General features: G+C 39.9%; 1 protein-coding gene across 2 annotated transcripts; it reads right to left on the bottom strand.

Moving 5' to 3' along the window:
* Positions 1 to 75,626: 75,626 nt before the first annotated feature.
* Positions 75,627 to 143,195, bottom strand: SOCS5 (suppressor of cytokine signaling 5). Of its 2 annotated transcripts, none has more exons than XM_063078871.1 (2): positions 143,039 to 143,195; positions 75,627 to 77,742 (listed from the first exon to the last, which is right to left on the bottom strand). In XM_063078871.1, the coding sequence occupies exon 2, from the start codon at positions 77,728 to 77,730 to the stop codon at positions 76,123 to 76,125; it is 1,608 nt and encodes a 535-aa protein (XP_062934941.1). In that variant the 5' UTR covers positions 77,731 to 77,742; positions 143,039 to 143,195; the 3' UTR covers positions 75,627 to 76,122. The 2 variants fall into 2 exon arrangements, with proteins under 2 accessions (XP_062934941.1, XP_062934940.1); XM_063078870.1 differs by lacking the exon at positions 143,039 to 143,195 and adding an exon at positions 142,706 to 142,873.
* Positions 143,196 to 143,723: the final 528 nt, after the last annotated feature.

The raw sequence follows: 143,723 nt of genomic DNA, 5'->3' as shown, positions 1-143,723 counted from the left end.
CTACAGTTGAACCTGCAGGAGAATGGAAGGCCCTAGATAGGAGGCAAGAGGAAGACAGTAAATGTCTTCCTTTACTTGTATGACAGGAATCCTGTGCCTCTTCCAGCAGGGCCTGGGCTCTTTCTCTGAGGACAGCCACAGTGTCCCCAGAGGAATCCTTGCCCAGAGCAGGCCAGGGCAGGCGAAGGCAGGCGGGTGGGTTGCAGTGAACGCTCCTGTCCCTCTCATGATGGGCTGAGCTATAGCCCCACACTTCCCACACTTTTAGACACAATGCCCCCCAGCCAGGCCCAGGTTCTAGAACCTGCCAGATGCCTTTGCTCGCTGTAGGCTGTGTGGGAGTGGGGTCTTGGGGTTACCAAAACAGCCCACTGGTGCTGGAGTTGGGGGAGTGGGGCTGGACGGTGGCAAGAGAGAAGCCACCTGGCTTAGCCAGACCCGATTCATGTTTCTCTTGGCTGGAGCTGGGATTCCTCTCAAGGTTTCAGCCCTGAGATAGCAGCGCAGCTGAGCTGGGTGGCGGCCGGATGCTGTATTTCACTCTGTTGGTCCGTACTGAGAGGGGAACAGGAGAACAGCCAAGGAATGTGTGAGGTATGAAGGTCTCCCGCAAAGCATGAGAGCCAAGTGCAAGCTGTTTGATTGTCTTTGGAGGTGGGAGTTCAAGGGGGTAGGGATTGGATGGAGGCTGACCCAGGACCTCCAAACAGCCCCCACTTTTCAGCAGGCCCTGGGATGCAGGGAAGCAGGCCAAGCCGATCTGGTTATTCTCTAGGGATCCCAGGAGCTCAGAAGTGGCCTTGAGACTACTCTCTGGAACCCCTGTTAGGAGGGCGCCTCCTCTCTGCATAATGGTAGCAGCTATTATTTTTATTGTTGCTGTTGTTGTTTTTATCATTGGATGCCTTCTCTAATAACACCCCAGACAGGTTTAAGAGCTCTGCTCATCCAAATTCCCTCACGCCAGCCATCTGCACCTAACCAAGCCCCTCTGTGTTTACTTCGAGGGACACCTGGTTATCCTTTCTGCCTCTGGAATTCTATCCCTGGGTAATTGGTCCCAGCTAAAATACCAGCTCACTCCAGGAGGGGTAATACAGCAAGTTGTTCTTCCCAGACATATTTATCAAGGGCCACAAAGCCACATGCCAGACCTCATCTCAGTTCTGGGCGCAGCCACGAACAGTGCTTTGTTAAACCCAGTGACTGTGTTAGTGCTCCTCTTCTCCCTTTCTGGGCAGGCGTGCAAGAGTTCTCAGGGGCAGAGGGGTCATCCTGCACTGGGGCTGCTCAGGGGAGCATATGTTCCCACCAGTGAACAACTGGCTGGGCCAAGGGGTCAGGCTCTGGCCGCTGTGTTGGACCCTGGCTCAGTGCAATGTCAAAGCCAGGGTGAAAGATCTCCGAATGTGTGTCCAAGCTCCAGCAGGGTCTGGGTGCCTCTGCCTGCTCTCAGCAGGGAGCCCATCTTCCTCCCTGGGCCCAACTCCCATTCCCAGGCCTTCTCCCTCCCCATCTGCTTCTTATTTCTGTCTCCAGTGTTTAGAAAATGTCATCCTGAGCAACCAGGGCTGTGAGCAGCCATGAGAGTAGAGAGAGGTTTGCAGCAGGGGAGCAAGGGTCCCACAGGGCCTGGATTCCCAGCTCAAAGCTGGGCAGAGCTGAAGAGACCCTCGGAGACCAACTTTTCCTGCCAGACAACTGCCTGTTCCCGGGCCCCCCAGCCCACCTCTACCTCACCTTGGGGAACTCGAGATTTGTAGTTTTGATAGGTGGGGGAAAGAATGAGACACCTTCTCTGTCCCCAAACTGCCCCCCTCCAGCACTTATTCTAAACAGGAAATCAAGGGACACCTACTCTGTTTTACTTAATTGGAGCAAGAAGCCTGACTGTATCTGCTGAGGAAGACGAGCCTCCCAGGGCCATGTTGTTCAATCAGCATTCCTGCCAGGGCAGAAGCACATGGAGACCTGTGTGTGGGGCCACCCTGCCTCTGGGACTCGTCCTGTCATAGGACAGCGCAGGTTAAGGACAGGGTGCCCTGGGGTGAGAGAGAGAGACCCTTGACCTGCTTTCCCTAAGACTCCAGAAGGACCCAGATCATTGGCTCTTCTAGTCTCGTGGCCACTTTCTAGTCCTCACGAGGATGAAATGGACTTTAACCCCAACAGTGGGGTTGTGGATAGAGGGGGTGGGGGGTGCTTGAGATCAGCCTGGATTCCCCATGGAGTCCCCCAGCACGTTATTCATGGCCCAACACCTCCCATGGGCTTAGCTGTGTACCTACTGGAGGCAGAGCCCAGACACAGTGTTTTCTTCCTATCTTTCCAGCCTTATGGCTTTTATAATTAGATCTGGAAAAACATCTTTTCCTTTCTTCATTTCTTTGAGAAAGCAAGATCGGTTTAAACACAAAGTGATCATGTGAGCCTTCTGAAAGCAGAAAAAAGAGAGATGACCTTTTGAGAATAATGCCTCATTTCCATGTTCTGCTCTCCCCCCATGACCCCCCCACCCCGCCCAACCCACCCCGCCCAACTGGTTAGGAAAATGCCCTGCTGTGGCTTTGACTCTAGAGGAGATGGAAGATAAAACCCCTGTGTTTCAAAGGCATTTTCCCCAAGGGCCCAACTGCTTGCAAAGCCTCTGAGAAAACCTTGGCCAACCTCCTGGCCCCCTGCAGCTGGCCTCAAAACTGAGGCTGCTTAGCCTGTTCAGGAAGCCTGTAAATTCCCAAGTCGGCAAGAGGCTGCGCTCTGCAGCTCACCCTGTTGCTCAGATGCCTGGCTGCAGGCCCTGGGCTGTTCTCAGCCAGTCTACAAGCTGGTGTAAATAGGCTCATTTATCTCAGACAGACCTCATTTTCTGAGGAATTGTATCCCCTCAGGAGCAGCATCAATCAACAGATCCATTGTTCCCTGTGGGGGCCACAGCTCTTCCCCACCTGACAGTTGATATTTAATTGATGGCTGCTGTCCTCCGTAGGGTTTTTGAGCACATCACATGGTGATAGTAGAGTTCCAGCAAAATGTTAATTAACTCCTTTGCCCCAAGACAGAGAGCAGTGGCTCTCCTAATATCTATATAACTTGTTACAAGCCCCCCAAAGGCAGGTGCACATATAGCATTGGTCAAAAGTTCAAATATCCTGCCCCCCCCACCCCCACCCCCAGGCTTGAACCAAGCACAGCTTGCAGATGGGAGTTCCTGGGAGTTGAGCAAGCAGGTGGGAGAGGTTTATTACTCAGGAATGTTTCCAGTCTGGGAGAAAAGAAGCAACCTTAGTCTCAGGGGAGGAAGGCCTGATGAGGATGTCAAATTTGAGGGGCACAAGTCGGCAGCCAGAGTGGAATGTGTGGAACCCCACCAGGGCCGAGCAGCAAGGTATGGGGCAGATTAGCCAGACTGGCGCCCAGAGGCCTGTGTTCCAGCCCATCTCTGCTCCTCAGTGGCTGCCTGGCCTCAGCTTGGTCCCTGGATCTCTGCACCTCAGTTTCCTTATCTGTGGCAGGGGATGGTGATGCTGAAGTAAAGGATAGACATGCAAAGGTTGTGAAAAATCGCACAGGGAAGGAACCAACTGAGGAGGGTGACTGTTACTGGGGTCACCTGCCAAGTCTCGTCAGCCAAGTTTCAGCTTGGGCCGGGAGGCGGCGGGGTTTACAACCACAAAACAGCCTATTCTCTCCTGGCCCTGGGCACTCTGCCTCCTGGGGGTAGTCGGGGGAGCTCTTGGTGGACTGATGTTGCCCCAGAGATCCTGGCTGGCCCTCTCTCCCCTCCCCTCTTCTTCCTGCTCGTGTGTTTGCGATTAACATGTATCCCGTGAATCTATTCATTTTTCTACTGAGATGGAAACTTGGCCAGTGACCAGGCCTGATGTGCTCGCGGTGAGGCTGGGCTCAGGCCAGGCCCGCAGTAATTGGAGTCACATGTGAGGTGCTGGCTGGCTGGGCGCTGGGCCAGGCGTCGGGGCTCTGGGCAGTGTGCAGACAGGGCAGCCTCAGGCTCCTGCCCTCACCTCTCTGACCTTGGTTTCCTTGTTAATCAAATGATTGGCTGATAGGATCTCTGAGGACCCTGCCCGTGTTCCGAGAATCCAGGCTATCATGTGCCACCTTTGGTCCTCCCAACACTGGCCTGGCCTTACATGTATGCAGAGAGGGGCCATGACCACGGTGCGGTAGCCCCTGCTCTCCTCAGAGGACACACAGCAAGGAGGGGTACCCTGAGCCCCTGTGGGCTGTGACCGTCACTGTCCCAGGAAGCAAGCCCAGGGGTAGTGGAGGGGACAGGATGACAGGGTGGGATGTGGGTGCTTAGAGAAGAGTCTGGGAGGGAGAGGCAGAAGAATATCCGAGACGACCTTCCCCGCTGCCCTGTGGTGCAGGGGCTCACCTGGTCACCATCCCCGTCAGCTGGGACTGGGGCGGCCCCTCCGCGTGTGTCTCCGCGCTCTCCAGGCGCCCTGCTGGGGCAGCCCAGAGAGTCTTCATGGGCCGGTTGCTGCTGCGTCTTCCGTTCACACCGGAGTCTCAGCCTGAGAGTACGGAGCAGGTGAAGAGCTGTGAACAGTGGCTACCTGGCTAGTGGCTGTCACCAAGTGCAGGTAATGTTCTAAAGCACAGTCTGGGTAGATGTAGGAGGGGAAGAGTTTCTGCAACTTCGCAGAGCCCTTGGGGTGTCTCCCTCTCTCCTCTCCCCTCTCCACACGTGTCTCTGCTCGTGTCCTCTTGTGTCGCTCTCTCACGTCCTCCCTGCTGCCTGTCTCTCCCCTCCTGCGCTTCCTTCCTCCTTTCTGTTCAGAGCAGCAGGGTGATCTGGGAGGGGAGAACGGCTTGGGAGACAGGCAGCCTTAACCTCTCTGAGCCTCAGGTTTCTGATCTGTGAAACCGGGCTGGTGACGGCCTAACCTCAGCATCGCTGGGAAGACTGAATAGGATTCTCCCCCCATCATTTTGCAAAGCTTCTTGATCTGTGCAGTGTCAGCCGGGTGTGGTCAGAATACCGGAGGCCACTCTTGATATTCCACATCGGCAGGGTTTTAACACAGGGCATTTACAGGCTTACATAATGAATGGAAGGGCTGAATGAGGGAAAGTTGGGGATGCCATCAGACCCCACACAATCAGGAGGTGCCCGGACGGCAGGGGAGACGTGGAGACCGTCTCAGGTTTGCAGGAGCTCACCTGGAAGCCATGCCTAGCCGCGCTTCTGCCCAGGCCAACTCAGAGCAGGCCTTCTTGTCTTTGGCCTTTCAAATCCTGTGCAAGGGCCTCTTACTGCCAGAATCTAACTTAGAACCATGCTGGAAAGGGATGCTGGGAGATGAAGATCCCAGGATTCGCCCCCGAAGCAGAGGAACACGCAGAGGTGAAGTGGGGCTGGGGCCGGGCCGGCCAGCCTGTGGCTCCAGAGTCCCCTTCAGGCATCACTTCTTGGTCTGCTCAAGCCGGAGGCCTTTCCCACTTCTCGGCTGCATTTGGCAGGAATGAGGGGTTCGTAAGCCATTGTGTCCAGGGAAAGGCAGAGGAAAAGAGCAGAGGAGGCATTTTACAATTTGTTGAGACATGAATACTCATAAAGGCGGTTTAAAAAAAAAATAGTTGTCTTTACAGAGGCACTCTGTGAAGTCCTGAACACACAGAGAAGAGGACAGAGTGGATGTCGGGAGCAAACAGCTTCAGGGGCCCTGGGCACATCCCTTCCCCTCTGCCCTCTGTCTCTTCAGTGTAAAGGGAAGGGACTAAACTCTAAGGCTCCTTTCTCTCCTAACCTCCCATGACTCTGATCTGTGAGAACAGAAAGATGAGCTTGGTATCAAGGATGTGATCTTTCAGGTCCTATCTGTCTCCCCTGGCTTCTTCTCTCAGCCTGTAAAAATGCTCAGGTCTTTGCATCCTTTAGAGCCAAACCAAACAAAACAGTACTTCCTGTGATCTTACAATTCTCTCTTAAACTATTGCTCCATCTTGCTCCTTCTTTTTATTTCCAAACCTCTTGAAAGAGTCATGTGTGTAAACCCTGAGGAGAAGCAGACGAGGATTTGAGCCCTCTTGGCTTGCAGGTCTCAGGCCTTGGGAGGAAAGAGTTGAAGGTTCACCCACTGGCAGGTGGAGAAAGCCTGTGCTGACGTGGCCTGTGTGGCAGCTCAGTCTTCTCAAGGAAATCGCCTTCTTACTGGATCCCGCCGCCACGAGCATAGGTTTGGAGCAATGTATTCATTTCCTAGGGCTGCTCTAACAAATTATCACAGACTTGGTGGCTTAAAAAACAGAAGTTAACAACAAAACCCCCCCAAACTTCCTAATTCAAAAATGGGCAAAGGATCTGAATAGACATTTCTCCAAAGGAGATACACAAATGGCCAATAAGTACATGAAAAGATGCTCAATATCATTAGTCATCAGAGAAATGAAAATCAAAACCACAACGAGATAGATACCACTTCATACCTCCTAGGATGGCTATAAAAACAAAAAGAAAGGAAAACCAAAAACTGGAAGATGATAAATGTTGGCCAGAATGTGCAGAAATCAGATCCCTTGTGCATTGCTGGTGGGAATGTAAAATGGTGCAGCTGTTGCAGAAAACAGCTTGGCGGCTTCTCAAAACGTCAAATATACAATTAGCACATGATCCAGCCACTCCACTCCTAGGTGTATATCCAAAAGAATTGAAAGCAGGGATTCAGACAGATACCTGTACACCAATGCTCGTAGCAGCGTATTCACAATAGCCAAAAGGTAGAACAACACGAATGCCCATCACCAGGTAAATGGGTACACAACACTACTGACCCATAAGAAGAATGAAACTTTGATACATGCCACAACACGGAAGGACCTTGAAAATACTGTGCATGGTGAAATAAACCAGACGCAGAAGGACAAATATTGTATGATTCCACTTATACGAGGTAGCTAGAGTCAAATTCATAGAAACAGAAAGGATGGGGAGGAGGGAGGCAAAGAGTGATTGTGTGATGGGTACAGAGTTTATGTTGGAGATGAAAAGGTTTGGGGTGCAGTTAGTGGTGATGGTTACACAGCATGGTGAATGTAATTAATGCCACTGAATGTAATTAATGCCACTGTAAATTTTGTATTTACAAGTAGTTAAAATGATAAATATTATGTATTTTTAGCACAAAAAATATTAAAAGAAAACAAACAGAAATTTATTCTCTCACAGTTCTTGTAGCCAGAAGTCTGAAATCAGGGTGTTGGCTGGGCTGGGTTTCCTCTGAAGGCTCTAGGAAAGACTCCTTCGTCGCCTCTTCTGGTGGCCCCAGGTATTCTTGGGCTTGTGGCTGCTAATTCTCATCTCTGCCTCTATCTTCACACGGCCTTCTGTTCTGTATCTGTCTTCTCCGTGTGTCTGTCATAAGGACACTTGTTATTGGATTGAGAGTATACCCTAATACTCCAGGGTGATCCCATCTCGAGATCCTTAATTATATCTGTGAAGACCCTTTTTCCAAATGAGTGTGGGAAGCAGTTCCACAGAAGGGGGTGGTGGTGGTTACTGTTCCCAGGAGAAGGTGAGTGTTGGGTGGACAAAGAGCAAGTGTCCACCACAAGGAGTTCCCAGCTTTCTCCCAGCTCCTTTCCCCAGCCTCCTAAACACCTTCCCACCAGGAACAGCCTTCCAGCTCCTATATCAGCAACAAAACAGAGTGGGGTGGGGCAAAGGAGGGGGAGTAGAGGAAACGGCACATGCAAAGGTCCAGAGGGGAGAGAGATCATGCTACGTATGTTGCTTTGAAAGCAGCTCAGGATGGGTGGAGTATTCTAAAGTGAGGGCAGGAAGAAGTGAGTCTGGAGACCAAATCCTGAAGGGGGTTTGTCTGTGGCAGTCCCCAGCTGGCTGCAATTTAAATAGATGACCCTTGCCGCCTCCACCTTCAGTGGAGGACTGAAAGGGGACCAGGCTGGAGGCAGGGAGGCCAGTTAGGAGACTTTTGGGGCCGTCCAAGTGACAGGTGATGGTGGCCTGAAGAGGAAGTGGTATGGAGGAACAAGATGAATACATTCAAGAAGCATCTAGGAGGAATGATTGACAGGATTTGCAGAGGAGTTAGCTGTGGGGACACAGGAGAGGGAAGCAGCATGGATGGCTCGTGGGGGTGCTGACGCCGTTCATCCACTAGAACAGGGAACGAGCAGAGAAGAAGGGGTCAGGAAGTTGAGGCTGCTTTCCATCCTGGACAAGCCGGGTTGGAGGTATCAATGGGACATTCCAATTACCTTTGATTTTTGCATAGACCATTCCAGGAGCCTCTTAACTGGTTGCTCTCCATTGTTTTTTTAAATTAAATTAATTTGACCTTCAGGGGCTTCCTACTTTCTATAGAGTGTCATCTAAACCCTTTATCCTGGAGTCCTCTAAGATCTGACTCCCACCTCCTACCCCATAGGCCACAACTCCACTTGCTGGGCTTGTGTCTGGCCACATTGAACCACTGTCTTTTCCCCATTTGTAGTTTGTATGGTTCTCCCCGCCTGGAATGCCCCCCTGTCATGGATACACACGCAAAATTCTATTCCTCTCTGAAAGTCAAGATCATATGCCACCTCCTCTGCGAGGTGGCGCCTGATTATTCCTCATATGAGAAGATAACACCCCACTTTCTGAATTCCCACGGTATTTTATCTGAACCTCTACCATCTCTCTCATGTTCTATCTGCAATATGTATGTAAGGTAAGACAGTGACTGGTGGGATGGTACCAAACAGGGTGGGGACACAGGTTATTTTTGATTGTTCATGTGGCAGCAGTTCTGCCTCTGGTAACAGTACCCCAGTTTTTCTTTGGGGATCTACTGCTTCCCCTGCCCTCTGCCCATGTGCTTTGGACAGGGCTGACCCCTACCCACTCCCTTGGGCATATGCCTCCCACCTGTGGAACAAGCACGTTTCACTCCCTGACTGCAGGCATCCATTCAAGGCAAGCTTGGGACTCATCAATGCAAGAGGAACCCAGGCAGGACTTTGGAGAAAAAGGGGAAGTTAGGACTGGGGAGGAAAAGCTTGCTATCCATGGCATTTTAAATGGGGAGGATGAGATTCAGGTGCTACCAACTGTCATGGTGCCTCTGCTTAGGGAGCACCCACTTGAGAATGGAGCCAAGCAGAGGGAAACTGTGCCAAGAGGGGGCTTCTTATGATGCTGTTTGCATTGCATCAAGCCACCCTTGCACTTTTTTTTTTTTTTTTTTGACATTCCCTCTGGCAGCGTGTGAGGTTCTATATCCTTGATGACACTTGTTATTATCTGTCTTTTTTATTATTATTTGTCCTAGTGGATATGAAGTGGTATCTCATCTGGTTTTATGGTTTTGATTTGCCTCCCCTAATGGTTAATGACACCGAGCATCTTTTCATGTGCTCATAGGCCATTTGCATATCTTCTTTGGAGAAACGTCTGTTTTGATGCTTTGCCCATTTTTATATGGGGTTATTTATCTTTTTATTATTGAGTTGTGAGAGTTCTTTATATATTCTAGGTACAAGTTTTTTTTATCAGATATATGTTTTGCAAATATTTTCTCCCATTTTGTGGGTTGTCTTTTCATTTTCTTGATGTTATCATTTGCAGCACAAAATTTAATTTTAGCATTAAAACCCCTCAGCTCTATTGGGGTATAATTATGAGCCATAAATTTTACCTATTTTAAATGTGCAATTCAATGATTTTTAGGAAATTTACAGAGTTGTCCATCACCATAACCATCATCATAATCCAATTTTAGACAGAACATTTCTGTCACTCCCCAAAAACCCTTTGAGGTCATTTGTAGTCAATCCCTTTTACAATGCCAGCCCCCACCTACCACTGTAGCTTTGTGTTTTAGACATGCCATATAAATGCAATCATACAATAAATTGGCTTCTTTTGCTTAGCATGATGTTTTTGAGGTTTATCGATGTTGGAGCATGTATCAGTAGTTCATTCCTTTTTAATTCCATTGTTTGTCCATTCACTCACTAGTTGATGGACATTTGGGTTATTTCCAGTCTGGAACAATTATGAATAATGCTGCTACGATTCAATGTAATTGTCTTCGTTAGCTTGAGCAGCTATAACAAAATACAGTAGACTGAGTGGCTTAAACAACAGACATTAATTTTTCATGATTCTGGGGGGTGGGAAGTCCAAGATCAAGGTGTTGGAAAACTCAGTACCAGGTAAGGGCTTTCTTCCTTGCTTGCAGAAGGCCACTTTCTTTCTGTGTCCTCAGATGGTAGTGAGAAAGCCCTCTTGTCTCTTTTCCTCTTCTTATAAGGACACCAATCCCATGTTGCAGGCTCCACCCTCATGATCTCATCTAAACCTAATTATTTCCTAAAGACCCCACCACCAGATAGCATCATGTTGGGGGTCAGGGCTTCAGCATATAAATTTGGGGGATACAAACATTCAGTCCATAACAGTAACTATTGATATGATTGGATTCATATCTACCATTTTGCTTTTTGATATGTCTTTTGTCTGTTTTGTTCCTCTGTTGCTCCTTTATTGCTTTCTTTTGTGTTAAACAGATATTCTTTTAGCACACCATTCTAATTTCTGAGTTCATTTTTAAGCCATATTTGTTATTTTCTTAATGGTTGCTCTAGGAGCTACAATATGCATATTCACTTACCATGAGGTAGGAGTATGAACCATGTTGGGGGTGGGACTGCCTTTCTCATGCTTGTATGCATGTATTTTTTCACGGGGCTGCATTCATACTATGAACTCTATATTATGAATATTGCAGTTATTTAAAGTTAACGTTTTGTTACAGATGTTTTTGTTTGCTATGTCTTTGCAAACTTCTTTTTTAAAGGCTGCATTGTATGCCATTGAGTGGATCCGGGAAACTTTAATTAACCATTTCCCTACTTTAGGATATTTGGGTCATTTTCAATTTTCATCTTTTTTTTTTAACACTGCACTGAGGATTTTTGTGCACATAACTTTTTTCATATTTTTGAATCTTTGGCATAAATTTCCAGTGGTAAAATTACCCTATTGAACATAACAAATATTTGTGTAGTTCTCGATATCTATTACCATATCATTTTTCTTGAGAATTGTAACAGTTTACTCAGGTCCTGGCAATGTATGGGGCTGGCTATTTTATCACACTTTTGTGAGCACTGGGTGTCAATTGAAATGCTTTTTTCTATGTAATTTTGCATTTCTTTGGTGATTAGCAAGGTTAGATATTTTTCTATGAATGCATTTACTAGTTACAGTTGATTTTATATAAATTGTTTCATCATGCCCCTTGCCTATTTATATAAAAGGCTTTTTGTCTGTAACCATAGTTCGTATGAACTCTTTAGGTAATATTCCCTCCTCGAAACTTTCTAGGAAGGCGAGAGTATAAATATATAAAAACAGATAAAACCTTTTATCTACCTTAAATGTTGCAAATATTCCCCCCCATCTCCTTTTCAGTCTTTTTTAATTCAGAAAATTTACATTTCTCTGTTGTCAAACCTGCTAATCTTTTCTTTGTGATTCATCACTCATTTCTAAGTTTAATAAAAGACGTGCTCCCTCCAGAGATTTAATGAATGTTCACGTCTCTCATTTAGTTTGTCTTGGTTTTTAAAATTGGATGTGACTCTTTAGTCCATGTAAAATTTCTCTGTAAAAAATGCCTCTGGTTTGAGGAAGGGGTGCTTTCAAAGCATAAATTTCTCAAACTCAGCAGTCTCTCTTCCCCAGTTTTCTTGTCTGGGCTGGAGCCTGCCCACGTCTCATTGGCCATCTGTCTGAAGGGAGGAGATAGCGCAGATCAGGACTTGCCTCTGGACTCTGCAGAGCTAAACCTAAGCAGAGCAGCACAGAGTGCTGGGAAGTGTGTGACCTAGGACTTGCCTTTGAACCCTGGCAGTGTGTGAACTCAGTCTCCAGCTGTCTCTCTGCAAAATGGGGCAAAGGATGATATGAGATGACATACAGAACGTTCTAGAAAGTACCTGGCTCATCGTGGATCTCTCAGGGGTCTGCCTTTGTGTTGGCCTGGCTCCTGGGTCCCACCTCATGACCAAAGGTGTCCCCGAGCCCCTCTCTCCAAGGAGTGTGGGCAAGCCTACCAGAGCAGTGTAAAGCATTTGCTTTTTTAGGTGAGAAATAGGCTCAGAAAAGCTAACTGGCAGAATAGCAGGTATTCTTACGGGCTCTAATAAACTGTCTCCTGCACCTCAGCTCCTCAGCCTCCTCTATGTAAAATGGAGCTAACTGTCCTTTTGGTCTCTACTTCTGATCAAATGAAAGGCTCTAAAAAAGCCACAGAAAAATCCAGAAGCAATGTAGAATCCCCATAGGCTGGTCAGTCCACTCCCCCCTCAGCTTTGGACACAGACACAGCCTCTGTTAGCTTTGAGAGGCTCCCCACCTCCCCACCCCCTGCTCCTCAGGAAAACCACAAGTGAGGTTCTGTGAAGGCCCCTTGTGCCCATAGCTCGCCAGGCAGGAAGCTCAGGTCTTGGCTGAGGCCCCAGGAAGGAGGGTCTGGGAGGTGAGCCACACCTCAGGCCCAGCTGTGTTCAGCTTGGAGCAGCTTCCAAGTCGCAGAGAGCCAGGGTGAGAACCTCAGAGGTCACCCAGGCCTCCCCCATTTCACAGATGTGGAAGTTAAGGCACACAATGGACAGCCAGTTAGTGGCAGTGACAGCACCTGGGCTGGGGGTCCTGGCTTCCAGTCCAGCATGCTTTCCATTTGGCTTATGCTGCTACTGTGTCCTCTTTGGGAAGATCCCCTTTAACCCTTCTGGAAAGTTCTTTGCAATCTGATGACATTTGAGCAAAACTGCATGATGTCGGAGGATCAGAGCACTTTTGAGAAGCAGGACAAAGCACGAAGGACGATATGCCGCTACAGTCAGTAGGGAGTTTCTGAGGAAAAGGATTTTCTAGGGAGGGAAAAGAAGAGTTTTGAGCAGGAACTTGGTGTTTTTGGAGCGGCTGGAAGAATGTGGGAGCTGCCGCTGGAGGCAGGCAAAGGTGGTGCAGAAATGTGACACCACCAGCCCACCCTGGCAATTTGACATTTAAAAATACATTAAACTTGCTTTCTCTTTTAGCACTTTTTTTTTTTTTTTAACAGAAGCCATGCTGTTCCTGCTGAGGTTGGAGAGGCTAGCAGTGATTCTCAACCCAGCTGCACATTAGAATCCACTAGGGTGATTTTCCAAACCCCAAACCAATTACACGGAGTCTCTGGGGCATGACCCGGGCATCAGTGGGTCGCAAAACTCCCCAGGTGATTCTAATGAGCAGCCAGGGCTGAGAGCCACCAGCCCCTGCGTCGTTTCGCCTGCTGATTTGTGAATCTAAATGGAGCAAATGTGCAATTCTGTTCATCGCTCACATTTAGCCAGGTCTTCTTCAGAAGGAGACCCTAGGGAGAGATTTTACCCTTCTCCCCTGTCTCCCCCAATCTAATCTCACTTACTGTCCTCAGGGCCCCACCGAGGCCCACCTTCTCTGAGAAGCCAGTCCGAGCTAGGATTGCTTACTCCAAGACCCCACACTGGTCACATAGTGCCACTGATTTGACTGGGGATTCAGGGCCAGCCGTGACCCTCCCCCGCGGCTGTTAGAGATGTAGGTTGTTTTTCCTGTTTCGGTCATGCACATATTATCTGCCCAACCTGACGGGAGCTCTCTGAGGACAAGACCTCCATCCTTTCCTCCCCTGAAGCCCCGGCTGCCCAGGAGGCTTCAATTAAGACTTGTCTGGGAATTGAATGAATTCACTGCATCCACTCGGGTCACATCCAACACGTTTCATTCTGACAATGGCTCTGGGAAATTGGGACTATGTATATATATATATATACACACACGACTATATATATATACACACACACACACATACATACATATATACATGTGTATATATGTATGTATGTATATATACAGTCCCAATTTCCCAGAACCATTGTATAAATATAAAAATATAAAATAAATAAAAATATAAAAATATAAATAAAAATATATTTTATTTTCTTTTATTTTTAAATCACCATCTTATGATGAGGAGAATAGAGCCCAGCAAAGTAAATGGTTCATATAAGGTCACAGAGCCGGGACATGGCACTACAGTAGATCCACCCAGCTTCCTTCGCTACCACACAGCAGGGGAGTCCCCAGAGCAGGCAGGCCCTGGCTTAGGGCCAAGCCCCGGAGGCCTCTCTCGCCCAGAGAAGGCCTGACTGACCAGATATGGAGCCCGTCTACGAAGGGCTGTTTGTTCTCCAATTCCTCAGGCCTGAGGAGGGGGTGGAACCGGATGTTAAAATGGGCCCATTTTAAGTCAGCTGAGATGTTAAGATGATAGATATCAGCTCCCAGGGTCACTGGAGCAAAATGCAAATTTTATAAGAAAATATTTACAAACTGGTTTTATAGCTCTTACAGCCCTTCTTGTGGCTGAGGGTCAGATTGCTGGAGATGAAGGGGGGAAACGTGGGGAAAGGATTTATTTATTGAATGCCATATTGCTCTTGCAGGGAAGAGGGGTGGAAGGGGCCTGCCTGTCCCATTCATCTGATGTGGGGGGCTTCATCAGAACTCCTGAGAGGGAGCAGTGTGGATCCCTGTACTGTAGGGACCCCTGTGGACTTGTGCTTGACTCCCACCTGAGACGTCTAAGGGGCTAGAGGTGGCATGGCTGGCCAGCTGCTCGGTGGACAAGCTGAAGGAGGGGCAGCTGTGTGGAGATCAGCCTGCTGTTCCTCAGTCTTCTGGGGGAAAGGACGCATGGATGTATCCCACAGAGCAGAGGAGAGCCACCGAGCACAGAGGGTCTGTTGTGGACTGAACTGAGTCCTGGAACAAGATAAATTCAAGTCCTAATACCTGCAAATGGGACCTTATTTGGAAAGAGGGTCTTTGCAGATACAGTCAAGTTTAGACAAAGTCATATTGAATTAGGGTAGGCCCTAAATCCAATGACTGGTATGGAGAGGGAGACTTGAGGACACAGGGACACAGAGATATAGGGGAGAAGGCCCGTGATGATGGAGGCAGAGACTGGAGTGATGTAGTGACAAGCCAAGGAATGGCAGGGACTGCTGGCAACCACCAGACACTAGGAAGAGGCATGGAGAGGATCTTCCCGAGAGACTTCAGAGGGAGCAGGGCCCTGCTGACAGCTTGATTTCAGACATCTAACCTCCAGAACCAACAGAAAATAAGTACATGCTGTTTTAAGCCACCTAGTTTGTGGTAATTGGTTAAGCAGCCCTAGGAAACTAAGGGTCCACGTGGGCCGCTATTATATTCTGTTCCACAGAGCTCCACAGAAAGCTGACAGACCCTCAGCAGCCAGAAACTGTGGTGGACCCCCAGGTGCCCCAGGCGGAAGAAGGAGAAAAGGGACACCGAAGGCTTTACCCAGGTCATGGGAATTGTAGGTAAGAGATTCGCCCATGATGGGACATCTCCAGAGAAACCCACCGAAGTGCCCTCATGAGAAAGTCATTTCAAACTCTCTGCTGGGCCCAGAAAGCATGAAACCAGCTTACGATGGTGCCAGCCAATTAAGAGTGGTCCTACCTCTCTTCCTTGTTTCCTGTCCCCTGTCCCCATCCCCAGCGCACTCAGAAACAATGGCTATGGAGCTGGAGAGGAAGTAGGGAGAGGAAGCCCTTGCCCCTCTTCTCAGGTGGCAGGCAGCAGGCTGGGGGCAGGGACAGGAGCTGGAATTTTGAATAAATTCGAAACTTTGGCAATTTCATGGGACTGGACATTCCACGTACCTAATTAAAACAGTGTTTTTCAAGGCTGCATTATTTAAAAATGAACAGAAAGTCATGAGCCAGAAAAAGAACTTCTCCTATTGAAAAAAGGCGAAAATGGAGTTGTTTGTAATTTCTCCCAGGAGTTGTGTTTGCTCAGAGAAAAATTCCACCCGAGGTGGGAGTGGAGAGGAGGGCCTGGGACTGCAAAGACGTGTGTCCCCAGGGTCATCTGCAGGCCAGTTGTTTCACCTAATCCTCAAAGCAACTAGGACGCAGGTGTGGTATCCCCGTTTTACAGATGAGGGAAGTGAGGTTCAGAAAGATCAAGGGACTTGTCCAGGACCACAAAGTTAGTGGCAAAGGAAAGGTGTGAACCCAGGTTGGTCTGATCCTGCCACTTGGGTCCTGCTACTACTTGTCTCTCTGTAGAAGTTTGGGTTGGTGGAGGCGAGGCTCAGGGGGTCGACTAGGACCCAGAGGTGGCAGCTGGTGGGGCAGGGCCACAAGGAAATGCAGGCGTTAGATGTGCATGGGCGGGACCAAAAAGATTCTGCAGGTTCTCCCTGCTTCTGGCCCTCTGTTCTCTTTCCTTACTGTCTAATTCCACCCAGCATTCAGCGCCCCTGGGAAGACTTTCCTGGTCCGCTCAGGCCGCCTGGTGGCCCTCCCCTGTGTATCACTGGCCCTTTGTTTCCCCAGGGGCGGGATTTCTTGCACTGCATTGCAACTCCTGGTTACCAACCATCTTTCCTGCTGGGGAGCACGCTCGGTGAGAGCCGAGGCTCTTCCCTGCACCCCCAGGTGCTGGGTGGGGACCAGGCACAGGGTGGGCTCTATGTGTGTGCAATGCTACTACACTGTGTGAATCAGATAGAGGCGGCTTGAGGGGGCCCAATACACAGCACCTCCCTCCCCACCAAAGTTCAGAACCGACTGAGAGTCAGACAGATGGAGAGTCAAAAGATGCCTTTGCCACTGCTAAAGGCTGGGTTGGGCTGTTAGCCAAGTTGGCGTCTGTCCTGCACCCCGGAGTTGGGCTTACCCACCTTGACAAGGGCAGCGGTGGACAAGGCCTTCCCTGGGACATGTGTGGCACAGAGAAGCCGGCAGAAGCTGAGCTTGCTGCAGGCAGCCTGGCCACACAGAGAGGAGAGCGAGGGGAGGCCGCACCCTCACATGGTGGGCTCCCAAAGTCACCATTCAGATGGGGTGCTCTTTCTGCCCAGAGCGGGTTGAGCAAGGGGAAGAGAGGCCGTGGTGTTACCCCAGCGGAGCTCCCTCCAAGGAAAAACATGAAGACAGGGCAGGAATGAGATTTCTTTTTACCATATTTATTTGTATATTAGTATTTACATCACATACTCACAGGTACAAACACACAGAAACACACACACTTGAATGTCTTGGGCCACTTTCTGGCTAGATGACCTTGAGCAAGTTCCTTAATTTCTTTAAAGTTGTGTTTTATTATCAGAAAAATGGAGATAAGTGGATAAAAATGTGGCCTTTGGATTCAAAGCCTGGCCCTCCCCTGAGAGTGTGGTCAAGGGCAAAGTTAACTTCCTCGTAACTCAGTTTCCCCCCTGTTAACTCAGAAATGTTCTTAGTGTCTGCAGTCAGTTCTGCTATAATGTGACATATGCATTCCTAACAATGGCCATGCTATGCAAAATTGCACAATAAAACCCACAGGGCTTACAACGTTCAATAAACTAGGAATAGAAGGAAACTACCTCAACATAATAAAGGGTATTTATGAAAAGCCCACAGTTAACATCATACTTGATGGTGAAAGACTGAAAGCATTTCCTCTAAGACCAGGAAAAAGGCAAGGATGCCTACTTTTATTACTTCCATCCAACTCGATGACAAAAAAATCAAATAACCCAATTAAAACATGGGCAAAGGACTTGGACATTTCCCTAAGGATGATATACAGATGGCCAACAAGCACATGAACAGATGCTCAGTGTCACTAATCATCAGAGAAATACAAATCAAAACCACAAAGAGATATCATCTCACACCAATGTTGATGGCTACTACAAAAAACAGGAAATAACAAGCTTTGGCAAGAATGTGGAGAAATTGGAATCCTTGTGCACTAGTGGTGGGACTGTAAAACGGTGCAATCACTGTGGAAAAGTTTGTTGGTTCCTCAAAATGTTCAACATACCATTACCATATTATCCAGCAATTCCATGTTTGGGTATATACCCAAAAGAATTAAAAGCAGGGTCTGGACAAGATATTTACACACCCCTGTTCATAGCAGCATGATTTGCAATAGCCAAGAGGTGGAAACAACCCAAATGTCCATCAACAGATGAATGGCTAAGCAAAATGTGGTGTATACATATCTTAGTCCATTTGTATCATTATGACAAAATATCTGAGACTGGGTATTCATAAAAAAAGAAATTTATTTTCTCCCAGTTCTGGAGTCTGGGAAGTCCAAGATCAAGGCACTGGCAGGTTCAGTGTCTGGTGAGAACTGCTCTCTGCTTCCAAGATGGCATCTTGTTGCTGCATCCTCCTATGGTAGAAGGTGGAAGGATGAATGGTCTCCCTAAAGTCCTTTTGTAAGGGCACTAACCCCGTCCATGAGGGTGGAGCCTCCCCGAAACCCCACATCTTAATACCATCACCTTGGGGTTTAAGTTCCAACACACAAATTTTGGAGGAACACACATTCAAACTATGGCAATGCATAAAGTAGAATATTACTCATCCTTAAAAAGAAAGGAAATCCTGACACAAGGTTCCCGACAGATGAAACTTGAGGACACTAAGCTAAGTGACACTTTTATGAGGTATTTAAAGTAGTCAAATTCATAGCAATAGAAAAATAGAACAGTGATTTTCAGGGCTTGTGGGGAGGGAGAAATGGGGATTTGTTTTTTAATAAGTATAGAGTTTCAGTTTTGCAAGATGAAAAAGTTCTGGAGATTGGTTTCACAACAAGGTGAATATATTTAAAAAGTTCTGGAGATCGGTGTCACAACAAGGTGAATATATTTAACACTATCGAACTGTACATTTAAAAATGGTTCAGGTGATAAATTTTATGATATGTGGTTTTTTGCCACAATAATAATAATTTTTTAAAAATACCACAGGGCAAAATGGGATGGGGGCACAACACTCAAAATTTCATCAGTGACACATTAAAAAAAAAAAATCAGAGGGCCGGCCCCGTGGCTCACTGGGGAGAGTGCAGCGCTGGGAGTGCAGCGGCGCTCCCCCCGCGGGTTCGGATCCTATATAGGAATGGCCGGTGCGCTCACTGGCTGAGTGCGGTGCGGACGACACCAAGCCAAGGGTTGCGATCCCCTTACCGGTCACACACACACAAAAAAAGACAAAAAAAAAAATCAGAACATATTAAATATGGTAGCACAGTGTTACACATGTAAAATGGTTGAGAAATGCATAAATACCACAATAAACATGACACTTTACCTTGAAAGAGCCCTGAAATTTGCTTGCAGGGATGGGAGTGGGGTTGCTTCTCATGAGTCAAGAAATGGTGGAAGGAGGGCTGCCTGCAAACTGATGGAAAGTTAGTGCCAGATGTGGATGGGTGCGGGTGCTAACACTCGAGATGAATGGAAGGAGCTGGAGCTGTCTGGAGTGTGCATGTTCTGTCTATGCCACTCGGTTCAGCGGGGTACAGTTTTCTGGCTTCATACAGTGCAGGGCTCCACAAACTTGTTCTTAAAAAGCCAGATAATAAATATGTCCAGCTTTGCAGAACTGTCAGGTATCTGTTGCAATGACCTAATTCTGATATTGTAGTGTGAAAGCAGCCATAGACCAGATGTAAATGAACGAGTGTTGCTGTGTTACAATAAATCTATATTTACAAAAACAGGCCACCTGCCAGTGGGCTGTGGTTTGCCAGCCCGATAGAGTGTTTGTCATGGAGGAAATCACACATAAACAAATGTGAAGTTTGCATTATGTTTACACTGTTCCCTAATATACCCATCATGTTGGAACAAATTCGAATTTTCAAAACAAGTGTTATGGCAGGACTGATTGCACTTTATTGGTTGTTATGAGAAGTAATCGAACTAGTGCCTGCAAAGTCCTAAGTCACAGACAGATTTGTGGTCAGTAGAAATTGGTGATTATTATTAGCTATGTTATATGGTGGTTGTTATATGGTTGCTGTTGGCATTACATCCGATTATTTATGTAACGTTCTTAGAACAGTGCTGGTAACATAGTAATTTTTTAAGGCTATTTTTTAAAGCAATTTTAAGTGCACAACCAAAATTGAACAGAAAGTACAGAGTTCCCACGTACCCAGTGCCCCCCATCTCTACACCCTCCCCTACCATCAACACCCGCCACCAGAGTCGTACATTTGTTACCGTTGATGAACCTACACTGACACATCATTATTGCCCAAAGTCCACATATTACATTTAGCTGCACTCTTGGTGCTAGACATTCTATTGGTTTGGACAAATGTATAATGACATATATCTACCATTACAGTATGATACAGAATAGTTTAACCTGCCCTAAAAATTCTCTATGCTGTACCTGTTCATCCTTCCCAATCTCCTGGCAATCACTGATCTTTTTACAGAATGCCTTTTCCAGAATGTGGAATCATATTCCGCCTTTTCAGATTGGCTTCTTTCACTTGAAACTTAAATAAAAGCAGCCAACATTTTTAGCAAATCTAAGACTTTTTTTTTAAGTTGTGGTAAAATACATATAACATAAAATTGACCATCTTAACCATTTTAAGGTACACAATTCAGTGGCACTTAGTACCTTCACAGGATTGTGCAACCATCACCACTATCTAGTCCCAGAACATTTTCATCATCCCAAAAGGAAACCCCATACCCATTAAGCAGTCATTCCCCATTCCTCTCTCTCCCAGCCTTGAAGATACATTTTTTTTTTTTATCATGTCTTTACATCCCTGAGATCAAGCTGTGCTTATACTCAAAAGCATCTTATAATCACTGTTTCACAGGTGACCATCCCACATAGTTGTCATTTCCTGCATGAGCATAAACTTGGTCACAGCTCTTCAGAGCTATGCATTCTAAGAACTATGCATTGTACGAATGCATGCTTTTGTGCATTCTTAGGAATTTTATATGTTGAGTTTAACTGCCATCTAAACTGCCTTCAAGAATGCTATGATTCAAAGAGGAATGAAAAGTTGTTAAGTATGAAGAAAGATATAAAACAGAGTGGCAGGGCATAAATTTGATAGTAACGAAGCAAATATTTGTCATCAGAGGAATAACCACAGTCTGTGCTTCTTCCAGAGTAACAACCAAGTGCATTTATGAGTCAGGCAAAGAAGATAAAAATCGATGTAGCTGTGTTATATTTTGTTACTGAGACATGTCTAAAAAGATGGCCTGTCACATATTAAGCAAAGCAACTGAAAGCCAGAGAAATGGTGAAATCCTTTGGAATAGATAATAAAAAATTTCAAAGTAATGGGAGGTTGGTGTGACTGGTTCATGTGTCATATGGGACTATTATAAAGCATTATGACTCAGTTTAATGGCAGTATTATTTTTCTTGATAGTACATAAAACAACAGTGCATCTTATAACTGATGGCATCTTAAAATGATGAGACAGTATTATCATCATCATCACATCGTGCTGTTATTTCCATTTTCTTGTCTGTTTCCTTCACTGGATTGTCAATGTTTTGAAGAAAAGGAGTTTGCCGTATTCTCTGCTATATCTTCAATGCCTTGCCCAGTATCTGGTATGTAGTAGTAACCAGCAAATGACATGAAACAAACAAAACTCATTTGGGAGATAAAGCTCACAAATTAATTAGTATTAACACCTGACTTTAAGGTTGCTATGAAATTAAAAGAAAAACAGCTTTAAAAATGCTGCCTATTACTGTGCTTGGCACAAAGTAGGTGCTCAATACTTGTCTGTTTTGTTTTTAACCAGTTAGGATAGTGTTTGGCTAAAGTGACAAATACCAAAATAACAACAGCTTAAACAAGATAGAAGTTGATGACCCCTCAGATAAATAACATGTGGAGAAATGCCAAGGCATGGTAGGGCAGCTCCACGATCATCAGGGTCTCAAGTTCCTTAGTCTGTTGCTCTATGATCCTCACATATGACATCTACCGTATGGCCCCAAATGGCTGCTGGAGCTCCAGCCATCATATTCACATTCCAGCTGGCAGGAACTGTGACGCTTATGAAGCCCCTTCTGAAGCCATTCACAGAATTTGGAAGGTGCTGTTTTAAAGTCTTCTCGGTTGCATAGCACCTGCAAAGCTTGCACAGAATTGAGATATCTCCTATTAAATTAGACAAAATAATACCTACCTTGCACAATTGTCAGGAAAAGAGATATGGCTTGTGGAGCCAGGGTCTGGCATATTTTAGGTGCTCAAAACAACAACGACAATAACAACAACAACGACAACAACAACAACAAAAACAGTTACTATAATTCCATGCAGAAGCATTTGCACTGTATCCCACTCAGATGGGCACTCTTCCTACAACCACCCCAGGAAGGGCTTTGCTGCCTTAGGACCCTGTTCTCATCCTCCTTTACATCAAATACAGAATTCATGATCACCTTTCCAGGAACGCATCTACCATAGGGCAGTCATTTTTAAAAAATCAGAACACATTGACCCCCAAGACAGAATATGCATAAGCAGGATCGTCCCATGTGGTATATGACCTTAGATGACCACGGAGGACTGGGTCAGGGGACAGGTTCTAAACAGATGGTGAGGGGTTGTGGGAACCCTTTTCCTATCCAATCAAGAAGGGGATAAAACATCAGGTAGGAAAAGAGGGAACTTAGCCTTTACTGACTGTCTTCTCCAAGTGCAGTGTAGTTGTCTAGCACAAAGCATTTGTTACTGGTTGCTGACAAGATAAGCACAGAAATGGAGCTTAAACACAGAAATTTTTATAGGAATCTGACAATGCCGTGGTATCCAAGTGTGTGTTCATTTTTATTGTATTTTTCAAAGGCATTGATCTGTGACCAATTGGATATTTAAAAAATTGTTCCTTCACCACTGAAAGCTTGAGAGGCACCGGTCCAGAGACTGGTATATGATATCTTACTCAGTCCTCACACAGCCCCTGCAGGGTTTTGAATTAGGGGCTCCATTGTCCCCTGCTAGTCCCTCCCAGGGAGCCAGCATTCACCCCAGTGTTTGCCTGCTAAGCTTCAGCAGAGGAGGGAGGGCAGCACTGTTCCTGGGTCTCCCGGCCCACATTAATCATGAGGCAGGGGTCAAGACTCCCCAGGAAGAACCCAGGGAGAGTCTGGGGATCCAGATTTCCCCAGTAGGAATAGACTATGTGGGGACTGGTATGTTGCTGAGGCCTCACAAGAAGGAAATTCCCCAGATAACCTCTGCCCTGCATTTTGTAATCATCTCTCCCCATCGGGGACCTTCTCTCCTGTGTGATCTCAGTCCCTGCTGCTTAGCTGATGTCCTGAGCCTCCAACCAACAGTCAAGCCCCTGCTGTACAATGAGCTGGTGCTAGCTGCTCTAGGGGCACATTGAATGGAGATATTTTTGTTAAGCGCTTACTCCAATTAACTCATTTACTTTTCCCAGGTGCTATTTTTATCTTCACTGCACAGAAGAATCTCAAGAAGGTTAAGAGACTGGCTTAAAATCACACGGCTCAGAAGTGGCAGAACTGGGAGATGGCCTCCAGCCTGTCCTACTCCAGGACCCAAGCTCCAAGCCACTGTTTGACCCTGTGGACCTGCCCTTAAGGGGCTTACAGTCTAGTTGGTCAGTGAGACCCTTAAGAATCCGGCAGAGTCAGGTTGTCCTGACTGTATGGCCCAGGAAGAGGGAGGGATACTTGGGTGGAGGTCTTGGGGACTTCAGGGAGGGGGGGGTGGCCATTCCCAGGCTCTGGCTCTTGGCTCCCCATGCTCCCCCGGGAGCACACTCATATCCTGTATTCCTGCTCCATCCCTCCCCAGACATGACCTCACTCCTCCTCTCCCTGGAGGCCCCAGAGACGTGGCTATTGTTGCCTCCCACACAGACAGCTTAGAGACCCTCTCACCCCATTGAGGCAGCTCAGATTCCCTGCAGTGACAGGGATGGGTGGCCTTCAGTACCCGAGCTCCTCAGCCCCTGACAACACACACTCTCTCCCCTATCTACCCCATAACCACTCAGCCTCCAAACTGCACCTGGAGGAGAGAGCCCTGCTGGAGTCCTTCTTCGTTCCCATTTGCCTCAGTTTCCCCACCCCCACCTCTGGCATTCTCCACTCTGTGGATGGGCAGAATGTGACAGGGCAGCTGGCAGCAGGGGATCCAAGCCAGTATCCTGCTGCCTTCATCTCTCGGTGGCCAGTCACTTAAACCCTCAACCCTCTCACCCTGTAAATGGAGGTGGTCCTGAGAATTAAATGGGAAATGGCCGTGGAAGCTCTTGCCGGCCGTAAGTGGCTCTGCCTGGTTTGGCTTCCCTCCCACCCTAGGCTTCTTCACGTCCTGCTCAGCCTTCAGAGCCTAGCTCAAGTCTATAGCCTCCAGTTTGGTCAGGTCCTCCCTGACTGCATCAGTTTGGACTAAGTGCTCAACCTGGAGGAGTCATTGTCTACACTAGGTGATACGTTCCTCCGTTCCTTCAGCCCTAGAGAGCCAGGAAACGCCAGGCATCCCTGCCATGACCATGTGCTGGAGCCCATCGTGCTGCCCCACAGTGCCCGGCCCTACTCACAACTTCCCTGCTTGACGACTCGGTGGTTTTCCATGTGCTTTGACTGGGATGACCAGATTTGGGGGGTCTCTTTACCACCAGGGAGATGGTTCATGGAGGGATTTCTGTTATTCCCACTGTACTGGTGAGGAAGGTCAAGAGACCTAGCCAAGGAAACAGAACTAGTTCCTTGACTGTGGAGTCAGGGCTCAGTCCAGGGCCTGATGCTCTGGGCACTCTGCAGGCAGCAGCGCTAGCCCAGGACTGGAAGAAGCCGAACAGCGCCCCAGGAGTGTGCGCCCGACTCTGGCCTTTTCCTGGCTTCCCCCAATTCCCTCCTCAGGGCATCCCCGGCCCCTCCCAGATCCCTCCCTCAGCCCCACCAGGGAGCCAGCCCAGAGGCAGGGCGGCTACAATAGAGCCTGCACACTACCTATGCAGCCCGGGGTGCCGCGGGTGGGGCTTTGCTCTTGGCAGGACAAACAGTCCCGGTTCCGAAGGGCCCCAGAGGCCAGGATAGAGTTTTAAATAGCCAGTGACAGGCCAGTTGTGAGGCCCAGTTTAAATTAGTTGTCAGTGCTTGATTGAATCAGGTTTAATTGTTGGTTGGTGCTGAAATGATGAATGAGGTGTGGCTTTAAATAGGAATCGTTTGAGTCTTTCAACCTCGCCCTGGGCAGGAACTGCAAGTGGGATCCAGTCTCCTCCTATTCAAAGGGTTCCCTGCAGGGGTGACGCGAGGGCAGGGTGGACTGGAGGGTGCTGGCCTGAGCTGGCCTGGACTGCTTCACCTATTTCCTGGTGGCCTAGTATTCCAGGACAGAGATCCAAGAAGGGGCCTGATGGGGGCTCAGGGACATGAGGTTTCAATTATTCCATCAATTAATGAATCGATCAACAGATCAATCAGTCATTTCCTTCACTGTCCTTTGGCCAAGTCTGAGTATTGCCATCTGTACCTTTGCAGCTGTCCCTAGACCTGTCTTCCTAGAGTTGACAGAGAAAGAGAAAAGCACCACTGCAGAGCAGAAAAGTCCTCTATGCCTGGGGGTCCTGCATTCGGGCCTCACTTTGCCCCTCGTCAACTGCATGGCTTTGGGAAGTCATCTGAGCTCTCCAAGCTTCAGTTACCTCCCTCCTTCAACAAGTTGTTAAGGGATCAAGAAGGCTAATGACCGGGAAGCAGCTCTGAAAACTGGCACCGTGCTGTTACTGACGGCTGAGCAGTGCTTCCTACGCGAGCCGGAGTGTGTGGCTGGGGTGACTGACAGAGCCCCCGACGTGCCCTCTACAGCTCAAGGGCTCTGCCGACCATGGGTCACCACTTGCTCAGGGGTGCTTTGGTGCCAGCCGGCGGTGCTGGGCATTTCTGGTTCTCTGGGCCAGGGCTGGATTCCCCATCCTCCCCTCTCACTGGGGCTCGCCTGGTGCACTCACCTGGCTTCACCTTCCACCTCCAGCTTCCCCTAAGCTCACCCAGAGCCAGCAGAGCCGTCAGAAGAGAGGGCAAGAGAAGCCCCACAGAGCCAGGGTTCTGACTGCCCATCTCCTTGGGAGTGGAAGGAGGGCTGACGCCTGGGTTTTCCTCCCCAGGCTGGAGAAATGGCAGCCAGGTGACAACCAGGTACAGCCACTGGTGAGGGAAGGCTGGGAGCCTCAGGGAAGGAGCCAGAAGACTCCAACGCTGGGGCTCCCAGGGCTCAGAGCTCTAGTGGCTGCTGTTGGTCACACCCTCCTGAGAGGGTTGGGGAATCCTGAAACACCATGTTCCTTTGTCATGACACTTCTGGACTCAAGCGTTCCAGCAGCTCCCCACTGTCTGTGGGGTGATGTCTCAGCTCCTCAGCCACCCACAAAAGGCCTCAGGGTCAGCCCACCTGATGCCTTCCCCTCTCCCTCTTGTACTTTCAGCGGCAAGGGTGGCCTGGAAAGGACAACAGAATTCAGACGTGGAGTCCAGGCTTGCGTGTCTTGGCTGAGCTCCCTAATGAGCTGTCACTCAGCCCCAGTCTCCTCACCTGCCCCAGAGCAGGGCCACGAGGGGTCATGAGATGCCCATGGAGCACCAGCACAAGATGAAACTGAGGCACTCAGGAGCAGTGCGCTGAATGTCCTGTCCCGCCTTGCAGGCTGGTTGGGATTGTTCAAGGAACGCATTGATACGGGGACAATGTAGTTCTGAAAACTTTTAAGAACTATACAAATTCTGGCCTCATCAGCCCCCTTCTCCTGGGTTTCAAGCAGATGGATCTGTGCACTGTTTGCTAAAGAGGCCCCATGCACACCAACAGGTGCCTCCCAGCTGAGGTGTGGGCCACCTTCCCCTGCACAAACACCCTCCCTCCCCTGCTACTCCCACACATTTTCTCACTCTCCATGTCAGCATCCCTGGATTCCCTATGCACACCAGTGGTCCTTTCTTTTTTTTTTTGGCCGGTAAGGGGATCGTGACCCTTGGCACGGTGTCGTCTGCACCACACTCAGCCAGTGAGTGCACCGGCCATCCCTGTATAGGATCCAAACCCGCGGCCTCGGCGCTACCAGCGCCGCACTCTCCCAAGTGAGCCACGGGGCCGGCCCCACCAGTGGTCCTTTCTGCCCCTGCACACCTTGCCCAGCTGTCCATCATCTCATCTTCCACCTTCAACTGTCTTTTGACTTTTACCACCCCCAGGATGGGGTTTGAATCACTCTTATTATATTGTGAAGGGTGGGAAGACTCCAGCTGACCCCAGGGTACATATAGTGGCAAAAAAGAGACAAGACTTCTTTCTATCTTTAGTGGGTTTTTTTTACTTTACCTTAAAAATGTTTGTGGGAATTGGGCTGCAGGGGAGATGCTTTTGAAGAGAAGAACATAACAACACTGAAAACCCTGGTGAAAAGACGGGGAGATTAGGAGGCAGAATCCCCGGGCAGGGTAACCAGGGTGCCCGAACTCGCGGTAGCTGCCCCTGGCAGTGTACTGAGCCCCCTTCACTTGCAACCTTGCGTGCTCCCCCCAAACATGGGATGTTGGTATTATTGGGATGCCCGCTTTTGTAGATGGGGAAGATGAAGTGGGTATTACAATTCCCACCCTATAGAAGTGGAGTTGAGGCTTGGAGAAGTTACATAGTACCGATGATAAAACAATGACCATAGCTACCATTGACTGAGAGCTGATTATATGTAGGTACTGGGTGAAGGGCTCTTTAGACGTCCTCCTGTGGAATCTCTCAACCACCTGGCAAAGTAAATACAATCGCCCCCATTTGATGGCATATCAGAAATGTGTCCACAGTCCTATGGCTAGGAATTGGCAGAGCTGGGCTCTCAAGAGCACCCACACCCACACCAGTCCCAGGGCAGGAACAGGGATGGCCAAGGGTCATCTGAGACCATCTTCCCATCTCTGAAGAATAGACATGGCCAAGGGCAGAGATCTGGATTTCCTCCTTTGCCTGGAGTCACATTTAGGACTTACAGGACCCATGGGTGAAAGTGACAAGGAGGCAGGTGTTTTGTTCAACCCCACAAAGCATTGATGAGGGTTTCCTTAGAAATAGGGGATACCGGAGGAGCTCAAAATCCAGATGCACCTTCTATTGGAGACTTCTCCTGTGCTTAGGGACAGACAGAGTTTGGTCTCAGAGCTGGAAGATCATATCCCAGCTCTACCATTGACCTACTCGCATCTAGACCTTGAGCCAACTTCTTAATCTCTGTGAGCTGTAGTTTCCACATTGGCAAAAATGGGAAAATAAGGCCTCTCTGAAAAGGATGAGGGGATTCTGAAATATGAAATAGATGCAGAAGCACTCCTGGCTTGGCTCAGGGTTGGCGTGATAAATGCTGGCTGAATCTGAACCTCAGCCAGGTGGGGGCTTGGGCCAGAGGACAGTGACATGGCCTTGCCACTCTGAGTGTCCACAACTTGAATCCCCACACTGTCCATGGGGCCCTGCTTATCGTGGCATTTACCACAGGTAGGCATATGCCTAGGTGAGGATGTGCACCCAGGGCTAAGAGGGGACCTGCTGGGGCCATTCAGTTTAAAGGCAGCACCGTGTCCTCACTTCAAATTCTTTTTGGAAGGACCATGACGAGAGGAGGGGCAGATCTTATGATCTGTCTGGAGTGGAAAGAAAGGTCTTATCTCATTTCCTTCTCGGAGCTGCACAGGATAGACACGAGTGTGCCGTGGACGTGCTGGGGGGAGAAACGGGAACTGCCAGTGGCCTGGGCCGCATTCTCCAGTCCTCTTCCCACACAGGCATCCAGAGGAGGGGAATCGGGCCCTCTGCAGTGCCAAGATAAACTAGCATTGTTCCCAGCTCCGCAAGAGGAGCTTTGGCCAAACCATAAAAGAAAGGAAGGCTGAGGGAGGGGAGGGAACCCGCACTTCCAGAAAACTCCACGTAGGCAAGCCCTGAAGCAAATCCCAAAGGATGCTATGAGAATCTGGGCTTTTAGGGAAAAAAGGATTGGAACTGCCATTTGTTGAGAGTCTAGTCTGTGCTAGGTACTGTGCTTATGCAGAGTTGTGTAAGTGGGCTGGGGGTACACAAAGATCTGGGTTCAAATTCTGACCCTGTCATTTGCTAACTGTGCCTGGGCAAGCAAAGAACCTCTCAGAGCTTCTGTTACCTCTGAGTTAAAGTGGAGCTGCTAACGGTAGTCCTTAGGAGGGTTGTTTTGAAGGTTAAATCAGGTAAAGCAGGTAAAGTGCTTAGCATAGTACATAGCATATAAATGCACTTAATAAATGTTGTTATTACTATTATATAACTGCTAACCAATAATAATATCATTGTAAAGTGTTCATGACACTGCTGAGATGTAGGTATTGTATAAATGCACAGGAATGGAAACTGAGGCTCAAGGAACTTGAGGCACTTTTTCATGTCTGATAGTTCATAAGTGGCAGGCTCAGGATTCGAACTCAGGTCTGCCAGGCTTTAAGGCACCTACTTGTTGCACCTGCATCTGAGATGAGGGCTCAGTTTGGTCTCCTGATACAGATGCCAAGTTGCTCCGAGGCTGGAAAGTAGCAAAAACAGAGACTGCCAGGCGTCATTTTCATGGCCCAACCGCTCCCTAGACTTCAGAGGCTCAGCCGCTATCCAGCTGGCCTGGCTGACCACCAACAAGCCCAGGGTTCCCCTGCCAGGCCCCGGGGCACCTCCGTCTTTGGAGCGTCCATCTGGAGTGAGCATCTGCAGCTTGGGCTCCGCTCTGGGCTTCGTCTGCACAGTTGGCCTCCCATTCCTGCACGGACAGCTTGTTGAAGCTGAGGCAAAGCAGCCTGGGATTTAAATCCTAGCTCTGTCACTCACTAGCTGGGTGACTCTGGGCATGTTACTTGCTCTCTCTGAGCCTCAGTCTTCTCATCAGTGACAGTGGAGCGAGGGTCCCACTGAGAATTCCATGAGGCAACAACAGGATGGTGAATGTTGGCAGAGCACTGTGCTCCTCCCCGCCTTCCTGGCCTCCCGAGACGGGTGCTCGCTGGCTCTCCCCTCACTCCTGACTAGGGGACCATGGAGCCCTGGGCCGGGGCTTATTCTGCACCCTGGTATGTACTCTCTGCCTGTCATCCTTAACGAAAAACGAATAACTTGTGTTCGTTTCATTTCATTTCATGCTGCCCCCACAAAAGTGCGGGCTTGTGCAATTCTCCAAAGACTGTCAACTGGAAGATACCTCAGAATTCCTCGTAAATCAACAGGTTTCCTTGTGCTGCCAAGACAGTCCACTTTCTTTGCCTTGAATAAGGCAGTGGGCGGTCCTGGGCTGGCATGGAGTTGCAGCCTGCCTGTGACTCTGGGCTCTACCGATTTACTCACGCAGGTCGGGAGCAAACTGCTTTGTGTTTTTGAGGCCTCAGTTTCCTCCTTTGAAAAATGGCTGGTGTGTGTGTTGGGTCCCACAAGATGATCTTCCTTCTCCTCCAGTTGTAAAATTCTGGAACTTGATCTTTCCTTCACCTCTGCCTCTCTCTCCCCTCCCAGCCTCCTCCTCCCTCCTCCCACAAGCTCTACCTCTGTTGTCCGTCAGGTCAAATCAGCCCAGGGTGGAGAAAAACTTCTATGCATTCCTGGCAGATGACAATCTTCTAATGCCCCTTATTGCAAAAGCAGCCCTTCTTTGGGGTGAAAAGAGGGGCAGCCAAAATCTGTGTTTCTATTGTGGGGTCCGGAGGGGGTGGCGATTGCTCCTGGAGCTAAGATGGATAAATGTAGAGGTGAAAAGACAGTCCCTTCCCCAGCTGCAGATTTGGAGAGGGCTCCTGGGCCAGCCCAGGGACTTCATGGTCACCTAATGGTTCCAGGCCACTTAGAGGAGTCTGTAGACTGCAGGTGGCAGTGAGGTGGGTAGTGCACAGGGTGAAGGTCCCAGAGGAACTCAGCCTCCTAAAACCACAGCCAGAGCTGGGTGGAAAGAGGAGAAGAGGGGAGCACCGTGAGAATGTTTCAATCTCTTTACCACTGGGCCACGTGACTGAGAGTAGGAGATATTAACAGGGGACGAGGAAGATTGCTGAATGCAGGGGTTGGGAAGGAGAGAGAGTGTGAGGAGAGGGACAGGGACAGAGAGAGACAGAGGGGACAAAGAGAGAAGCAAAAACAGGAAAGAGGAAGAGAGTTAGGAGAGGAGGGCGGAGAAAGGGAGAGAGGGAGAAAAGCAGGCAGGAAGAAAGGAGCAGAGAAGGAAAGAGAGTGAGGAAGGAAAATGTTTCCTGAAATTGTGTCATCTGAGTGCCCGCCCTCCATGATGAGGGGGAGAGGGTGCATCGAGGACCAGCCTGCCCCTCTCAGCCTCCCCGACATCCCCGCTTCCCAGGTCGTTGCTGTGCCTGTTGCTCCATGGTCTCCCCAGCAAAGGAGGGTTCAGAACCCGCTCATTACGTAGTCCCGGGAGCACTAAGTACCTCAAACCCCATGGGACAAGTGTCCTGGAGCTGTGCAAGGAAGTTGCAGGCCCTGTGTGATTGACAGACGAGTCCTAGCAGCAAAGTTAGACAGGGACATAAAGGAATACTTTTATTATTCTTCTTTATATAGCATTGAAGAGGAATAATAAAAGTATTACCGATTGTAACCTAAGAAAAACAAAACAAGATGAGACAAACCGCCTGTGCTGGGTGACCATCGCAGGTGATCTGTAATGTAGGTCCTCTGGCATCTGGCAGGAGGCACCCTGCTCTCTGCCACCCAACTGAACATAGAAGACTTGTTTGGCTAGTGTGTTCTGAGTTCAGAATTAGAATCTACAATGTTCTTATTTTCCCTTTATAAAAAAAATATCATTTTTAAATGCATAAAACAATTCATAGTTTAAGGAACTATAAATCAAATATTTTTGTAAGCACCCATGAGGTCAAGAAATAGACTGGAACATCTCTAGTACCTGTGAAGCCCACCTGCCCATGTATTCTTCCTCAATCAAATCTCCCTCCCTCCTCCGCGGAGGTAACACTACCCTAACTTTTCTGTTAATCATTACCTTGCTTTCCCTTATGGTTGCACCCTAAACAGTATTAGGTTGAACTATAAGAAATCTCCATTTGTATGACAAAAATAGTTGAATATCAGCAATTTCACACAGTTTCATATAGTTTAATCTAGTAGTACATTTTTAAACTTGGAAATAAGTATCATACTGTATGCATTCTTTTGTGATTTGCTTTATTTGCTCAACATAATGTTTGTGAGATTCATCCTGTATATAGCTACAGTTTCATTGTATAAATTTTCATTGCTAAGATTTCATGTGTTATGTAAATGCATCGTTTATGCATTTTGCTGTTAATGGACATTTGAGTTGTTTGGACCAGAGTTTGGTCCTTACTGACAATGTTCCTATAAGGTTTCTTGTCTCCTGGTGCACACATGCAAGTGTTTCTCCAGGGTATTTATCTATGAATGAAATTGCTGGGTGATATAATCAGTCTTCAACATTTGTCTTAGTTCATTTTCTGTTGCTATGATATAATGCCACAGACTGGGTAATTTATAAAGAAAAGAATTTATTTCTTACAGTTCTGGAGGCTGGGAAGTCCAAGAGCATGGTGCCAGCATCTGGTGAGGGCCTTCTTGCTGTGTCAGCACAGGTTAGAGGGCATCACATGGTGAGAGGAGAAGAGCATGCATGTATGTCCGCTCAGGTCTCTCTTCCCCTTCTTATAAAGCCAGCAGTCCCATCATGGGGGCCCCACCCTAATAATGTTATCTAATCCTAATTACCTCCCAAAGGCCCCACATTCAAATACCATCAACACATGAATTTGGAATTAAGTTTCCAACACATGAAATTTGGGGGACACATTCAAACCACAGCAATGTTGAGGGGTTAGAAATCTTGATTCTCATTTGATTTTAGAATAGGGTTTTTAGGTTAATGCATGTATGGGGCAAAAGCCCTCAGGGTAGGGGGCCACAGCCCACAGATAGCATATCTAATCAATTCTAAATAAAATAATGTTGATTCTAATTTGATTTTAGAAGAGGGTTTTCAGGTAAATGCATGCATAGGGCAAAAGCCCTCAGGTAGGGGACCACAGCCCAAAGATAGATGGCAAAAGCCCATCTAATCAACTCTAATCACCGCTTAGGTATGGGATTGTATACTTTAATGTTTTTAGAGATAACAGGTGGTTGTCATACCGATCCTCTTAAGAGATTTTAAGAATTGCTGAAAGGGAAAGTTGTGGAAAAAAATGTTTGTTAGGGGCAAGCTGTCTGTTGGGTGAAACTTTAGAGATAATTATATTTAGATTTTTTCATAAGAATGTAACTTTTGCTTAAGGAGAGGTTATACTTTAGATAATGAGCCAGTTTGACCAACTTAGCTTTTCACTAATTGTACTTTGGAATGTCACTTTGTTTATTTTACTGATGTTACTAGTTTCTATTGTTAAGCTATACTTAGCCATAGACAACTTTTGTAACTCTGCCCATGTCCTTGTGTCCTTTTGTAATGATTGAATCAACTGAATTTTCTTGTGAAACTTCCTTGTCTTTACAATAAAAGATAGAAGCTAACTTTGAATGGGGGCTGTAACCCAGTTTTTCTCTGGGATACAGACCCTTCCGGCTTCTCAATGCATTCATGGCGCTTTGAGTAATCCTTTTTTTGTCTCTGTTACACAGTGAGAAGTGTAACACAGCAACATTACTAGACCGGCCCAAACTGTTTTCCAAATGGGTTGTACCAGTTTACACTCCCACCAGCAGTAAAGTTAAGAGGTTTTATTTGCTCCACATTCCTGTCATCTCTTGGTATTACAGACTTAATTTTTCCAGTCTGGTGAGTACATAATGGTGTCTTACTGTGGTTTACATTTTTATTACCCTGATTATTAATGACGTTGAGCATTTTTTGTTTGTTTGTTTATTAGCCACTTGGATTTCTTCTTTTCAGATTTGTCCATTCCAATCTCTTGCCTATTAAAAAAAATTTTTTTCCCTTGATTTTTAGTTCTTTTTACGTTCTGGATATTAGTCCTTTACTGGTTATATGTGTTGTTCTAGTTTGTGGTTTGTTTTAATCTCTTTATGGTCCCTTCTCAACCTCTCTGTGTCTCTCAAAAATAATTTATGATGATGGGCTGAGCCTGTGGCGCACTCGGTAGCGTGCTGCGCTAGCAGCGCGGCGACGCTCCCGCCGCGGGTTCAGATCCTATATAAGAATGACCGGTGCACTCCCTGGCTGAGCGCCGGTCACGAAAAAAAAAAAATAAATAAAAATAAAAAAAATAATTTATGATGACAATTCCAATTATATACAAAAGTAGAGAGAATAATATTATAAATCTCCTTGTACCCAGCACTCAGATTCAACAATTATCATTTCACGGCCAATCTTGTTTCATCTCCATCCTCCAACTTCTCCTCCTCCAGTATTATTTTGAAGCAAACCTCAAACACTATTATTTCATCATAAAATTTTGAGCATTTACTCTAAAAGATAACCTCTTTCTCTTTCTCTGTAACATAACCACAATACCAGTATGACACCTAAAAACATTAAAAGTCATTTAGTTACTTTTATAGTAACTTTTGATGAGCAGAAGATCTCAATTTTAATGTCAGTCTACTTCATGAATCTATTCCTTTATTTTTATATCTCATTTAAGAACTCTTTCCTGCCCTGAGGCCATGAAAGTATTTGCCTCTTTCCTTTTTTAAAGGTTTGTAGCTTTACTTTCCACATTTAGATAATTATTCCAAATTAAAGTAATTTTTGTATATGGTGTGAAGTAGAGAGTCAATTCTTTTTTTCTCTTATAGCCCCTTTTTTTCCAGCATCATTTTTTTTTTAATGAAAAGTCTGTTTTTTCCCCCTGCTCTATAATCCTACCTCTTACATATATCAAGTGTCCATATGTGTGGGTCTGTTTATGGGCTCTCTCCTCTGTTTGTTTGATCTATTTCTCTATGCCTGTGCCAATGCTGTACTATCTTAATTACTATGGCTTTATAACAAGTCATGATACCTGGTAGGACAATTCCTTCTCCGTGTTGTTCTTATTATTATTGCAGTTTCATATGAATTTTACAGTAAGCTTACCAAATTCTACATGCAAAAATGTATTGGAATTTTGATTGAGATGCAGTGAATCTATATATAAATCTGGAATAACTGACATCTTTACAATTCCAACATATTCATCCATGAATATAGTATATCTCTGCATTTATTAGACCATCCTTTAATGTCTCCCAATAAAATTTAATAATTTTTCTAGAAGTTTAGCATAAATTTTGTTAGAGTTATTCATGAATACTTCATTTTTGTTGTAAATGTCAATAATCACCTTTTAAAATTTCATTTTCTCAATGCTTATTGTTCATATATTAAAATAAACTCATTTTTTGCATCTCAATTTTATACCCAGCAATCTTGCTAAACTCTTTTACTTGGTCTAATTAAATACCTCTAGACTCTTGGATTTTCCATTCACACAAAAATATTATCTGCACTATTTAAAGTTTTGCTTCTTTTTTCTCAACCTTAACCCTTAAATTTTTTTTCTTTGTTTACTGAAACAGGTAGGACCTCCACTCCAATGTTGATAGAAGTGTGACAGTGGCCATTCTTGTATTGTTCTCTATCTCAGAGGCAGTAGTTGGACAAGATAATCTCTTGAGTTCCTTCCCAATGCAAAGATCTTGATTTTCCTCATGATTATCTTCTTTCTGGTTAAGGCAGCTATACACAGCCTTCTAGAATCTTTCTCATGGTCCAGGAAAAGAATCATAATGTGTGTCCAGACCTTTGATAGTTGCATATCTCTAGCTTGAATGTAAAAAAATCCTGTGGTCTGACCTCTTATTCTCCAGAATTTCTTGTTGAGTCATTTCTTTCCAAATCAGTTCCTAGGGGCCAGCCTGTGGCTCACTTGGGAGAGTGTGGTGCTGATAACACCAAGGCCACAGGTTTGGATCCCTATATAGGGATGACTGATTAGCTCACTTGGGAGAGCATGGTGCTGACAACACCAAGTCAAAGATTAAGATCCCCTTACTGGTCATCTTTAAAAAAAAAAAAAAAAGACCCCCCCCCCCACCGCCAAAAACAAAATTCAATTTCTCCTCAAGCTCCCAAACCATTTCTAGTTTACATTTTGAATCATGACTAATCTTCAAAAAAACTGTAATCGCTGAGAGGGTGGCTGTGCCCATATCCTATTTTTTGAAACTCTCCCTGACCTCCTGCAGGGTGGGAGGGATGGACAGTGCCATTGCTCTGACATCCACATCCTGCTGAAGGAAGCGATGCCTGCCACACTGTGCTGTTTTCCCTGGGGTGTCTAAGCTGCATCCAGGTGTAAGAACATCAGATATAGCACAACTGGACTCACCAGAATAAGCTCCCCTTTTATCAGAGAAATGCCTACTTTTAAGGGTTGATATCACAAACAGCTATCAGAAGAAGGTTTGCAAAATGAGTATCGAAGATAGAGTTCACCATGTTGTTCAATGTTCTCTGTGCAAGGACCCACAGAGTATATTTCTTTTGGAATTTAAATATCAGCATAGTTGTCTCTCCTATTGAACTAACATTCTCCTGCCATGGGGTTAACACTTTTTGGAATTACTTTATACAAATTTTTATATCCTGTAATTTTTCTTGTTCCGAGGTTTCTCATCCATTGAGGAGACGTTTGAATCTTGAAGGAAAGCTAGTCATTGTTAAGAGAGAGAAGGATTTCCAAATTCCTTTGACTTTCATTAACATATCAAGAGCTAGGCCTGGACTAGATCTTAGAAGATGGTGAGGAGAAAGCCTGTCCCTTCTACCCTGATAGACTGTGGAAGGAGAAGGGGGACAGAAAGAACGAGTAGATCAGGCACCAGTGTCACTACATTTATCACCGCCACCACCTTCCCCCCCAGTGACTCAGGCACATCCTGGCAAGCTGGGAGTTTCTGAAGCACACAGAATTATGAGGGTGATGGGGAGTGTCTGGGCTAGAGGCACCCTTAGTGAGGCATTCTGGCTCCAGGAGATGTACCCACACAATGGCATGGTGGTGTGGCAGGGAGTGTTAGGTAGGGGAGCTCGAGATAGCAGCTGCACAGGTGCTGAGAGCCAGCAGAATGGTAGAAGCTGTGACAGGATCAAGTGGCCACCAGGGCAGCTGGCAGGGACCATGGGCTCCAGCAATGGGTCCTGTCTCAGCGCCTCAGAAAGCAAGATGGGGCTGTCCCACCGCAGCGGTCATGAGTGCAGGGAGCAGGCTAGTCCAGCCCCTGGCAGTAGAGAGCTGTGAGGACCCAGGGTAATGAGAGGACCCCAAAGGTGAGGATCTGGTCAGAATCATCTGCTGTGTTGGGGTTAAAGAGGCAGAGAAACCAGCCATCTCCAGAAGGTTGAGATTTACTTGAGTCATCCAAGTTACCTATGAAAGACAGCTTTAATTACTAAACCAGACTGGAAGTTTACCAAAATGGACAAAATTTAGTTTTCTTCACCCCGCTACCCAGTGGAACGGATATGAAAGAATAGATTAGTTATAAAGACAATTTTTAAAATGACATTTTCCCCACGGTCACATTGTAGAGTGGGTAAACGTGCTCCATGACACATCCTTTCAAGGAACCGAGAATTCTTTCTTTCTTCATGGTTTCTTTGTAGCTGCAGAGTTGACTTGCACGTTACACTCAATGACACCAAACATTCCCACGTAGGTGTGGAAAGGGCTCGTGCTTTGGAGCTGGGCAGACCTGAGTTTGTAGCCCAGGCTGCATTTGGGGACCTGAGGCACTTTTACATTTGTGGACCCCTTTCTCCATAAAAAATATTAAATATATTTGACTCTTGTGTTGGTATAAAGAAAATCTATTAATATTATATATTAAAACATTTTCTTCAACCTAAATGATTTTTCCTTCTTCAGATTTTAGAAGAAATTTTAAAACATTGCCATGAGCCCCTAAAGGTACCACAGGCCCTAGGCCCTGTGCCTGCCGTGCCTGATGGAGTCGTCGGCCCTGCACGTGCCTTTGCTCGGCCTGGGCTCGCCTTTCTCACCTGTAAAACCGGGCTGTTGAATGAAATGACAGATTGCTCTCAAGAACTGGGCACATGGGATAACAAATATTGGTTTCCTTTCCTCATGTCCACGGGTTTGATTTTCTATTTCTATTTTAGTGATTTTGCTGCATGTGTGGCATCCATTGTGAGTCACCTTCAAAATTCTCTTTGGAAGTAGGTGGGGAATAAATTATAAATAAACATTCCTTTTTACTTCCTCAGCGCTTAGCACAATGCCTTGCTTTATATCCTCAGTGCCTGCTTGTTGACTGTGCGGGTAAGCCGCTCCCTCCCGGCCCCACCTCCGCCCACCGCCCTGTCCCACTGGCCTGAGCACGCAGCCTTCCTTTCTTTCTTTTTCCCTCTTCTCTCTCCCTCTTAGTTCTTTCCTTAGTGGCCTGTGCTCTACTGGCTGTCAGAGTGAGAAGGGCACGCACTAAATGTCAGAGGGTTGAAGCGGGGGCGTCCCCGCAGCCCGTGGGGAACATGGACCCTGCTGCGGCTGAGGGGGCTGTGCTGTTCAGTGGGCAGCGTGTGTGAAGGATCTGCCCGATGCATGGGCGGGACAAGCGCTGGACCCTGGCCGTCCGACCACGACAGGGCATGACCTGTTAAGCCTCTGTGATTTGCAGTTTACAGAGATTTGAGGGGATTTCTTGGCACTGCTCACATTAGATGGAGGAGAACATCTAAGTCCCCCAAGGCACGTGCTCAGCTTGGTCACTGTCACTCAGGCCCAGCCATTCCACTCCCGAGTTGGAAGTTTATGGTGAAACCCTCTTCCTAAATTTAGCGGGGAGAGATGCCAGCAGTAAAGGGGAGTAAGAATGAGCCACAAAGAGCATGTTGGGGGTTTTAAACAGTGTGTCCACGAGGAGGGTGGAAACCGAGTACATTGCCGCATTAGCTGGATATTTGAGCGCTTATGATCTGCCAGGCACCAGGACTTTAAGATGGCACCAGAGCATCTGAGGAGTTAGTGTGTATGTGGCGCTTGCAGCAGTGCCTGGTGTAAGTGTTGGCCAGATGGAACCGAGTTCATTCAGCACACAGTGAGCACCTACTGGGCTGCGTGCTGGGGGGCACACATGAATAAAACATCTTCCCACTTATTCAAGCGAAGACAAAACAAAAATTGCCCCATGATGGGACAGAATCTGCAATTAAAAAAGAGGAGCATGTGCAAGTTTATTTATGTCCTATTACACAAGCTTCTGCCTTCTCCACCCCACCCCCTCAATCTGTCACATTCAGGGATCCGGGCTCTGAGCATTCAAATGAATCAAACAGACTCAAAGGCATGTTAGGGTTGGAAGGAGGAGAAAAGGAGAAGGAGGAAGAATGAGATAGAGGGATAAATTAAAAACAGAGTGGATGTTTGAAGTCAATACACGGATCTCCTGGAGAGGAGATGAGGTCAGACAGAGAGACCCGGAATGTTCCAGTTGGAACAATCGTATTATTAATAGACGTGATAACAGTGCACGTTTATTGAATGCTTCCAGTGCCAGGCACTGTTCAGCACATTTAATCCTCCCAATTACCCGAGGAGGCAGCTTCTATCATAAACTGAGTCTTACTAACGAGAACCCAGAAGCTCAGAGAAGGGCAGTGACTTGACCAAGGGTACTAGCAGCAAGAGGCAGCTCCCACCTGGAGCCTGTACTGGTCCTGTGGTCTCTGCACAGGTGCCTGGGACACTGTGGGACAGATGAGGTCAGGTGGACCGTGCAGTACTACTGTGGCCTGGTTGGGGTCTACTGCAGAAACAGTGGAGTCTCCCTGGCAGGGTTTGAGTCCTGGTTCCCCATTACTAACTCTGTGACCTTGGACAAACTCTTTGCCCTTCCTGTGTCTCAGTTTTCTTTTATATTAAATGAGGATTGAGGATGGTGATGATGACAGCACATCATGGAGTGGCCGTAAGGGGTTCATGTGATTCTGCATACAAGAGTTCACTTAGCACTGACGGATGGCAGACACCGCTGAGGTTACGATTGCCTCTTAGGAGAGCTCCCCGACCATCGTCCAGGCTTTGCGGATGCCGGTGGACTTGGTCCTGACGCAGCATCGGGCTTCTAGCCTTCAGCACTCACAAATGAGGAGGCAGTGAGAACCAGAGAGGTGAGAGGCTAATGAGAAGTGACCCCACCCATGGAGCCTGTTCCCAAACTGATGAGCATGTTGGGAAGTGTGGGCCTGACCCACGGAAACACCTCTGACATGGGCGGCCTGTGACTGGCCACGGGGAGGTGAAGGACATTGGCTGGCCTCTGCCTCTACGTGGAGCACGGTCTGTCTGAGACAGAAGATTCTCCTACACGAAACATGGAATGGGCCAGGCAGGATCTTGCCTAGGGCCACCTGAAGTGTGCAGTCCTGGCCATCAGAGAGAAGAGTGATCAATGAGCCGTGGGCCTGGAGCTGGTGTGGGCAGAGCAGATGGAAAGCAGGCCAAGGGACTGTGGGAGGTGGCATGTGTGTGAGGTGCTGTGACTCAGCCACCCCAAGGACTAGCTTCAGGTCTTCCCTCCCCTCCTTCGCTTGGATTTCTATGCTTTTGACTAGGCATGTGTGATGTTCTGTCCTTTTTCTCTTTTTGGTGAGAGGCAATTCTGTGGCCATAGGTAAGGCACGGCCAAGCCTGAGGTCCTCCTTTCCAGAGCTGCTCCGGGCTGGGCTGACTTTGCAGTTTGAACGTGCAAGGCTCATACAGTATTCCAGTAAATGTGCCAAGAAAAAGAAAACCTTTAGAGATGTGTTCACGCAGATGTTTCTATCCCACCTGTCACAGAGGGAGGCATGGCAGCCATCTGCTAGATTCTTTATCCCCACCCCTCCCCTTTCATTTTTAGCCACAGATTCTCACAGTTTGCTTTACTTATTTAAATCTGTTATTTAGAAAGACACGTGTATTGCTAAGTAAGGAAATGGCAGCTTTTGCCCATTGAAGTCTGTTCTTTCCATTACCCATAGCTGTCTGTGGTCCCATGAGAGACGCTCATACACAAGCCTGGGTGTCCAGACACCAGGCTGGATTTAGGACTGGGCCCATCCTGGACTATTGGTGCTACGTACTAGAGTGGGGACGTGAACTGTGAATTTTAATGTGGCTCTTCTTTAAGAGTGACAATGTGACCCAATTTGTTGATCTCTACCCTGCGGATGTCGGTCACTGTTTTACCCCAGAGATTATACTGCCTGTTTAAATGTGATGCTCTTGAAGTCATGCTGCACAGCCAGACCATCGGTTCAGTTATGCGGCACCTGCTATGTGCCACGCATCCTGTGCCAGGCACTGGGGAGACCTCGGGCAAGAGGTGAAGTCCTCACCCTCATGGAACCGACACTTTAGTGGGGAGAGACAGACCAGAAAAAAACAGCAGGGACAAATTGTGTGAACTGTTGAGAAGGAGAAAAGCAGTGACAGAGAATGGAGCAGAGTGACGTGGCCCCACAGGCAATGGGGCCCCTGGGTGGGGGGGGGAGCTGGGACCTGAAGAAGAGACAGAACAACTCCACGCAGAGGGAAATCGTGAGCAGTCGCGAGGCGAGGACAGCTTCACATACTTGGGAAGCAGGAGGGGAATCTGCCCCTGGGCCTCCTGCCGCCCCCTACAGGCCAGACCCCGGCCACCCTGCCCCCAGCCTTCTCTGCCTTTGCAGGGCCAGCTCGTCAAGAGTGGAAGGACCAGGCCCTGTGCTCCTGCCCATCACCAGCAGAGCTCCCTGGAGGGCCCAGCCTGCCCGCTTGCCCAGAAGTTCCAGACGCCGCCGGCGCCTGCCCCTGCCCAGAGTCCCAGAGGAGCTTGGAAGCCTCCTGCGGCCCACACGTGCTCCCGTCCTGGCCCACCCACCCCACTCTGCGGCTGAGCTCACTGCCCGGCTGCTGACACTGCCATCTCTAGGGGCTCTGGTTACCTCGCTGCAGCCTCGTCACCCTGATGGTTTCTGCTGCGGCAACAAGGCACCAGCCACTGCCTGGGCCGTCCCTTCAGCCCTCAGCCGCTGCCAGAAACGCACTGCTCCCCAGGAATGTGCTCCTGCCCACCCCCTCTCCCGGTGACATCTGGTTTCTTCTTCAAGGTCTCTTCAAATGCCACTCTCTTCTGCAGTCCCTTGATCCTGTCGTTAGCTATTCGAGTCTCTCTTCTGGGTTTCCCAGGGCAAGGTGTGAATCACTTTTACATTTGCATTCCCAGGAGCTGATGCAGAGTAGATTACCAATAAAGGTTTGCTGACTGAATCCCTCATAAGCCCCTTAGAATAATAATCTCCTTCATTTATTCAACATTTATTCAAGCTTTCAAAACTCTGTCCCATTTTGTACTTATAGCACTCATAAAAGTAGGTGGTGACCTGCTGCATGGGTAGGGAAATGGAGGAAGGTTACACAAAGATTTACACAACAAATCGGTGGCAGGGCTGAAGCACGGTCCTGACGTCCTTACTCCTAGTCCCGTGCTCACCATCGACCTCAGAACACTCACGCCTGGAGTCGGCGCAAAACCAGATTCCTCAGTAGTAAACCTTAAGTGTGCACACCTGTTTTGACACAAACTTTTAAAAGGTTCATCTTAAGATATGAGGTCATACAGACTTTCAGTCATGTATTCAAGAAGTATTTATCGAGCATCTATTCCATACTAACTTCAGGACTCTGGGAGACCTCAAAGAATTACAAGTCTCTCCTTCATAGCATTCACAGTTATTTAGGAAAAGGACCCAGAGTAACACAAGAAATGGAGAATGGGAGTCAGTACGAGGTAAGCTGCAGTTAGGTGAGTGCAGAGCTCTGGACGGAGCAGGGTTATTCCAGAAAGGCCCTTGGAGAAGGCTCCAGGAAGCCATCCCCCTGGGAGAAGAGGAGTGAGAGCAGAGAGGTGGGGTGGGAATAAGGAGAAGGGTGGGAGGGCACAGGGGACATGGAGAAGGCCCAGAGGCTGGGGAGTGAGATGCTTTCTGGGGACACCTGTGGGAGTGCTGCCACCAAGGACCAGAGGAGAACCTGGAGATGATCTTCCTGGATGTCTCCTCTGCAAGTAAAGCATTCACCTTCCTCAGTTGCCAGAAGCAGTTTTGAGGAAAACAAAATCTCTGCACAGAAAGGATGCCCCATTCCAGGAGATTCTAAGGAAGAAGAATCTGCCTTTCCAACTCGGCTCTGCTCAGCTCAACTCAGCTCAGCCCGGCCCAGCTCAGCTCAGCTCAGCTCAACCCAGTCCAACCCAGCCCAGCTCAGCTCAACCCAGCCCAGCTCAGCCCAGCTGAACCCAGCCCAGCCCTGCCCAGCCCAGCTCAGCTCAGCCCAGACCAGCTCAGCTCAGCCCAGCTCAGCTCAGCTCATCCCAGACCAGCTCAGCCCAGCTCAGCTCAGCCCAGCCCAGTCCAGCTCAGCTCAGCTCAGCTCAGATCAGATCAGGTCAACTCAGCTCAACCCAGCCCAGCTCAGCTCAGCTCAGCTCAACCCAGCTCAGCTCAGCTCAGATCAGTTCAACTCAGCTCAACCCAGCTCAGCTCAGCCCAGCCCAGCTCAGCTCAGCTCAGCCCAGCTCAGCTCAGCTCAGCTCAGCCCAGCTCAGCTCAGCTCAGCTCAGCCCAGCTCAGCTCAGCTTGGATCAGTTCAACTCAGCTCAGCTTAGCTTGGCTCTGCTCAGTTTAACCTCTTCACCTTACGTGCCAGTCATGGATCAGCACTCTCTATCCCCAACTGCCACAAAGCTAGTGAAGTACATAAGGCCCACAAACAGAGATTTCTATCACCTCTCTGCCCCAACCTCAGTCATGAGCCAGTCCCATTTTCCTCCACCTCCCTCCCTCCCAGGTACTCATAAAAAGAACCAAGGACCCAGCTCCTTTAGTGAATATGGAACTTAAGACATGGTTGGCAAAGTCCCCAGCCATGATGGAAAGCCCCCGGAGGACACTCATCTTAGCTAAGAGTGTGACTTCTTCTCCCTTTGCAAACCAAGGCCATGGTGAGATGGGCAGGAGGACAGAAGGGGTCGTTGTAGACCCATGGCCCACCTACCCTGGCCCCACCTGACCTGGCCATGGAGGATGTGCTGGGACCTGGGCAAGGCTCCAGTGTGTTCTTAGGTGCACTTCTAAGGTTGTAAAGAGGTCCCTGAAGGACCCAGTACATGGGGGCCTCATGGGAAAGCAGGTGTAGTGGGGGTCCTTCTCTATTCCCTCTTTCGGAGACATGCATTGGACTGCATTAGGATACCAGGCAGGGCTCTGCTTCTTTTCACTCTGTCCTCAGGCAACACTAATGCATTTCATCAGCTCTTTAACCTCAAAGACCTGTGGGTCAGTGTGAAGCAGATCAAACTCAGAGCATCTCTGGCTGAGCCCATCGGTCTCATCACAATGCTGGTGAGCTGTTCATGGCCTCTAGAGACCATCGAGTGAAAGGTCACGTAGTCTCATGCTCCTCCTCATGAATCAATACAGGAGTTAGTCCACACTGATGAAAACATTTACTGTATTCCAGCAGATTTCCTGGGAAAAGTTCCCCACCTCCTACTACAACACAAACCAATTTTCTTTGGTCCAATTCCCAGAGACAGACCACTGAATGAGAAACTCCAGACTGTGCACCATCATACTGCAAGTGGGAGGGCGGGGAAAAGAAGAGGCAAAAGAAGGGGGAAATTCCTACAGCCACTACAAAACCAACAAGCAGAATTGAGGTAGATGCGATAATCACCATAACAGCTCCCATTTCGTGAGCACCCTCTCTGCACCAGGCACCCCTTACGGACTTTACAAACATTTCATCTATCACACACAGGCATCATCCTCTCTACTCTACAAATGAGGAAAGTGGAGCTCAGAGATGAGGTTACTTGCCTGATGTCACAGTAGCCAAAGGCAAAGATCATATCTAAACGAAGGCTTACAATTTTGACCTTATTCATCTATTCAAAAAACATTGTGGAGTACCTACTACATGCCAGGCACTGTTTTAGGCATTGAGAATGTGCATAAATACGAACACCTGGGCAAATATCTCTGACGCATTTAATCCAGAGCGATTAATAGAATCACCGCTGCAATGGAGACTGAGCAATTATGTGCAGATACGTAAGAGAGGCCCAAAGATGCGAGTGACATGCTGTTGGTCAGTTGGGAAATTGAAAGGCAGAACCACTGTCCTGACTCTTGACCTCTCCTTGCTGTTCCTCCCATCTTTGGCCCTGAACCTTTCCTAAGCAGTCAAAAGAATCTTTTCTTTTCTGGATTCCCTAGCCAGGAAGTCCTTCTCACTGCTTTGCAGGGGTTTTCTCACCAAAGGGGACCCTGACGTGTCAGCCCTTGGTGTGCAGAGTGTTCGCTGCCTGCTGCCTGCCGAAGAGTATGCCTGGTCCTGGAGCTTCATGGCATTCGTTTTGTAATGCACAGTATTTATGAGGGTTTCTCCCCTGGGGCTGCACCATGTTCTGAAATGTGGACATGGCAAGCAGGATGGATACATTTTTAGAGCAGTAAGAACAACCAGATGTGTGGATGGCAAGCTTTTGTGAAGGATGCAGAGCCCAGAGACCCAGCCTGTTTCTCTCTTCTCTGGGGAAATGAGTTTTTGACTGGCAAAAACTCCGTGTCAAGGTGTTCCCTGAATAAGGGTACCAGCTCCATGTACCCCCTGCTAGACTGGGGTCTGGTCCTGCAGCCGTTTACCCAACTCTCAGTGACAGCAGATGGTAGCCAGGCACTTGACACAATTCTCTCTCATCTCCCTCCAACAAGCATGCCCGTGAAACTGACCAGGAAGCTGAGGCTCAGTTTGGCTATGTAGCTCAGAGAGAGCCACAGAGGTAGGCAGCCAGCAGGGTTGAGATGCAGACCAGGATCCAAAGCACACTTTCCTTCAGGCCACCACATTGTCTCTCTAGTCTCTTTCCCCTGGGAGCTCTCTGGCCAAGGGTCAGGAAACTGCAGGGCTCCAGCAACGTTGGAAGGCTCCATTCCAGGCAACAGACAATAAGACACATCTCCTGCTAGTATTGTAGTGGCCAATGGTGAGGTTTCAGAGGAGAAAAAGTGGTACTCATCCTTGAGGGATTCAAAACCAATGGTGAGGCAAGACATAGATGCATCAAAGAAGTTGTGAATACGCATGTCAATAACAACCATGCTTAATTCTGGAGAAATAAGCAGTGGGTGCTTCAAGCGTTCTGGACTATGACCTGGAGTAACTGGAGAAATTTGGGCTGGAGGGATTTAAGCTGCACCTTGAAGGATGGGAAGAATTTGGGGAAAGCAGAGGAGTGTGAGAAGCATACAAGGCTGAAGGTGTGTAAAAGAGCAGCAGCACAGAGGGAAATGAAAGAGGTGGGGTTGGGGAGATGAGAAATAACATCTATGAGGCACCTATTGTGTGCCATGAATGGTGCTGGGGGACTTGCACATATTGTCTGATTTATTTAAATCAACTACATTTAGTTTTAATTTACATATAAGAAAATGCACACATTTAAAGGCTACAGTTCAATGAGTTTTGATAAATGTATACACCCATGTAATCATCACCACAATCAACACAAACATTTCCATCATTCCCAACAGTGCCCTTGTTCTTTGGTGGTCAGTCACCTGCTCCCTCATCCCAGCCAACCAACCACTGATCTACTTCCTTTCACTGTAGATTAGGTTTGCCTTTTCTATAATCCACGTAAATAGAATCATAAAGTAAGTAGTCTTTTACGTCTGGCAACTTCGGCTCAGCTTGTTCTCGAAATTCATTCACTTTGTTGCATTTTTCAGTAGGCGTTTCTTTATATTATTGAACAATATTCCATTGTAAGGCTATAGATCACAATTTATTTATCTTCCCATCTATTGATGAACATTTAGGTTGTTTCCACTTTGGGGTTTTTATAAATAAAGTTTCCATGAACATTTGTGTACAAGTCTTTGTGTGGGCATATGTTTTTATTTCTCCTGGATAAACATGGAATGGAATCGCTGAGTTGTATGGTAAGTATATGTTAAAATTTATACGAAACTGATGAATTGTTTTCCAGAATGGATTTGTCATTTTATATTCCCAACAGCAATGTACCAGAGTTAAAGTTGCCTTACCTAATTGTCAACACTTGGTATTGTCAGTCTTTCTAATTTTAGCAATTCTATTGAGTGTGTAGTACTAGCTCACTGGGTTTTTAATTCACATTTCCTTGATGATTAATGATGTTGGGTATCTTCTCATGTGTTTATTTTCCATTTGCATATCTTTCATGAGGTTTCTGGACTAAAATTAATTTAAAATAATTGGCCCATTTTTTAAATTAGGTATTTGTCTTCTTGTAATTGGCTCGTAAGAGTTCTTTACATATTCTGCATACAAGTCCATTGTAAGGCTTACATATTGCAAATATTTTCTCCAAGTCTGTGGCTTGCTTATTCATTTCCTTAACAGTATTGTCTGAGGAGCAGAAGATTTTTATTTTTATGAAATTTAATTTATCAATTTTTTCTTTTATATTTAGTACATTTTTGGTCCAAAAAATCTTTACCCACTCCAAAGTTGTGAAGATTTTCCCTTATGTTTTCAAGTAGCTGTTTTATAGTTTTAATTTTTGCATTCAGGTCTATAATCCATTTCAAGTTAACTTTTGTATGTGGTGTGAAGTAATGGTCAAAGTTTTTCTTTTTCTATATGGGTATTTACTTGTTTCAGAACCACTTTTGAAAAGACTATCCTTTCCCTATTAAATTGCCTTGGCAACTTTGCTGATAATCAATTGACCAAATAAGTGTATTTGTGGACTTTCTATTCTGATCTATATGTCTGTCATTATGCCAATATCACGCAGTCTTGATTACTACCTATTAAGTAAGTCTTGAAATCAGGTGGCCTAAATTATCTAATTTTATTTTCTTCTTTTTTTCCTAGCTATCCTAGGCCTTTAGTATTTTCTTATAAATTTTAGAATAAGCTTGTCAATTTCTACAAAAAAGACTGCTAGGATTTTGATTAAGATTGCATTGAGTCTATAAATCAATTTGGGAATAATAAACATTTTTAATAATATTAAGTATTAGTATTAGTCAGGGTTCTCCAGGGAAACAAAACCAATAGGATATGTGTGTGAGGCGGGGGGATTGGTGTCTTGGTCCCTTTGGGCTGCTGAAACAAAATACCTTAGACTGGATAATTTATAAACAACAGAAATTTATTGTTCACAGTTCTGGGAGCTGGGAAGTCCAAGACTGAGGTGTCCAAAAATTCAGTGTCTGTGGAGGGCTTTTTCTCTGCTTCAAAGATGGTGACTTCTTGTTCCATCCTCACACCACAGAAGGTGCAAACAGGCTTCTGCCAGTGTTTTTTATAAGGGCACTAATCCCATTCATGAGGGCTCAGCCCTCAAGACCTAATTACCTCCCAAAGCCCACCTCTTAATACTGTCACATTGGGGATTAAGTTCCAACATACAAATTTTGAGGAGACACCAACATTCAGAGAGTAACATATATGTATTTATTTAGGGAGATTTATTTTAAGGAATTGGCTTATGCAAATGGAGCCTAGCAGGTCCAAAATCTGCAGGGTAGACTGGCAGCCTGGAGGTCCTAGAGAAGAGCCAATCCTGCAGTTCAAGTCCAAAGGCCATCTGCTGCCAGAATTCCTTCTTGCTTGGAGGAGATCAATCTTTGTCCTATTAAGGCCTTCAGTTGATTGTTCAGGCACCCCCTGCCCCCATTAGGAAAGTAAGCTGCTTTACTCAAAGTTCACTAATTTCAATGTTAATTGAATCCAAAACACACCTTCATGGAAACATCTAGAATAATGTTTGACCAAATATCTGGACATCATGACCCAGCCAAGTTAACACATAAAATTGGCTATTATGGTATTCCAATCTACAAACATGGTTAAATTTCTTATCTAGATGTTCTTTATTTTTTTCAGCTATTATAGTTTTCAGTATATAGCTCTTACACATATTGTTAAAATTTTTTGTTAGTATTTCATGTTTATTTATGCTATTGTAAATGGTATTATTTTTTAAATTTCATTTTCCAAGTGTAATTTCATTTTCCAAGTGTTTGTTGCTAAGCTATAGAAATACAACTTGTTTTTTAATATCAACCTCATATTTTGTAAGCTTGTTAAATTCAGTTTTTAGTTCTAGTATCCTTTTTTAAAGATGCTTTAGCGTTTCTACATATTTCATCTATGAATAAGGACAGTTTTATTTCTTTTTAAACTTATATGCCATTTATTTCTTTTTCTTGTCTTATTGCACTGACTAGTACATGTAGCACAACATTGAATAGAAATAGTGAGAACTGGTATCCTGCCTTGTTCTTCATCTTGGGGAAAAAGGGTTCAGTCTTCTGCCACTATGCATGATGTTAGCTGTAGCTTTTCCCTATCAGGTTTGAGAAATTCCTTTTTTATTCTCAGTTTTCTGAGAGTTTTACAATGAACGGTTGTAAATTTTGTCAAATGTGTTTTTGCCTCTATTTGAGATAATCGTATGGTTTTTATTTTTTACTTTAAGATGATGAATTACACTGATTTCTAAATGTTAAACCAACTCTGCATTCCTTGGCTAAATCCCCATTTGGTTTTGATTTACTATGCATTTTGCAAAGTGCTGGATTCTCTATGCTAATGTTTTATTGGGACTTTTGTGTGTACGCTTATCAGGGATATTATTTGATAATTATCTTACAATATCTTTTTCTGGCTTTAGTATTAGTAATACTAGACTCATAAAGTGAACCAAAAAGCATTCCTTCCTTCTCTATTTTCTGAAAGAGTTTGTGTAGTATTTGCATTTCTTCCTTAAAATGCTGAATAGAACTCACCAGTGAAACCACCAGGGTCTAAAGTTTTCTATAGTTTTCTTTTTGGGAAGTTTTAAATCACAAACAGAATTTTTAAATAGCTGTAGGGCCACTCAGGTTTTCTATTTCTTCTCAGTTCAGTGTTGCTAATTTCTGTCTTTCAAGAAATTATTCATTTCTTCTACATTGTCAAATTTATTTAAAATTAATAGTATTCCTTTATTATCCTTTTAATTATTTAAATTTCTGTAGGATTTCTGATACTGGTAATCCATGTTTTTTCTCTCTTTTTTGATCAGTCTAGTTAGAAGTTTATTTTATTGATATTTTCAAAGGAACAATTTTTTCATTAATTTTATTCTATTGTTTGTCCATTTCATTGATTTTAATACATTTCTTTGACTTCTGCCTTTAATATTTCTTTCATTCTACTTACTTTAACTTTAATTTACTGTTATTTTTCTATATTCTTAAACTGGCAGTTTAGATCACTGATTTTAAACTATCTTTTCTAATACTCATATAAGCATTTAAAACTATAAATACCCCTCAAGCACTACTTAGCTGCATCTCACAAACTTTTTTCATTTTCATTTGGTTCAAATATGTTTCAATCCCCCTCATAGTTTCTTCTTTGACCCATGGGTTATTAGAAGTGAGTTTTTAAATTTCTAATATTTGCATATTTTCCACATTTTTTTGGTTATTGATTTATAATTTAATTTCAAATTGGTACGGCCATTCATATTAGTATTAATACTCAGAATTATTTTAATTCTTTTAAGTTTTTTGAGACTTGTTCTCCACCCCAGCAAATGGTCTATTTTGATAAAAGTCCCATGTGCACTTGAAAGAGGGTGTATTCTGTTATTGTCAGGGGAAGTGAATTATAAGTGTCATTTATAGTGTTAAGTCCTATATTTACTGATTCTCTGGCTACTTTTCTATTGGTTAGTGAGAGAGGAATTTTGAAATCTTCAACTACCATTGTGGATTTGTCTGTTTTTCCTTTCAGCTCTGTTAGTTTTTGTTTCATGTATTTTTTAAGTTTTCTTATCAGGGACATACACGTTTTGGATTGCCTTGTCTTCTTGATTACTGACCGCTTTATCATTATGAAATGTTTCTCTTTATCCACGGTAATATTCTTTGTTCTAAAGTGTACTTTATCTGATATTAATATAGCTATGCTGGCTTTTTTATGTTTAGTGTTGTGCATGGTATTAGTCATGGTATATCTTTTCCCATCCTTTTCTTTTAAACTAACTGTATCTTTATATTTTAATCATGTTTTTTGATCAAGAGTGTATACTGGGTCTTGCTTTTATATCCAGTCTGACAATCTATCCTTGTGAGTCAGTGTTTAGATAATTTACATTTAATGTAATTATTGATAAAGTCAGGTTTATATCTACCTTTTGCTGCTTGTTTTTTATTTGTCTCATCTGTTCTTTGTTCCCTTTTTATTCTTTTTCTGACTTCTTTTTCATTAATTGTGCATTTTTTAGTATTCTATTTTTTCTCCGCTATTGACTTGTTAACTATATCATCTTGTTTTATTTTTTTAGTAGTTGCTCTAGGGTTTAAAATATGCACAATAGTGTATCACAGTCTGCCTTTAAATAATATTATACTAATTCACATATAATATAAAACCTTCCAAAATTATGCTTTCATTTTCCTCTCCTATACTTTACACTATTGTTGTCATATATTTTACCACTGCATATGTTAACATCCAATGCATTATTTTGCTTTAGATCATTGTTTTTTAAAAGAATTTCAAGTGAGGGTGGAAAAAGGTCTTTTATTTTTACCCACATATTTACCATTTCCTGATCTCTCTAGTTCTTTGTGTTCATCCAAGTTTCCATCTGGCATTATTTTCCTATTGCCTGAGGAACTTTAATATTTTTTAAGCCCAGGCTCACTGGCAACAAATGCTCTCATCTTTTGTCTATCTGAAAAATCCATCATTTCACCTTCATTTTAAAAGTATATCTGCTAGATTTAGAATTCTGGATTGACATTTTTTTCTTTCAATCCTTCAAACTGCATTCCATCATCTTCTGGATTGCATTGTTTCTGATGAGAAGTCTGTAATAAGTTTTATCATTGCTCCTTTGTACAAAATGTGTTTTTTTGTCTCTGCATCCTGTCTTCCTTATGGTAAAGATTACATACATAATCTCATCTAAGCCTCACAGCAACTCCAGCATGTCAGCAGCAAGGGTTATTCAGAGAATCGCTGAAGGGTTAGGGGCTTTCCCTGGGGTGGGGTGGGGTGCGGGCTTTAGAAGGACAATTTTAGCTGGACTTTAGCTTCAAGTATGCCTGGAGGCAGGAGATTAGGTGTGTTGATTCCTTGACACTTCAGTTTTAGTTTTGGAACTAATTAATGTGATTGCTAAAATGTCTACAGTTGCTCTTCGCAGGGTATTTCAGTATAAAGTAGGGCTGTCCAATAGAAATATAATGTGAGCCACATATGTAATTATAAATTTTCAAGCAGCCACATTAAAAATGTAAAAAGAAGGCTGAGCCCGTGGCGCACTCAGGAGAGTGCGGTGCTGGGAGTGAGGCGATGCTCCTGTCACGGGTTCGGATCCTACATAGGGAATGGCCGGTGCACTCACTGGCTGAGTGCCCGTCATGAAAAAGACAAAAAAAAAAAAAAAAAAAATGTAAAAAGAAACAGGTAACATTAATTTAAATAGTAGATTTTTTAAAAAATTTTATTTTGTCGATATACAATGTGGTTGATTATTGTGGCCCATTACTGAAACCTCCCTCCCTCCTCCCTTTCCCCCCTCCCACCCAACAATGTCCTTTCTGTTTGCTTGTCGTATCAACTTCAAGGAATTGTAGTTGTTATGTCTTCTCCCCCCCGCCCCGCCAGGTTTGTGTGTGTGTGTGTGTGTGTGTGTGTGTGTGTATGAATTTATTTATTTATTTTTAGTTCCCACCAGTAAGTGAGAACATGTGGTATTTCTCTTTCTGTGCCTGACTTGTTTCACTTAATATAATTCTCTCAAGGTCCATTCATGTTGTTGCAAATGGCAGTATTTCATTCGTTTTTATAGCTGAGTAGTATTCCATTGTGTAGATATACCACATTTTCCGTATCTACTCATCCGATGATGGACATTTGTAGATTTTATTTAGCCTGATATATCTGAATTTCATCATTTCAACATATAATCAATACACAAAAATTATTAATGAGATATATTACCTTCTTTTTTGTCTTAAGTCTTTAGGATGCAGTGTGTATTTCATATTCACAGCACATCTCAATCCGGACTTGCCACATTTCAAGTGTTTGAGAGCCACATGTGTCTTGTGGCTACTGTATTGGACATGGCAGGTTTCTAGCATTGTTCTTGACTAACCAGTAGACCTGCCCTTGATGAGCAGCTGGAGATCAGAAACAGAGACTCCCTGTTGAGTTGGCTCAGGAAAGGGGGCTTTGTGTAAGGAGCTTTGTGGAAGGGATGGTGACTCTTAGAACAGGAGCCTTGGCCCTGCTGGCTCTCCTGGGAGCTGGGACTGACATGGCAAAGCCATCCCAAGCTGAGGCCACATTCCCATCTTTCCAGGAACCTATGGCCCATTGTCTCTGCTCTGAGTGTCTGCTCCATTCTCTTGTCTCCGCCCCTGTATCCTCCAGCCAGCACATGACCGTCATGTAGATCACCTGCTTCTCCTGCCTTTCTGCACCTCACCCTTCTGCTTTGGCTCCCACTTCAAATGTTAACAGCCTCTTAGTTTCCCAACCTTACGTCCTGAAGGAGAATCTTAGAGGTCCCGATCATCTTTTTCACCAGTCCACAGCTTAGTGGCCTTGGGATAGACTACCCTTAAGTCATAGGCCCACCCTGATCTAGTTGGTTGTGGCCAAGATGGGAGGGGCAGATTCCCACTGGGTGGGCTAAGGGAGGGTGAAACATGATTGGCCTCTTGTCTGACATATTTTTCCTTAATGGGAACAGAGGAGACAAAAGCTACTCTCCTGAGGATTCAAAGATGGCCTTCCCGCAATGCTCTATCCAAAGTGGAAGAGAAATGTTGTCCTCTCTAAAGGCCAGGCGAGTGCAGTGGCAATTGGAATGTTAAGAGAATTCACAGAGAAACAGTTTCCATGTAGCAACAGCTAGGCTCAGACTCGAGGGCTTGAAAAAGAACTAAGAGACATTAACCCCGTGTCATCCTTGCCCTCTTGAAGATCTTGGCGCAACAGCATAACATTTATAATTGACTCTCTTATTAAAGATCTTTCTTTTCGTCTGATTCTGGCAGAAGAGTTTCATGATTTGCTTTGTTGAATCCTTACTTTCCTGGGAGGAAGATGAGAAGGTCAAAGTGAAATGCTAGTCAGAAAGGTCATAATTTGCTGGAGGTATTGGACATGACAAAGAGGCAGGTGTTCCAGTAGAAAGGGCACCGATTCACCTCCCCACCCCTGCAGTCAGGAGACCTCCGGCCACCTCTGGGATTCTGAGTTTTCCTTCCTCGTGAGACCTAAGCAGTGGGTCCAGGTAGGCCCTGAAGGATTTGGAGTCTGCCATGGATGGGGCAGGGTTCCTGCTTCCAGCTCCAGAGTCAGCCTTGCTAGGAAGGCTTGGAGCTGCTCTCTGGCCTGGAACCACTCCTGGGAAGCAACAAGCAAAAGGCTCAGAGCCAGGACATCAGAACTGTGGGAATGGCCAGAGAGTTCTGCCAGAGCCAAACCTGACATGGCAATGGAGCAGCCCAACCCACCCAAGGTCAGGGAATGCAGGAAGCCCAGCCCTATTCAAAGAGCCTCAGAGAGAACATACTTCATTATTATTGCTTTCCCATATTCACACAAGGAGTAGCAAGTGCTTTCAACATCCTGTCTCTCGCTTCTGGAAGCCACAGTAGGCTACAAAAATATAAACCCTACAAAGGTTGGCCATTTGTCCAGGTTTTAAGAGGTTCAGATGGGCTTCAGATCGTCTCATTTGATTCTGAGCTCAACCCTACATCACGAAGTCACCCTGCCTCGCACAAGGCCAGACACCACGGTCATGACTGCTCAGGCACCAGCCAAGTTCCAATGTTCTATCCAAACATTGCCATCTCTAGAATCACTTGAAAGAACTAGGAGTTGGAAATCTCCCTGGTAAAGAGAGTTTTCTGTTAGGAAGACCAGCCAGCTGCAGGGCGCCTCCTCCTTCCTGACCCCCTCCTGAGAGCACAGGTGCAGGTGGAAAAAGATCTGCAACCGGGGGCTGGCTTCCTGCCCCCAAGAGGCCAGCTCAGACCACTCTTGGAATACTGCCGGCATGCTCAGGGTCCTGCCACAGGAGTGAAGTCACACTTACAGGCTCTGTGAGCTGCCCAACCCCATGCTTGTAGGGTGATGCCACTCACAGTTGGGTCACTTTGGGCACATTAGCCAGCATCTCAGAAGAGGGAATGCTAGCCCCTGCCTTGCCTACTGCACAGGGCTGTTTTATCAGTACAAAAGGAAAGAGCTATGTAAATGGCCTGGCACTGAAAAATGTAATGATGGCACTTGTTGAAATATCATTTAAGCTGGAGAACATATTTTATTACACATAAAGTCCAGTCTCCTCTAAGAAGTAAGGACATGGAAATCCTAGGGCAAAAAATGTAAAATAATAAATATTGGGCCAACATCAAGCCAGAAAATGGCATTTCCTATTCCACCTCTTAAAAGCCTGGGCTGAGCTGACAGTGTGAACCTGGCCTCCCTGGCATCCGCTCTGTGGCCTCTTTGTTGAGAGGCAGGACCCCAGCCCTGATTCCTCCTCCACCACCCTGTGGATATCCACTGGCTCCACCCTCCCTCTTCCATGTGAGGCACATGCACCTTGCATGGTAGGCTCGTGCCAGTCCCCCTGCTTGAACACCATCTGCTGACCTCAAAGCCCATCTCATCCCTCCTCAAGACACACCCCTGGGTCTTCTCACTTCTCCAGCACCGAGTCCCTGACTTCCCAAAGGGCTCCATTGGCTCAGACATCTGAACCTTAGGACGGGACTGCTGTCTGCCTCAGGGTGTCCCCAGAGCAGACCCTGAGACAAGGATTTGACTGCGAGTCATTTATTTGGGAGATGATTCCTAGAAGCACAAAGACGGAGTGAAAAAGAGAGTCAGGACAGGGAGGAAAGCCATTAGGGCTACATTACTGAGCTCGGGGCAGTCAGCTGTGGGCAAATGGGAAGGACCCACTGAGAGACAGTGTACAATGCACCTTGAATCACATCACACAGTGCAAAGAGGCTGGAGTGGCAAGGAAGCTGGCGTATTTCCACCCTCATTGCTTAAGGGGTGCCTCTGGAAGGCACTGACTCCCCAAAACTTTGTGTATCCTGCCCATGGACAAATGGGGCCAGAGAAAGCCTTCAGGCAGTCACAGGTGATTGGGGTAGGAAGTCATCTACATGCACAGGAACTGTCCTCTGAGCCTGCAGGTGACCTCCGGTGGGCCAAGGGAATGTGCATGGCCACACTGACCAAGGCCCTCAGAGGAGTGCTGGAGCCGGCAGGCCCTCTCTCTGCAGGCCCTGCCACCACCGTTATCAGTGGTCATGCAGGTGACAGCCAGCCGGATTCGGAGTCAGAAGACCTGAACAGGAATCCTGGCTCTGCTCCCAGAGCAAACCCTCTTTGGTTGAAATGGGGTACTCATACTTCTCTCACAGGAGTGTGTGAACCCTGATGGAGGAAATGGATATAAATACCAGAGAGGACTCTAGAAACGTAAATGATCATTGAGAATAAGCAAGTCCCCAGCACCTGAAATAAACAGCAGGATATGTGCCACCCCTCCGTGCTGTACCCCTCCCCCAGCTCTGAACTCTACGGGCCAAACCAGAAAAACATTGTGAATTACACTCCTGTGTGCTTTTTGAGATAAATGATGTGTCAAAATTTATATTATTTGGTTCATTTACTACATACCACAGTTATTATTATACTCTTGACCAAACGTTATGGAAAATTAGGCCCTTGTGTGTCAGGCTGAGGAATGTGGATTGCGTTTTGTGGCACTGGTAGTCAGAGGAGTAGTGGCCTGAAGAAGTGGTGTTTGGGAGACGTGGTGAGAGGGGCAGGCTGAGCAAAAGGCAGGCCTGAGCAGCCAGGGCAGGGTAAGGAAAGGAGAGGTGGAAGAAAACTGAAGACAGCTTCCACTTGCCTCCCAACCAAGCCCAGGGCCAGCTCTCCACCTGGAGGCATGAAAGGAACTCTTGTTTCCCCTTATGAATTTTAAGAGTGTCACATTTGCTTGTCGTTTTATGTAAAAAATCTTGCCCATTTAATCTACTTCTTAGGACTCAAATTACCTTATGTGCTGGACACAGCACAGAATCTGGGATCTAGGATGTTAGAGGAGGAAGGGATCTTAGGGGTCTTCTAGGCCAACTCCTTATTTGATGGAAGACCTTTCAGAAAAATCTTGGCCCTGCCCAAGTTTCCTGCAAACAGATGCAGTGCAGTCAGACTATGGTCCTCCGCACATGCACATGACGGAGGGCTAAAGGATTCAGCTAAACAGATGGTGTCAAAACTAAGAAAGTTACAACTAAGACACCCAGTACTATTGAGAAAGTGGCCTTTAACCTTTCAGATATTCTATTTTTGAAGTTACAAATGGAGTATTTTCCTTTCTTACTGAGAACTACTCATATTTCTGATTAACATTACTGAGGCCAAGACAACAATGTTGGGAGCAGGGATCTGAAGTTGAGTAGCAGTCCTGGAGGTCACGTTTTAAGTGAGCATTATCCCATTCCTCAGTCAGGTTTTGAGAGCCTGGTACTAACATTCACAGCTGTGTAAGACGTAAGTTGCAGCTGTTCCCCGCAATGATCAGTAAACTAGTTTCATTCTGTTTATGTCTCATTCTACTCTTCTGAACGTATGTAGCTCAAAATGGGCAAAAATTACGTTGACATTCATGGGAAAAATAAATAATTTTGTTATTAAAAAATTTTTTTGGCAAAAAAGATTTTCATGAGAGTAAAACTGCTATATTTAGAATAAATAAGCCAACAGGTTGAAAACACTATTTGTTAATAATTGATGGGCAGTGTAATATTGGAGGAAATTAATTAAGAAATATTATATATATGCATGCATATGTACATATACATAGACATAGACGTTCAGCTCTGGATGAGAGAATGTCATAGGTTGGATTCTTCAGAAGCGGATACTGAGGCAGAATTTGGGGTGCAAGATATTATTAGGGCTCAACACCTGTGAAGGAAAGAGGGAGAAAGCAGAACGGGCCAATTCAGCAGGGAGCTCCAGGGCAAATGCTGTCCTGCAGGGTTGTCTGAAATGGCTGTGTTTTTACACCCCTGCCTCTGTGGCAGGATGCAAGCTGCCCAGGTGCCTTGGGTTGAATGTCCCCCAAAACTTAATATCCATTTTATCTGCTGAGGGTGGGAAATCCTATTATGGTAATTGATAGGTGGGGCCTTGAAGAGGTGATTAGATTGTAGGATCATGCTGTAGTGAATGGATTAATAATGGTGGTCAGGGGCGTGGTTCAGAGGGCTTTAAAAGAAGAGTGAATGAGGAGGTTGCTCTTTCCCTCTCTCTAGTCTGCCATTTTTCTGCCATGTAGGCCCCCTGGGTCACTGTCGCCACCTCCAAGACCCTCACCAGATGTGTTTTGTGGACTTTGTACTTCCCAGCCTCTGAACTGTAAGCAATAAATTTTGTTTTCTTATAAATTACCCAGTTCAATGCATTTTGTTATAAGCAACAGAAATGGACTAATACACCAGGCAAGGGCATGATCTTGAGCAAGGCAGCCCTGAGAAGCTGACAGTTAGAAGCTGATCACTGACCATGCTTCCCACAGATGTGTAGCAAGTCCTTTTTGGGAAGGAGATCTAGGCAGTGCATCTCCACTCCTACAACAGACAATGGTGCCCTAATACTCTTAGTCGTTTTATTTTGATGACCTCTTTTGGACGACTGTAACTCACCCTGGAGTTTCCCTCTCACCTCCCTCTGCTGCTTCCCCCATCTCTTGGTTCACTTTCGATCTTCATTGCTAAACTAAAGGCAATGGGAGGGTAGGAGGGTGAAGAAGAAAAGAACTATCCTAGTCCCTTTCCTTTACCTCTCCAGCTCTGGATGTGGCTGTGCACAAATACTCACAGCCCCAGTGACCTCCAAACCCTCAAGCTTAGCTCTGTCTTCCAGCTTCAGTGCCTGTGTCCAAACCATTAACCTCCTGCAATAGCCTCTTACCCTGCCTCTATCTATTCCTACTCATCCTTCAAGGCCTTTTTAAAGTCTCACCTTCCCTGTGAAAACCTAAAATTCCTTCCTGTACCCTATTCTCATTGCTCATAACCTAAATTCAAGTGTTTGATTACATTTGAGGCAACATTTAACTACACATTTTCTTAAACTCTTTGGTTCATGCAATAAGTCTTGCAAAAATTAATAACTGAAGAATAGGAATATGCACCTTTCATATTCCTTGAAGTACGTGAATAGTATTGGGTGCATGATATGTACTCATGTGCTTTTGCATTGGATCAAAGGAAGTTTCTTTTAGGAGAAATGTTCAAATTGTAGAGTGATTAAGTTCTAACCATACGCAAACACTTCTTGCTGCTGCAGTTTCCTCTTTGAAGGAAAATAAATGACCATGAAGTGATCTGGAAGAGTAACATATGGGAATTTAAATTCATTCATTTACCAAACAGCAAAACAGCTATTTCTAGCTTTTTAATGAAGACTAGATGGGCACTCTGAGTCATACTGCAAAGGTGGAAGGAGTTAATGGATCCAAGTTAGAATTCATGGCTCTTGAACTGTTAACCTTGGGAACCACAAAGTCTCTTACTTCATTCAAAGCATCAGCAACTCCTGAAATCTAATTTTATGTTCTATCAGGTGCATCAAATAAAGAAAATGTAATACTTACCCTTGGCATATTTAAGATAATTTAAACTCATTTAAAACTGATAGCTCCCTAGACCAGTGATTCATCAAGTGTAGCCTAGGGACTCCTGGGGGCGCTAAGATCTCTTCAGGGTGTGTGTGAGGTCAACCTATTTTATAATAATACTAATACATCATTTGCTTTTTTTTACTTCCATTTTCTCCTGCGTATACAGTAGAGTTTTCCAGAGGCTACATGGCATGTGATGACATCATTGCTCTGTCAACTAATGGAATGTGTGCCTTGCATATTCTTGTGTTTTCTAGAATTTCTTAAGGTGGGCAGGCTTAGGGTGTAAATATATACATTTTCAGAGATTAACTCAGTTTTTCTTAATACTTCAACTACACTCTTACTATCTTTATTATACCTGCTACAATTTCTGTAACCTCATAATTGTCCAATGTGTTGTTTTAAAATCCCAAAGCTTCCCTTGTAGCTATTTGGAAACGTAACAGGCAATAAGTATACTTTGTTGTCATTTATTTATTTTTTATTTTTTTGGTGGCTGGCTGCTACAGAGATCCAGAATGTTGTTTATTTTTGCAATGATATTTTAAATTAAGAACTTTAAAAATTTTTAAAAATTCATCTAAAACTGTTATTATTTTAGAATTCAATGTTTTATTTTAAAATAAAAATTGATAGGATTTTTTTTGTATCTTTAAGGATAGATCATTGGCTTAAAAATGAGATAAGAAGACTCACTTTCTCAGTCCACATCTTCAGCATCTGTCTCTAAGATGCTGAAGAAGATAAAACTGAAATGTCAGAGTTCTCTGACTCCTGGGAGGGAGGATCAACTTCCAAGAAAATGGATGAAGAAATGACAATACAATGAAAGCCATCTTCCCCTCACCTTCAAGGATGCTAACAATTCCTCTTACTGGGTCTTATGCAACAAAGCAATTTCAAATTGTCATTTTGAGACTGATCAGAGTTTAAAGAAAAAGGAGTATTTTAAACGTAGACATGATAAACTTTTTAAAAGCTAAAAAATTGCTTCAGGTTTCAAACTAGAAATGAAAAAGATACCAAAGCATCTTACAGAGTGAGTTATCATACTGCATTGGCTGGAGAAGTAAGCACACTAGCTGAAAGAATAATAAAGCTTTGCTTAGCTGACATTGTTGAATGCCTGCCAGATTAAAAGTTAGTGAAAGAAACCAATGCCACTGTCCATGGCATGGACATGGACAACTTGTCCAAACATGGTAACTTGTCAAATTTCAGATTTTATTACAAACATGAAGAGTGTTAATATATGATTTACAGAATTGCACTTGTGCCTTCAAAGTGGACAAATCTATAGATGTGCTTGGATTTGCTATTTTGCTTATATTTGTCCATATCAGTCCCAATTAATCATTGAAAATCTTATTAAATGAATGCTTGGCAACATACACGTGCTAAAGTAGTCAAAGTGTTGAATAACTTTTTCAGATCTCATGGTTTATCCTGACACAACTGGCTTGAAATCTGCATTGACGGTGCAAAAGCAACGGTGAGCAAAAATGATAATTAGCATCAATCAAGGCAGTGTACTAGGAGTTACTATATTGTTTACTGCCACATCCCAACAAAAACAAAAGAAAGCCAGCTTCACTTAAGAATGCCCTTGATATAGGAGTAAAAATTGTTAATTTTATTAAATTTCAAATCGAGTACACATTTTTTAATGTTCTGTGTGACAAAATGAGAAGCACACATAAAACACTCTCTGCATCACAAAGTACAAAGATTGTCTCCAAGAAAAGCACTTGTGTGATTGAGCTGCTAGCTAAACTAGCCACTTTTTAGTGACATACCATTTTTATCTGAAAGAATGATTGAAAAACTACGGTATACTTCAAGGAAAACGACTGACAACATTTGTTGCTAATGATAAAATTGGGAGTTTTCAAGCAAAAATTTGAATAACTGGAAAACTTATCAAGTATTATGAGTTTCCCTATACTTAAGGATGAGATCAGTGGTGTTATTATCAAATGGGATTTTTTTTTTTTTTATATTGTATACTAAAAGAGTAAAAATTTGGAAGAACTGCATAACTCAGTGAACTAATATTTCCCAAATGATCAATGCATGATGGTACAAAATATATTCAGAGTGCAAGATAGACCAGTGAATTTTAAGGTAATATATTTTAAAAGTTCACTGATAGGGTTTCAGATCCTACTTTGCAACCAGCTTTTAAGAAAATACCATTTGTCAAGTTTTGCTCTAGTATCACTGAAGAATATCCACGATTATTTGAAAAGGTTATTAACATACTCCTCTTCTTTTCCAACTACATATCTACATGAAGCCAGATTTTCTTCATATTCTTTAACCAAATCAACATATTGGAACAGATTAAGTGCAGAGGCAGATAAGAATATCCAGCTGTCTTCTATTAAGCCAGATACTAAAGATGTGCAAAGATATTAAAACAATGCTGCTCTTCTCCCTGAGTTTTTTTTCTTTACAAAAGTTATTTTTTGAAAACGTGCTATGTTAATGTATAATAGGTTTATTGCAATTTTAAAAGATTAAGCAAATGTATTTTTAAATTTGTGTTCTAATTTTTAATACAGTAAACATTGGTAGATAAATCCACAAATGTTTTTTGGGGTCATCAATAATTTTATAGAGTGTAATGAGATCTTGAAACCAAAAAGTTTGAGAAGTGCTACCCTAAACTGATGGGAACCTAGGATATGCTACTAGTTAGAGGAGGAAAGTGATTCTACCAAATTCTGGAAAGAAACAAGCAAAAATAGAGCAGGTAAGAGGCCACATAACTGTCATGTCTGAATGTCTCTTTCTTGTCACAACTGATGTGGGCTAGGGAACAGCATTTGTAAGGGATGGGCCTGTCCATTCTTGGACACAGAGATTGCCTGCTATGCATGGAAATATTCTTTTTCCAAGACGTGGTTGGGAGATCCCAGACAGATATATACACATATATATTTTAAACTACTTAGTATATTTAACCACAAAATTCAAATTAAGTATATTTTTGGGCCATTAGATTTTATCCTTTCATTCAACAGCAGAATGAGATAACCATAGGATTAAAAACTGTATAAAGTTTTTAAACCTATAAGAAGTAGAATCACCCAAAGAACAGATCAGTGATAATGGGATTAGGATTAGTTTCTTCTCTCCTCCAAATTTTTCTGGTTGATTTTGTAAATCAACATGATGTTAGCTTTTGTGAAAAGAAAGAAGAATCAAATGATTTAAGGTAGACTTGAGCTTCACCTCTAACGACAGGGCCAGAGTAATGTGGCTGGGAATTCCCTTCATTTACCTTGACCTTCCTTTGCAAGCTGACAGACCAGGGAGAAATATGGCTGTCTGCACAGAACAGCATGCACCCTGTTACACAGCCAGGACCCAAGCACAACACATGCACTAGAAGTCACACAGGATTAAAATCAAAACACCATTTTCTTTTGCTTGGTCCGTATTTGGGTGTTCAAAGACATTCCTTAAAAGTGTAATATAGTTTTCAGAACATTCTGTTAGAACCTTCTCCAGTGTAGATACCAAGGAAAAGACTCTAAACATTTTGCCTTAGAGAATGAAAGCACCACTCTCGTATTCATCTGGTGTAAACAGAAACATTCATGAGTCACAGCTATGTGGCCTTTTACCTATGTACCATTGTCTCTTGTCTCTTTTTGGGAAAAGCTTAATGTTAATAGGTAGAAGGACTTTCCTGATGCATTATAGGTCTTGAGAGCCCTACTTCTCAACAAATGGTAGGCACTTCAACTTCAAAGCAAAACCAACATCTTCTAAACCTCTAGCAGTTCTAGAATCAGATGTGCATATGGTCTCTTTATGGTTTAAAAGGGGTATATAACTCACAAAATGATGTAATAAGGCCTAAAAGAGTTGAGTCTCAATTTCAAAATTGACAAGGTCAGAGACTTTTAACTATAAGGTAGTTAGGTAACTAGGTCATAAAGTTAAAGAAATAAAGCATAATGATTTTTATTAAAGTTTTTGACATAAGAAAAGATAAAACCAGCAGACAATGTTGTCTTGTTCTTTAATTCTTTCAAATGGAAGAGATGTAAGTTTTAGGGTGAAAAACTGTTTTATGCTTTTTAAATATATGCACAGTAGATACTCAAATATTTTACTTTTGAGAATTAATTCATTATTTTGACAAATATTTACTGAGGGCCTACCATAAGCCAAGCACTAGGCTGGGCTCTAGGTATAAAGCAAGAACCAGACAGGTAAGGTCCCTGTCCTCAAAGAGCTCACAGTAACAACTAGCAATGATCCAGTGCATATAATGGGAATGTGACCTACAAATTAAATGAAAAGAAGCACTAGAGAATCTTTCCAGAAACCTGAATCATGAAAGGAACCACACTGGTTTCAAAGTCTCAGGCAGAAGTTGGTGTCAGTGTGGATTTCCCACAGGTGACACTGTTGTGATGATTTGTAGTGGTGGTACAAGATGGCTACAACAGGTCTAATGGCTACTGTAGCTCTGCCCTGTGCTCTGTGTATGTGTGTTTTCTGGTCCTATACTCACAAGCAAGGTTATAAAATAGAATGGTGCACTTGGAGAAAAATAATCTTTTCTTTCTACATGTATTGTTACATTTCTACCAGGACGTAAAAGCATGAGCTAAATTTATAATAACTATTCTTCTATTGATTCCAAAGATAAATTCTTTCAGTTGATGGAAAAACTGAAATATGTCCATCGACAGATGACTGGATAAGAAAAATGTGGTATATATACCCAATGGAGTACTACTCAGCTGTAAAAAGAATGAAATACTGCCATTCGCAGCAACATGGGTGAGCTTGGAGAAAATTATGTTAAGTGAAATAAGTCGGGCACGAGGGAAAAATACCGCATGTCCTCACTCATAAGTGGGAGCTAAGAGAGAAAGAAGGAAGGAAAGAAAGACCACAGTGGTGCACTGGACTTGCAGAGGGAGAGAAGAGACCTGGGGTTACTGATGGGGGTGCGGGGGGGTGGGGAGTTTGGGTGGGGATATGGCGAACAATTGCAATTTGATGGGGTGGGCACGCTGATAGTAATGATCTGATCATCACGCTTCGGGTACAGGTGCTGACAGTCACCTCTATGCCCCATGAATATGTATAATCAACACAACAACAAAAAAAGACAGTACTATCAGTTAAAAACAAAAACAAAGACAATTGCTTATTCACTTTAGAAAAATTATGTATATATGTGTGTGTGTGTATATATATATATACTTATACATACATATAATGTAAATATAAGCAATAATTAATCCCAAATGTGCTGATGTAATTTAAAAAAAACATTTCTCTATGAAATTACGTAGTCTCTGTATCTATTGCCTATCCATTTCTCTCTCTTTCTCACTCTCTCTGTACCCAATCTTCAGTAAAACCTTCCCTAATTTAAAAAGCAAAAAAGAATAAAAGAAAATGCTAATAACCTTAACAACTAAAAATAAAAAATAAATATTTGAATAGAATGATGGTTTGCTTTATACTAACTGCTTCCCAGTAATTTTCTGAGCAAGAACTTTTATAGTTTTTTCCCATGAAAATTTACGGATAACATTTCAACATTTGACTATGTCCTTCAGTAAAACTCCATAACAAATCAACAGTATTATAGTAGAACTACTGGCTGATTTACATTTCAGTCAAGCCTTCAGCAGAAAAAAGCAAGCCTGCAATTTCAATCAGGAGCTCTGGATTCTAGTACTGCCTTTCCACTAACAAAATAATATGCATAGATCGATGTAAGGACAAACAAAACAATAACATTTATTGAGCACTTATTGTGTGCTAGGCAGTGTGCTATGCACTTCTCAATGATTATCCAATTTAATATTTCCACTCCACCATGAGGTAGGGAGCTGAAGAAGCCAAGCCTGAGAAGATTTAAGAAACTTACTGGTTAACAGGTGGCTGAGCTGAGGTGCAACCCAGATAGTCTGACAATAGTCACACAGCCATGAAATAAATCTGAGATCTTCAGAAGAAAGATGTACAAAGAACAGCTCCTTTCTTAGCTTAAAAATTATTTTAAGTAAATCTGCTCTTATATTAACTCATTTACATAAATTACAAAATGTCCATTTTTTTTCCAAATGCCACTGAGTTCTGAAAATTAATGACTGGTGCTTTATCTATCATTTCTTATCAGAGATGATTTCCAAAATATAATTCTGTGAGATAGGCAGGTGTTACTTTCTTCATGACCAGAAGGAACAAAGATCAAGAGAAATTATGATTTGACCAAGACAACTTGAGTGGCAGCCTCCAAACCTCAACCCAAGTCGTCTAACCCTACCACACTCCAGCCCCGCTAAGATCTAAAATCTTATACAATGTTTATTCAAGGGCATTGTTCTTCATTAAAATAAAAAATGTCTTTCAGCATACATGGTTTAGGGCTTGTAATTTCACAGATATAGTTACCTCCAATTACTATTGCCTTAGTGTTTTCCAGCACTTATTTGTTCTGTATGGGCTTTGCCATTCACCACTGGAGGGCCATCATGTTAGCCATCTCCTTGTTTCTTTTCCAAAGCTTTGTGCCCACCATGCTCATATTTTATCCATTCAAACATGAACATATGGGTCCCCTTGAGTCTCCTTACTCATCTAATAAGGATTAAAAAAAGAATTATCTGGCACTTGTCCACTAGAGGTCAAGTTAAATGAATTGAGACTATAATCACAATCCAGTTGAAAACATACCACACTTTGAGTATTTCTCCATTTCCAAAGCAGCATCCTTTTATGATTTTACTGAAATTTTAAAGTTTTAAGGTGTCAGTATAAAAGCAATTACTTTCACTTTTTTATATTCATTACACACACAAATACACATACCCCTTCTTGTGTTGGAACTCACAAGACGTTACCCAAAGAAAATTTGGGGGAAAAAATGCATACTTAAAAAATATCTTAACATATAAAGGAGGAAAATTATTTGGGTACTAAATATGAAAACAGAATTGGGAAAACAAATGAAGGGGGTGAAAAGCAGAGGTGTGTGCATGTGATTTTATCACCCACAGGACCCTGCATTCTGGATATTCAGGTAGAAAACAATCTATATTTTTCTTATTAAATCTTCTCCTAAACAACTTTTTAAAGTTTCAGATACGGCATATTTCCAATTTCCTCATTTTAATGAAAAAAATCTTACTATGCATTCTTTAAAATATCTAGTTGTACTTTCAACATCTACAACTGTACATTTTATCTTAAAGTGCAGGCTCTTTTTAAGAGGAACTATTTTAGAGTTACCTGTTTTTTCTAGATAGCTGTGGCATGTTTAAAGTGGATGAGCCAAATGCATTGATAAAGATATCTGATTTTACTATCAGGAAAGTATTTTTGATTTAAAACACACACACAGAGTTTCAGTTATGTTTGAAATAAGCAGAAAATGAGTAAAGAAATAGCAAATGATATGTTAATAGATGATGGGAAAGCTCAGCTATCCAATTCCTATTATGCTTCCATCTTTTCTGAAAAAGGCAGAACAAATGCTGGTAAGAAGGAATCAGTGGTCCAAATGGGTGAAGAGATTCTAGAAAAAACATGGTTACTATAAATATGTTCAAATATCCTGGCCTGGATTAGGTTTTTTTTCTTCTTCCCCCAAAGAACAAAGAGTCTCCAAAAAAAGTCTCTGAGGGTTGAGTCATCAGCGGTGTTGAGGAAAATGAAGGCACACTGGAAGACCAGAGAAAAGTGATTCCTACCTTTAAATAAGGGGAGTCAGGTAGTCCCACAAACTGCAAACTGAAGAACTTGACATAATCCTGGGCAACTTTCTGGGATGGATTACTAAAGGTAGGATCTGTGAGAATTTGGAAAAGAAAGTGGTAATCTCCAGGAACCAGCATGATTCACCAGGAACAATTCATGTCAGATTAACTTCACCTCTTTTCATCCCGTAAAACTAAATGGAAGATTATGGAAATATGTAGAGCAATCTAGAATTTAGAAGGACATGCAATAAGGTTTTCATAATCCTTTTTTTGTGTGTGTGTGGGTAGAATGAAGTAAATACAAGTAAGTGAATCACTAATTCATTCACTCATTTAACAAATACTAAATAACTACTCTGTTTTAAGCACTATCCTTGGCACTGAGGGTAAAATAACCAAAAAGATAGACATGGTCTTTGTTCTCAGTTTCTCAAGAAGGACAGTCAAAACCCCAAAGCCCAAATAAATAAAATATTTGCAAGTTTTTGTAATAAAGACTATGAAGAAAACAAAGGCAGGTAAGAGCCAGTGAATAATAGGGAGGAAATCTCCTTCAAATGGCATGATCAGGTCTCTCTGAAGAAGTGACATTTAAGCTTAGGTATAAAGAATGAAAATAATCTATCTTGCTGAGGGGAAGAGCGGGAAGATGAAAATTTTTAGGAGGCAGCACTTGGAAAAGCCCTGAGGTGGCACAGATATGGGAGCGTTGGTGCATTTGTAAGGTGGCCAGTGTGAAAGGAGAGCAGTGAGCAAGGGGAGAGTATTAAAGGTGGAGAAATAAATGGGGGCATTGACTAACTAGAGAATATGAATTAAGATTCTAGTGGCCTGTTCTTTCAGGACTTTTATCAGTGTGTTAGGATCTATTTTTATTAGTTAATTAAAATCTATTGTCATCTTGAAATACAATGAAAGAGGACAAACGGTTAGAAGATATATTAATTTAGCTGACAAAATTAGGATCCAAAAAGTAAAGTATAGTGGATAAGAGCTTAGGCTCTGGCCTCAGACCCGCATGAAATCTAGCTCTGACATTTTCTCTCCCTATGACCTTGGACAAGTTACTTAACCCCTCTAAGCCAGGTATCAAACACAAATAGAGGATTAGACACAAGTAGCTCAGGTAAATCTTACGCATTGCATAATAATCCACCTGCTGCATCAGGTTATATATGGTTTGTTTGCTGCGCCAGGAAACTGTACTGGCAGCTTTCTCCCTAGGACTATTTTAGGTATATTGCCCAGCCTCTGACAGAATTATCTGTTTACAGATCAAAAGTAGGCCCTTACATGTCGTTTACATCACCAATAAACTATACTGCCTCTCAGATTATCTAACTCTTTGAAAGACTGAGAAATTTAGCATAGCCAAATTCTAGAAATCAATTTTAGCCTCCTAGTTCTATTATCATTATTAGGAAAGAAATTCCTAAAAGTTAAGAAAATATTTTAAAGATACAATTTACGAACTTATATCATCCAGTGTTGGAACTACCATACCAAAATATTTCTCTATTCCTTTAATGCTATTAAAATTCAATAGTCTCAATTACACCCAAAGGCACCTAAACATATTTACAAAATTAGGTGACAATGCTTTAAAGTATTCTAGTTAGATTTTAAAAAATAATTTAAAGGATTTAAGAAAAATATAATTTTAAAATAATTCATCCTTTCAAAAATAGAAGCAACTAAAAAGTTAGGTAGGATTAAGTGCATAATTGTACGTATTTTAAAACAGATAAGAAAAGATTAAATCATTCAGTGTAATGATAGACTTACATAAAGTAAAAAGAAATACCCTAAAATGTTGAGTTTCTATTTAGAAAGGGATATTCAGTAAATACCTAGAGGAAAAAAGTCAGGCATAATACATTTCTAAATATAATACTGAGTACTAAACATTAAAAATTCAATGCAGTTTTCACACTAAAATTAAGAAATGAGAAAAAGTATATCAATCATAATAGCATTTGGGGGGTTAAATTCCATAACTCCCTCAAATCTTATTTTGCCACCTTTTTCTGAGCATTTTTGTCAAGTAAAAACATTTTTTGAGATTGCTTTAGCTTTGACCTAATTTACCTATTTTCCCAATGTAAGTATGGCTAGGAGTGATGACGTTTTCTTTATTTGATCAAATACTACTTTTTTACATTAGAAATGTACCTTTCAAAAATATATTATCTGTATCTAGTTTTATTCTAAAACAGACAGATACATATTTATATTAAATGGAAGATACAGCTTGGCTTTCTTATGATTTGCTTAAATTTGGAGAAACTATGACATATTTAACTAGCAATCTCCTTGGCAAGCAAACTGCTTGCTTTTCCTTACCCCAAATTGTGCTATTTTTTCTTCTACAATCTGTCTCAGCTGTGCTCCTCAATTTAATTCCATGCTCTCAATCTGATCTATGAAAATTTCTCAGGACTTCCTGACTCCAATCTCTCCAGGTTACAGTTTATCTTATACCTGCTGGCATAATTTCTAATTCTGCCTTGCTCGAGATCCTAATTTCAGACCATTTCAGTCTAGCATATCCAAACGCTACAATCAAGGGATTCTTCCACTTCCATCCTGACCTTCAGTTGCTACTCGCCACTACACTTCTGCACCTGGCCTCTCCACCATCTTCTGCTAAATCAAATTCTTAGACAATCTTGTGATGGAACAAATCTGAGATACCTTCCCAAATCACTCTGATTCCACCTGGGCCACTTTTCTGTTCTTCAGTATCACATATGATGCCAGTTTTTACTTAATAACTTTTTACTTGGTCTATTTCCATATAGTCTCATATAATACATTTATATATTTGCCTGTGTCACCACCAGTTTATAAACTCAATGAATTCATCTACTATAGAATTTTTATTAAAAAAAAAAAAAATCAAGCCCTCAGTAACTGGGCCTTTGCAATCACATTTATTCTAACCACTAAGTGGCCTGTCTCAAAAGACTGAAGTGACCTAAGAAACCTAGGTCCAGGCTGACTCAGGTGAAGAACAGGATTCAAAGTGTGTGACTATAACCTCTCTGAAAGTGACTAAAGGCCTACAGCTCTCTCTCCTCCTCTCTGTATCATCTAACTGTATTTTCTACAATTTGATCTTTGAACTGTTAAAAATGCATGGCAAAATAGTGGATGAGAATACAGAAAGTAGTAGTAACCTCTGGAAGATTAAAATTGGGAGTTGGGACAGGCAGGGCAGGGTTGGCAGTGGTAGAGAACAGTATGAAGTTTTGGGGGTTTTTTGTACTCATTGTTTATAATCTTGTGTGCTTTCTAAATATTCTACAATGAACTTGCATTTCTCCTATGAAAATTTATACTAAAGAAAAATTACACAAGCAGATCTGACATGGAAAGCATGACAACTAAATTTGGCATGGATAAAGTTTTGAAATTCAGTACAAGGTTTATGATTCTAGTATTTTAAAAGTTCTTGACAGGCCAAGTCCTCTATCTACAGTGAGAAGTCTTTTTAGAAAAATCTAATGATAACACTGAATTGACAAACTAAGATAAAGTAGCCATAAAAACTTCCCCCAGGGACATACAGAATCCCACACAAAATCCCTAGTTGTTACCTTCCTGTCTTATGGTTTTAAATACTATCCATATAGTGACTGTCCGTATTTCTCCCCTCAAGTCAACAATCATACATCCAGCTGCCTACTCAATGTCTCCACTGCGAAAATTAATAAGAATCTGAAAACTCAACATATCCAAGACAGGATTTGATTTATACTCTCTAATTTGTTCTTCCAATGGTTTTCTGAAATCTCAGCTAACGGTATCACCATCCTTGCTGTGCCAAAAACTGGTGTTATTTTTGATTTCTCCTTTTTCTTCTTCTTCACATTAAATCCATCACCAAATCCTATCAGCTTCATCATTAAAATACATCCTGAATTTGACTTCTCCTCACAACTACCACCCTAGTCCTGGTTCCTACCATCTCTCACCTGGATGACTGCGATAGTCTCCCTCTTTTTGCTCCACCTCATCTATTCCCTGCCTACCAGAGGAATAAAGTAGGCCACAATACTCCCTTACTTAAAACCCTCAAATATCTTCCCATCACACTAGAATAAAATTGAAATTTCTTTCTATGGGTTTATAGCCTTAAGTGGTCAGGTCCTTGCCAATCTCTAGAACCTCATCACCTACCATTCTCCACCCATTCACTGCACTCATCTTACTGGCATTCTTTCTTTCTCAGCCTACAAACTAGTTCTTGCTTTGGGGACTTTGGTTTTATTTTTCTCTTCATCTAGAATGTTCTATTCTCTGATCTTGGTGTGATTTTCTCCTTGTCATTCAAGGTTTCTATTCTCCAATGATCCTATAAAATTATGCCCCCAATTCCTCAAGCACCATATTCTGCCCCATTTTCTGAAATTACTTTGTTTGCTTTCATTGCTGTCTTATCTACTAGAAGGCAATAGGCTCCAGAAGGCAGTAAATTGTGACTGGCACATGGGTCTTCAATGAATGTTTAATGAATGGTTGAATATTCAATCTAGCCTCCAGGGCATGAGAACAGTAGCTCCACATCCAGGCTGGGCCTTAGCCTGCCCCCATCCACAACCAGGTCCCAGAACATACTTATCACCCATGGGGATCTCTTTGTGGTATGTGACTTATCTGCTCATGCCCTTCACCAAATTTCCACTTAGATTTTTCTAATTCATTTTTAAGAGTTCCTGTCACAATAAGGATGTTAATCTTTAAGTGCTAATAAAAAAAAAAAAAAACCCCAAAACGTAGGGAGTAATGGTTACCAGAGACTTGGAAGGTTGGGGCTGGGAGGGAAGATGAAGGGTGAACTAATGGGGACAAAACTCTGCTATCTACCCTAAGTGAATCATTGTGCAAGATATGCGTGTATTGAAACAACTCACTATACCCCACAAAAATAAATAAAACTGAATTTTAAAAAATGACAACCCCTCCACACACACCCCAAAATAACCAACTACCTCCCACAAATTTGGAAACTTTTCTCATCCTTAAGATAGCCCTTTGTGTGCATTTTTATCTAATTTCACCTAAGTAAATGTGTTGGGTACAGTACAAGTGAGCAAACTGGTATGCTTTGCCTTGTGTTAACATACTTGCAGAGATGAATTTGGCTCTGCACCTTTCTTAGGAAGATCTTAACTCACTCAAAGGTTGTTTGCCGCTACTGAAAAGCAATTTTTGCTATTTGCTATACAAATAAGAGATTGAAGATCAGTCTCAATAAAACTTGCCAAATTAGCATTTAGTGCCAGGGAGCAAAAGAAAGCTTTGTGATGAAAATGAATATCAGATCAAAATATCAAATAAAAATATTCACTGAATTTTGTCAAAAAGCTTAGAATTCAAGTATCAGTTTTTATGGTTCAAGACACTGTAAATCTTACATAAACCTTTCAAAAGACCATAAGAACACAGACTGGTTTGTGGAGAATGGTTATTTGGGCTCAGTTTTTGTCTAATAATTATACATTTAATTATTACTCTTAATAACTATATTTAAACAAGTGTTTCTTCTTCAAAAACTTTTTGCTGTGTTCAGCCAGGAAAAAAAAAAAAAAAACCCTAATGAGTTCTCTTGCTTTGTAAGGTGAATGTATTACAAACAAGACTATAGTAGCAAGGCTAAACTATAGGTGTACATAGTAACATTTTGAATGTACAAGAATACTCCTCAGGTAATACAGTGCCTATAGAATAAGGTCTCTAAATGATTTAAAATCAGATGGCAATATTATTGTCTAAAGGAATATTAATATCATAAATGTATATGTGTATATATGTATATGTATGTATACATATATAAATATACACATTTTATATATATATAGAGAGAGACAGGTGTGTATGTAGGAAAAGGTAGAGAATGAATGAAAGAATGAGAATGGACATGAATCAAAGCAACCTTTCCTTGGATTAACTATTTCACCATAAAGATGTATCCCAACTTCTAAAGAATTTCCTTGTTTGTTTTAAAATGCTCTTCAAAAAGACCATAAACACAAATTTAGTTGACAGGTTACAATGAGATTCAGAAAAGGACACAGTGAATATAGACTTAGGTGCAATTTCATGCTGGTGATTTTTCTTTTTTAAAATGTAAGCCACTAATATTTTAAGAAAAAATTTTAAACCAAAAGTTGCATATTAATATTATACACAAACTGAAACAATAAGTGACTTTAGCACAGTGTATACATGCTCACATAAACTCAAATAGTTACACATTTAAAACAATTTCCATTTAACATATGAAAGTTCTGAAATACATAGAATCATTAATATTTTCTATAAAACTACAGTTAGAACATCAATTTGCTACAAGCATATAAAAACATCAAGTGCTTTCTTGTAGTTTCAAGTTACCTCTCTAAAACATGATCTTGCTTGCATATATAATCCTTCACCAATAATCAGTATGGACTTTTTTTTTTCTCAAGAGGTTTATTTTCCAGGTACATTATAAGCTCCACAGACCCAACAAGTATGCAATATAATTATGTCATAACAACTTAATTACACATAATGCTTTAAAGTAGGTTTGGATGAAGTTCTCAAACACTTTGGTATATGTTCTTCAGGGACTTCTATTAGAAATAACAGAAATTATAAGTCCCTTCAATCCCCACTTTGCTTTAAAATGGACAAGTCTTTGGTTAAAGTTCTACATTTTGGGCATGTATTATCAATTAAAATGGTCCCCAAATAAATAAATGGTGCTGACGTATTATTAGTTCACAAGACTTCATTTAACCTGTTTCTGATGCAGTGGGAGGCTACAGATATTTATTTACTATAATGTCATTAATAGTTTCAATCTTTCACTTACAAGCAGAGAAATCAATAGGTTTATTATTTCTCTGCTAATTTTCTGTTATAACCTAAACTGTACAGTAATTTGTAGTAACTAGATACTGTTCCACAGTATACGTGACAATAATTGGAAGGATGTAGAGCATTGAATTTAGCGTTAGCTTATTATGGTAGTCAATATTAACACTGTACAGTAACTCTGCATTAACTACAGTAGGTTGTCAGGTAATACTTATTTAAAAACCCCAAACCATTCCATTTACAAGAGAAATTGTTGCAAATGTATAAAACAGCAAATATACAAGGAGAACACCAAACATACTTTATTAGCACAAAAAAGCAGCCATAACAAGGCACAGCAAGCAGAAACATACATTAGCAGTCAAAGGGTTAGTGTTGCATACAAATATAGCTTTTCTTTTTGTAGCCTTGGCAATAGCCATAGGGATGTAAAATAACATTCTGTAGCAGCAGGTAAGGAAACTAAGGAGCACTCACCAGAGGTACAGAGCACATTAACAAAAAGACACAAGAATGGATTCGGCTACTTTAGTGCAAAATGTCTAGAACAAAACTAAATTCAGTTCAATACTAAGAAGCGAACACTAGAACTTGGTATTACTTCCAAAAGAGCTCACTCACGTAGTATTACATATTATTCTAAGTAACAAAAAGGTGCTAAGTTATTTACAGATACAATGGTTGTACAGTACCTTTTAAGTCTGCAATTTAGGTTTCAGATTCTCCATTAAGAATTAACTGCAATGAAATTCTATAAATCATACTTAATTCAGCTATGAGAGTTTACAACAAAGAGATAAATACTGCCATCCAAATTACTAATTACAGTTTAACAATAACTCAACATTAGCAACCACTGCAGTTACTTTTATCTGACTTATTTGGACATCTACTCTCATTTTCTTCATGGTTCACAAACCCATCATGGGCACAGGAAAAGATCCAACTTTAATGAAACAACAATTAGACTGCACATGTCAACTTAAAAAAAGTCACAAGACTACACTGCAGCAGCTTTCCCAAATACCTGTTTTAAATCAAAGCACTCATTAAAAAAAATTAATACATAGGGCCTTTAAATAAAATTCTACTACTAACTTTGTAAGTCTGAAATTTTATGAACAACTATTTAGAAAACCTTGTTTACTTAACAGTACCTTTTGTGGAAGAGAAAAGGAGACTGACTATAAACTACATCAACACTTAAGTGAACTGCACTATGCCCCTGTGGCCAGAAAATTGCATTTTGTTTTTAAAAGGAAGGCAATCTTTTATTTTTTTAGACTTCCAAAGCATGATTTATAGTAACTACAAACACCACTATTTTTGGAACATTATATAAAAACTATTAGAAAAAATAACTTCAAACATTAGTCACACTGCTGAAATACTCATCCAATATTAATAATTTGTTCTTCAGTAGGAGATAGAATTCTTCTTCATAGCAAATGCTCTGGAGTTGCCTCGCTCAATTACTGCAGCCATTAAAAACCAAACTATTAACTAAACCGGCAACAGGTTTTTGCAGCCTTACTGAATTTCTGTAGCTCTATCATCCGTTGTTTCAATAGGCACCACGTTTATCTGAGTAAGTAACAGCAAATCGCATCTGACAGATACCAACACTAAGCTTACGTACTATATGAAAAAACCTAGCACTGATACATGTGTTTGCTATAGGTGTACTGTCTGATGCACATGAAAGCAGATCTAGTTAATGCCCTTTGGGGACAGGAGAATTTACTTTGCCTTGACTGGTTCTCGTTCTAACCAGCGAACCCTAACTTTCTGTTTATAATGATACTCTTTTAAAAAATCCTGTAACATCGATGGTAAAGGGAGCCCATCAATTCCATCATACGTAGTGCACTTGCAGATTACTGCACGACATATATATTGCAGGCTAAAAGGAAAAGTCCTATTTAGTGATATAGTAAGCAATGGTTCAAAAAACATGCAAGAACTGGGATCCTTATAATGTTCTAAAAGTCCTGTTACAGTGGAAGAGTGAAATACACACGGGTCGTGGGCATCAAAACTAAAGTTGTGATTCCACTGCTCAATTCGGGCATGCAGGGACCTGTTGTAGCGGCGGAAGCTCACAGAGAAGAGGTAGTCCTCCTGCGCAGAGTCCCTGAGCAAAAACGTGCCTTCAGGTTTCCCTTCGAGAAGGGCTTCTGCTTCATAACGGTCCATCACTCCCCAGTAACAGGGATTCCCTGTAATCTGAAGCAAATCGGGCACGAGGCAGTGTATGTAATCAATCTGCGTATGGACTTTCCAAGCTCCCTGTCTGCTAACATGGGCATGGCTATCTCCAGATACCTGCCGCTGCTTCTGCCTCCGTGACTGCAGACACAGGGTGGTTGTGTCCTCTTCTGAGTCACAATTAGCTTGTGGAATTGCAGAACTGTCCCCACTTATTTCAGTCATTCCAGGAGCTAACTTTGGTCCCAGTTTATATAATGGATTAACCTGTGCAGTAGCTTCAAATGTATGTATTTGTGCATTGGGAGGGGGATCAACCCCTTCTTCAATACTAAGCCGTCTTCTCTCTCTAAGCCTATCTTCTTCATCTTCTGTAGAAACCAAAGACGGATCAAATGTATCAAAAAACGTTGAATGTGGGCTCACGGGAGCTGTATGCTGTTTAATCAAATGCCATTTTTGAGCTAAATCTGAGCCAGCAGGAAAAGGGCATTTTTCGAGCATTAATTCAGAAAGATGTATTTTTCTTTTATTGGAAAAGAGGGGCTTTGACTGCTTGTTATAAGTTCTCATGGGAAAACACAAGCCCACAGTATCCTGCAACCTCTGTCTCAGAGAGCGACTTCCTACAGTTCTGCCGGAAACACTGTCCATATCGTGCACAGAGCTTACACCATAGCGCCGCTCTCTCCTTTGAAGTCCACTTCGAGTTCTACCAAACTTTTTATCAGTATCCAATGAACTTTGGGTCTTTGTCGAACAGGAATGTTTTTTCTTCCCACCCCATGGAGCGTGTCGAGAGTAGGAATCTCTTCGTGCAAGTCTTGTTCCTGGGGTGACACAAGAATCATTATCCTTTTCAATGCTTATTTCAACAATCTGAGGGATTTCAGTGGCACAATTTTGGTTTCTCCTAGAATTCTTTGAAGGGCTTAATCCCAGTTGTAAGGCAAGATTTTCTCTTAAGGGACTGCTTTGTTGCTGAGGAGCTGGGTCTCCTATACTAATGCTTCTCTCTTTGACAGACAAACATCTGTTGGAGTTCATGTCCACATTTTCACTACGGCTTCCTCCCTCATGACTGAAGAGATTCTGACATCTGTATTTGAAGTTATTCCACATTTTCCCCACTTTATCCATTGATTATAAGATCTAAAGACAAGACAGCAAAAGAAGAAAAATAGATTAATCCAAGTGGCATGTGAAGACAGAAAAGGCAAGTACCCACACCCCTTCTGATTGGGAATTTCAACGATACTGGTAAAGAATTTGCCTTACATTGCCCTGCTAAAGTGATGAGGCAAACAGTCTGTTGGGTAATAATAAGGCCACCAGGCCCTCTGGCAACACTGACCATTGTTAAAGCTAATCCTTACTTCCCATTTCCTTTCAGGGAGAATATTCTGAACTCAGGTGAAAGGAAACAAACCCTCTCAAACTGTTTTCTTTTTCCCATGCATCAATCTAATTTCATTATCACACTGATTTCTGTCTCCTTACTTCGAGTATTACAAAGGCAAAAGATGTTCTGTATTGTTGAAACACATCTGTATTCAACTTTCCAAAAGTTATAACCAGGACCACATTTATGTAACACACTAAAATTAGTTCAAAAACCACTTCCCAATTTCATTTATCAACCCCTTCCCTGATATTCTAACTAAAGTTTACAGGTTAATCACTTGTTCAAAGCTACTTCAAAAACTTCATGGAAAGATTCATATTATTTTTTAATTCCATTTTTCCCTGAACATTTTGAAGTACTCTTGTAAAGACCCCATATCTTCCCTTTCCCACCCTATCACATATCACATTTTATCCATTATTTTGAACGCAGTTTGAGTACAAAGGAAAATAGGAAGAAAGAAAGAGAATGTAATATTTAGGAAAGGTGTCTTTAAGTTTCCCAATTCTTAATCTTGGAAGAGTATGGAAATACAGTAAGAGAAGAAAAAAAGCTACGGTAATGTAGTAGTTAACAAAACAAAAACAAAACTCATGCAATTTGACATCTTTGTTCTTGCTCCTTAAAAAAGAAAAACAAAACTCTAAAACTGTTTATGGCACTTCACAAATAAATTCGTTTAAGATTTCACTGACAGGCACACTCTCTCATTCAATAACCTGAAAGTCAACATCAGAAGAAATGGAAAAACCTAAACTTCAAATGGTTTTGTCACATCATGACAGAAAACTTTTCTAAAAAGGTCTCTGTTTCTATTTTGCCATTTAATATGGCACTTTTAACTTTTTTTTCTGAATTTTTGTTCATATTTATCATCTCATTATGTACCATTCTTCACAGTTCAGCATCAGTATTGGAAAACTATTTGGATATTTTCCCTTAGTGAGAGACATTATAGCTGATCTTTCCATAACTTTGACTAATTTTCTTTGTCATAAATATTTGCATTTTCAAGAAGCTAAGAGAACAGAGAATAAACTTTCTTGAATGAATTATATAACTTCCCACTAGTTTCTTACAGAAAGGGCTCTTGGACTAACAGCAACACCAACACAGAGAATTTATGTCCATGATATCATGAAATGTACTTTCAGATAATTTATTCTTTATGAAAAGCATACTGTAGGCGCATAAGAAGTTTGCATGGTAGTTGGTAGTTGTTCTAATAAAATCTATTAGATGGAACTCTTAAATCTCACTAAAGTCTCAGAACATTGTGCCTCTTCCCTCTTGCAAAAATCCTCTTTTGTAAGCCTTTTTTGAGGCTTACACCATTTGAATTTAACATGCTTTGTTATCACTTATTCTTCTTCTGAAATTAAGATTTCAGTTCCTTCCTCATAGTCCTGTTAATATAGCCAATTCTTGATGACTCCATTATCTTTGTATATGTACTCTTCCAATATCCTAGCCCCTTTCTATCCTAGTTTCTTTCTTCTCATTTATTTTTAAAGCTGCTTTTTATTTTAACCTAATTCATATATTTATAGTTTCGAGATCAAATATTACTACAAGGCTTCTAACAAAAAACAGCACCACCCACCACACTTCCCATCCTTGATTCCCTGAGAATGGGAATCAAGGAAATTACCTTAAATGCTTTGAGCTGTTTTTGCTGGCATTTTCTTCATTTCTAGATAACATGTCAATATTGCTGTTTGTTGATTTTCCAGTTTTGGACATTATCTACTGACTTCACACTATGGAAGATGATGGTTTTAGATTTTTTTTTTAACCATAACCTCAATATACATTTCTCTTTATCCCTCTTTCCCAGAACAGTTATAGTATATTTTTTGGTTAAATTAATATTTAGTGTTTTCATTATGACCATATGAATATTGTACATAGTTGAGACATTTTTCCTTCCTTGTACAATCATTTATTTTTCCTAGAACTACATCTTTTTGTTTGCTTGGTTTGCTCTGTAACTATTGCATTTTCTCAAAATCTTTAACAGAATTGTAAAACATCTCTCAATAAAATCAGACATTGCCTACACAGTCCTGTCCAACCTTCCTTTATGATTATTCTAGCCATTCTCTTTACCTCTCTCATGAAAATGTTCTATTTCATCCTGTTTTTTTACTTTTTTTTCAGAATAAAATTCTAGGTTGGAAATAATTTACCCTCAGAATTTTGAGGGCATTACCCTACTGTTTCCTAGTTTCTAGTATGGCTGTTGTGAAGTCCAATACCATACAATTCCCGGTCTCTTGAATGTGACCGGTTTTTATTTTCTGAAAAATTATAGCTTCTCCTGCTTCTCCTTAGTGTGGGCCTTTTTTCATTCATTGTGCCAGGCCTTTTCAATTTGTCCTCTCCACTGCCCCCCACCCTCCCTTTTGAAAGTCCTTTTCATTAGACACTAGACCTCCTAGATTGATATTTTGATTATATTTTCTTTTCTATTTTGCACTTCTTTTCCTTTTCTACTTTCTGGTAGATTTCTTTAGGTTCACTTTCAAACACTTCTAATATTGTTACAATTTATTATCACAATTTTAATTCCAAAACTCTTTTCTTGTTTTCTGTTTTTAATAGCATCCTATTCCAGTTTCTTGGATGTAACATATCATTTCTCTGAGAATACAAACTTTTAAAATATTTTCTTCCTTTTTTTAAAACACTTTAAATATTTAAATCTGTTTCTCCTTGAATCTTTAGGTCTCTGTTTGTCATTTTAGAAGCTTTCGATCATCCCTGGCTGTCAATCAGGACTAAACTGCTGATTAGAAGCTCTGTCTGGGGTTGTTGGATGGAATGTTCTGTAGATATCTGCCAAGTCCAATTGGTCTAGAGTGTCGTTTAGATCTTGTGTTTCTCTGCCGATTCTTTGCCTAGATGATCTGTCCAATATTGATGGTGGGATGTTCAGGTCCCCTGCTATTATGGTATTAGTGTCTATTTCCTTCTTTAGGTCTAATAGAGTTTGCTTTATAAATCTGGCTGCTCCAACATTGGGTGCGTATATATTTATGATTGTTATGACTTCTTCATGAATGAATCCTTTTATCATTATGTAGTGGCCCTCATTATCTCTTTTTATATTTTTTAGTTTAAAGTCTATTTTATCAGGGGCTGGCCCGTGGCTCACTCGGGAGGGTGCGGTGCTGATAAAGTCTATTTTATCAGATATAAGAATAGCTACTCCAGCTCGTTTTTCATTTCTGTTTGCACAGTAAATCTTTTTCCATCCTTTCACTCTTAGTCTATGTGAGTCAACCTCAGAATATTCATTCTTCTCATCAGCACATGGATCATTCTCCAGGATGGATCAAATGTTAGGTCACAGATCAAGTCTTAACAAATTCAAAAAAATTGGAATTATCCCATGAATTTTTTCAGAACACAATAGATTAAAATTAGAAATCAATAACAAATGAAATTCTGGAAACTATACAAACACATGGAAATTAAAACAGCATTCTACTTAATGACATATGGGTCCAAGAAGAAATCAAATAGGAAATCCAAAAATTTATTGAAACTAATGAAAACAACAATGCATCATACCAAAACCTGCGTGATACTGCAAAAGCAGGACTAAGGGGGAAATTTATCAAATTAAATGCTTACTTCAGAAGAATGGAAAGATGGCAAGTGAACAACCTAATACTTCACCTTAAAGAACTAGAAAAACAAGAACAATCCAAACCCAAAGTTAGCAGACAGAAAGAAATCATTAAGATCAGAGCAGAACTTAATGAAATTGAAACCCCCAAAATGATACAAAAGATCAATGAATCAAAAAGTTGGTTTTTTGAAAAGATAAATAAAACTGACAAACCATTAGCATGGCTAACTAAAAAAAGAAGAGAGAAGACCCAAATAACAAAAATTAGAAATGAAAAAGGTGATACTACAACTGATACCTCTGAAATACAAGGAATCATTAGAGACTACTATAAACCATATGCCAACAAATTTGAAAATCTGGAGGAAATGGATAAATTTTTGGACAGACACAAACTATCAAAACCGAGCCAAGATGATGCAGAAAATCTGAACAGACAAATATCAATAAGAGATTGAAGCTGTTATCAGAAGGCTCCCAACAAAGAAAAGCCCAGGACCAGATGGATTCACAGCAGAATTCTACCAAACATTCAAAGAGGAATTGACACCATTTCTCTACAAACTATTCCAAAAGATTGAAACAGAGGCAATTCTCCCAAACTCATTCTATAAAGCAAACATCACCCTGACACCCAAACCAGGTAAAGATACAACAAAAAAAGAAAACTACAGGCCAATATCCTTGATGAATACAGATGCAAAAATCCTCAATAAAATAATAGATAACAGAATACAGCAACACACATGTAAAATTATTCACCATGATCAAGTGGGATTCATCCCAGGGATGCAAGGTTGGTTCAACATATGCAAATCAATAAATGTGATACACCATATCAATAAAATCAAACACAAGGACCATATGATCATCTCTATAGATGCTGAAAAAGCATTTGATAAAATTCAACACTCATTCATGATAAATACTTTCTACAAGTTAGGTACAGATGGAAAGTATCTCAACATAATTAAAGCCATCTATGATAAACCCACTGCCGATATCATCCTGATGAATCCTTAAGAACAGGAACTAGACAAAGATGCCCACTCTCACCACTCCTATTCAACATAGTGTTGGAAGTACTAGCCAGAGCAATCAGAGAAGAGAAGGGAATAAAGGGCATCCAGATTGGAAAAGATGAAGTCAAACTGTCCCTCTTTGCAGATGACATGATCCTATATATAGAACAGCCTAAAGCCTCTACAAAAAAACTCTTGGAGTTGATAAATGATTTCAGCAAAGTTGCAGGATACAAAATCAACACACCATAATCAGTAGCACTCCTATTCTCCAATAGTGAACATGCAGAAAGAGAAATCAAGAAAGCTTGCCCATTTACAATAACCACCCCCAAAATAAAATACTTAGGCATTGAGTTAACCAAGGATGTGAAAAATCTCTATGATGAGAACTACAAACCACCGCTGAGAGAAATGAAAGAGGACACAAGAAGATGGAAAGATATCCCATGCTCTTGGATTGGAAGAACCAACATTGCGAAAATGTCCATACTACCCAAAGTGATCTACAAATTCAATGCAATCCCCATTAAATTCCAATGATATTTTTCTCAGAAGTGGAAAAAACTATCCAGACATGTATATGGAATAACAAAAGACCATGCATAGCCAAAGCAATTCTGAGCAAAAAAAAAAAAATAAAGCTGGAGACATATATCACTACCTGACTTTAAACTATACTACAAAACTGTAATAACCAAAACAGCATGGTAGTGGCATAAAAGCAGACACACTGATCAATAGAATAGAATAGAGTATCCAGAAATCAACCCACACACTTACAGCCATCTGATCATTGACAAAGGCACCAAGCCTATACACTGGGGAAGAGATTGCCTCTTCAGCAAATGGTGCTGGGATAACTGGATATCCATATGCAGGAGAATGAAACTAGACCCATACCTCTCACCATATACTAAAATCAACTCAAAATGGATTAAAGAATTAAATGTATACCTTGAAACAATAAAACTTCTCAAAGAAAACATAGGAGAAACACTTCAGAAAGTAGGACTAGGCACAGACTTCATGAATAAGACCCCAAAAGCACGGGCAACTAAAGGAAAAATAAACAAATGGGATTATATCAAACTAAAAAGCTTCTGCACAGCAAAAGAAACAATTAACAGAGTTAAAAGACAACCAACAGAGGGAGAGAAAATGTTTGCAAAATACACATCTGACAAAGGATTAATATCCAGAATATACAAGGAACTGAAACAACTTTAGAATAAAAAAACAAGAAGATATAACAACCACAATTATTTGAAGTTGATACGACAAGCAAACAGAAAGGACATTGTTGGGGGGGGGAGGGAGAAGGGAGGGAGGTTTTGGTGATGGGGAGCAATAATCAGCTACAATGTATATCGACAAAATAAAATTTTTAAAAAAAAAAAAAAGAAAAGTAGTCAATAAAATAAGTTGGCATATAAAAAAAAAAAACAAAAAAAAAACAAGTAACCTAATTAAGAAATGGGCAAAGGAGCTAAATAGGCATCTCTCAAAGGAAGATATATGAATGGCCAACAGACAGGAAAAAATGCTCAACATCACTCAGCATTCGGGAAATGCAAATCAAAAGCACACTGAAATACCATCTCACCCCAGTTAGGATGGCTAATATCCAAAAGACTGTGAATGATAAGTGCTGGCGAGGTTGTGGAGAAAAAGGAACTCTCATACATTGTTGGTGGGACTGCAAAATGGTGCAGCCTCTATTAAAAATGGTATGGAGGTTCCTCAAACAATTTCAGATAGATCTACCATATGACCCAGCTATCCCACTGATGGGAATATACCCAGAGGAATGGAAATCAAGTCGAAGATATACCCGTTCTCCAATGTTCACTGCAGCACTAATAGCTAAGAGCTGGAACCAGCCCAAATGTCCATCATAAGATGAGTGGATATGGAAAAGTGGTATATCCACACAATGGAATACTACTCTGCTATAAAAAAGAATGAAACACTGCCATTTGCAACAACATGGATGGACCTAGAGAGAATTATATTAAGTGAAACGAGTCAGGCACAGAAAGAGAAATATCACATGTTCTCACTTATTTGTGGGAACTAAAAATAAATAAATAAATACACAAACTCAGGGAGTGGGGGAGGGAAGAAGACACAACAATTACAAATCCTTGAAGTTGATATGACAAGTGAACAGAAAGGATATTGTTGGGAGTGGGGGGAGAGGGAGGAGGGAGGGGTATTTCAGTAATGGGCCACAATAATCAACCACATTGTATATTGACAAAATAAAAATTTTTAAGAAAGTTCCCTTTAATGTAATTATATTTTCTAATAAAAATACTTAGTAGGACAAAAAGAAAAAAAAGAAGCTCTGTTTGCATGGGTGTGACTTGTCAACTGGTTGGATTTACTACAGGGTCATGAGGTAATGAAGGGGATCCCCAAAAGTCAATATCTGTAAGCTTTGTTTCCTGTCTAGTGAATAACCTCAAGGAGAAATGCTCCAATCTCCTGTCTAGGGTATATACACCTGACTGCCCTGTTCCGAGAACAGGGGAAAGGGAATGGTGAGGTTTTAACCTCAATTTCAGACTTTCATTTGTTGTTCAGACTAGTCCTTGTTGTTCAAAAGATGTCCTTATTTTCAACAGATATCCTAACTTCAGCTATGACTGAACCTCACATATTAAATTTCTCCAAGCTCTAAATCTCTAGCTTTATCCAAGGTAAAGGAACAATGGTCTCCTGGCTGCTCAGGGTAAAGGAGGACACATGGGAGTCAGATACATACACATTTCCAACCATTCCTGCCCTTACCTTTTGAAGGAACTGGTTCTTCTAATTTCTGAGCCAGCAGTATAAACTGGTTTGCTTCTTTTTAACATCCTCTGTGCCAGGCATTTAAATTAGCTTTCTCAGTTCTGTTAATTTCTTGCTACTTTCTTCTATCAAAAATTTGTTGACTAACTTGGCCTACTTCTGTCTTCTTTCCTGTTTGCTTTCTACTTGTGAGTGTATGCCTTATTCCCTTATTCCTTTACTTTCATTTTAGTGGGCTTTTGGGAGGGAGTAAAGATAAAATCCAATGTTCAATCTGACATATTTAACTGCAAGGTGCCCTTTTTAATGTTAAAGAGAATGAATGTTACTATACAGAAAGCCCCCCACCGAGACTCGATGATTCTTTCCAAATGGAGAAATAGCAAATCTCCTGTAATGAGGGATCCACACCATAGCCCTGGCTACATCTTACAATCATCTGGAGAGCTTTTTAAAATACATGATGCACAGGCTCCCTCCCAAGAGATTATGATTTAATTGGTCTGCAGTTGGGCCTGGACACTGTTATTTTTTATAAGCTCTCTAGGTGATTCTAGAGTACAGTAAGAGAGGACTACTCTCTTAGTCACAGGCTCCAATGGTAGCTCTGAAAGAGACAAGTAAAAGGACACTGCTCAGTAGTGGTTGGTAAAATGTGCCACAATCTTAACAAATTTCTCTTATTTTTGCCATGTATATAGGGGGCCTACAGAATTTCAGGAGAGACTGTCTAGAGCACTGCCTCTTAAACTATTGGTAATGAACAGCCAGTTTGTTTATTTTAATTTCCCAGAATAATTCTTTTCTAAAATACAAAAAGATTACTAGAAAAATAAAATGGGTAAAAAAGACATACAAAATACAAATGACAATTTTCTATTAGTTTCAACAGACAGAAGATAACTGTCAAATTGCTATAAAATATTTTAAATGCTTACTTTCAATTTCTATACTTTACTTGTCAGACTGGTAACAAAATGCAGACCAGCACCAGTTCATGGACCATACTTTGAGTAGCTCTGGTCCTGGGGTTGTGCTGTCCAATCCATGTAGCTATTGAGTCCTTGAATTGTGGCCTGTGCCACATATTGAAATGATAATAGTTTGCATAAAATAGGTTAAATATATTAAACCAAATTTTACCTCCTTTAAAAAAATTTTTAAAATTTGGCTTACTAGAAAATTTAAAATTACATACATGGTTCAGATTATACTTCTACTGGATGGTACTGACCCAGAGCAGGGGTCAGCAAACTACAGCCTGAGGGTTAAATCTGGCCTGTGGCCTATTTTTGTAGGGACCCCAGCTAAGAATGGTTTTTACATTTTTATAAGGATAACAAAAAAACCCAAAAAGCCCACAAACGAACATTCAACAGAGACCACATGCATTCTGCAAAGCCTAAAATATTTTCTTTCTGGCACTTTTCAGAAAATGGTTATTGACTCTAGTCTAGAATACATAAGATAATAAACTATACCATTCTAGATGCTAGAAGAGCCATATACAGCAAGTCCAGAAGTCTAACTCTCTTCTCCATGTTTACAAGATAAATTTTATAACTATCTAAAGACATTTCTCTGGGCCGGCCCATGGCTCACTCGGGAGAGTGTGGTGCTGATAACACCAAGGCCATGGGTTCGGATCCCATATAGGGATGGCTGGTTAGCTCACTGGGTAAGCGTGGAGCTGACAACACCAAGTCAAGGGTTAAGATCCCCTTACCGGTCATCTTTTTAAAAAAATAAATAAATAAAAATAAATAAATACATAAAGACATTTCTCTGACAAGCAAATCATACCTGAAAAATGACTGTTTTAGAAAGTAACCAAACCTAAAACAACTCATCTCCTTATACAGCTCTTTATAAGTTGTATAAATGAGTAGGACATGCGGAAAGCATTTGTACTTGCCAGGGCACAGAAGACAATAGATAGAGAGCATGACATTTAGTTCTCTATGCCCAATATAGAGACTGTTACCAGATTGCATTGTGCCAAAATATTCTCATTTAAAGAAAAGCTATTATGCTTCCACACTACTTGGGGAAAGAACATGAATTTTTCTTGACATGGGAATGGTATGTGGGCAGTTATAATACTGGGAAAGAGAAAATACTGACAGTGATTTACAGCATATAGTCCACATAAGAATCAAGAAAGCATTTCAACTATCTTAATATTTACAATGTTAGGTTTTAGGTTGTTTGTTTTGTTGTTAAATTTTTAGAAATGTGTTTAGGATAGAGCTGAAACCCTGTAATTTGAGATCTAAATTACAGCTCTATTTTAATTACATTATGGTTTACATAAAGTTATATAGGGCTAAAAAAAAAAGGTGTTAAATTACAATTGTATTGCTTTTGTAATGAAAGTTCATCATCTGTTACAATCTTTCACATTTCTATATATGCTTAGCTATCCCTAAAACTATCCAAAGCAAATTCCTAAAAAGTCATTCCTTCCCCTAAGGAATCATAATTTAAAAATAATTTTATAGGAGCTGGCTGGTTATCTCAGAGGTTAGAGCATGGTTGTGATAACACCAAGGTCCAGGGTTGGATCCCTGTAATGAAAAGCCACCAAAAAAAAAAAAAAAAAAAAAAGATTTTATAATGCCTTTGTAAGTTAAATGGCTTTTTTTGAAAAATTATATTTAACAGGATAAGCTACAAATCAGAATTCTAAAAAATCAGAGGTCAAATTCCATCTACGAAAATTGACACGTTAAAAAAATTAAAGACTACAGTCAGTGGTCCTCCTAATGCCAAGGAGTATCTATTACAAAATTTCCACAAAACAGAGTAATTGAAATAGTTCCTGGGAGTTCATTTCAATGGGACTTAATCCACCCTTTACGAGAAATGAACAAGTTTTAAGACGATATTGCATGCCATAGTTAATTAACCTAATGAGATATGGGAGAGTGGGGAGTTTGACTAAGTTGAATAACTTTGAAATACTCAATAAAAGTAAAATACTTAGGCAATTAAATTAGGTATAAGCAAGAAAAAAGTTTAAAGATCTATAAGAATTCTAAACTACAGAGTGTATCAGAAGAGTCTAAATTCTTGTTCTACTTAAAAACCGAAACTGAAATCTTAGGTGATAAATTATGGGTATGGTTTCTGCAAGACAGACAATATGGATCTGCAACTAGTGTGTCTACTCTCAGACAAAAGGCCTTGAAGGCTCCTTAATCAAAGATTGATAAATGAACAATTATATTCTTAAAGTTAGAGTAAAATACTTAAAGTATATATCACTTTTTATGATTTCTTATTTTATTAGAATTTATAGACAACTGGTCCTGACTGAATCAGATAAGAGGCCTTCCATGACAATCATTTAATTAAGATTTATAATAGTGCCAGGATTAAGTAGTACAAAGTCCTAATGATAATGGGGAGACATTACCTAATTTGGGGGTTGGTAAGCAACGAAGAATTCTCTGGGGTGACATTTCAAAATTTTGTCCTGAAGGGATGAATAGGAATGAATTAGGACAGTGCTGTTTGGGCAGAGGGCACAGCATTTACAAAGGTCCTGAAACAGGAATAAGCATGGCGTGAACAATGGCTGAAGTTAACATAGCCTAGCAGAGGGGAAGAGCGCTAAGATGAAGTTAGAGAGGTAGGCCTTATAATCCACGTTAAAAGAACAAGGATGGATACTGATACAGCACTGAAGACTACTGTAGAGGTCCAAGTAAGAGTGTGACTAGGGTGGTAACAGCAGAGATGGATATGAGATGTTTAGAAGTCAAATCTACAGGATTGATGATTGACTGGAAATGGGGAATGAGGAAAAGGGAGATGTCAAAACGACCGCTAAGTTTCTGGTTTGGGCAAATGGGTGGATATAGATGCTATTTCAAGACAGGAAACACAGTTTTGACAAGTGAGGGTTTGGAGAGAGTTAATGAATTCCATTTAGAAAATGCTGCAGTTGCAGCTGTCATGGAGACATCTAAGTGAATGCTCATTAGTCCATTAGTATACATTTATATAACAGAGTATTATATACCAGGGATAAGAAACTACAGCTATGTGCATCAATACACATGAATCTCTAAAACATAATGCTTAGAGAAAGAGATGTTAAAAGATGATTACATCCACTATAAATCAATTTACATTTGAAATAAAATATATTGTTTTAAATAAAAATATAAAAAGCAAGGGAATGTCAGTAGAGTCAGAATAATGGCTTCCTACTCGGGGGAGGGACACAGAAGTAGGAGAGGCACTCAGGAGGCTTCTAAAACACTGATGATTTTCTACTTCTTAGCCCGAGAAATGGTTTTTGCTTATTAATCATTCTTTAGACTGCACTTACAATTTTATATACTCTTCCCTGTACATATGTTGCATAATAAAATTTTAAAATTTACACAGGACACACTTTGACCACAATGGGAATCAGTAATCAAATACTAAACAAAAAACTAAGGAAAAATAAAAAGCTCTCAACGCTTAAGTAACAAAGGAATTCAAAACTAAAAACTATAAACTATTTAGAAAATAGCATATTAATATTTTCGGCATATTTTTCTGCATGATAATTTAGTGATACTTATCAAAATGATCTTAATCTTTTAACTTGGCAATTATATATTCTAAACTAGACTCTAAAGACATCAATGTTTTTTTAAAAAAGAAGAAAAACACTAAACAGGTTTCTCTAATGTAGCATTCACCAAACATTTTCTATAAAGGGCCAGATAGTAAATAAACATTTTTGGTTTTGTGGGCCACACTGTCTCTCTGGCAACTACTAAACTCTGCCATTGTAGCCTGAATGCAGCCAGAGACAATATATAAATGAGTAAACATGCCTGCATGTCAATAAAATTTTATTTATAGTCAGTGAAATTTGAATTTCATATTATTCTCATTTGTCACAAAATATTATTCTTCTAATTTTTAAAAATTCATTTAAAAATATAAAATCCATTCTTAGCTCATGGGCTGTACAAAACACGTGGTGGGCCAGATTTGGCCTGTGGGCTATATATAGTTTCCCAACCCTTGATACACTACAACATAAACCTTTGATATTACATTTACTAAAACTAATGTTCATTCTACAGAACTGTCTGGGGAACAATACTCTAAGAGGATAATCTTTAGTGCATAAAGATAAAGATATGTGGATGGTCACTAGAGCATAAAAGTGAAAAAACTGGAAACTATTTCTTGTAAAATAAAACATACATATATTATAGAAGAATTAAAACACTACATAAACATATTTTAAAAAATCTAACTTTCACTGGAACTCTTATGACCCAGACATAATCACTGTTAATAATCTGATGAATATCTTTCCATATGTTCTTTTATGCAAAAAGCTGTACATAATCTCTTATAATTAAAAAAAAAAAAAAAAACTTCATTTTTGTGTCTATAACCTGTACTTCTTGTAAAATATATTTTTCTTTTTTTTAGTTACCTATGTCAGAGATGGGATCAGACTAGCAAAAGAGAAAAACCTCTAGCAGTTATGTACTTTTAAATTATAGATAAATCCAAGAGTCTTTGAAGAGAGCAATAAAACAAACTTCTGGAAAGCTTAATCTTGAAAAAACGAGAATAATGATGATGATGGAGATGTCTGTGATAACTTAGTGGATGCTGACCAGGTGCCAGGCACTAATATAAGCATTTTACTTCTCTCAACAACACTGTAATAATTATCTCAATTTTATAGATGTAGAAACTCATACATCTGAGAGATTAATAACAACCTGGACTTCAGTTTCTTCCATTATTATTAATCTATTCAGGTTTTCTACCTCTTCTTGAATCAATTTTAGAACTATATATTAACAACTCTAAGTCTCAGTGTCAATAAGTCATTTAAAACTTCAAAGAATATATCATTTCTATATTTTTCAACAACTGGAGAGTATAAAAAAGATGGAACATCTCTCAAATTATTAAACATCCAGCATAACTCTAATATTAAAATTTGACAAAGGTAGCACATGCACACTCAAAAGAAAAATATCAGCCTACTCCATTTTAATTATGAGGAAACAATACTCTGACCAAAAGAATCCAGAGTAACATGTATATTCATTGATTTCTACCACGAATGTTTTGATTTCTACACCTATCATGAAACCCATAACTTAAAAAAATTTTTTTATTGGATCATAATTGATTATATATATTTTTGTGGTTCAACACTGACATATGTTGAAATCAATATTACCAGCATATATATTGTTACAAATTGTACTTATTCTTTATGCCCCTTGTCAAATCTCTCCCTGTCCCCCTCTCTCTCCCCCGGCACTGGCAGTGTGCATGGTTGTGGGAGGGGAGTCTGGTCCCCAGCTCCAACCTCAGGTCCCCAGGTGGGTCCCAAGGCACTGGATATGTGCCTGAAACCCATAACCCTTTGAGTAGGGCTGCATACCACTCAGAAATGTTCTTGTATTATTGTATCTAATGGATCTGAATGACTAAGCTCTATTGCTTTTCTAGAATACTACTTTTAACCATATGGTCAGTTAAGAACGTGCTTGTAACCGTATGCCTAATTTCAAATGATTAAGTTTAAGAAGTTCTTATATTTCTCTCTGCACATTAAGGTATATACAGTGGTCCATTTAAAAAAAGAAGGAAAAAGAAAGAGGACACAGAACCAAATTAAGAGTCCAAGTGTTGCACAGACTCTGCAATAATACCCCTGCCCCCCTCTCCCCACACACACAATTTAAAGGCTACTTCTTTTTCTAATAAAAAAGTACTTAGTTTTGCATTTCTATATGTTAAATTTTACCCACACAATTCTAAATTTCATATCACATAGGAGGGTACTCCAGGCCCAGGTCTAAATCCTATTCTTAGGCCAAAATCTCATGTAGACACACTGCCTGTGCTTTGCTTAGGGCAGCATATCAAAAAGGGCATAGGTATGAAATAGTTAACACTTGTAGGGGCTGGAAGAATGCTGAATGCCAGTTTTACCACTTCATGTTGTGAACTTGAATGCATTCCTTCACATTTCTGAAGTCAGATTTGCCTCTTGGTACAATGAGAATAATATCTACGTTATCGGCTGGATGTGAAGATTAGAAATATATATAAAGCCTCTGGCTCACAGGAGACACTTAAAAGACAGAGACTTTAAAAAATGTTACCAGTACTTTCTAGCATCTTGAGCTTTTCTTTTTAAAAAACAATTCTTCCTTTAAGTTCTTCTGGGTCATGCCACAAATGTCAATATCTTCCTGTGTATCTGCCAGACTAAAATTTCTATCAATCATTACAACTTCTATATTATTTCCTAGGAAACACTATGGGGATTTTAATGTTCCTTAGCATTTGAAAATATATCTACAGCATAAACTAAGGATAGCTAATCTGTGCAGTACTGGGTAAGGTTCAGGAACACAGTCCTTATTCATTTTTTTGGTTTCAAAATTCCTTTTTGGTCTATAAAGCACTGCCACAATTTCAATTTTAATCTAAAGAAACTGTACACTAGAGAAGCATAAAATCCTAATAAGTTATACTTCATTTTCTATGGTGAAAATACCTTATGTAATATACTAACAAATATGCCATTCACTGAAATGTTTCTAATCTGGCCAGCATTATTGGCAGACTGTGGTATAACACATATGCTTTAGATTTAGTGGATCTAAAATCAAATTCAAGCACTCACAGCTGTGTGAGATCTAAGTTTCAGCCTTTCCATCTAAAAATAGGAACAATTACTCTCTCTTACAAGTGTTTTTAGGAGGATAACATGACATAAGGTAAGTACAGCTAAGCAGGGGGCTCAAAAATGTTAGCTTTTGATATGCAACCAATCCAAGGAAGGAGAAGGTACATGTTAGTGACAGTAGCAAAAAGCAAGGATGTTTTAAGTCTCAGGAAGAGATTATTGGTGGATTAGCCTTGCCTTTATCTCCCACCTCCAGGGAGGCTACTTCAGTTAGGCAAATCAAGGAACTCTACTGGGTACTGTAACTGTAAGTGATTAGTATTGTCAGCACTGCATCTACACATGCTTCCTAGAGCACAGGGCACCAAAGCCTCCCACAAATTTCCTTTAATGCTAAAAAGGCAGTAAAAAACAAACAAAGGAAAGCAAAACAGTTCTAAATTGAGGAATTTAGTAGATATCTGAATCCAGAAAAGAGTCTCTGATTAGGAGAACTGCTTAACAGTGAGCTCACTGTGATCCTGCTAATAACTTAAAAGAAATTCAGTTACCAATGGTAAGTGAGCGAATGTAATCTGAACCATTTTCTTCTCTAGGAAGGATAACCATTTTATAAACCCAGCAATTTAAATAAAGTATCACATGAAATTCAGAGACTCTAAGGACTAAAAGAAAATGATTTTTTTTGACAATACTTTCCTTTTACTTTTTATCTAACACTGCTTAGACTACATTTATTATCCATTTACAAACTTAAAGATATTACTCTCTTCTATGCCAAATTTTAGGCTTGAAGAAAACCCATAGGTTTCAAATAATTTAGCTTGTAATGAATCCAAGAGAGAAAAAAAAAAGCCAATCAGGACAACTTCCCCTTTTTTGATTTAGCTTCTCCACCACCATAAAGAAAAAAGAAAATTTAAACACTTCAAAAGTAGTCTATTCTTTAGAAAGATATTTGAGAAGGGTACCAGGAAAGGTAAAGGCAAATAATATCTTCTAATCATTTAAGAAAACAAATGTCAAAAGAAGCATGTTAGCCAAAATTATAGACTAGAAACTCCAATTAACACATCTCAGTTCTGTTTTATGTATCACCATGTAACATTCAACTGTATTTTTAAAAAATGGGACAATCAAAAAACCTTTAGCTTATTAAAAGAACTAAAATAAACCTTACTTATCAAAAGCTGAGAAATAAGTAAGCTGAAAAGATTTTTTAAAAAATTCATTTTAACATTTGCTGAATACTATATGTGGAACACATTATGATAAAGTTTAAGCCCTCACATGAGAATACTTAAAGCCCTTGCTCTACACATATTTACTCTAAGCTGACCCACAATTTAAGCAAACTTTATTCTTTGGACACCAAGTGCATAGCAGCTTAGAAACTGCAAATCAGAAAGGGTGTGGGTGTGGTAAGAGAGAAGTGCTATGTGCAAGTAGATTGTCCAAAGCAGAAAACCAAGAAACCTTAAAAAGCATAATAGCCCGAGAGCACAAACCACATGAATATATATTGTAAGATACAAAAAAGGGGAAAAAATGGAGACATAAAACAAATATTTAAAAGATAAGGGACCATTTGAACAATAAATTTAAATCAATAAATTTAAAAAACTAAAATGGCTACATTTTTAAAAAATATAAATTGTCAAAACTGACTCAAGAAGAAATAAAAAATCAATAGCCCATAACCTTTAAAGACTCTGAATCAGTAATTAAGAATTTTTGCACAAGGAGAACACCAACCCAGGCAGGTTTTCTAGGCAGAAGCCGCCAATCTGACAACTCTGATTTCTAATTACTGATGGCCAGTGTAAAAGGTTCAAAAGAGATGTAGTAGCCAGCTCAATAAGGCAAGAAAAAGAAATAAATGCATACAAATTAAAAAAGAGGAAATAAAACTGTCCATTTTCAAATGACATGATCATCCACATAGAAAACCCTAAGGAGTCTTTAAAAAATTCCCCCCCAAAACACCCTGAGCTAAATAAGTGAGTTCGGGGGGTCACAGGGTACAAGATCAACACACGAAAATCAATCACCTAACTATATACTAACAATAACCATGTAGAAACCAAAACTAAATGAGATACAGCATAGAATATGATCTTAAAGGGTAAGGCGACAGGCTGATAGAATATCTTTCAAATTATTCCTTCAGCAAGAGTTCTAACTTCTATATGCTCCAGAAGGATAAGATTCAAATGGCAACGGGAAAAATATGCTAGATATTTTAGAGTTACCACTGCCTTTATACTTACCCTGGGAAGTAGTAAACTATAAGAATGGAGTCTACAGTCTACTCCACAGACATATCAGGTCCACCCCTCTTTTCTCTCCACTGCTCCTCTCCCACCTTCAGTCTTCATCATCATTTGCATGGATCATTTGTAACAGCTGCCTAAATAATCTGCCTTCCTCCACTCTCATGCCCCTCTAGAACATCTTCCATAGTATTAATTCCAGGATTTCAAACATCAAAAGAAAAAAAATCAAGGGACTCTGTGTCTGGCTACTTCCTCCACTGGACCCAAAAGGGGCAAAAAAACAACAGTTAACAGAATGATAATTTAGGAATATAAAGATAATACAGCTGAAATTATATTATATGGAGAATGATGGTGACCAAATGGATGTTTATATATATATGAGGAGTCTTTCTCTAAAAAGGAGAACTCTGACTGGTGAACTCTTCAATCCTTTTGAAGACTAAAATGAACAAACTCTCAGAAAAAAAATTAATATTTCAAGTGGTTAAAAATGTAAATAAATAACCGAAAGAGATTTGTGAGGAGTCTTTCATGAGAGATGTTAAAGAGGATAAGCAACCCTCTGTCTCTAACCAGCCCAGATAGTCCTTCCTCTATAAGCAACAGATTTAGTTAAACTCAAAGATCTGTGATTTTTTCAAATATCAGAATTTAAAAAATAAACACAGCATTCCACAGACGAAAATTATTTAAAATCTAGCATAGCACAGCAGTTACAATTAACTCCAATCATACCACTTACCTATTAAAGTAAAATGTTAATGTGCAACATATTGAGTTATCTAAATAGTCTCACACTTTACAGCTAGTCATGTTTTCCAATCAGGTACAAATTTAGTGTTTAATTTAAACACTGTAAGTTTAGTGCCAGCTGCAAAAACACCTAATAGATACAATACGGTTCTTTAAACAGACTTTTCCCTCCTTGTCTCCCCCTAAAGAAAGCTTCCTACACAGTTTAAGGTATAGTTATTTCCCATAAACACAGCTTAAAATGAGGGTTCTTTTAAAGATAAAGAAAAGCAGGTTTAGACAGTTCCCAAAACGAATTGAGCAGCATAAAATAGTTAATTTTCAATATTTTTTGATAATGAAGGAAATGGTGCTTCCCCAAAACTCAAAAAATTCTTAACATTCGTCAGATTTAAAATGAGGTAAGATTTACTATTTACTTATACAGTTCACATTAATTTTTTAAAGTGTAGCAGGTAAAAATTGCCTGTTATTGCTTGCACATATTTCTGGGAACCCACTTAATATGGGATAATTCTCTATCTTGTTAAATAACAATAGAATCTTATTTTTGTTAAGTTAAACACTTAGATTTAAAGTGGATGAGCCAACCCACAATTGCTATTTTCTAAGTACTAACCAGAAATCACAAATAACTCAAATCAAAATTTATTATTTTGAAAGAGCTAGTGTAAAAAATATCTAATAATCCACGAAGATTTTCTTTTCTCTGTCCCTTATCAAATTACTTCACCAGAAAGATACATATGTAGTTTGTATTATTTTATCTCCCTACACACATACTTTAATCAGAATTACAACTTAATATTATGCCCTCAATTTTATTAAGAGTTATAAAATAAATAGCCTTATTTATTCCATGTTCTATAAAAATTGTATCAGAGACATATTCCTCAAATAAAGACTCCCACAAAAAAATTCCTCTTTGGGTGGCGCACTCGGGAGAGTGCGGCGCTGGGAGCGCAGCGACGCTCCCACCGCGGGTTCGGATCCTACATAGGAATGGCCAGTGCACTCACTGGCTGAGTGCCGGTCAGGAAAAAGACAAAAAAAAAAAAAAAAAAAAATTCCTCTTTGACTTTACTGCCAAAGTTTCTCTCTTTAAGAAAAACTGAAACCACACCCTGCCCCCCCCACAATCAACATGTTTCCTTTAGGCAGAAAGCAAGAAAAAGATAGCTCATTGTGTTACTCCAGATTTTGTGCTATTACCAACAGGAAACCCAAATGGAATGCCTTAGTTTAAATTTCTGATATACATGGAGACTCCCCTCCCAGTTCCTTATACAACTCTTAATCAATTACCATTATACTAAATATCCAAGATAGGTCTGTTAATCTTTTTTTTTCTTTTTGGAAGTAGATGGAAATAAAAATAAAGTTAAACAATTTCAAATCTTCCCATAAGAAGAACGGGTGAGAATTTCAAAGGATTGTAAAAACAGATAAACTCATCATTTAAAAAAGTAGTAAATATAAGAAACCATATGATTTCTCCATGAAGAGGTTGGAAGGAACATTTAAGCAAAATGCTGAAGAAAGAACGCAAAAGGAAATGATCAAAGACTTAATGACATAAAATTTAAAACATCTGCATATCACAAAATATGCCATAGACAAATTAAAAGGTAAATGATAAGCTGGGTAAAATATTTTCAACATATCACAAAGTATTAATATATTTAACTTATACAAGAAAAACACCACACTTAAATAGAAAATAGCAAAGGGCTGCCCAGAAAAATCACAAATCAGCTGTATACTCAGCCAAATAAATATAATGAAAAGAAGTCATTCTTGGAATTTATCAAAGACATCCAAATTAAAATGTAGTACAAGATTTTTACTTATCAACTTGGCAAAATTTCCTTTTGTTTCCTCTGCATTTTAATGGTACTATCTAACATGGATATTGGGAAACTAGCATTTTCACATACTAATGTGAGAACAAAAATCAACATTTTTTTCAAGAAGGAAATTTTATATTAAATATCAAAGCTTTAAAACTACGCATACTTTTTTACCCAACGTTTCACAATTAGAAATTTATTCCAAGAAAATAATCAGATAAGGGCATAAAGACTTATGTACAAAGAGATATCCATCATATCATTAGTTATATTAGCAAAAAATTTGCAGAAGAAATAATGAAGTATCAAAAAAAAACTTTTTAAAGAAAAGGTGGGGGCAACAGTGAGGAAGGAAAGAAACATACAAAGAAATGGAGGTGTTAGAGGGACAGAAGAACACAATCAATGGAGAAAGGAAGAACAAATACAGATGTTTCTGCTAAAGACAGCCTGACTTTCTCAAACAGTGCTGGGGAATAGTGGTAAGTAATACTAGGTTGGGAAGTAGGAAATACCCTTTCCAAAAGAGTGCCAATAATAAATAATGTGCATTCCTTTGTATATGGAGATACTATTTATAGGCTAACCACCAGAAATAGATTACGTGATGCAAGAGGATTATTAACAACTCGTACAGCAGAGCTTAGAAGACGACAGTTTCCAAAATGTAATAAAAAAGGAGAAAAGTGAAAAAGCGGTGGTAGGAATGGTAGGTATTCCATTGTTATAAAAATGCTTTTTACTTGTATATCAGAACAGCAACACTCTAATATGAATTCAACTTCTAAGCATCAGTCACTTACAAATGCAACTGTGAACTTTACTCATTTACCAGTCTCTCCTGGTTTCAAGGTTCTGACACTCAGAGTAGACAAATGTAGGTGTGTGTGGTGGAGGAAGGATCCTGATTATAAGTATGAATGTAATGATAATGGAAGTAGGAATTCTCACAGAAATCCAAGAACAAAATCAGTAACACAGTGGGCCTGGGCCTTAAGGATACTGGAACTGAGAACTTGGGCTGTTTCCAGGGCTGCCCTACGGACCAGCAGCAGGAGCTGCAGGAGTTGGTGGGTTCTCACTCTAGAGCTCTGTTCATTATTGGAACTCAGCAACTCCCATCAGCTTACGGTATCTGATTTGCCTCCAGCCACCAGCTGGCATTTTGCTTCTAGACTCTGTATTATTTTTCTACCTCACAGGTGCCACCTTCTTCCTCTTCCTTGCCTGACAAATCTGTTTCTTTTTGTGAGTTTTACCATACAGATCATCATGTATATCCTTATGGGAACCACCACTCCACATTATCTACCCTGAGTACATCCGGACTGAAAATTAAAAGCAAGAGCTATATTTCTTTAGCCAATTGCAAGGCCTGTGAGAACCTGATTGGTTAAGTTCACTCCCACTTTGACAAAACTTTCTGTGCTAGTTCACCTGGTTAGCTAGTGGCTGACCTAAGATTGGTGTCTTTAATTTGGGTACCCACGCCCGTCCAATAACCTATGGCCAATTAAGGTAAGGTTATTCATGATACAGAGCACAGCTGCCTTGGTTTACACCCTCAGCAAATACTTCCCTTAGAAATGGCAGTGAGAATAGCAGGAGCTGAAATTACTCAATGATAAATATGTCTTTATGTTATTACATGTTAATACCTTAGGTCCTAGTCCAGCATTTCATAAATCATATTCCCTGGAATTCTAGTATACAAGATATTTAAAAGTATTCTACAACTAAAAGTTTCAGTTTGAACAAGTTAATGCCTTAGCTCTCTGTGAGAGGACATCCTCCTGGGCATTATTTCCCAAACAATGGCACAGGACACTAACATTCTGTGAATCAGTTTGGAAAATGCTGTCCTATAGTGCTGCAACTTTCTCCACAATCCAGAATCCACTACAACATAAGTTTCAAGAAAGCAGAGATTTTGTTTCGTACCATGCTTGGTACATATCAGATGTTCAAAATATCAACGTGTGTGAAACTAAGTCAGTAAATATGCAGGCTGAAGGGGAAATGGGAAACAGAAGACTAAATGGGAAAAATAAAATCAAGAGGACTACCATTTCTGGTAATAAGAGACTCGGTTTTTCATACCAACTTTCCTGCTGAAAACAATGGAAAATCCTATATACCAAAAAAAAAAAAAAAAAAAAAAAAAACCCCATAAAAAATCAAAAACACTTGAAAATAAAAGGCTGACAAGATGGTAGAGAACCACCAGACCAAATTCTAAGGGCAAGTGGGAACCCAGAGAGGTAATGGAACCTCCCCTCCCCGCACCAAGACACTCTGGCCCTGAGGGCATTTGCAGATAGATCTCAACAAATTAGGTCTTTATTTTCAGTGGCCTCAGAGGAAAATGGGAACAAATGTCCAGGCAAAGATTCCTCAAAAGGTAGAGAGTCCAAAGGAATTCTTCCCATATTAAATTGACATCCCAAAGGGCTCAAACCTCAGGTGAACTATATATAGCTAAACCTAAACCTCAATGCCATCCCCAGGAGACTACAGGAAAGGTTCTTTAAGCCCCAAGAGAAGCAAGAGAAAAAAAGAATGGTGGGTGGGGAACCCAGGAAATAGGTCTCTAAGAAGTTTGACCAGACTGGGCAAGGGTTTGCAGTCTGAGTTTGCACAGAGAATCAATAAGCCAATAAATTTCAAACTGTGAAATTCTTTAAAAATATTCCTGGGCTAGTGGTACCATCACACATTCTAGCAGAAGCAAACATGAACCTTCTCTGAAGGAATACACCTTCATTCTAGGCCTCAAAGAACACCCACAAGTAATTTTAAGAACAATATGCAGTAACAGTCAAATACAGCACACACAAAACAAGTCATCATGGCTGAGAACTAGAGTCTACAAGAACAGATTCACAGAGATTCTGGATATTAGAATGACCAGACCGAGATTTTGACACTAATATGCTTATACTATGCATACTCAATAAAAGTCAAACTTGAAAATATTTGTAAGAAACAGGAAACTATAAAAAATGATGTAGAAGATAAGCAAAAAAACCCCAATAAAAGTACACTAGTCCCCCCCGGTTATCTTTGGAAGATATGTTCCAAGACACCCAGTGGATACCTGACACTGTGGATAGTTCCTAACCCTATACTGTATATACTATGTTTTTTCCTATACATACATACATACACATGATAAAGTTTAGTAATAAGAATTAATCAACCATAGCTAATAATAAAATAGAACAATTATAACAATATGGCAGCATCACTTACTCTAGCACTTTGGGGCCATTATGAAGTAAAATAAAGGTTACTTGAATATAAGTACTGCAACACCATGACAGTTGATCTGATAATTAAGACAGCTACTAGGCAACTCCTGGGTGGGGAGCATCTACAGCATGCATCCACTGGACAAAAGCATGATTCACATGCCACATGGGGTGGTACAGGGCAGTGTGAGATTTCATTACACTACTCAGAACTGCGTGCAACGTCAAATTTATAATTTTTTTACTCCTGGAATTTTCCACTTAATATTTTTGGACCTCAGTTGACCATGGGTAACCAAAAACACAGAAAGCAAAACCACAGATAAGGGGGTACTAATGTATCCACAGCCAAATTCTTCCCAAAAAGAAAACACCAGGCCTAGATCGCTTCATTGGTGAATTCTATCATTATTTGAGAAAACAAATTCTAATCTTACACAAGCTCTTTCTAAATATTTCTCAACTTATTTTATTAGGGAGCATAATTGAATACCAAAGCCTAACAAGTACACTATGAGAAGAAAGAATCAGAATAACCTCAGTCATGAATATAGAAACAAGTCTTTTAAGCAAAACATTAGCAAGCCGAATCCAACAATATATAAAAATAATCAAGTTAGATATAACCTAGGAATGCAAGGTTGGATTAATATTAGAAAATCAATGAAATTTATCACACTGATGGTTATTAAAGAACAAAAACATGATAATCTCATTAGATGTAGAAAAAGCATTTCATAAGATTCAACAACCATTCACGACAAAAACTTTTAGCAAACTAGGACTGAAAAATAAACCATACCTAACCTGATAAAGTGTTTCAAAAAATGACCACTAACCTCCATCCTTAATGAAACACTGAGATATAAATGAGATGTAAGTGCCCATTATCATCACTTCTATTCTGCATTGTGAAAAAGGTCCTACGCAGCAGAACAAGGCAAGTTAAGAAATAAAAGGTATTGACTAACTTTATCCCTGTAAGTTTGAAAAAAGGAAACAAAACTATGATGATATAATTATGTATTTTAAAAATCCAACATGATCTACAAAGAAGTTGTAAGAATTAATAATTTGGATAGGTTGATAGAAACAAATCAATACATAAAATTTCTATTTCATTCCTATATGTCAGCAACAAACAACATGAAATGTAAAAAACACATACCATTTATAATAGCATAAATAATAGGAAGTACTTAGGATAAATCTAAGAAAAGGACTGCAAATTTTTACAGAAAAAAACCCCCATGACTTCTAATGGAAAAGAATGATAAATTATATAATATCAAAATTATGAATTTCTATTCACCAAAACACTGGATAGGTCAACATACAAAATTGATAAGAGCCTAAAAGCCTAGTATCCTGAAAATATAAAGAACTCCTATAAAAATCAGTAAGAAAAGACAACCAAATAGAGAAATGGGTAGAACACTTTAATAAACACGTCCCCCAAAGAAATCCAAATATGAAAAGAGGCTCATCCTCCTTAAGAAAACCATAAAGAGATACCATTCTTTGACCAAAAATATTTAAGTTTGTCAATACCATGTGATGGTGAGAATGCAGAACAACAAGAATGCTTATATCCTGCTGGAGTGAGTATAAATTGAAATAATCGCTTTGGAAAACAGTTCGGAATTACCCAGTAAATCTGAAGATGTGAATTTCCTATGATCCAGCAATTCCACTCTTAGTACAAACTCTTGAGATACTGATGCCCATGTGTACACCAGGAAAAATATACAAGAATAATCATAGCTTAGTTTTTCAATATTAAGAAATAGAGCAGAATACATATATTTATGGCATATTCACACAATGAAATAGTATATATACAATGGATCAGAGAAATAAACATATGCACACAAATATCAACATATATACGCATGTATGTATATATGTGTGCAAAAAAGGCAAAACTAAACTATCATTTAGGGATGCACACATAGGTGGCAAAACTTAAAAAGCCAAGGAAAAAATAATTTTCACCAAAATAAGAGTATGCTTATTTCTGGGCAATGGAACATAGTGGGGACAGGTGGAGTCTGACTGGGAAGGGGCACAGAGCAGGCTTCTGGTATACCAGCAATGTTCTATTTCTTAATCTGGGTGGATAATATGCTTTATAATTATTCATAAACTACACCTATGTATTTTACTTACTGTTCTATGTATGAGGGGTCTTCAAAAAGTTCACGGAAAATGTGTATTATCAAAAACTATGCATGGATCTTTTTTTTTTTTTTTTTTTGCATCAAAATAAACATACTAACTTGTTATAACATGTCTGAACAGGATCTAGTTTGAGGCACGAGAGGATAAAACCTCAGTTCAAAAAGAGCCCCTACCAGAGCAACATAAAACCTGCTAAAATTGAGCAAGAACAAACATGAAATTTATGGTGAAGCTTAGGTGGAAGAATGGTGAAATCATTGATGCTTTATGAAAAGTTTAAGGGGACAGTGCCCCAAAGAAATAAGCAGTTTACAAATGAATAACTCATTTTAAGAAGGGAAGAGACGATGTTGAGGATGAAGCCCACAGCAGACCATCCACAGCAATCTGCAAAGAAGAGAATAATCTTGTTTGTGCCCTAATTGAAGAGGACCAACGATTAACAGCAAAAACAATAGCCAACACCATAGACATCTCAATTGGTTCAGCCTACAAAATTCTGACTGAAAAATTACAGGTGATCAAACCTTCTGGTCAATGGGTGCCAAAACTGTTGCACCAAGATCAGCTACAGATGAGCAGTGCTTTAATGAAAATTTTAAACAAGTGGGATCAAGACCCTGAAGCATTTCTTTGAAGAACTGAAATAGAGTTCCCCACACCCTCATAGAGTATGCTATCCGCTTCTGTAGAATTGCTTGCTTAATCTAAGTAACTCCATTTTACCCCGTCTGAACTGCAGACTACCCCCCCCTTTTCTGCATGAGAAACGATTGACCTTCTCATAGAAACAAAAGCCACTGCATACAAACAGGAGCCATACACAGTAAACTATTACATGGGAATAGGAACCATACATAGTGAACTACTACATGGGAACATACACAATGAAAAGTTGTACACTTGATTGCTCTAACGGCTAATTCTTGGCTTCTGTGACCTAGCTCCCTAGCTTGCTTTGTGCACCTGGACAAACCCGTGTGCCAATGGGATGTAGTTTTTGCCTTTAAAAACCCCACAAGATCAAGGCCCAATGCCACTCTTCCTTGGTTGCTCCTTGGGAGATGGACACTGGCCAGCTGGAGTGAACAAATTGCCCTTTCCTACACGAGTGGCGAGTGGCGTGTAAGTGCATTTCTTATGGGAGGGTGCCTCACAACAGAACTATAATAGGAGATGAAACATGGCTTTACTAGTACAATTCTGAAGACAAATCACAATCAAAGCCATTGCCACCAAGAGGTAGCAGTGGTCCAGTCAGAGCAAAAGTGGACCGGTCAAGAGCAAAGGTCACAGCAACAGTTTTTTGGGATGCTCAAGACTTGTTGACTTTCTGGAGGGCCAAAGAATGACATCATTTGCTGATTAGGAGAGCATCTGGAGAAAATTAGCCAAAACTTTACCAGAAAAACGCCCAGGAAAGCTTCGCTAGAGAGGCCTCCTCTCCACCACAACAATGCTCCTGCTCATTCCTCTCATCAAACAAGGATAATTTTGCAAGAGCTTCAACAGGAAATCATTAGGCGACCACCTTACAGTCCTGATGTGGCTCTTCCTGACTTCTTTTTGTTTCCTAATCTTAAAAAATCTTTACAGGGCACCTATTTTTCTTCATTTAATAATGTAAAAAGACTGCCCTGACATGGTTAAATTCCCAGGACCCTCACTTCTTTACGGATGGACTAAATGGCTGGTATCATCATCACTTGCAAAAGATGTCTTAAACTTGGTGGAGCTCATGTTGAGAATTAATGTTTATATTTTTTATCTTCTAATTCCATTTTTCCACAAACTTTTTGAAGTCCCCTCATATATGTTACATTTTACCATAAAAATGGGAAATAAAGAGCAAAAAAGACAGAGAACAAAGAAAGCAGAAAGCAGTAGTTATTATAGGCACCAGCAAAGGGCTACTAACAACCACCTCACGTATTCTTCAATAAAACCCAAATAATAGTCCATCTTTATATTAGACTATTATTTCCATAATTATATTACCTTTGTCACAACTGTAAGAGATTATACCTTAAGACAATTTCTAATCCAATAATAATGGAAATAGTCTTCTGCCAAGTTTCTTTCTACTTGACTCCATATGGTTATCTATATTTTGCTCTCTACACAAAGAGCCATTCTGAGAAAGTCACAGATACTTGGCCCAGCAGATCTAACTAAATGTTCCACTAAATGAAAACATGAAACATTCAATTACATAATGATAGATTACTTCAAATGCTATGAAGTTAAAACTACATGTTAGTTAATTCAATAACTTAACTTTCAATATTTATGAATATAATTCTCCTTGATAAGATATTACTCTGCCACAATATCTATTTATCTTAAGATGTTCTTTATTAAAGAATCTGAATTCTTGTTCCTTTTCTGTATCTTACTAGCCACGTAAGGCAATATGAATTTTGCTTTTTTTTATTTAATTGTATGGAAGAAAATCTTCAGTTTCCTGGATGTAATTTATGAATTTCACCTATTTAACTAACCTAGTTCCTTCAGTTGAAATGAAGCTAATGGGGAAAAAATTCTTATTTAAGTTTTTACAAATACATAGAAGTTATGGGAATGTACATTCTTGCCTTTACAGTTATAAACAAGTATTTTCTAGGACCAATTCTTACCTCAAGTACAGCTGAATGTGAATGTGAAACACACTTCTAGGCCACACATTCAACAAACTCTTCAGTCCACTAACAGCCTAAAGTCTGTCCCAATTTGATACCTCAAATTCACTGTATCTATTCCATATAAATTCCATTGGACCTCAAATCCACTATATCTAAAATTAACTTAATATTTCTCCCCAAACTAGGATGTCATTACCATATTTCTACTGAATTTCTTAGAAAAATCTTAGAGTATTCCACTCTTCCTTCACTTAACACCATCATATTTAATGTTACTTAGTTCAACAGTTTCTTTTTTCAAAATGTCTCTCAAATGTACCTTTTCTCTCCACCTTCACTGCCAGTAACCTTGTCCATATTTCTTTCCCACATTCCTAGATTTCTACAACAATTTAGACTCTCCTTTCTTCCCAGACTCAGAACACTGCCAGACTCATTCCCTTTTAGGAACATTCAACAATTACAGCATCTTGTGCCTGATGTTCACTTACTGCCATCCATAATTAGGCTCTGCTTGATCCAAATTTTATTCTCCTTACTCTGAAACACCTCCACCAATTTCCCTTCCACCAGTCAATTCTATCTTTAATGTCTACATTAAGTTCAAATGTCTCCCTGTTGATTTCTTCTCTAAAAGGGTTTACAGTTACCACAATTTGTTCTCTTCTTTTCAGATCATTTCAAGTGTGTCAATTTTATCTCTATGACTGCATCATAAAATGCAAAAGACAAAGAACAGTCTTATATTGCTTCTTATAATCCAAAGCACCTTGGGGAGGGATGGAAATTCATCCAGATTTTTTTAGAAAAAGACAAAAAGTTATCAGAGCCAAGGTACTCTGCTCTATTCTGGTACTTTGGTCTTGGCTCAGTGAACTGATCATATCAGCAGCTGGTCTGTGAGTTAGCTAGGGGAGAGTGACTCACCATTTTGCCAAAGTGACCAAACAATCAGCTTCAACAGAAAGCTTCTATGAAATTCTGTTTAAACTACTGGACATGTATATCTTAAATAGATAATTATTTGAAAGCCTGATCAGAGAATTTTAGTAAAAGAATTTGACAGCTAATTTAGACTATAAAGAGGTCAAAAACAAGAATTTTTGGATATCAGGAAATCATTGGCAATCAAACATCCAATTATAGTTATTGTCACTAAACTAACTTCTATCTGATAACAAAGGAGAACAGGTGGTAGAAATGGAGTTAATTTTTTGTACTCTATCCATTCATAACCCTTTTTCACTGCTAGAAAAATTTTGCAAAACCAAAACCATCTAAAATATCTCACTGTCCAGTCATAATAGAATCTCTATATTTCAAAAGAATAGGAATTCACAGATTGTATTCTACTGTGTCTTTCACTATATAATCAAGAGACTCTTAAAACAAAATCTAGGTTTTTCTTGTGAAAAGCTACTATACTCCCCTCTAATTCTACCCTTGTACATACTGTCCAGATTTGACACCTGGACAATGTTTTTAATAATTTTAATTTTATTTTTTAGTTATACTTCAGAAACTAAACTATAGTTTAGTTTGATTGATCGGGAGAGGTGGTAGATTACTTCCCAGGAAAGTAAGTTCTTAATGTAGGTGATTGTTTTTATCTTCTTTGTACATTTCTTAAATTTCCTTTTAAAAAGGTATGTTAAATAGGTAGTGTGTCTGGGGGTCGTGGTGGTGAAATTACGATAGAATAAGACACTACCTGTGTTGAGAATATGTACAGTAAACAAAAACCTTACAAAAAAACAGTAACACAGCAATCCAAGTGTCCATCAGCAGATGAATGGATAAACAAAATATGGTAAACATCTATAATGGAATATTACTCAGCATTAAAAAGGAAATTCTAACATATGCTAGAACATGGATGAACCTTGAGGACATTGTACTAAGTGAAATAAACCAGTCACAAAAGGAAAAATACTATATAATTCTTTTCATATGAGGTTCCTAGAATAGTCAAATTCATAGAGGCAGGAAGTAGAATGGTAGTTTCCAGGAGCTGGGGAGAGGAGGGAATAGGGGAGAGGAGGGAAATGGGAGTTAGTGGGTACATAGTTTCAGTTGAGTAAGATGAAAAAGTTCTGGTGATAGATGGTGGTGACGGTTGCACAACAATTTCAATGTACTTAATGTCACAGAACTGTATACTTAAAAATGGTTAAAATGGTAAATTTTAGGTTATGTATATTTTACCACAATAATAATAAAAAAAGTGTAACAGAGAAGAATTATATGACCTTTAATAACTTTAATTTTAAGGCATTATCAAAAAAAAAGAAGCCATGCCCTTTACTACTGGCAATGTCTACTACCGAAGTGTCCACTTCTCTCTTCATGTAATGGAGAAAATAGGAAAAAAAAAAAAAGTATAAATAATAGTTATCAGTGTGTACATATGCAATTACTCTTGTTCACATGGATATTTAAATACTGCCGTCTGCTTATGTGTCTGATATTTTTGCTGTATTCTTCCCAACTGTCTTTATCCATTTATTCAACACTTATGAACACAGACTATGTGCTAAACTTAATGTAAGGGGCTGGAGATAAAAAGATGAAAAATGCAATCTCTCAGAAATCCACAGTTCAGCAGAGAAGGCAAACAACAAATTACAATATAACCTAAGGGTGAATTAGTTAGAGTACTGTGGGAACACAAAGCACGAAGCAACTAACTCTAGCGGGGGGGGGGGGGGGGGGGGGGGGGGGGGGGGGGGTGTCGCATACTGCTATTTGTACCTCATTACCTGTTCTCCTTCCCTCCCATAATATAACTTGTTTGTGGCCATGGACTAAGTTCTGGCCAATGAGACACAAGCAGATATGTAGGGTGGGAACTTTAAGGAAACTTTCTTAAGGGACAGCGTACACCCTTTGTTTCTTTTTTTGTTCCTTCGTATACCTTGCTGCTTAACACAAAGATATCCCAATTTTGGACCATGAAAACAAGGGTCAAATCTGAGAGATTCTGAAGCCATGAGGTATAAACTACTTCCTTAAGGACTTCGTGGAGCAGAACTGTCATTTCAGCCCTACACTGCAAACTCCAAACTTTTATAGGAAAGAAAGAAATTCTCATTTTTATGCCAGTGTTCTTTTGGAGTTTCTGTTACTTGCTATTGTACTTTAATTCTAACTAATGCAGAGGTTCAGGGAAGATTTCACAGAAAAAACAATCTCAAGCTGGGTGTTTTTTTTTTTTTTTTTTGTCTTTTTCGTGACCGGCACTCAGCCAGTGAGTGTACCGGCCAGTCCTATATAGGATCTGAACCCGCGGCGGGAGCGGCGCCACGCTCCCAGCGCCGCACTCTCCCAAGTATGCCACGGGCTCGGCCCTCAAGCTGGGTTTTAAAGAATGGATAGCTACCTGCCAAGTGGAAAAAGGCATTTCAGCAGAGATACTACAAAGGGCACAGGCTCAGGAAAGGGTCTGGCTTTCCAAAAGATAGAGAATGGTTCAGAAGGCTGAAGTACAGGGCAGATGGTGTAAAGTAAAAGAAAAAGCAACCTCAAAAACTCAATAGAGACAGACTCTAAAGGGATTTAGGTGCCACGCTAAAAAAGGTGCTTTCATTACTGGAGCTGGTCTTATTAAATGACTACAACTTCACAGATAATTTTCTGCATATTCTAGAACAGACAAACAGCTCGGTCAGAAAACAAAGCAGTATGGATTAATGTATGGTGAGGACAGAGGTTAAGGAGAAAAAGACAATCTTATTTCTGGGAGAGAAAGGTACACTATTATTTTAGTAAATGCTGAGGACAAAGAAAAGATTATGACTTCTGAGAGAATTTAGGAGAGGAATACGGATAATACACATATAATTGGGTCATGTTTGGATTAAGATTGGAATATCTGCCTTTAAAGTGAACTGAGGTCAATGAACTACAGTATAATTACAACCACACACTGATAATAGATTTCATTTTTTATATGCCTATACCCGTGCTTTCCTTTCATAAATGGCTATCATAGGTTAGTAAATAATAGCTGAACAGCATTTTATCTATAGTAGGGAACTTGGTATTTGATGATCTGATCGCTTATCAAAGAGTTATAAATATTAGTGGATGGGGGCTCCACTAATCAATCAGTACTCTTAAGGGTTACTAGGAGCTTTTTAAAATTCAAACAAATAGCATTGTTTTATTTTTCTGCAATGATCATGTATTATTTTTGTAAATTTTTAGTTTTATAATTTAAACAAACCACCACCAATGTTCTATTAAGAAAATAAAAAACAGAAGCAACTACTACATCATAGATGAATTAGAGACAAATTATTGAGAGAATATATTGCCTCTGTGAATCCATACTCCATTAATTATACTCTTCAAAGTTTCAGAGATCAGAAAACTCTAACAACAAAAAGTTCCAGCATGTTTTCATTACTTTTGTCTCTAACCCTCCCTAAACTTCAGTACTGCATTTCAGCCTTTTAACAAATGTTTACTGCATGCTGATCATACCCTAAATAGTGTGGGATACTGGAGTTTATTAACTAGGAAACAGCAAGGCATGGTTTTTATGTTTTAGTCTAATATTCTTGTTTTCATTTAGTTTTAGTGTCTTTGGTATCATCAGCCAGATTATGAGTTTTATCAGTACTCTACTCTGTAGCAGGCATCATTACACTTACTAAGGAACACTGTGAGAAAATATTAATTTTTTAAAAGGTGGGACGTGGCTTTCTTAATTTAGACTTGTTATTCAAATCATTTGTACTTAAATGTAACTTCTGCTTGAAAGAATGTACATTATTTTACATTTGTAGCTTTTTAAAAACCCTTGAATTTCACCTGATATTTATTCATTGCTTACAATGGTTATTCCTTATTATAAAATAATTAGGGCAAAAATAGGAATCCAGTGGGCAAAGAGGTCTTTGACCCATGTAATTATTTCCCAAAGAATGCACATTGGAATGTTAACACTTCTCCAATAATGATTTACCACACCATTTTTTAAATATTGTAAGAATAAAGCTAGCAGTGAAACTAGCTATCGTAAAAGCTGGTTATAAATTCACCTGACTCCCCATCACGTGGAAGACTAACTCTCACTTCCCTGGCCCTTAAAAATCAAGAAATAGAATTATAGTGATAACGATTTCCAGGAACACAGCAAGGACATAGTTGCGAGTAAGCATCCACAGTTTTTATAAAAGGGGTCAAGCCTAAGAAAGATACAAACTTGTTCCTCCTTACCGCACTACATTCCCAGATCCCAATTGGGTCCACTTAAAACTATCTTCCATACTGCCACCAACGATTTCTATATAAATCAGTGTTAGAAAATATAATTCTCTGCTGAAAATTCTTCAAAGGTCTCTCTCTCTCTTGACATATAAAAAGTAAATTTTTTCAACTGGCATACTGGACCATAGCAAATTTGGTCGTTGCCTAACCATTTTTATTAACAGTGTTTCTTTTTCCTTCCTTCCAAGTTTTAACTTTCTTTTAATACTGAACTACATAACAGTTTCCTGAACTCACCAGGCTTACTTATGTATGCTTTTCTACATGCCTGGAATGCCACCCCTTATTTATACTATTCATGGAAAAATACTATACTCATATGTCAAGTCTCAGTTCAATTGCCAGCTCTCTGTAAAGGCTTCTAATACTCCTCTCCATGACAACTGAAGAGCTTCTTCTCCAGTGATACGCTGGTAAACCAGCTCTGAGAGCAGAATAAAAGCCCCGATAGACCCAGTTTTGCTATAACATTTGTTTTAAAAGCTCAAATTTGTTTCAGTGTGCTTGTTAATTAAGGAATAACATGACCACAAACAAGTCTCATTTGCTCATGTGCCATTAAACACTAGATGAATGCAGAAAATTACACTCAGCCACAAAGCCCTGTGCACAGGAAAACACAGCACACACACTCACCTCAAACATTTCCCCGCTACCTCAGTTCACCTCATGTGTTATAAGCCCACTCATCGACATCTGTTGTTAACCTTCCATTAGATTTCAGACAACTCTCTCCTTCCCCTATTTCACAGTAAGTTACTCAAGAAGCAGCTCTTCCCATACCTACTTCCACAAGCAAACTTCAGGTCTTTTTCAAGGTAAAACATTAAATTTATTGTAATATTTATGCTTTTCTTAACCATTTTAACATGTAAAACTGTGCTACCATTTTTATTAGGTTCCTACTTAAAAAAAGAATGTGTTACTAATGAATTTTTGCATGTGGTGCCCCAATCCCATATTTCCTTACACTTGATGATTTTTAGGAATGCATATGCCCTGTGATAGCAGAACTAACTCTATGTAGCATTGGCTGATTTCTGTGGTGTACATACTACCACAGTTTATTTCGAACTACCAACAGTTTGTCTCTCTGAGTCAGACCTGGCTCCAATACAGCATATCCACAGTGCTTTGTACATATCTTTATCATAGCAATCGTTTCTTCGTATAATAACTTCTGTTTATTTCAACAGACAGTAAGCTCCTCAAGAACAGGGTCCTGGTCTTAATCCCTTCTGGCTGCTATAACAAAAATACCATAAACCGGGTGGCTTATACACAACAGAAATTTATTTCTCAGTTTCTGGAGACTGGAAGTCCAAGATCAAAGTTCTGGCAGATTTGGTGTCTGGTGAGGGCCCACTTCCTGGTTCACTGTAACCTCACATGGAGGAAGGGGAACAATCACCTCTTCAGCTTCTTACAAAGGGACTAATACCAACCTCCCAAAGGCTCCACCAACTAATACAATCACACTGGGGATTAGGTTTCAATATATGGATTTTGAAAAAGACACAAACATTCAGTCTACAGCAGCCCCTTTCACCTTAATACTGATATTCCTTGAACAGTACTCAGCAAATAGTATGTGTCTTGCTAATGCAGACACCGTGGAGTAACAAACTTAAAATCAAATACAAATAATAAGGACTATAAAATTGGTCTCTACAATGGAGATTAATACTATCTGCCCTGTCCCAAATCCCAACAACCCTATTAGTAAAAGGAGACCTGGGATTTGAACATGAGTGTTTCTTACCTCAAAGTTTATCACAAGAGAGACAATGCTCCATAACTAACCTACATATCTACATATATCTACTAACCTAATCTACTAACTTACAAATACCTCAAGGTATACGTGACTTATACACTAATTTCAAAAACAGATTCTGGAGATGTGGCGGACAGATTTTTTTTTTTCTGATTGGTAAATTTATCTAGAATGCCTTATGAGAGAATCCAAATTAAATTTAGTTATACATTTAATCTTTTGTGAAAAAATAAAATTATGTAAAATAGGACCCACCCACCAAATATGGGCCACTTTATTCAACCTAATCTTAATCTAAACCAATTTCAAAAGTAACCCTAAATCTAGGGCAAACGGTATTAATAGACTGAAATTTAAAATACAGGGCATTACATAACATAGTAGTTACCAGAGGCTAAGTGATTTATTGGCCAAAAAAACATATCTAATTTTGATTTCTTTACATATATATACACATTTAAAAATTGTGTCATATTATTTATATTTAACTACAATTGTCTTGAGTAATACAGAAACGAGTTTCAAGCTATATGTTAGTGACCTAAGTAAAAATTTAGATCTTAGCATACTAGCAGGTCTCAAACAATGGTAAAAAATTACTTTAGCTTCTTATGTTAAAGTTTTGGTAAGAAACTAAGCCATACCTGGTACTTGTGAAATCATACAGCATAGAGCAGTGGTTCTCAAATTTAGCATGCATCAGGATAACAGAGGGCTTGTCAAAAAAAATTACAGGGCCCCAATCCCAGAATTTCTGATTTAGTAGATCTAAGGTGGGACCAGAGATTTTGCATTTCTAACAAGTTCCCAGGTGATTCTGATTATATTCTAGTTCCAGGACCACACTTTGAGAACCACTGGCATAGAGGCAACTGGCAAAGCTTTGGGTCCGAAATATCTGTGTTCAAATCCCTGCTTACCACTTCATACTAATGGACACAGTTTAACAATTTTACCCCTCAATTTCCTGTCTAAAAATGGGACAGTTGTTAGAGAATTAAATAAAATACATAAAGTGCCCAATGCATGACAAGCACTCAAATGACAGTTACATATATTGACTGACTAATTGAATACCACACTATTCCAATACAGACTAAAATGGAGCAAAAAACTATCCTGTCTCTCCTACTGAATACAGCTACAAAACCTGAACAGAGTATGTGGAGCAGCTATTTAAAAACTCTGAAAAGTAAATGGTAGCAGGTAGATTAGAGAAAACAATCAGAGTTCGAAGTACCATGGAACAAGTGGTGTGTTTACTTTTTTTTTTCCCTCTTGTATCCCACCATCTGGACTTGGGGGAAACCTGGAAGTGGACATCAATGCAGAGCTCCAGGAAAAGCCCTCTAGTTCAGGCTTAGGGAACAGGGAAAGGGACAGCATTGAAATACTAATGAAAAGAAAGCTGAAGCGGCTATATTATCAAATAAAGTAAATTTCAAAGCAAAGAAAATTACCAGACATAAAAAAGGCTATGACATAATGATAAAAGGGTCAATTCACCAAGAAAACATAATCCTAAATGTGTATGCACCTAACAGAACTTCAAAATACATGAAGCAAAAACAGACAGAACTCAATGAAACAGACAAATCCACAATTATAGTTGGAGATTAAACAAACACCCTTCTCTCAGTAATCTGTAACAAAAATGTAGTAGACCAAAAAAATCAAGAAGAATACAGAACTTAACAACACCGTCAACCAACTGGCTCTAACTGATATTTACAGAACACTCCACCCAACAAGAGCAGATGGAGTACACTTTCTTTTCAAGTACACACAGAATGGTCACCAGGATACATCATATCCTAGGTCATAAAACAAATCTTAATAAATTTTTTAAAAAGCTGAAGTAACACAAAATATACTCTCTGATCATAATGTACTTAAACTAGAAATCAATAACAAAAAAAAATCTCAAAAAATGTGGAAATTAAACAATGTACTTATGTAAATAATCCACAGGTCAAATAGGAAGTCTCAAGGATAATTAAAATATTTTGAACTTAATAAAAATGGTCAACATTTGTACAATGCAGGTAAACAATGCTCAGGGGAAAATCTGTAGCATTAAATGCTTATATCAACAAAAAAGAAAATTTTCAAATCAATAATCTAAGTGTCCAACTTAATAAGCTAGAAGAAAAGAAGAGCAAAATAAACCCAAATCAAGTAGAAGGAAGAACATTCCTATAGCTAACATCATAATTAATGGTGAAATACTGAATGCTTTCCTCCTATGACTGGGAATAAGTCAATGACATTTACTCTCAACAGTTCTATTCAACATTGTATTTGAAGTCCTAGCCAGTGAGAGAAAGCAAGGAAAAGCTTACAGATTATAAAGAAAGAAATAAAACTGTAGACTTATTTGTTTACATAGAAATCCCAAAGAATATACAAAAACAAAAAAACCTTCCTGGAACTAATGAGTGAGAGTGCACGGTCATTGGATACAGGTCAACAAACAAAATCATACAAATGCTAGCAATGAACAATTGGATACTGAAATTTAAAAATAACGTTTATAATGCTTTGAAAAACTGAAATACTGAGATATAAATCAAAACACATACAAGAACTGTACACTGAAAACTACAATACTATTTAAAAAATCAAAGAAGATATAAATATAGAGACATACAAGGGTACTTTTAAAAATTCATGGAAAAATAGAATTAAAAGATAATATGAGTTGTTGTGTAAACTTTTTGAAGTACCGTCATATCACATTCATAGATTGGAAGACTCAACATAGTAAAGATGTCAATTCTTCCCAAATGATCTATAGATTTAACTCAATTCTAATCAACCTCCTCCCTGGTTATTTTTTGTTTGTTCTGTTTTGTTTCTGGCCACTGGCTGGTACAGGAATCAAACCCTGGACCTTGGAGTTGTCAGCACCACGTTCTAACCAGCCCCACATGTTATTTTTTGTAGTTGCCAACAAACTGAGTCCAAAAGCAAAACCAAAAGAACTAGAATAGCTAAACAATTTTAAAGAATAAAACAAAGGAATCATACTATCAGATTTTAAAACTAACTTAAAAGTGATAGTAATTAAGACAGTACAGTATTGGGGAAGGGAGAGACATAAATCAATAAAACAGAATAGAGTTGAAAACGAGACCCACACAAATATGGCCAAATGATTTTTGAAAACGGTTCAAAGACAACTCAATGGAGAAAGGACAGTCTTTCCAAAAAATGGTGTTTTAATAATTGGACATCCATATTCAAATATATAAACCTCAACCTAAACTTTACACCTTATACAAAAATTAACCCAAAATGAGTCCTAAATCTAAACGTAAAATGCAAACCTATAAAACTTTTAGAACACATAAAACTGCTGTGACAGAGTTAGTCAAAGAATTTCTACACATGACACCAAAAGCACCATCCATAAAAGAAAACAACTTATAAATTGGATTTCATCAAACTAAAAGCCAACTACAGACTGGGAGAATGAAAAGCAAACTACAGACTGGGAGAAAATACAAAGAGACTTCAAAAAGTTTATAGAAAAATGGAATTAAAAGATAAAAATAAAAAATATAAACATTAATTCACAACATGAGCTTCATCAAGTTCAAGACATTTTTGTAAGTAATGATGACACTAGCTATTTAGTCCATCCCTAAAGAAGTGACGGAAATTTAACCATATCAATGCAGTCTTTTTATATTATTAACTGAAGAAAAATAGGTGCCCTTTAGATTAGGAAACACAAAGAAGTCAGAAAGAGCCACATCAGGACTGTAAGGTGGACGCCTAACCATTTCCCATTGAAACTCTTGCAAAATTATCCCTGCTTGATGAGAAGAATGAGGAGAAGCATTGTTGTGGTGGAGAGAAGGCCTCTCTAGCGAAGCTTTCCTGGGCTTTTTTCTGATAAAGCTTTGGCTAATTTTCTCCAAATGCTCTCACAATCAGCAGATGTTGTCATTCTTTGGCCTTCCAGAAAGTCAAGCAAAATGCCTTGAGCATCCCAAAAAACTGTTGCCACGACCTTTGCTCTTGACTGGTTCTCTTTTGCTCTGACTGGACCACTGCCACCTCTTGGTGGCAATGGCTTTGATTGTGATTTGTCTTCAGGATCATACTAGTAAAGCCATGCTTCATCTCCTGTTACAATTCTTTGAAGAAACGCTTCAGGGTCTTGATCCCACTTGTTTAAAATTTTCAGTGAAAGCTCTGCTCATCTGCAGCTGACCTTGGTGCAACAGTTTGGGCACCCACTGACCAGAAAGTATGATTACCTGTAATTTTTCAGTCAGAATTGTGTAGGTTGAACCAATTGAGGTGTCTATGGTGTTGGCTATTGTTTTTGCTGTTAATTGTTTGTCCTCTTCAATTAGGGCACAAGCAAGATTATTTTCTTCCTTGCAGATTGCTGTGGATGGTCTGTCTGCTGCTGTGGGCTTCATCTTCAACATCGTCTCTTCCCTTCTTAAAATGAATTATTCATTTGTAAACTGCTTATTTCTTTGGGGCACTGTCCCCTTAAGCTTTTCATAAAGCATCGATGACTTCACCATTCTTTCACCTAAACTTCACCATAAATTTCATGTCTGTTCTTGCTTCAATTTTAGCAGGCTTTATGTTGCTCTGATAGGGGCACTTTTCGAACTGAGGTCTTATCCTTTGGTGCCTCAGACTAGATCCTGTTCAGACATGTTATAACAAGTTAGTATGAGTTTATTTTGATGTAAAAAAAAAAAAAAAAAAAAAAAATTCTGCAAATCCATGCATAGTTTTTTCACAATACACCATTTTTCATAAACTTTTTGAAGACCCCCTCATACTGGCAAATAATACATCTGACACAGGATTTGTATCCTGAATACGTAAGGAATTCTCAAAACTCAACAGTAAGAAAATAGAATCCAATAAAAAAAGGGTCAAAAGTAGAGAGTTTATCAAAGATAATAGACAGAAGGCTATTTATTACATGAAAAGATTTTAAACATTATTAGCCCTTAGGAAAATCCAAATGAACACAAAAGAAGATAAAGAAATGATGTAAGACCAGATAAAATAAAATAGTGATAACAACAAATGCTGGCGAAGATGCAGAGCAACTACAAACTCTCATACATTGCTAGAGGGGATGCAAAATGGGACAGCCCCCAGCAACGACCACCCAGCTGCTGCAGGAAACACCCCGTGCTCTCCTGCTGGAATGAGGGGGATGCCATTTGTCTCAGCCAAGCCCCTTCTCCTTCCTACTCCTCCCACCCTACTTCCAACCCCCCTACCCCTCGCCCCCTCCTCAACTGTTCCACATCTTAGAATGTAAAAAATAATAATAATATTAATAAATAAATTAAAAAACAAAACAAAACAAAAAAGGGACAGCTATTCTTGAAAAGTTTGGCAATTTCTTATTATATACACTTACCATATATGGCCCAGCAATCTCAACCCTTGGTATTCATCCTGGAGAAATGAAAACTTGGGTTCACACAAAAAGCTGTACATAAATGTTTATAATAGTTCTATTCATAACCATCCCAAAGTGGAAATAAACCAAATGTCCTTCAACAGGTGAACAAATGGATAAACAAACTGTAATTGGAATGCAGTAAAACGAAATCAACCATTTATAAATGCACCACCCATGTGAATTTCAAAGGCACTATGCTGACTGAAATAAGCCACTCTGAAAAGGTAACATACTATGTAATTCCTTTTGTAAGACATCAGTTGTTATCAGGGGTTAGGGCAGGATAGCCATGGTTAGAAAGGTGGTACAGAGGGAAAGAACCAGGGAATTTTTGTGGGTAACAGAACTATTTTGTATCCCGAATGTGGTGGTGTTTACATGGATTTATGCATGAGTTAGAACTATATACCAAATAACCAATTTTGCTGTATGTTAATTTTAAAACTTCAAAAACTTTTAAAAAGTACATAGTGTAAATTATCTTAGAATTTCCTAACTATTTACACATTAAGGCTCAAAAGTAATTGTTTTGAGTATGTGTGTATCAGTGAAATGGGAGAATGAAGAGACAGCTGCAAGGAGACTTAATTTTAAAAATTATCTACAAAGCTATGGCATAGGTGTAAATTCTAGATTCAGAAACAACTATATCCCTAAACCAACCACAGAGACTATTAATACCTAATATCTATTAAACATAAATATTTAATATCACCAGATAGCAAATTTAAGAAGCTGTTTTTACCTATAGCTGACAAATTTGTAAGGTTTGTGTTCTATGGTTAGTATTTCTACTTCATCATATTTGTAGATTGTGATGTTGTAGGGGATCTGGTCCAATTCCCAATATATACAAATCAAATAGAAGTTTGAATGCAGATTCCACATTCATCTGGCCCTTGGAACAGAAATAACAATATTGTCCATAGTCAGTATGGTATGTACCTTGTTTCCTCTAAGAGCATCACAGATTTACACTTACTTATCTGTATTTTTCTCATCTGACTCCCCTTGACACTAAAATCATGTGCTTTGAAGAATGCTGCCTGGGATCAAGTGCTAAGACTGGTTATAGTCGCACCACTCTATAAGCCATCCTAAGAAGGCATAAAATATTTCTTTCGCACCCAAGAAAATAAAACCATAGCAAATCATTATATACCAAAACACACAGAGGTTTATGATTCAAAAACAGCTATTCATTCTCTATAACTACATATATTTTCGGATGGCTACCATAAAAGTAGTTTTTCTAAGATTGTGATTTTTTTTAAAACACATAACCAAATGACTAAATTTACTTTTTTAAAAAGTGACTTATCTCACTGTCCCTTTTCCTAATTCTTAAAGCATTAAATGTAAGTTTAATGTGGAAGCACAGAGTTCCTTTCAAATGACAACACTTGTATAATTTCTCAATCTTAAATCTTGTGAGGATATGAGCTTTAAGTAGCTAATCTTTCTATTTATTTTACGTTTTCTATTACGTTAAAATGTAAAATTTGGTGCTATTAAAAAATTGACAACAAATATTTACCTACTAATCAACAAGTAATTACTGAATGTTTAAAATATTCTAAGCCCTAAGGGTCACACAAAAGAGAAATCAAAATGATCAGGTTCTCAGGGATTTAGCTAAGGTGACAGTACAGACCTGTAAGGTAATTAGACACCAAAGCTGTAAATAATAAAGGACTATGGAGTACAATTAGGGAATAATATCTAAACAGATGTCAAAACATTCTTAAACAAGTCTCCCATATAAGTCTCTTTCCATAGAAGAGAAAATAAATTTATCTGAAGTAGGGAGGCACTGTGATAGGCTGGGGTCTAGAGACCTGTCTCAGCTCTACCACTAAAAAACTCTTAGGTCAAGTCCCAACTGCTTAACAGTGACTGACTAGTTAGTAGACATGACACCTGAAACAAAAAGGATATTTGTTCATTCACCTTTGATTTGGATTTGGCTAAGCAAGAAAGAAGGGGCAGGCAGGGGTTCCTTCTAGAAGAGACTCATTCAGGATGTCTGCACCTCGGGACAGCAAGCTAGCTGCTTAAATTCAATACTGCCTTCCAACAACCGTGTGAAAGAAAGGATGCTGACACCCAAAAGGAGGAGCTGGCTGCTCTCCTTGCCTCCTTCAGAGTACAGACACTTATATCAAGGGCCTCACTGTCCTGGGCCCAGCTGCACTGGCACCTCACAGTCCCAAGGACCCCCTATGCTGCATCAGCTGTCTGGCTTAGTTTCACTGTGGTTCTCTGGGTCTCAGTAAGCCCATCTGAGAAAAACAGGGAATTGGACCAGATCCTTTACAACATCACAATCTACAAATATAATGAAGCAGAAATACTAAGCATGGAACACAAACCTTAAAAATTTGTCAGCTATAAGTAAAAACAAGCTTATTAAATTTGTTTTACTTCCTTGTTTTTCAAGAAATATCAAGCTGTTATAGAAATGCCAAATTGGAAAAGCAAACATTACTGAATTCCTTGAAAGAAAGATTTTTACCTTAGTCTCAAAATATTAAAATGGTTAGATCTCACAGTAAAATATAATCTATGCAAAAATCCACCACAGTTCTTCACTACATTTGTTGTTCTACTCGGAACAACAATATTCTTGTAAATCAAGTAATGTTCAGTTACCTACAATATCAAGAGCAGTAGAGTTCCCAGCAATGTCTGCAGGGAGCAAGAAAAGATCAAGTACACCTTTGTTAACTTCCAGTCCTCAAATCCAGAAATAGAAGAAAACAAAGAATCTTAACAATTAACTGAATGGCAATGATGTGCTAGGCATTGGATAGTCACTTTACATGGATTACCTTATTTAGTTCTCGCAACAATCCTATGAGGTAGCTAGTTATCATCACTATTTTAATGATGAGAAAATTGAGGCTCAGGAGGTTAAATAAGTTGCCCACAGCTACAGAACTCTCCACAAAGCCTAAAAATAAGGTAATAAAGAATAAACCACTATCTCAAGTCTTCAGGACAACATGCTCTGATCAGTAGACAGACACAATCACTCACAACCTTTTGGCAGATATAGCTCTACAATGAAGATGAGGGTCATGAGATTATTGCGGCTTGATATTGCTTCTTAAAGTAAACTTAAAAATTAGCTTTGTTTTCTATATTAGTCTTCTGTAAGTTTGCTTAGAATGAAATCAGTTCCCCTGATGAACTGAGTTTCTGGATCTGCAACTGCTGAGAGACTCTAGATTATTTAAGTTAAGGTCATTCTTTGACGTCTGGCATGAATAGCACCTCCCTAGAGGAGTTTATTTCTTTGTTCATTAATAGCAACATTACTTTGTCTCTTGAATATTAACTTTCTGCTCTAGATTTCTAATATGTTCTATATATAGCAAAATATGTGAAGCTGAGTCACTGTAGTGAGTTCCTGAAGAGCACCTGGTCCATATGCTTAAGATGCTAGGGACACAGACACCAAATATAATTATTTTATTAAGAAAACTAAAGACTGTGACTTCCATTCTTTCTTTAACATAAGGACATCCACACCTGCAAGGAGGTGGACAATAACAGGGGCTGAGAAAGCAAGACCAAAACTTCTTTAAAAACAGCTCTGAAAAAAAGAAAAAAAGAAAGAAAGAGCACTATTAAATCTCTCCAAGTACATAAAGAAGTGCATTACAGAAACAATTTTAAACTATGAAACAAGGGAAACTACATTAGTTTCAAAAAAGTTTAGAATATATATTACACATATAGTATGAGAATAAATGTCTCTTTTATTAAATCTATAAAAATAAAGCTCAGTAAAGCTCAAGCTAAAGTATCAGCAAAAATGAGAAAAAGGCATAATCAAGATAAGAAAAACAAAAACTCACTTAAATCCTCCTCTCATCCTTCTAGTAGTTAATTTCATCAGAATTTAAAAAATTAAAGTATGTTCTCTGGATGGTTATGAACTTGCTTATTATATAGAAAATGTAAAAACGTAAAATGTAAAAAATGTAAAAAGTAATAAAAATGTGAGATAATTGAAAAATCATACATAATCTACTCAGTATATTTTATTTTATATACTATCTTTTTAATAAATGCTTACGTATCATCCTATTTTTTTATTCACTATAATGTGAACATTTTCTTACACCCTTAAACATCCTAAAGCTCATAATTTTTTATTTCCTGCTAATTATTTTTATTATAATCAGCACACCAAATAAAAATTTATAAAACATGATTTGTAATGGTTTTACGGTATTTGGTTACACAGCTTAGCATAATTTAATCATTTAAGAGGCTTCCAATTTTTCTTTTAATATTATAAATACTGTAATGAATAAGTAACATGCACACAAAAATCTCTTATTTCCATAATCCTAAAAAGGAAATTTGGAGGCAAAGGATATGTACATTTTAAGGATTCTGAATATTGCCAAACAGCCATTTAGAAAGTTGTACCAGTGTATGTTTATGTTCTTACCAGCAGCAGGTATTGCCAACACTTGATTCTTTTTTGTGAGAGACCTACTGGAGCATGCAGTTAATGACATATGCCTCTAACCTCTTATACTTTTTCTGTAATCCAAGCTTAGAGAAAAACTTTTTAGAAAGTAGTATCTCTTATAGTGAACAAATATTTATATGTGGCTGAACAATTTTTCCCATGTTGCTTTTGTCTAACAAATTTACTTGTTAATTAAATTTAAATGCTTTTAATTAAAATAGCATGAATTGCATATATCCACTTAAAAATAAAATTATCTTTGTATTTGTATATTTGCAATAAAAGATGCATGAAATGAGGGCCGGCCCATGGCTCACTTGGGAGAGTGTGTTGCTCATAACACCAAGGCCACAGGTTTGGATCCCTATATAGGGATGGCCGGTTAGCTCACTTGGGAGAGCATGGTGCTGACAACACCACGTCAAGGGTTAAGATCCCCTTACCGGTCATCTTTAAAAAAAAAAAAAAAGATGCATGAAATGATATCAGATAACTATGATAAATTCTAGATTTTGAGATACTATTTTTCTGTTTTTTTTTTTTTTTTAATTCTCTGTACCTATCTGTATTGCTTAATAATTAAAATATAAACTGGCATTGTTTTTTAAAAACTAATGCCATACTCTAAATAAAGTATGATATACCAAAAATTATAAAGAGTTTTTTAAAAGAACAAAAACACCTCTACACTTCCACTCCCAGTTATGATGGAGTAACTAGTTACTGAGCTAGACCTCCTGCTGTAAACAATTATATGTGAATCTTGAAAGCAGTGAAACAAAGACTCACAAATGCCCTTTCTGCTATAGGGAGGGGAAACCCCCCAAAAGCACAGAAATCTCACCAAGTTGAAGAAATAAAGCTCAAAGTTTGAGCTATTGAGGTTGCTGGAATTTGAGGGGTTGAGTACTAGAAGAGAGGACTGAAGAGAAAAGGTTTCAGATATCTGTACAGAGACCTCCTGATTCTTTGCTGGGAGACTAAATTGCACGTACACAAAGCAATACTCCACAAGATTAGTCAAAGAATAATATCTAGGGAAAGAACAACTACAGAGTGTGTGCTGAAGGACTAGCTGAGCTTGCAAAGGTCTAGGAGGCACTCAAATTCCTAGAGTGGAGCTAGAGTGGAGCAGCTAGGATGCAGAAGCCACACCAAACACCTCACGTAGTCAGTAGAGACCCCAGAAAAGGCATGCCTCTGTATTAAGGGTAAGCTAGTACTAGAATTAATAAAATTGCTGAAAATCAAATATAAAAAGAGAAGTTTTTAAAGCAGCCACAGGGGGGGAAAGACATATTACATAAAGTGAACAATGATAAGAATTACCACCGATTTCTCATCAGAAACTATAAACTACGAGATAATGAAATGATGACTTTAAGGTGCTAAAAGAAAAACAACAACTGCTAACTTAAAATTCTATACTCAGCATAAATATACTTCAAAAATGAAGGCAAAAGACTTTGACTTCTAGTCATGAAGCAGTAATAGGTCCAGAATTACCCTCACACTACAAACAAGTAGAAAACTGGACAAAATATCAAACAATGGTTTTCAGACATTAAATAACAGGCAGTATGGAAACATGATTCCCGAAAAAAGGGAAACAGATGAGGTGAGTTCTATGATTATTCCAGCCTTCTGTCTGGAACCACAAACACAGGAAGAGAGAACCAAATACTCGTAGAGTCAGCAGTCTCACTGTGTTGAGATAGCTCAGAGTTTGTGGAGCCTGAGCCAGATAGAATTTGCAGGGCATAGTACCATAAAGGAAGAAGCTACACAGAGAAAGTGCTCCAAAAATCTGCAAAAGCATCTTCTTGAGTTTCTGGCTAACTCACTAATCTGCATGTGTGTGATATGTAACTCCATGAGGATAGACAAAGAAAAAGGTCCAAGAAAATAGCAAATACTGGGATGCTCTCAGCCAAACAACTCACAGAGTTCACAAAGAGCCAGAACCATTCAGTTTCCATCAGGCTGGGGTGAATAAACCTTGACAAATAAATGGAGCAATCAAAGGAGACACAAGAGAGGGTAAGCCTCAGTAGTGGGCACAAGCCAGCCCTAAATTAAAAGCTATTCTAGAACTGCCCCCAAACAAATAGAAACGCCCAAACCAAAAAACCCTGAAAACAAAATTTGAAAGATCATGTTGATCCATGAATAAACAAAACTCAACACTCAAAAAAGACTACCACCCCCCAAATCAAGACACTCAACATCATAAAATACATAAAAAATTACCAGACATAAGAAAAAGAGAAAAATGATTATCTATAATCAGTACTCAAAAATGGCAGTAATAAAGGGAATTTGAGGACAGCTATTAAGAAAGAGTTCAAAGACTTAAAGAAAAACATGAATATAATAAAGAAAAAAGAAAAATCTCAACAGATGTAGAAACTATACATATAGAAAAGGAATCACATGGAAATTACAGAACCAAAAAAAAGAATATCTGATATAAAAAAATTAACTGGACAGGCATAAGAGCAAACTAGACAAAGAAGAAGTTTAAAATAAAAAATCAGTGAACTTGAAGACAGAACAGAAACTTTCCAAACTGAAGGAAAGACAAAGAGGCTGGAAGAAAAATGGACAGAGCCTAAGTAACCTGTGAGTTCATATTAAGCGGTTAAACTTATGTGGGATTGATGTCTGAGGAGAAAACAGATATTTGGAAAATAAAAAAATTTGAAGATAGACAGCTAAAAACTTTACAAGTTTAATGAAAACAATACATGCACCAAGGAGCACCATAATAAAGTTGCTGACAACCAGTAATGCAGAGAAAATCTTAAAAGCAGCCAAAGAGAATAAACATTACATACAGGGAATCAAATATAAGAATTACCACCAACTTATCAGAAGCTATGCAAACAAGAGGACAGTGGAACAATGACTTTAAGGAGCTGACGAGGGGTGGGGAGACCTGAAAACCTAGAATTATATATCCACAACAATAACTTTCAAAATTGAAGGCAAGATAAGAGAGAATGTTGTACTACAAGAAATGTAAAAGGAAGTTTTTCAAGCAGAAGAAATAGATATCCAATACAAACTTGGATCTATATAAAAAATGAATATCTAAAGAAATGGTTAAAATGAAGGTAAATTTTAAAGACATTTTTCTAATTTTTAATTGCTCTAAAAGGTAAGAGCCTAACAAAGCAAAAAGAACACATAAAATCAAAATGGATAACAACAAAAGCACAAAAGATGGGGAGAAGGAATTGGGAATATACTACTATAACTATAATTCTTGTATTATATATTAAGTAGTATAATATTATTTGAAGTCAGACCATTATTAATTAACTAATTAATTAATAATTGGGGCCATCATTAAAAAAAGAGAGAGAAATACATGTTATAAACAAATAGAAAAGATAAAATAGGATAATAAAAAATAATCCATCCAAACAGATGGAACAAATAGAGAACAAATAATAAGATGGTACATTTTACTCCAATTATGTCAACAATTACATTAAGCATAAATGGCCTAAAGCACTGGTTAGAACGGGCATGACTGTGTTCCAGTGAAATTTTACGTGCATAAACAGCCATAGTTTGCCCACCCAATCTAAACACGCTTATTTTTACTGTCAGACTGGATAACAAAGCAAGACCCAACTACGTGTTCTCTACAAGAAAACCACTTAAAATATAACAATACAAATAGGCTAAAAGTAGAAGGATGGAAAAAGGTATATAATGCAAATACTTAATCAAAAGAAATTTTTGTATCAGACCCAGAGACTTTAGAACAAGGGAAATTACCAGGGATAAAGGGGACATTTCACAATGACAGAGGGGGTCAATTCATTAACAAGGCTTAATAATCCTAAATGTGCATGCACTTAACAGTGCTGTTAACCATGGTTGAAATATGAAACAAAATCTGACAGAACTGGAAGGAGAAGCAAACTAATTGAAAATTATAGCTGGAAACTTCATCCCTCCTCGCTCGATACTTGATAGATCCAGTAGACAGAAAATCAGTAAAGCTGTGAGATACAAGAAGGCCAACCTAACCTAACTGGCATTTATAGAACACTCCACCCAACAGAAAAATATACAGTCTCTTCAAGTACACATTGAATATTAACAAAGATACACGATATGCTGCACCATAAAACAATCAAGAAGTTTATATGGATTAAAGTTATTAAGAGTATGTATGTTTTCTGACCACAATGGCATTAAATAAAAACACAGTAACAAAAGGATATTGGAAAATCCCAAATACAGTTGTCTCTTGGTATCCTCAAGGGATTAGTTCTAGGACCTCCAAGGATACCAAAAATCCATGGACGCTCAAATCCTTTATATGAAATGGCATAGTATTTGCATATAACCTACTCACAACCTCCTATATACTGTAGATCATTTCTAGATTACTTACAATACCTAATACAATGTAAATGCTATATAAACAGCTGTTATACTGTATTTTTTTATTGTATTGTTAATCTTTTTTCTAAATATTTTTCATCCGAGGTTGTTGTAATCTGCAGCTACAGAGGGCTACCTGCATTTGGATATTATTTCAGAACATTCTTCGAAACAACCTGCAGATCAAAGAAATTACAAGAGAAATTATAAAATATTTTGAATGGAATGATTATAAAAACACAACATATCAGTATCTGTTGGATACAGCTCGAATGCTTACAGAGAAATTTATAGCTTTAAATGTTAATACTTATTTTTTTAAAAGATGCTTTAAAATCAATGATCTAAGCTCTCAACTTAAAAAAAAAAAAGAGCAAATTAAACCCAAAGGAAGGAGGAATTAGTGAAAGAGCTCAAATCACAAAATAGAAAATGGACAAACCATAGAATAAAAATCAACAAAACCAAAAGTTAGTTCTTTGAAAGAACCAATAAAATTAATTACACCCCTTGTTAGACTAAAGAAGAGGGAAAAATGAGAAAATGCATCCAACATCAGGAATGAAAGAAGGAATCAATTCTACAACATTAAAAGGAAATACGAGGGTACTTCAAAAGTTTGTAGGAAAATGAATTGAAAGACAATATGAATCTTTCCATGAACTTTTTGAAGTACCCCAGCACTGTTTCATAAAATTTATAATTTATTTTTATGCTGAGAAATTCAACAAGTTAGAGGAAATGCACAAATTACCCAAAAGACAAAAATTACCAAAACAGACATTGAAAGAAATAGAAAATCTGAATAGTCTTATATCTATTCTTTTTTCAATTGAATCCTTAATTAAGAGCCTTTCCACTAAGAAAACCCCAGGCCCAGATTGCTTCACTGATGAATTCTATCAAACATTTAAATAAGAACATCAGTTTTACCCTAAACCTTCCATAAAAGAAAGGAAGGAATACTTCCTAATTCATTTTATAAAGCCAGTATAACTCTGATAACAAAACAAGATAAAGGCATTATAAAAAACTATAGACCAATATCCCTCATTTAAAAAACAAAAAAGGATACTACATCTCAGCCCAGTGGGTTTTATCATGAAAAGTGCAAAGTTGGTTTAACAATCAAATATCAATCAATGTAATTCACCATCAATAGAATAAAGGAAAAATACTGTATAACCATCTCAAAAGATGCAGAAACAAGTTTTTTGAAAAAGTTAAATAACCATTTTGAAACAAACTCTCAGCAAACTAGAAATAGATGGGAACTTCTTCAATCTGATAAAGGACATCTATAAAAAAATCTATAGCTAACATTATATTCAATGATATAAAGCTGAGTTCTTTCTTTGCTAAAATCAGGATCAATATTCTCCTGAACAGCATTGGTTAGTGCAACAAGCAAGAAAAAAAAGAGGCATTCCAATTCTTAAAAAAAGAAGTTAAATAATCTTTCTCCATAGACCACATGATCATGTACATGAAAATCCTCTAGTAGAAAAACTACCAAAAACGAAACAAACCTAGAGCTAAGTAAATGAATTAAGCAAGGCTGCAGAATATAAGAATAATATCCAAAAATTAATTATATTTTCATATATGAGCAACACACCATTGAAAAATAAAAATTTTAAAATACCATGTACATTAGCATAAAAATACTTAAGGGTAAAATTTAATAAATTATGTACAAAACCTTTACACTGAAAAATACAAAATACAGCTCAAGAAATGAAAATTCTAAATAAATAGAAATATACTATGTTGATAGACTGAAAAATTCCATCGTTAAAATGTCAATTCTCTCCAACTCATACATTCAATGTAACCCTAATTAAAATTCCAGCAGGCTTTTTTGTAGATGTTGATAAGCTGATTCTCAAATTTATATGGAAATGCACAGTACCTAGAAAAGTCTAAACAATGTTGAAAGAGAAACAAATTGGAGGACTTATATTACATTATTTCAAGACTTAATAAAGCAATGATAATCAAGACACTGTGATGTTGGCATACATTGACAGATTATTTCAGTCCGTTTTTGTGTTGCTATAAAAAAAAAAAAAACCTGAGACTAAACCTAAATTTATAAAGAAACAATATTTATTGCCTACATTTTCACAGGCTGGGATGTTCAAAGCCCAGGGAACACATCTGGTGAGGGCCTTGGTGGTGGTTGCTCTACAGCAATGCAGCGTGTCAGATGGCAAATACGGCCTGAGCAAGAGAAAGAGAACTTCTCAGGCATTCTCCTTTTCAAGCCATCAGAACCATGCCCATGGCTACGTGTAAACCATCAATGGATTAATCCATTCACTAAGGCATGTTCCTCACAATCTAATCACCCCTTCAAGGCCCCTCCTTTCAATTACCATAATAGAATTTACCACCCTCTTAACACTGTCACAGTGGGGATTAAATTTCTAATATATTAAACTTTGGGGGTACATAATTCAATCCATAGCACAGATGAACAGAATAAGGCCTAGAAACAGACCCTCACTTATTGTCAACTGATCTTTGACCAAGGCACGAAAGCAATTCACAGGGAAAGTCTTTTTAACAACCTAAAAATAAAAGCTACCAATATAAAGCATGTGGAAGAAAACATAGCAGAATGTCTTTACAAATGTCGGATGGCAAAGATTCTTAGAAAAGACCCAGAAAACACTAACAAAAGAAAACATTGATAAAATAGACTTCATCAAATTCAAACCTTTTTCTCATTGAAAGATACCATCAAGACAACGAACGGGCAAGCCACAGAGAGTAAGAAAAATCTGTAATACATATATCTGACAAGGAACTTGTGTTCAGTATATATATAAATCCTAAAACAGTAAAATGACAGACACTCATTATAATTGGCAACTGACTAACACAACATTTCACAAAGGAAGATATACAAATAACCTATAATACACAGGACCAAGTACTCAATATCAATAGTCACCAGGAAAATGCAAATTCAAACCACAATGAGATACTCCAGTAGGATGACTAATACAACCATTGCAGAAGATATGGAGGAAACAGAATTCTCATAGATTGCTGGTAGGAGTGTAAAATGGTAAAACCATCTCATAAATTGCTCTGGAAGTTTCTCATGATATTAAACATACACGTATCCTATAACCCAGCAATTCCACTTCTAGGTATTTACTCAAGAGAAAAGAAAACATTTGTCACAAAAAGACTTGTACAAGAATGTTCATAGAAGCTTTGTTCATAAAAGTTGAAAACTGTGACAACCCTTTCCACAATAATATATCCATACAATGGAATACTAATCTGCAACCAAAAGGAATAAACTACTATTCCATGTAACACGGATGAAACTCAAAAACATTACATTGATCAAAAGAAACCAGACACAAAAGAGTACATACTGCATGATTCCATGCCTATGAAATTCTAGAACAAAATTAATTTTACAATGAAAGAAATCAAAACAGTGGTTGCAGGCATGGACAGGGAGAGACAGCAAGGATTGAATGGAAGGGGCACAAGGGATCTATCTGAGGTGCTGGAAATCACGAATTACAAAGATATATTAATTGCCAAAAATTATGAATCTGTATACTTAATACTTGTGTATTTCACTGAATGTAAATTATATCTCCACTTAAAAAAAAAAAAAAAAAAAGGAAAACCACCATCAGAAAACGAAATTCTACCTTCTTACTCTCTGTCCACCCTCTAGAACCACCTGAGCCCTATTACTAACTTACTGAACCAGATTTAGGGGTGGAGAGGAGGGGCTGGAAATCTGTATTTTAAACAAGAGCCCACATAATTCCCATGTCCAGGAAAGTTTAAGAATCACTATTATAGAAGCACATAATAAGAAAACACAAAGAAGATACAAGGGATATAGATAGTATATAATAAATGGAGTAATCGGTGTTATTTACATCATAAATTATATAGCAGTTGTCATTTAAGTGCTAAATTACTATTTACATTATGTTTCAGTACTCTTCTGTTCATATTCAATTTTCTACATATGTGCTTCAAGGAATTCCAATTCCAAATTTTAGTCTTCAATCATCTAACTACCCTAATTTCTCATTAATGTCAATGCAAACTGTGCATTTTAGATGATGGAATCCTGTTCCCCAGTTCCTTTGCTTTTTCTGCCATAGAAAGAAGAAAAAAGTTCTTCTTTCTTGATACTGTACTATTTTCGGCATCTCGTAATAGTGTTATTCCTACTTTTCGCTGCACAGCCTTGTCTTTCTACCTCCTTTAAAAGTGAACCAAAACTCACATTTTCCAGTAAATGCTAAATCATCTAACTCAGCTCCTTTCCAAATTCCCCTCAGCACTTGAATATCTTGGTCCTAATAGTTGTATTTATTTTACTAAAATTTGACATCTCATCTTAATGACTCACCAACTTCATCCCCTAGCTAAGGGAGTAGAATCTCTGGTGGCAAAAGGAAAGATTACAGTCTTCTTCACGGTTCTTTCTCTCGCACTCTTTACTTTTCCCTCACACTGTTTTTACTTTTCCTTCTTTGAGTTGCCAGAGCCTTAAGCTCTCTAAAGGGTGGAGGGGTAGAAGGAAAAGAGGTGAAGAGCTGGTTGCTTAGGGATGCTCTGAACTAGAGTTTAAAGAAGGTGGAAAAAGATTTCAGGCTTGAGTATCAGTTCAGACTATCTCACTAGCCCAAGGAAGCAACCAGATTCCAAAAACAAACAAGGTGAGGAATAAGAAAGTGCATTTATCCAAGAATTCCCTCTTTTGGCCTGGATGGAGAGACAGGATGTGGAAGGCAGGAAGAAAAACCCCAATTGGTACACTGTTTCAAGGACACCAAAATATTTCTGGCACTCTGGTACCTAATATTTTTGTGTATCCTTTGTAAGGTTAGGTGGTAGAGTTTGGAGTGGCAGTAGGCAACAGGTAAATATTTTAAAATGTCTACACATCTGAACTAAATGCCAGTATGGACAGTTACTTTTTGTTCTCGATGCATTATCATTTAGACATTCTGGTCATCACTCATCTAATTTCATGACTTTCAAATATAAACTATTTGCCTTCCAAATCATATCTATAAACCTGACCACACTCCTACTCTAGACCCCTATTTCCAACTGATATCTTGGTCATGTCATTACTTACCTAAATAGCATAATTACTTATCCAAACACAAACTCAGTATTCTCCCTCTCCCAATCTTACACATATTCATTATTCTACTGCCAAGCCAGGAACCAGACTCAACCTCAACTTTTATCACTTCCAAACACTAACCAAATCTGGAGGACTTAAACTCCTAAATATCTGGTTAGAGCACCACGGTCAAGGGTTCGGATCCCGTACTGGCCAGCCGTCAAATATGAGCAAACAAAACAAAAAGATATTGGTTAAACTACTAAACATCTCTGAAATCAGTGCTCTCATTTCCATCCCCACTACAAATACCTTAATTCAGACCACCATATAATTTCTTTTCTGAATTAGGGAAGAGCCTTAAATGGCATCCTTGACTGGGATCTACCTACCAAAGGCCAGAGAGAATTGCCTCACTCACTCCTTTTGCCATATGTATTGGTCGGTCTTATGATTTTCCAACTTTATGATGGTGAGAAAATGACACATATTCAGTAGAAACTGAATATGCATACAACCATTCTGTTTTTCGCTTTTGGTACATTTTCAATAAATTACATGAAATATTCAACACTTTATTATAAAATAGGCTTTGTGTGAGATGATTTTGCCCAACTGTAGGCTAATGTAAGTGTTCTGCACACAGTTAAGGTAGGCTAGGGTATGATGTTCGGTAGGTTAGGTATATTAAATGCATTTTCGAATTATGTCAGGCCTTAAAAACTAACGCCACCTTAAGTGACATTACAAGCGGCGCCATTATGTGCCCACAAGGGCCTATTAACATGGCAGCCTAAGATGGTGCCAGGAAGAAGTAGGGTGGGAGTGTCTGCGGGAACCTTGCCTTAGCCCTTATTGGCCAAATACGCGCTTCTGCACTTGTGAACACTGCGTGATTGCAATAGCTAGGCACTGAGACAGGATGCATGCTCTCGTAACCTTTAAGCTGATCGGAGGATATAAAAACCTCCCTTTCCCATTTGCCTTTAAAAGCAAGTGCTTGTGTGATAATAAACGGAACTGCTCGACAGAACCCCCACCGCTGCGTCTGAGTGTCCTTTAACGGGCTGGTTGGGGCCGGCGGCTGTGCTCACCTCTCTTCACGGCTCTCTTCCCGTCTCCTTCTCAATGGGACCGGAGGGAAAGAGGAATCCAGGCAATTCGCTCGCCCACCAAGGGAGCTAGAGCTGTTTGGGTCGGCTGGCGGCAGACCCAACAGAATTATGATATTTTCAACTTACGGTGGGTTTATTGGGACATAACCCCACACTATTCCCTTTTCCTCCACACTATTCTCTTTATTACTGCAATGATCAATTTCCTAAAACATAAAACTGTTTGTGTCACTTCCCCACCTATAAAACTAAATAAAAATTCAAATTCCTAGTATGGCATATGAGAGTCTTCACAACTTGTTCCCAATCCACCTTGGTTTTGGTTTGATTTCCTAATTTTATTTTGAACTCATTAAGATAGATCAAACTTCACCCTTCTCTTTAAACACATTATGTCCTTTCATTTTTAATAATCTAGAATAAATAGTAACTCAGTCCAGCTTATTTTATTTTTATGAACCCTCTTATACTACTTAAAGCCATAAGCCAAACCTGTACAGAAATAATGAGTGAAGAAACAATCAGACAATATAGCCAACTTTCAATTAGCTTATTTTCATAGCCTTATTAACATAGTCACTGTAGACTAAATGGAAAAGTGAATAAAGCATTTCAACTACCTTCTGTGCTTCTTCCTTACAGTAAATTAATGTTAAAATTCTTCAGTTACAGACTTACTACCTACCTTTTGATTGACAGGGACAAAGAGAACTATAATTCAATTTTCTTCACAGCTAAGGGCTGGCTGGTTAGCTCAGTTGGTTCGAGCGTAGTGCTGATGACACCAAGGTCCAGGGTTCGATCCCTGTACTGGCCAGCCGCCAAAAAACAAAACAAAAACAATTTTCTTCACATCTGTCCTTTTCCTCTCTTTCATCTTTAACACCTCCCATCCCTACTCCTTTTTTAAAAATTGAAACATAATTGATTATACATATTTGTGGGGTACAGAGTTGCATACCTGTATGCAATGAAATGCCTCCCCCATTTCTGTTGTTTTTCTTCTTCTACCTTCTTTTCTCCTCCTGCCACCCAAGTTTTCACTTCATTCTCTCTGTTCACTCTTAACATCAGTATTCCTCTATCATTCTCATTTCTACAGCATTTAAAATTTACAAAGAATTTTCACACATACTTACTCACTTGGTTCTGAGAACCTCATTTTTTGAGATTCCAAAATCAGCAAATACAGAGTGGGTGTATGTCTGTGTGTGTGTATATATATACACATATGAGGGTACTTCAAAAAGCTCATGGAAAAATAGAATTAAAAGATAATATGTATCTTTCCATGAACTTTTTGAAGCACCCTCATACAAATATATAAAAAACATGGGCTGAGCCCGTGGCGCACTGGGGAGAGTGCAGCACTGGGAGCGCGGCGACGCTCCCGCCGCGTGTTCGGATCCTATATAGGAATGGCCAGTGCACTCACTGGCTGAGTGCCAGTCACGAAAAAGACGGGGGAAAAAAAAAAACAGTATATATCAGTGTGCATGTATAAAAAAGTTTATATATAGCAAATGCTGCCCACGGTACTCTTCCTTATATTATACCTCTTTTTTTCTTTTCTTTTTTTTTTTGGCGGCTGGCCAGCAAGAGGAACCAAACACTTGACCTTGGCATTGCAAGGCAGTGCACTAACCAACTGAACAACCAGCTAGCCCTGTATCTCAATTTTGAGGAAAGCGCAGTTCAAAAAAGTTCAAAGATTCATCTAATATATTGCTATTCTCTGTCTAGAACTCCACAACTCCTCTTCACTTGCTCATGTCTCAAGAAGGCTCAAGCTTTCCTCCATTCCCAGAGAAAAGTTATGCCTATTTCAATACTCCCCTAATGTTTTTCACATAATTATTTCATAGCACTAGAAAAATCCAGATATCTGGATTTTTACTCTAGTGACTCTTCTACTAAACAATATTTTCCTTGCTAATTAACATTTCCTTTATTAATGAGGATTAATGATCAAGTATTTTATAAAGTCAAGGGGAGAAAATGTTTTTGGGTAGCCAGAGTTGACTTACCAATCTTGAAGGTTAAAACCATACATCAAAACACCCCAGCTTTCTTTAAAAATCAAGAATTTAAGGAATGTTTGTAAATGCTCTCAAAGTATTTAGATACCAAGGCAGACCACAGCAAGGAGTAAAAGAGCACTTTGCTTCATAAATCTAAATTAAACTATCACGTTTTAAAAGATACCTCCAAATATCCTGGGAAATGCTCAGGATTAACAATCAAAAGACTAAATAGAGCCTTAGTCCCAATTCCACCACATACTGGCTGACTTGGTAAAGTCACTCAACCTTCCTGAATCAAATTTCCTTTTCTACAAAATTGGATAATGCCAACTACCTTTCAGAATCATTAAGAGAATTAAATGAAAGAATAGCTGTAAATCACTTATCCTAGAACATAATAAACAGTCAAAAGATGGTAACCCCTTTCCTAATCGTTTTTATGTAAACCATTTTTGTTTTCAGAACCATGCCCAACAACCCTCAACATATTCTTGGACTTTCTGGCCCAGCAGCAACGACAATAAATGCCTTCAAGGAAGTCATCTACATAACTACTGGATCCCCTTCCTGGGTCACAACTCAGGTCCTATAAATATAACTTGGAATATCTTCTCCTAAATGCATTATCTTATTCTGTGCCACATGAAAACTCATCAAAGGATGTTCCTGTAGCTTCTCCTCCTTGGCTTGGCTTTTACCTACCTGGAACAGCACATGGAGACAGCTGCAAATCTGGCAACTTCTGCTGCCAGTCTGGTCTTTTAAATATTTTATTAAAATGTTAAATAAAAGTGGTCCCAGCACTAATCACATGAAGGGTAATGGGGTTGGACTGCCCTTCTCATGTAAACAGCCAAAGTCAAAGACTAAATAAATTTTATAATTGGATGAACTGGCTCCACTTTGGCTACATGCATATTTTAAACCTTAGGGAAGTACTTGGACTTCTCCTATCATATTATATTTGAAATTTAGCGAGTTTATCTTTTAGCTTTAGAATATATTTCAGCAACTTTTCTGTCAGTAATACATAGGAAAAAACTCAGTTCCTCCTATAATCTCACTCTTATCAACACAGAAGACTTCTGTGACCTCAAAATGTGGGGGGGGTTTCTCCCCACCAGCAAACAAGCAATCAATTCTGCAGCAAACACCAGCTGGGTGTCCTCTAATTCAAACCAATTCTGACACTATCCACCTGGAGGTACTGCCAAATCACACAGGTTGAGAATTCAGTCCGACAAAACTGAGCCCCACTTCCAAACCAGCTGTACATCACTGTTCCCACAGCCCCCTCCTTTGGTTTGATTAATTTGCTAGAGAGGCTTGAAGAACTCAGGAAAACACTTACTTAGTTAACTGGTTTATTACAAAGGATATTTTATCAGCACCACACTCTCCCGCGTGAGCCACGGGCCAGCCCAGCAAAGGATATTTTAGAGGATACAACTAAACAGCTAAATAAAGAGATACATAATAGAGTGAGGTCTGGAAGGGTCCCCAGCATAGGAACTTCTGTCCTCATGGAAGTTGGGCAGGCACGTGGAGGTGTTCTCGTTCATCCACCCAGGAGCCCCCACTTATTCAACTATCTGCAAGCTCCTCAAACCTTGTCCCTTTTGGGTTTTTATAGATGCTTCATTAGGTAGGCATGATTAATTAAACCACTGGCCACTGATGATCAATTTAACCTTAAGCCCCCTCCCCTCCCTGGAGGTTTGGGGTGAGGCCTAAAAGTTCCAACCCTCTGAGCACATGGCTGGCTCCCCTGGTGATCAACACACCATCTAGGGACTTTCCAAATATTGCTTCATTAACATAAGCTCAGGTGTGTTTGAAAGGACTTGTTGTAAGTAACAAGAAAATGACTTTCACCTTTATAGCTCTGAAGCTGTTCCAGAGCAGCTTCAGGAACCAAGGACAAATATTCTTATTGCTCTAGTTATTTAGAAAATAACAAGGCTTACAGGAGCTGTGAGCCAGGAACCAAAATACATACATCATAATATCACATCCTGACACAAAGACACACCAATCTGTCCTATCCTGGTTTTCTTCAACATTTTTCTCTATCCAACTGCTAATTCTTATTCTAACTCCTCTTCCTCCAACTACCAACCATATATGCAGGCCTAAAGTTCAGTTCCCATATCATCTCCATTCCACCATTCCATTTCTCATTGTTCCATTTTCTGTGTATCTATTGCATCTGCCCTTTTAAATTGCTTGAAATACAGTATATAAATACTTGATTACCACCTCTAACTCAAGAATCCTGCTCAGAATAGGAAGACTGGACATTATTCCTATTATGGTAGTTTTCAAATAAAATAAGGAAGTCATAATTTGAAGACAATGCCAGAGCAGATAAGCCCATTTCAAACATAATTTTTTAAAAATTATCTTCATCACCACTTTCTCTTATTAGCTTTGATAAAATATTACTGTTTGATATCTCATCAAAGTAAAGGTAAATTTTATTTTGGTATTAACATAGTATAAGAACCTGTAGAAATATATTTTCACTATACTGCATTTCATAAGAGTGTCATTATAGCCTCTCTAAATAATTCCTTAAAATATTTCACCTACATGTAGAATAAAAGCAGGCAGCTAATTTTCCCAGTTGAACTACTGGTGCAAATTTACCCCACATTAACATGAATCAACAATACAGCCTAATGCCCTTTCAAAATTACTTCTAACAGATTCAAAAGCCCTTATCCCCCCTTTAAAAGTAGGTTAGTTGGCTAACTCAGATGGGGAATTTATTAAGTTGAACAAAGCAAATAATTCATATTTTCTCTTTCTTCTCTAACAACTACATTGAAACTAAAGAAACAATTTGTATGTCTACACCTGCTTAGTCCATGTACTTACAAATTTTAAATATGAATAACAGGCAATGCAAAATGTCAAAATTATTTTTAAATATATAAAGAAAACTCCAACCTAATGAAAAAATGAGCAATGGTTGGTTATATTTTAATATGACATAATATTTGTTTCTAAAACCATATTTAACTAAATAAATTTATTCACATAATAAGATTATGTAACAGACCTGAAATAAGAATCTGCATATCTAGATTCTACAAAATTTCTAAAAGCATGTCATGAATCCAATAAATGTCCAATAAAGTGTAGTAATTTCATAATCTTTATTCTAATTGTTAAACAAAAGAACATTAGGAGTTGCCACTTTTCAGTCATTAAAATTCTTTATTAGTGAAAAAAAAATGTGACCCTGGAAAATTCTGATGGCTCCACGTAACTCTCTTAGTCCTGCTAGCATCACTTTGGACTAAAGAGTTGACTCATGAATTTATCATCTGAAGTATCAGCAACAGCATGCCTGCTTGAGATCTAAAATAACAGCAAGATCCTAATACTAGCATAATAAAGATGGTTTTAAGCTATAACTTGTTCCTGATTTTAATCCCTCATCTGTAAAATGAAATCACTTCAATGAAACTCTAAAAATAAGGACGATTAAGAGATATTATTTGTAATACATTAAAAATAATTGAAATTAATGTTTAAAAAGTCATTAAAAAAGCAAGCTCTTGCGTGACAAATGATAAGAAGTTACATGTTAAGAAGACTAAAACAGAGGAGCTGCTAAAAAAGAACTTCAGATGGCAGAACCATAGAATACACAGAAGAAATCACGATCAAAAAATTCGCTAAACCACACAGTTATGTCACCTAGTTGGACCTGGGTTATGACAAATTAAAAATAATTCTATGTTATAAAATTGGAGTTACACTAGCCTAACAGTTTAATGAATGAAGTCATCAAAACATTTATTTAATAGAAAACAACGTTCAATGATTTTTCTCATGGTTCCATTAGCAAACAAGAGCTGCAATCAATAATTGACTTTATAAATTTCCTCACGTAAGCTTATCCAGTAGGCCTCCAGAACTTATTGTATTTTTATTATAATAACTGCGAATCAATTATTCACATTTTGGTTCTAGAATAATGAAACTGCAACAAGGGTCTCCCAATGACATTCAGAAAATGGACACATTAACTCTAACTTGATTTGCAGACCTAATTAAAGATTCAAGGTAAGCAGAAGAGAACAAAACATGACAGCATCATTTGCATTAAGTGACCCGTAAGGCAGACAATTATTTGATCATATGTTTATTCAGGAATTTTTCCTAGTTTGAAAGTGACTGCTTTATCAGCAAGAAAACAAACGGGCATACAAGTGCCTACTTACACCTGACGAGCAATAGGGAATAATGTCTAATATTTGTTGTGCCCTTACTATGTGCTAAGCGCAGTTAATCCTCACCTCTATGCTAGGAGGTAGGTACTTTTAATACTCTCACTTTACAGATGAGTAAACCTAGGTGCAAAGTGATTAAATCACTTGCTGGAGATCACGTTAAGTGGCTGAGATACAAATTCTGTCTTTATTACAACGGTGATAGAAATCATGTTTTCGTAATTATCATGCAATTCTACTAGTGCTCTTTTTAAAGGAACTAAAATCCATTTTAGCTAACAAAACCCCCACACTTACTGAAAATAATAATTTTTCTATAATTTACTTTGAAAATATATGCTTCTTGAATTCTGAAAATCTTTTGTGCAATTAATTTTTAGCAAAAAATTACAGAATGCTAGCCTATTCTGAGACATTCATCTACTATTTTAATCTTGATGACAGTTTGTCTCTTTCCAGTGACAGGACTTCCTCTAACAATGCAGCATATTGTTTTAAACTTTTAAATAAAAGCGCATCCAGTTTTACATCATTTCATGTATAAAAGTGGTCAATTCAAACTTCTCCATCCTTAGAGGATAATATCACGAATAATCCAAAAACCATTTGTAGTTGGAACTAAAATGCTTTACAAATAAACAATGTGAATGTGATAAAGTAGAAAAAACTATGGACTAAACGTCCAGAGACCTGCCCACCAACCTTGGCTTCACTACTAACTAGCAATTTAGTCTCTTCAACTGCTTTGGGCCTTGGTTTCCTGATCTACAAAATAATCATCTCCATGGTCTTCCCTTCCAGCTCTAAAAAAATGTGACTCATACACATAACTCTTTTTTCCAAACTTCCCATTCTCATTCTGTTTATTACCATTACTTCACAGCCAACAAGCGTTATTTTTCCTTAGTTCTACAAAAGGAGTAAACAGTCCAATACAAACAAAGGTGAGAGTGGAAAGCCTTCCACACCACTGGTTTGCCATAGATGATTCTCAAAGTGAACAATGTAGAAGCCATTATAATATTAAAAGGTGTTAGGTTTCAATATTTTAGGCTCCTGTTTTGTATGCCAGTACATTCTCCCTAAGGACAAGTAAAATTCAAGGGCAACAGGGATAAAAAATATATAATTATCCATTAGTTATTCCAGAACTAAGAAGGTGCCAACTGAAAATATTAACACCTTTTGGCAGAAATGTTTTCTCTGATTGATGAATTAAGGGCAAATATGTGATCTACAAATTTCTCTAAAATATATTTAAGTACTCCCTAATCAAGCTTTCATTTTGTAAACTGTAAAGTATAAATGTAAGGAATTAGTAACATTTATATGATTAAGAAAATATTTTAAAAATTAAAGATCTAGCTGTGCAATTCTTTGCTTACTTTTCTCAGCCACATAGGTGGACTCTGTGGACCACCACTGCCTAATTCTGGTGCGCATTTTCTAGGTTCCCAACCCATCGTCAAAAGAGTGTTATGTAAATACAAGATTATTAAAATTAAGCTAAGCATCTGACATTAACATAACAACTGTTAGAAAACTCAACCTGATTTCAGCATTGCTTTTTAGAGGGGCTAGCTTATCAACACCTCCTTCCCAGTTCAACTCTTAGAGTTAAAATACTTTAAAACTTCTATAGAATTTGAAGTTCACTTTTGCATGACCTTGTAAAGAAACAATTAAAGCCAACGAAAAGAAAGCATGTGAATTACTTATTAATCTTCTAGAATAAAAGTCGGTAGTAAATTATAACAGTACAGTTAAACGGTAAGAAGTAAGCCACCACTATAGATGGAGAGGCTGCTACAAGAATTTCAAGGTGTCGCTAAGAGAATTTTCAGCAAAACTAATAACTGATAAAATACCATCAAATACATACATACATTTGTAAATAAAGGATAACTGACAAAGTCCAGCAGCGAGCCATCTTTCGGCTGGAATGTCAAAAGAAAATGTCAAAGCCTCCTCATGACTCTGATTCCCCAAGCCTTTCAAAGTTCAGAATCAAACCAAAATGCACTTACACTGTTTCTTAGCATCCTTCCTTAAATGCAACTCCCTCTCCACAAAGTCACTCCGCTTCAGCTACTCAGACGCCCAAACCCCAGCACCAAAGCATCAAGAGCCCACGTAGCTGAAGAGGGGTCTTTCCTGCGCCCGCCTCCGGTTAAACCCCGGCGATGGTCCAGCCACATGCCCCCCGGTTCCCTCCCTCATCCCCCACTGGACCTTTTCTCGTCGACCTTGAGGGACCCCAAAACCGGAGCCTTAGAGCCCCAAGTGACTTGACCGGTGCCCCATCCCCTGCAGCCTGCCTAACTGCTCCGTCTCTGGTGGCCTCCCCCCGACCCGCTACGACCCTGATCACGAACACCCTCCTACTAGCCCGAGACGACCCCATTCCCCTTAGGTACCCCCACGTTCCTCCAACCAGAAAATCAATTCCACAGAAACGCATCGAGAGTCTCCCAAGCGCAAGCTCCAACTATGCGCGGCACGGTCTGCACGGGGCTCTCGGCCCGGGCTCTCCGTCCTCTACCTGGCCCGAAAGCCGGCACTGCCTCCGCTTGGAGTGCTGAGGTGTCGGCCAGGGGCGGACTGCGCCGGGCGCGGGCACCGGGGCACGGAGAGGCGGCCGCTAACTGCGGCGCGGGGGCCGGAGTCAGGCGGCTGGCCGGCCGCGACCGCGGGGCACTCACCGGTCGGGGCGCGCGGAGCGGCCACATCCAGGGCACCTGCGGCCAGGCAGGTCAGGCCCGGACGGCGCAGTCACCCTGAGGGCGAGTCCGCCGCCCTACGGCGCGTCCCGTCCCCGCCGACTGCCCAGCTAGCACAGCCTCGCTTCCTCCGGACGGAGACCGGGGACCCCAGCGCCGCCGGATGCCCCCGCCAGGCCCCCACCTCCTTCCCCGGCCGCCTCCCCCTCTTCACCCTTTTCCCCTCCCCCCTCCCCCAACCCCCACCGGAATGGAAAATACTTCCCAGGACGGGGGGCGGGGGGCGGGGCCCCGCCTCTCTGAAGGGCAGCCTACCGTGACCAATAGCAGGCGGGGCTTGGGAGGGGCGGGATTCCTAGCGGCCAATCCGGAGGCGTGTAGGTGAAGGCCGAAAAAGGGAGGCAAGGAGCGAGAGGGGGGCGGCCCGGGAGTCAGAAAGGTCCGGCCGTTCGCCTGCGCGCTGTGCGCGGCTGCCATTTTGGAATCGGGCAGCTCTGACGGCGGCTGGGTTCGGCGAGGGGGGAAAGGGAGGAGCCAGTCAGGTGGGAGAGAAGCGGTCACGTGTTCTGGAAAGGCGGGGTAAAACGGGATGCGACCCGAGGGGAGGGGGCGGTGGCGGCGAGTCACGGGGGCTGAGGAAGGTCACGTGGTTGAAGGGCCAGGCGTGGGCTTTGGGGTGGAAGGTCAACCTGAGGTGGGAAAACTTTGTCCTTGGTTTTAACTCCGTCAGGAAGACGCTGAATGGAGGTTGTGAGTTCCGCGTTGGAAAATGTGAATGAGGCTGCTGAGCTCCTCCAGCATGGAGCCACCCAGTTACTGAGTTCCAAGATCCACGGGAAACCGGGTGCCTCATTAATTCAAGTATTCCTATCCCCACTCCCAGCTACCACGAAAATGACTCACAAAACGAAGGGAGAGATGTTCTGTCTCCCTCTTTTGCCTGCACTTTATATATGGAAGGGCCCCCACCCTAGAAATGGCTGAAAGGGTAGAAGAGGAG

Source organism: Cynocephalus volans, chromosome 14, assembly GCF_027409185.1.
Source record: "Cynocephalus volans isolate mCynVol1 chromosome 14, mCynVol1.pri, whole genome shotgun sequence".
Taxonomy (NCBI): Eukaryota; Metazoa; Chordata; class Mammalia; order Dermoptera; family Cynocephalidae; genus Cynocephalus; species Cynocephalus volans.
Note: the sequence above shows the minus strand (reverse complement) of the source record. Positions and strands in the feature narration are given on the sequence as shown.

Coding starts and splice junctions, on each gene's coding strand:
- SOCS5 (XM_063078871.1), bottom strand. CDS start 77,730: ATGGATAAAGTGGGGAAAATGTGGAATAACTTCAAATACAGATGTCAG.